We start from the raw sequence: 111,175 nt of genomic DNA on the forward strand, positions 1-111,175 counted from the left end.
AAAAGAAGCAGATTCATGGAAGCAGAGTAGATAACAGGAAACAGTCAAATTGAGGACTGAAATAAATAAAATAGAAACAAAGAAAGCAATACAAAGAATCAATGAAACAAAGAGTTGATTCTTTGAGAAAATCAACAAGATAGGCAAGTCCTTGTCCAAACTAACCAGAAGGCAGAGAGAGAATATCTAAATGAACAAAATCAGAAAATAAAGAAATAACAACAGACTTTGAGGAAATGCAAAGAATCATTAGGTCTTACTTTTAAAACCTATATTCTATAAAACTGAAAAATCAGAAAGAAACAGACAATTTTCTGTTGAGTTACTACATACCACAACTAAATCAAGACCAGATAAACAACTTAAATAGACCTATAACCTCTAAGGAAATAGAAGCAGTCATCAAAAGTCTCCCAACCAAAAAACAAACAAACAAAAAACCCAGGGCCAGATGATTGCAGCACAGAATTCTACCAGAACTTCCAAGAAGAGCTAATACTTATACTCCTCAATGTGTTCCACACAATATAAACAGAAGGAACGTTGTCAAACTTTTATATGAAGCTACAGTTACCCTGATACCAAAACCACACAAAGACTTAACTAGGAAAGAAAATTATAGACCAATCACCCTCATGAACATTGATGCAAAAATACTCAATATAATATTGGCAAACCAAATCCAAGGACACATTAAAAACCACCTACCATGATTAAGTTGGCTTCATCTCAGATGCAGGGATGGTTCAACATGTGAAAATTTGTCAATATAATCCAGCATGTAAATAAGCTGAAAGTGAAAGAACTTGTGATCATATCACTAGATGCTGAAAAACCTTTGCTAAAATCCTACACCCCTTTCTGATAAAGGTCTTGGAGATTTAAGGACCATATCTAAACATAATAAAAGTAATATACAGCAAGGTAACATCAAACTAAATGGAGATAACTCAAAGCAATTCTACTAAAACTCTTCCCTTTACCCCTCACCCTCTCATCTTCATGACTTCATGACTTCTTCCTGCAAGTCAACTTATTGTTGCTCCTATGCACATCAATTTAAGGATGATCACTTTCTGGTGTGCTAGCTCACAGAGCACAAGCCACACACAGTCAGAGTAACTCTGAATTCAGTCCCCCAATCTTAAACTTATTCAAAACTTTGAAGTTTGGGGTTTGGGGAAAAATACAATTTTTTGTAACCCAATTTTTGGTTTGAAGGCATGGATTTTTTGTAGTTGACTATGTTGTCAAACAATGTCAAAAAAGTTGGACTTAGAGCTGCTGGGGGTTGTCTGGATGACAGTGGAAAGGGGCTGAGCATCCCCAAGCAGATTAGTCATTTTGCACAAACAAATTTACTGTTCAGACAAATAAGAAGATGAGGTGTTCAAGTACTGGCATGTTATGTTGCCCAAGGACATAGTCAAGCTGGTCCCTAAAACCCATTTGATGTCTGAATCTGAATGGAGAAATCTTGGTGTTCAGCTGAGTCAGGGATGGGTCCATTATATGATCCATGAACCAGAACCTCACATCTTATTGATTTGGTGGCCACTACCCAAGAAGCGCAAAAAAAAATGAAGCTGGCAAGCCACCTATCAGTCACAAGCTTTACACAGCTGTCCTTGCTTCCTACCATCTTTCTGATGGTGTGATGTAGTGAGGAGCTGTGGGCCGGCTTCCCACCACCCTGCTCCCGGCCACCGGCTAGCTTATGCCCCAAAATAATTACATGGAAACTGTATTCTTTTAAACACTGCCTGGCCCATTATTTCCAGCCTCTTACTCACATCTTGACTAACCCATATCTAATAATCTTTGTAGCACCACAAAGTGGTATCTTACCGGGAAAGATTCAGCATGTCTGAACGGCTGGCTCCATCGCATCTCTCTCCCTGAGGAGAGGCATGGCAGTCTGTCTAACTTTGGAGAGGCGTAGCATCAGACTGAGCCATCTACCTCACTTCCTTCTTCCTGTTCTGTCTACTCCACCCACCTAAGGGCTGACCAAGGCAGTTTCTTTATTAAAACAGAAGGCCTGCCCACATCATTTCCCCTTTTTCTGTTTAAACAAAAAAGAAGTTTTTAACTTTAACATAGCAGAATTACATATAACAAAACAGTTATCAAGTAAGAATTAGTTACAATATTTATATCTACTTTATCTTTTATCATAACAAAGGAAAACTATAACTATCTATCTATTCTTCAACTCCATCAAAGACTCCAGAAGAACACAATATTACCTAGGTGAGCAAGAAGTAAGCTACTTCCAAAACTCTAGAAATCACAGAGACATCTCGCTGCCTGGACAGTCACCCAAAGTTCTTTTGTACCGTTGGGGCATCCATCTTCAGCCTACAGGCCCATAGTTTCCAGCAGACATTTCCATGAAGCAGGAAATTTCAAAGACAGTTCAGTCACTATCTGCTGTGTCCTGCAGAATGTCTCACAGACTCTTTCATGAATCAGGAGCCCCGAAAGATCATCTCACTTTTAGGCAAGTTCAGCAGTCCTCTTTCTGCGGGTTCTTTGTGTCCAGTTTATGCCAACAGTCCAGGCAAGAGCAGTTTCTTGCCAAAATGGCTATCAAACTCCATAAGTAGCCTCTTCGATGCCCATCTTCCTCTTGAAGTAGCTGGTGCTGCCAGGAGCAGACGTGCCTCATTGTCATGAAAAGCTTTAAGTTATTAAAACTTAAAAGCCATATTTTGCTGTCTTTGAAAGATATGAAGAATGTCTATCTAAAATATATCTATTCACACCTAGAAAATCTAACTATCATAACTACAAGTTTGACTATTATTGATGATTATCCATTAACAACCTATATTTCCTAATTATACATTACATTCTTAAATGAACTACACAATCACGATACCTTAATAATGATCAGACATACATATACATAAAACAAAATTGACCTTAAAATCCATACCAATGCAAATTATTCATATCTATATCATATCCCCCTTTAAATGTAAAAGAACATTTATAAACAATATTTGGGAACATGGGCACAGTTATTTCTCTCCAAACTGCTTCCTGCTGAATGGGGACGCTGTTAATCAGATCTTTCATGGTGTAACCTGTGTGCCAGGTTCATGTCAGTGATCAGTTGGGTGAAGTAATTTTCTGAAGGTGTTCACAGCAACCTTTCAGGAGGGCATGGTCTATCATACCATATTGGGATAGAAGCAATCCATACAGTCTCATTTTCTGTAAAAACAAAAGAAGAATCTCTTTTCCAAAGTATCATATCCTTAGATCCAAATTCTGAAGTCAAGGTATTTTCAAAATATCTATCTTGGATTAGTTCAGCAGCATTTATAAACAAATATCTTTTAGCAGCTGTTGCTTCTTCCTCAGCATTCAAACAATTCAAAGAGAGCATAATAGTATACAGCATCAAGATTCTCTGTGTATTTTCCATCTTATATGACTTTATTTTAACCTCTATTTCATTTATTTTTACTTTTATTTTTTGAGACAGGTTCTCTGTATATCTCTGTCCTGGAATAACTCTGTAGACCAGGCTGTCCTTGAACTCACAGAGATCTACTTGCCTCTGTCTCCCCAGTGCTGGGATTAAAGGTGTGCTCTACAACACCTTGAACTCACAGAGATCTATCTGTCTTTGCCTCCCAGGCACTGGGATTAAAGGTGTGTGCTACCACACCTTGAAGTCACAGAGGTCAATCTACCTCTGCCTCCCAAGTGTTTGGATTAAAGGTGTGTGCCACCACACCCTAGCTACTTCCATTTTTCTTTTTTTACTTTTAAGAACTTTAACCTTTATCATGCATATATTTTTAACACAGTGTAAATCATTTAGAAGTTTTCTTTGTTTTTCAATCTCTCTTTACTGTATCTCTCTTTTTCTGACCATATGAGCCTTTAAATTACTGAGCAATATGGGTAGATTCAAGCTGCGGCTTTGCCAGCTAGATCCATCCCATTCCTTAGCTTTCCAGCCTCGTGGCAGAGGTACTTTCTAGAGCCATTTTTATTACCACAACTCTGTGGCGTTTCAAGGTCCTTGCTAGCAAGCAAGCTGCAGCAGTGTTAAACAACAATCAGAAGCTCCATAGTCAGGACCGCCTGCTTGAAAGAGTCAGAGTTTGCCCTGGCAGAATGACCCAGAAAGCCGGCATTTTAAAACAGTACAACTTTTTTCCTGTCACAGCTGAAAACTGAAAAGCTTTTCATCAACACCATTTAAGTGTTTTGTGGCAGGACCTCTTAATGAGCTGCAGGGTTTTGCAGCTGAAGCTGAGTCAGGAAGCCTCTCTTAGATGAGAGTGATTGCTAGCCAAACCTGAGAAATTGCTGTGACCAAGAAAACATGCTTTACTCTAGTCTTTTCCAAGCTTTCTCAAGCTTTCTGTGGATTCAGTTATCCATGTTGGGCGCCATTCTGTAGTGATGGGCTGCGCTGGCGGCTTCCCGCCGCCCTGCTCCTGGCCATCGGCTAGCTTATGCCCCAAAATAATTACATGGAAACTGTATTCTTTTAAACACTGCCTGGCCCATTATTTCCAGCCTCTTACTCACATCTTGACTAACCCATATCTAATAATCTTTGTAGCACCACAAAGTGGTGTCTTACCGGGAAAGATTCAGCATGTCTGAATGGCTGGCTCCATCACATCTCTCTCCCTGAGCAGAGGCATGACAGTCTGTCTAATTTAGGAGAGGCGTAGCATCTGACTGAGCCATCTACCTCACTTCCTTCTTCCTGTTCTGTCTACTCCACCCACCTAAGGGCTGACCAAGGCAGTTTCTTTATTAAAACAGAAGGCCCACCCACATCAGTGTGATTATGTTGCTTTCTTATGTTTCACTTTGATATTTAAAGGATGTTCGTTCAATACACTGTTTGAAGTGCTGGGACCTGCTTTGCTTCTTGAGTTGAGCCACCAACGCCACAACCCTGTCAGATGAATGTGACTTCAAAGCCCTAGTGTGCTTTGTATCCAGCGGGCCATATTAGCCAGCTCTCAAAAGCGTGTAAAATCAGATCATGGCTGTTACAGGAACAGTGTGAATTTGCTGTTGTGGTTTTTACTATTGGGTGTTGCATTTATGGTGACTTATGGGTTTATATTTCAGTGTTTTGGAAAGTCTCCATTTTATCTGATAAATCTGTTCCATGTTACAAGCCTTGATTAAAGGAAGTTTCTATAATTTAAAGCTGTGGTTATAAGATTATCCTGTCTCCATGTTATTGTGTGCCCCCTCTATTTTCTCTGAGGCATCTGCCCTCCTGCACCCAGGTGATACTATGGAATCATTCTGGTTCTGTGCCTTTTGGGTTGGTGGTGAAGCATGGCTCTTTGCAAAAAGGAGCTTTACTTGGATATTATAATAACAAATTTATAATCTATTTTAATTGGGCTTATTGTAAAACATTTGTTGAGGGGATGGAGAGACAGCTCAGCAGTTAAGAGCATTGGCTTCTCTTCCAAAGGACCCAGATTCAATTTCCAGAACCCTCATGGTAGCTCACAACTGTCTATTACCCCAGTTCCAGGGGATCTGACACCCTCATACAGATATACATGCTGGCAAATCACAAGACAGGGCACTCTTACTTCTCTTAGGACTGGAGAGGGAGGGGGTGGTGGAAAGGGGAGAGTGGGAGGGAGATGGGAGGAGGGGAGGAAGTGGAAATGTTTAATAAATAAATTAATTAAATTTAAAAAAACTTAAAAAAGAAATTAAGCTTGGCTAAATCATGAGGAAGGTAACTACAATTATCTAACCTTCAACTCCATCAAGGATTTGAGAAGGAAAACAATATTACTTGAGTAAACAGGAAATGCGATCGAGAAACTTCCAAAATGTGCACCAAATGACAGAGAAAACTGACTACCTGGGCAATCACCCAAAGTCTCATTTGCAATGTTGAAGCAACCAACTTTGGTTAAGGCCTAGCATAACTGACTACCATTTTCAAAGGCAAGAAAGTTTTCGAAACTATCTTACCCTGTCTTAGCAGGATATGACAGTCCTGTTTGATCCATTTACGGATACTCTGTATGTCTGTCAGTGGTTGAGGTATCAGCATTTCTTTGCCCAAAGGCCAGTTCTGCCAAGAAGAAAGGCTCCAGGTGGAGTGTCTTTGGTGCTCAACATTCTCTTGGGAATGGATCGGTGTTGTCAGGAGCAATTGTGTCTCACTACCACGGAACTCTGAGGTAGATTAAAGGTCATTTTCTACAGTTCTTTGAAGAGGTTGAAGATTATCTATACTGAATATAATCTCTATGTATTTAAAAAAACATGATTAGTCTAATTATAAATATGACAAACATAGATGACTATTGATCTTTATAATTCTTAATACCTACCTAGCTTAAAGACTAAAACAATAAACAACCGTGCAATAAATGAGGACAATGACCTTCAAATGTAAACAATGTATCAGTATCTTGATCAGAGGTAGTAATGTACACTGCAATATGGTAAATATAAATATCAATACATAAATAATGTTTTAAACAGAGGTAGGAGCACACATGCATAGAATATTCAATATAATTTAACTTTGTATCAATGTACAAGAATCGATACCAATATAATTGTCTAAAAACAATAACTTACAAGTACCAATCTATTATCCCATCATCCAATTATCCCTCTTTTTTTTCAAGAAAGATCCCTGAGCCTATAAAATTCCTCCCCCATCCCTCAACCATATACCAATTATAATCAACCCCTAAATGATGTCCCTAAGCCTGAGGGAAAACTTTGCTGGGAGAGGGGATGTTGTTGTCTAGAAATTGCTTCCAGCTGAAATGGGGGTGAAGTTCTTTCTAGGGGATCCTGTTAAAGTAAATGATGGTTAAATTTCAAGATTAATATTTGGTCTGGTAAAATTGCAAATAGTCTGTGAGTATTTTGTGGAGGTCTGGCCAGAATGTCTTAAAAAATGTGCACCATTTCAGCTAACCAAGTTGGAACCATCTTGTGTAGCTGGTACCCAAAACAGGTCTTGTAGATGAGCTATCAGCATCATGACATCATATTAACCAGGTGGAGTTGTTGTTATGGGTCCCCATTTCTTCCTGGACCTTTATTGATTTTTCTTCTCCTGTGGAAACAAGAGCAAAACCCCTTCCCCAATGCAGCATATCTCCTGGCTTCCATTGCGAGGTCAGTACATCCTTGAAATAAACAGGTTGATTTAATTTAGCAGACTTTTCCATTATCCAATGTCTTTCTGTGTCCATCGTCCCTTTCTCCTTAGTGTTCAGAAATTTTAAGGTTAATAAAGCATTATGTAATCTATTTTGGGGGTATTTTTCACCCCTTTCTGTTTGTTTAACATATCATTTATAGTTTAATTTGATCTTTCTATGACTGCTTGACCTGTAGTATTGTATGGTATATCTGTAACATGCTTAATATTATAATAAGCAAAAAACCATTTCATTTTCCTAGAGACATAAGTTGGACCATTATCTGTCTTTATTTGTGCAAGTATACCCATGATGGCAATGACTTCTAATAAATGAGTGATTACTGAATCAGCCTTCTCTGAGCTTAAAGCAGTTGCCCACTGAAAACCTGAATAGGTGTCAATGGTGTGGTGTACATATTTTAATTTGCCAAATTCCGCAAAGTGGAACATATCTATCTGTCAGATTTTATTCCTTTGAGTACTCTTTGGATTAGTCCCTGTAGGTAGTGGTGTTTGGTTATAGAAAGAACAAGTAGGGCATTTCTTTATAATCTCCTTAGCTTGTTGCCACATAATAGAAAACTCTTTCTTTAAGCTTTTGATATTGACATGATTTTTTTATGAAATTCAGAGGCCTGTAGCACACTTCTAATCAAAAATCGATCAATTTCTGCATTACCTTGTGCTAGCGGACCTGGCAGACCCATATGGGATCAGATGTGTTTTATGTACATAGTGAAAATCCTATTCCTGATCATGTCTTGTACCTGGATAAACAATGAAGTCAGTTCTGTATCATCTGGTATAAATTCAGCAGTTTCAATATGCAAGATAACTCTTTCTGCATATTGCATGTCAATAACTATTTTGAGAGGTTTTTTAAACCCTTAGCACAATAAGAATGGCATGTAATTCTGCCTTCTGGACAGAATCATAAGGACTTTGTTCCATCTTACTCAATTCTTCTGATTTGTAACCTGCCTTCCCTGATTTATTGGCATCAGTATAAAATGTACAGGCTCCAATTATTGGAGAATCATGGATGATTCGAGGAAGAATCCAAGAAGTTCTCTTTATAAAATTAAGCCTATTGCTTTTGGGATAGTTGCTATTAATTTCTCCAAAAAAAAATAGCACAAGCTCTTTGCCATGGTTCATTGTCTTCCCATAACTTTTTTATCTCATCAGTAGTGAAAGGCACTATAATTTCTGCTGGGTCTATGCCTGCTAGTTGACAAAGTCTCAATTTACTCGGTTGCTCTAAAATTCTATCCTCCTCTTTTAAAAGGCATCTCCAATGCAATTGTGGGCCACTTTCTAGGACAGCTGAGGTTAATTGAGCCCAATCGTGAGGTGTGGCCTTGTTACTGAGAGCCCAGATTTTGACCATCTCTCTAACAAAGGACGAATGTAGTCCATTATTCACAATCGCTTGTTTAATTTCTTTCAAATCACTCATACGTACGGGCTCCCATGTATGTTCCTTGATGACATTAGGGTACTTGGAGTTCGCTGCCTTTTCTGATGTTATTACTGGAAAGGCAGCTAGAACTCTGAGGAAGCTATCCTGGAGCGTTTTATGTACTGACGAAGTTAAATTTTGCCTTTCTACCTTTTGCTCCTGTTCATCAAAGTCAATAATTTCCTCAATCTTTTTAAATCTGTTTACCATTGTCTTCTGCAAGGCCTGAATCTCCTGTCCAGTATTATGCTCTAATGCCTTCATTGAAGATTCTAAGGTATAAAGTCTGTCCATTAGAGATAATATCTCATCCTTGGACATAATCCTCATGGCATGTATATTACCTTCTTGAAGGGACATTCTATCAGTCAATCTGTCATACCCCTTTGACAAAGTCCGATTAATACATTTGGCAGTTCGAATCCTCTCAAATAATGTTTCAGCACCCACTGTCATGGATTGGATTTTCTATGCCAAATCAGCTGTTTCTGAATCTCTCTTTAAATGAATTACTATTAGACTGTACCTTGTCCAAAATTAGCTCAGATGACCGAGTCATATTAAACAAAGATCTAGTTTCCTCCTTGAGAACTCCAATCTCTTTCTTGAAGAGGTTGATGTCAGTCTGAATTTTTTCTAAATTACCTCAGCCAACTGAAACTTGTCATTCAAGACGGCCATGCCCTTCCTTAAATTTTCAACTTCTTTTCTAAGAATCCTGGATTCAGTCTGTAAAGACTGCATTATTTTCCTATTGTCAAACCATATTATGAAAAAACTACAGAATACGAGAAAAAAGGTGAACCCTATAAATAGCCAAGCAAAGGGGATATCATAAGCATCTTGTAAAACCTCACCCATGGTGTAAGTGAAAAGGCTCTGGAAGCCTTGAATGGTTAGACTGTCTGACACTTTCCCTTTTTAAATCAAAATAAATCTTACCTGTGGTTTAATCAAATCAGCAAGAGTAGGTGCAATAACCGTTGCGTGCCAGTAGGTGGAGGGGTGCACCTGAATCCATGTGCTTGATATTAGTTGGCTGAATGAGAACGAAAAAAATCTGAAAGATATACTCAAATCAAGAAGTTAAACTCACAGACTGTGTGCTGTGTGAATTACTTAACCATACTAGAAAGGTCTCCGGCTCTGATGGGTGCAGAGCTGGGCGGTGGTGTTCTGGGCAGTAGCACGGGTGCCGGTGGTGGCATCCGTGCCGCTGGGAGCAGTGACCAGTGTTGGTTTGCCTCCACAATGCTGGGAGCGGGAGATGCGTGGAAGGAAGCGGGGCTGGAGCTCAGGGTGGGCCTGCGGGCAGGCGTGCCAGTGTGCCGGTGAGAGGAGGGCAGGCGTGCGGGTGAGAGGGGGAGGTGAGACAGCACACCACGAGAGGAGGTGCGAGGCTGGGAGCAGGCTGGAGCTCGCAGCGGCCAGAGGCAGGCAGTAGGGCTGGAGCTGTGGGGGCGAATCTGGGAGCTGGAAAGGTGGCAGCCAGCGAATCTGATGCAAGCACACAGGCCGGCGGGAGGCATGGAGTGGGGCGGTGCAAAGATGAGTGTATCTATGCCCAAATGAATGTGGCACGGCCCCAACTGGCCAGATCCGTAAAGGGCTCTAGGAGCCCCACGTGGTCGGGCGCCAAGTGTTAGTGAAAGCGTATTTGATAGGTATGCTAAAATATCCAGACCAGCTCAAAACAACAGATATAATTTAATAATTAAAATGGGGAAACTCATGCAACTGGAGTAAAAGTTCCAATGTCCAAATGGGTCAGGCGAGCACCACACAGAGAGCCCGCACACCTATCAATTCCCACTTATCTACCTGGCTCCAGGTGGTCATAACCAAGCCACATGGCTGAGCTTCCCCATCACTACATAAAGAGTTTGAGACCAGCCTGGGGCACATGAGACCCTGTCTCAGGGAACAAAAACCAACAAGACCTTCCTTCAATATATCAAAAGTCATTACCTGCTTCTCCATGCTTGTAGTCATCATGAGAAAGAGACAGACCTTACGACTTACAGCTGAACTATTGACACCTAATAGGTTCTGGGTGAAAGGGAGGCATTGTATGCCTTTGTGTGTTGGCCCACTGGTGAGTGGTGAGCCCACAGGCTCTAAGGGACAGTTCTAAACCCATGGTCACACAGATGTACTAGTTAAAGTCTGCAGGACACAGAAGAAATCATGAATATGGGAAAGAGATTTGCAGGGAAGAAGTGAGATTGACAAGATGCTTTCTTTCTTCCATTGTATACTTTTAGCTCCTTTGTCAAAAATCAATTATTCATAGTTTTATGGATTAATATCTGGGTCTTCGATTCAATTCCATTGGTCGATGTCTCTGTTTTTATGCCAATACCAAGATGTTTTCTTTTTTTCTTTTTTCTTTTTTTTTTTTTTTTTTAGTTTTTTTGAGACAGGGTTTCTCTGTGGCTTTGGAGCCTGTCCTGGAACTAGAAACCAGGCTGGTCTCGAACTCAAAGAGATCCGCCTGCCTCTGCCTCCCAGGTGCTGGGATTAAAGGCGTGCGCCACCATCGACCGGCTCCAAGATGTTTTAATTACTGTAGCTCTGTAATAGAGTTTGAAGTAAGGGATGGTAATGCCTCCTGAAGTACTTTTATTGTATGGGATTGTTTTGGCTATTCTGGGTCTTTTGTTTTTCCATATAAAATTGATTATTGTTCTCTCAACATCTGTGAAGAATTTTGTTGGGATTTTTATGGGGATTGCATTGAATTTATAGATTGCCTTTGGTAGAATTGCCATCTTTTTTTTTTTTTTTTACTGTGTTGATCCTACACATTCAAGAGCATGGGAGATCCTTCCATTTTCTTTCTTCAATTTCTTTCTTCAAAGACTTAAAGTTCTTGTCAAATAGATCTTTCACTTCCTTGGTTAGTGTTACCCTAAGATGCTTTATGCTATTTGTGGCTATCATGAAAGGTGAAGTTTCTCTGATTTCCCTCTCTGTATCTCTATCCTTTGTGTATAGGAGGGCTACTGATTTTTTTGAGTTGATTTTGTATCCTGCCACCTCACTGAAGGTATTTATCAGCTGTAGGAGTGTAGTATTGAGCACGGGCCCCTTGTTCCATCTGACCTGGCTAGCTTATACCCAAAATAATGACAGGGCTTTTTTGTTTCAATAGCCTGCCTGCAGCAAGGTAGGCCCTTTGTATGAGAGCTCCTTGGCAAGCAAGGACACTTGATCTCAGCAATAGAAGATACATCCGGAAGGTGAGTGAGTTCTTGACCCCACAGCAGCAGCCCGGGAGACAGAGCACAGCCTCTCCTCAACACCCTACACTTCCTGATCTTCCGGCTGGGGCTACTCTCCCTAGCTACTGCCTCTCTCTTCCTACCCCACCCAGCTTGCATCCAGAAAAACCCTCCCTTCTTCCTCCCCTCTTCAGGTTCATAACATCTCCAGTTCAGCCTGATTGGGGCACTGTGACTGGGTAGGGAGTACAACCCGTGTGTGGGGGAGTTTCTTTGTTTCAATAGCCTGCCTGCAGCAAGGTAGGCCCTATGTCTGCAAGCTCCTTGGCAAGCAAGGACACCTAATCCTGTAAAAGAAGATACATAGAGAAGCATTCAGAAGAAGAGATGGCAGGCGCCAATGCAAGAATTCCTCCAACAATCTGAAAAACAACATGAAATCACCAGAACCCAGCAATCTTACAACAGGAGGATTTGAACACCTCAATCAAGAAAAAGTAGAAAACCTTGACTTTTTGAAAGTGATAGAGGCCCTTAAACAGGAGGTGAAAAACTCCCTTAAAGAAATGGATGAGAAGAATAACAAAAAGTTTGAAGAATTGAGTAAATCTGTAAATGATATCCTAGGAAACCAAGGAAAACCAATCAAACAGATAATGGAAACAGTTCAAGACTTGAAAACTGAAATGGAGGCAAGGAAGAAAACACAAACCGAGGGCCGGCTGGATATGGAAAATCTAGGTAAACGAATAGAGACTACAGTAACAAGCATAACCAACAGAACAAGAGATAGAAGAAAGAATCTCAGATTCTGAAGATACCATAGAGAAAATAAATGCACTGATCAAAGAAATCAGCAAATCCAACAAATTCTCATCACAAAACATTAAGGAAATGTGGGACACAATAAAAAGACCAAACCTAAGAATAAGAGGAATAGAGGAGAAGAACAGCTCAACGGTCCAGAAAATATATTTAATAAAATTATAGAAGAAAACTTTCCCAATCTAAAGAAAAATATTCATATGAAGGTTCAAGAAGCATACAGAACACCGAATAGACTGGATCAAAAAAACCATTCCCTTGCCAAATAATAATCAAAACACAAAACATACAGAATAAAGAAAGAATTTAAGAGCTGCAAAGGAAAAAAGTCAAGTAACTTATAAAAGTAAACCTATCAGACTTACACCTGACTTCTTTATGAAAATCATGAAAGCCAGAAGGTCCTGGATAGAAGTACTGCAGAAACTAAGAGACCATGGATGCGAGACCAGACTACTATACCCAGTCAAGCTTTCGTTCACTATAAATGGAGAAAACAAAATTTTCCAGGATAAAAACAAATTTAAATAATACTTAGCCACAAATCCAGCCTTACAGAAAGTAATAGAAGGAAAATGACAAACGAAGGAGTCCAACAATTCCCACAATAACTCATATATCTAGCGACCCTTCACCAGCACATCTTTAAAAAGGGAGACATGCAATCTCTACTACCAAAAATAAACCAAAAAACAAAAATGACGACCGGAGTTAACAACCACTGGTTATTAATATCACTTAATATTAATGGATTCAATTAACCTATAAAAAGTCACAGGCTAAGAGATTGGATATGAAAACAGGATCCAACATTCTGCTGTTTACAAGAGACACACCTCAACCACAAAGACAGACATCTACTCAGAGCAAAGGGTTGGAAAAAGATTTATCAAGCAAATGGACATAAGAAACAAGTGGGAGTGGCCATACTAATTTCTAACAAGGTTGACTTCAAACTAAAATCAATCAGAAGAGATAGAAAGGGACATTTTATACTCATAACAGGAAAAATCCATCAGAATGAAGTCTCAATCCTGAATATCTATGCCCCTAATATAAAAGCACCCACTTATGTAAAAGAAACATTACTAGAACTCAAGGCAGCCATCAAACCACACACAGTAATAGTAGGAGACTTCAACACTCCTTTCTCACCAATGGACAGATCAATCAGACAGACACCTAACAGAGAATTAAAAGGAGGTAATGAACCAAATGGACTTAACAGACATCTATAGAACATTCCACCCAAATAGGAAAGAATATACCTTCTTCTCTACAGCTCATAGAACCTTTTTGAAAATTGACCACATACTCGGTAAGAAAGCAAACTTCCACAGTTACAATAAAATATTAGTAAACACCTGTGTCTTATTGGATCACCGTGAATTAAAATTAGAATTCAACAACTATGCTACCCCCAGAAAGCCTACAAACTCATGGAAACTGAACAGTCAACTACTGATCCACACCTGGGTCAAGGAAGAAATAAAGAAAGAAATTAAAGTCTTCCTTAAATTTAATGAGAGTAAAGACCCAACACACTCAAACCTATGGGAAACTATGAAAGCATTGCTAAGAGGAAAGTTCATAGCACTAAGTGCCCACTTAAAGAAAACAGAGAAAGCACTCATTGGAGACTTAACAACACACCTGAAAGCTCTAGATAAAAAGAAGCAGACTCACCTAGGAGGAGTAGAAGACTGGAAATAATCAAACTGAGGGCTGAAATCAACAAAATAGAAACACAGAAAACAATCCAAAGAATCAATGAAACAAAAAGCTGGTTCTTGGAGAAAATCAACAAGATTGACAAACCCCTTTCCAAACTAATCAAACGGCAGAGAGAGAACATGAAAATTAATAAGATCAGAAAGGAAAAGGGGATTATAACTTGACTCTAGAGGGGTTCCCAGTTATCCAAGGAGATGCCCCCATCTAGTTCCTTGGGCAGCTGAGGAGAGGGAGCCGGAAAAGGCCAGATCCTATAGTCATAGTGATGAATATCTTGCATATCACCTTAGAACCTTCATCTGGTGATCGATGGAGATAGAGACAGAGCCCGACATTGGAGCACTGGACTGAGCTCCCAAGTTCCTGATGAGGAGCAGAAGGAGGGAGAATATGAGCAAGAAAGTCAGGACCATGAGGGGTGCGTTCACCCACTGAGATGTTAGGACAGAACTAACGGGAGATCACCAAGACCAGTTGGAATGGGACTGATGGAACATGCGATGAAACTGGATTCTTTGAATGTGTCTGATGGTGGAGGCTGACTGAGAAGCCAAGGACAATGCTGATGGGCTTTGATTCTACGGTATGGACATGCTCTGTGTGAGCCTTGTCAGTTTGGATGCTCACCTTCCTGGACCTGGGGGGACTTGCGAGGACCTTGGACTTAACATAGTGTAGGAACTCTGATGGCTCTTTGACTTGTAGAGGGAGGGAGTAGGGGTATGGGTGGAGGGGAGGGGAGGGAAGTGGGAGGAGGCGAGGAGATGGAAATTTTTAATAAAAAATGAAAAAAAATAAAAAAGAAAAAAATTAAATCTAAATAAAATAACACAGAAACTATAATCATTTAAAACTGCCTGGCCCATTAGTCCTAACCTCTTCTTAGCTAATTCTTACATATTCGTTTAACACATCTCCATTAATGTGTATCACCACTTGACTGTGGCTTACCAGCATGAGTCTAACCAGCGTCCATCTCAGAGAGGAGAGCCATGACTTCTGTCTGCCTCTGCTTTCTTACTCTCACAATTCTGTTCTGTCTACTCCACCTATCTAAGTTTTGCCCTATCAAAAGGCCAAGGCAGTCTCTTTATTTAACCAATGAAAGTAACACATAGACAGAAGATTCTCCTACCATAAGTTCTTTGGCAGAGTTTTTGGGGTCACTGATGTACACTATTATATCATCTGCAAATAACAAAAGTTTGACTTCTTCCTTTCCAATTCCAATCCCCTTGATCTCCTTCTATTGTCTTATTCCTATTGCTGGGACTTCAAGCACAATGTTGAAGAGCTATGGTGAGAGTGGACAGCCTTGTCTTGTTCCTGAGTTTAGTGGAATGGCCTTAAGTTTCTCTCCATTTAATTTGATGTTAGCTGTTGGCTTGCTGTATATTGCTTTTATTATATTTAGATATGATCCTTGTATCCCTAATCTCTCCAAAACCTTTATCATAAAGGGGTGTTGAATTTTGTCAAATGCTTTTTCAGCATCTAATAAAATGATCATATGTTTTTTTCTTTCAGTTTATTTATATGATGGATTACATTGATAGATTTTTTTTGTGTGCTGAACCAGCCCTGCATCTCTGGGATGAAGCCTACTTGATCATAATGGATAATTTTTTGGATGTGTTCTTGGATTCAGTTCACCAGCATTTTACAGAGAATTTTTGCATTGATGTTCATGAGTGAGATTGGTCTGTAATTCTCTTTCTTGATTGGGTCTTTGTGTGGTTTTGGAATCAGGGTGTCTGTAGCTTCATAAAAGGATTTGGCTGTGACTCTTCTAATTCTATTATGTGAAACACATTAAGGAGTATAGGTATCAGCTCTTCTTGAAAGTTCTGGTAAAATTCTGCATTAAAACCATCTGGTCCTGGGCTTTTTTTTGGTTGGGAGGGTTTTTTTGGACAGCTTCTAAAATAGAAGCTACTTTAAGGTCTCACTACTTTTAGGTCTATATATATTGTTCACCTGGTCTTGATTCAATTTTGATATAGGGTATTTATCTAAAAACAAGTCCATTTCTTTTACATTTTCCAACTTTGTGGCATACAGGCTTTTGTAGTAAGATCTAATGATTCTCTGAATTTCCTCAGTGTCTGTTGTTATGTCCCCTTTTTCATTTCTGATTTTGTTAATTTGTGTGTTCTCTCTCTCCCGTTTGATTAGTTTGGAAAGGGGTTTGTCAATCTTGTTGATTTTCTCAAAGAACCAGTTCTTTCTTTCATTAATTCTTTTGGTTGTTTTCTGTGTTTCTATTTTGTTGATTTCAGCCCTCAGTTGATTATTTCCAGTCTTCTACTCCTCCTGGGAGAGTCTGCTTTTTTTCCTAGAACTTTCAGCTGTGCTGTTAAGTCTCTAATGTGAGCTTTCTCCGTTTTTTTAATGTGGGCACTTAGTGCTATGAACTTTCCTCTTAGCACTGCTTTCATAGTGTCCCATAGGTTTGGGTATGTTGTGTCTTTATTTTCATTGAATTCGAGGAAGACTTTAATTTCTTTCTTTATTTCTTCTGTGACCCCGTGGTGGTTCAGTAGTTGACTGTTCAGTTTCCATGAGTTTGTAGGCTTTATTGGGGAAGAATTGTTGTTAAATTCTAACTTTATTCCATGGTGATCCAATAAGACACAGGTGGTTAATAAATTTTTTGTATCTCTTGAGCATATTTATGATCTCAAATCTCACTTCTACAGTAACAGACTTCCTCCAACAAGACTTCATCTACTCCAACAAGGTCATGCCTCCTAATCATGCCACTACCTTTGAAATTATTGAGTCAAATTACATTGAAACTATTAGAGATTTTTAAGTTTTAATTTGTCACAGCCTAGTGTCACATGAGGAAGGAATCTCAGTAAAGATATTGCCAAGGTCACATTGGCCTGTGGGTAGCTCTTGGGAGATTGTCTTGATTATTACTTAATATAGTAGAGTTTATCCAATTTTGGGAAGCATCATTCTCTAGGCAGATGGTCCTAGGCTGTATGAGAAAGCTAACTAAGCTTGAGTCTGAGCCCTTTAGCAAGCAGCATTCCTTTATGGTTTTAACTGTAGTTCCTGCTTGTGTTTCTGCCCTGACTTCCTTCAGTAATGGGCCTTAACCTATAAGTAGAAATGAAACCTGTTTCTTCCTAAAGTTGCTTTTGTTCAGATTGCTTTATCACATTTGGGAGTAACCAACCACTTTTTAATTGAATTTCAGGCCCACTCCATAAGATGGGATCCATACCCAACAATGAGGTCAATGAGTTCAAGAACATGAGACTAGATAAATCATGAGTCCCCGGAGAATACCTACTACTGATAATATATTGAATGTATATAGCAGTAAAATATTCATAATGACTCAACTCTTATCAGAAAAGTGTCTTCTTGTGATAGACTGTAACTAACAAGAAAACCTACAACTTGTCAACATGAAGCAAGGAAGAGATTTTGAAATGCTCAGCTCTGCCCAGGATGTCTATGTCACACCTCTCCCTCAAGGCTCAGGGATCCATGTGGAATAGAAGGCAGAAAGAGTCTAAGAGCCAGAGGTAGTGGATGACTTCAAGGAAACAGCATTTTCCAGACACAACATGGTAGGTGCACATATGAACTCCCAGAGACTGTGACAAAATTCACATGAAGTGCAAAAGCTCAAACCAGACAAAAATCTTAGTGCAGAGAAGCTGAGAGTCCTGCCCATAGCCAAGCAGATATTGTCAACTGATAGTTCCTGAGAGAAGGAAGAACAGTTTTTTTCAATGGGGTGACACTGGGTTTGTCAACTACATTCAAGGGCAGGCCTCCCACTCAAGAATTTTTATCTAGCATGTACTGGACTCCACAGTATGTTTTGTTTTGAAATAGTGGGAGACAATATAAAGCTGGGTAGGAAGGGAGATGGGAAAGATCTGGGAGGAGTTTGAGGAAAGGAATTAATATGACCAAAATACATTGTAAACTCTAAAAGCATATAAAATGTGTTTAAATTGGTTTTTTGGTCTTTAAGATATTTTTAAACTTTAATAGCATTTTCATTTATACAAAGATAATATATGAAGCTATGAAAGGCATTTACTTTACTTAGTAATATAATGGATTTGGAAATATTTAACAAGCATTAATATTTATTATAAGGCTATAAATGACCATTGTCAACATGCCAAATTTTCATAGGGCCTTTTATTGCTTTTACTGAGAAAGGATGATGAGGGGTTTTGTAAATAGTCTCTCTTATGCCGGAAATGTTGGATCTACTTTTCTACCTGAGTTTTGATAACAATATCCTTTCTAATGACTGTGGTTATTTTGATTGACAATTATCAAGAAATGGAGAATCAACTACTTGTTTTTTAAGAGTGTAGAGCTTAGGTTTATGAATCTCATTAATTTCAGTGTCAGCAATCCATAAAAGGTCAGCTTTTTAGACCAGGGTTCCTAGTGAAGTGTTTATGTTTTTTATAGAAAGCATTTTCCAAGTGGTCACATGGTCTTAATAATTCGAAATTTAAATGTCCTGAATAATGTTGCTCAGCAGAGAGAGGTCATAACTTGAGTACACTATTGCCTGACTGCCAGTTTTAAAGTTTTTTCCATTTCTTTTTTTAATTGGGTTTTTAAAAAAGATGTTAATTTATATTTTTAGTATAATATTAGTGTATTATTTCAGTGTAACATTAGGAGCCAAAACATATGATAACAATTTTGCAACTAGAGATGTTACAATAGTTCACATTTTAATTAAAAATATATTGATCAAATTTCAGAGACCTGATTACTCTCCAAAGAGCTCAAAAGAAATTGATGGAAACAATCTGATGTAGATTGAGATGGCCTCAGGAAGATAAGAGAAAATAAATTTCTCATGCTCTCAGCTGACTTAGTCATTTCCTTTACATTAGATGATACTGTGTATTGACAATGAGAAAGCTCAATGAATGTACTGAATCCTTAACCATATATCAAGTTCCGTTGATTAACCTTCATCTTCATCTGTGTTTTATTCATGAAGTAAATTAAAGATTTCAATGTTCTGCAGACTGCTTGAGGGAAAGTCACGCTCCAGTTATGAGCACATCCCGTGGTACAACCTTTAGAACAATGGGTTTTTCTGGTTGAAGAAGTGGTTTTCTGTTTAATTTCAAGGGAATCTGTAACAGTGGAAATAATATTGAGAATCAATGAGTGAGCCAACAACAACCCATAATGAAAAGTAAAAGCCATTCAGGATGGTGATGCTTTACAGGTACCTCTAAACTGCATTTGAGGTCGTATGCTTGGACTTCCTCATCCTCCAAGCTGTGACCATTAGATGGTGAAAGCATGCTTCCAAATATGCATAAGGCAATACATTTATTGAGACTCTACCATATACAGGGTCTGTGATGAAGTCATGTTGGTTTATGTTATTTCTGTTCTATGCTAATGTGGGGCAAAACTGTTGAATATAAATTTTGTTTTTGTTTTTCCTGACAGGTTCTCACTTTGTAGCTATGAGATTCCTGAAACTCACTGTGTAGACTAGGCTTCCTTAACCCACAAAGATCTAACTGCTTCTTCCTCCTGTGTGCTGGAACTAAATGAAAGCATCACTAAGCCCAGCCAGTATAACATATTTGAGGTTGATTCTTAGTCACTATGTCATATTGTTTTTCTTAAGTCCTGAAAAGTTATTTTTGGTTTGTTGACATTTGCAAGTTAACCCTGAGAGGATACATTTCACCTCTATGAACAGTCCTCACACCCTAGATCATATGTCACTAGTACAGTTGAACCAATTCTGGGCAAGTCTTTAGGAGAACAGATATTTGCTTGATTTCTGGCATCTATTTGTGGCTTTCAAGGATGGGATGAATGAAGAATTCTGAGTCCTACTAAGTGTTCTCAGTGATGGTTTAGCATCATGCTATTCAGTGATGGTGGGGAACGGAGGAATAATCTTTTGGTCATAGGAGAAGGGAGGGGAACAAAGTTGTCATGGAGATAGAGAGGTGTCAAATTTAAGATGACTGGAGCTTGCCCATCTGCTCTTGACAGATGTGCCATTGGCTCTCAAAACTTTAACCTTGCTTTGTCTGTTTTAATCTTTGTACATGCTATGGTTTAAATGCTTTAGTTAGAAAGTAGTAAAAGAACTGAGATTGTGTGTTGATAAATCTACATGACTGCCTTGAACCAGAAATTACAGAACAAATATTCCTATCCATCTATTCATCCAATAAAACTATTTGCCAAAGAGAAGCCACATTCTAAATACACAAGTACCATTAATTTTAGTCATCTCTTTGCATGAAATAGGAACGAGTTGTTCAGAAAATGTAAATGCTTTCTCTAAATGTCCCACCTTATTCTTTTAAAATTTTAAGTAGTATACCCGTGTTTTCCATGGAGGCATAAAAAAGAGATGTAGATAAAATATATACACAAGTGTGATCTGTCATTTTTAATTAGTTTTAATTTTGTGAAAGAATATTATAATTGTAGGTTCTACTTCAAAACATTTACCAAAGGCTTTCAATGCACAAATTCTCCACAAAGGACCATTGGAATTTGTGGAAGAAATAATATGAGATGATATAGAAAAGGTATGGGCTATACTTCAATACTGAGAGAAAAAGCACAACCAAACTGGAGGCTTTAATGACAAAGTATTAGCACAGGTAATAAATACAACCTGCAGAAGACAAAAGTAGAGTAATGAGGTTATAACCCAAGAGGAATATTCATTTGGGGAATGAACAAGAATTTGAAGTATGAGAACACAGTATGTAAGGGATAAAGGATACACTATTTATGGAAACATGACAACTACTTGCTTTCTGAAGCAGAGGTCCTAAGAAGTAAGGCAAAACCATGAAGATGCCCCATAAGTTTGGAATTCATCATAACCAGCAGCTTTGTAAAGATTTATTTATTTATATTGTATGTATGGGAGTGTTTTATCTGCACATGTGTATATATGTGTATATATGTGCAGGTATATACGTGCAGGTATATGTGTGCAGTCTCAATGGAAGTCAGAGAAGGACATAAGAGTTACAAATGGTCGTTAGGCACCATGTGGGTGCTGAGAACTAAACTCAGGTCCTTTGTAAGAGAAACTTGTGCTCTTAAACACTATGCCATCTCTCTAGCAATTGTGTTTTAAAATAATGATTCCCAATTTAGCATCACATGGGAAGTCATACAACGAGTTTTTAAAGTTACAAATTATTTTAGGATTTTAGAAACAACCAGGCATCATGAGCTTCTGTTTTTGCTTTTGATATGGGGTGTCATGTAGCTGCTTCTGGCTTCAAATTCACTACATGGCCAAGGATTACTTGAATTTATAATCATATTTCCTCCATTTCCTGAGTACAGGGACTGCAAGTATGCTTCACCAGAGCTACTGCCACAGTTCTTGGGATGGGAACTAGGGCTTTGTGCATGTGAAGTAAGCACTTTGCTATTTGAGAAACATCTCAGACCTCATATATAAGTTGTAAAACTCTTCAGTGATTCTAATGTACAGCCAGTGGTTGACAGGACTCTCAGAGGAGGGCTTCTGAGAGTTCTGAAAGAAGAGTGCACCACTCAACAAACATGAAAACCTGATCACTGAAGCTCTCCAGGGCATATAATGTACCCAATCTCCAATGGACATGACTGGAACATCAAATAGAATGCACATAATCCTGTCATACTGCCTGCACTAACTCTTCATAATGCTACAGTTGTACTCTATACTGACAAAGAAACAATGGCCCCTTAGCTCTTCACAAATAACTCATTAGGGCATAAAATGAATTAGCAAACCTCAAACAATCAGATTAGTTTTTATACACAGAAGCTTCAATTGAAAAATGTCTCCCATACAACATTATTTACAGAGATAGGTTTTTTCCCCTCACCTGTGTTTCCTTACAAGACTGGAATGAGAAGTTCTGCAGGACTTTAGTGAGAGCAAGTTTCATGTTCATGAGAGCAAACCTCATGCCAATGCAGTTCCTGGGTCCATTCCCAAAGGGCATGTATACATAAGGATCGATGCTGCCCTTATTCTCCTTGCTAAACCTGGAGATACACAGTAATGACAAGTTAGCAAAGGATAAAAGCATAAGAACTACATACATGAAGTTGCCTTTATACATCTAACCAGTAATGTACAGGTAGTTGGGAAACCTTCACTGAACTTCTGCTTCCAGGTATTTGGCTCTGAGTATCGTACACTAAAAGTTCTTTCTGTCCCCCTTGTTCTATAAGACTTTCCGTATGCTAGATGAGACAAATGCTGTTTGAGAGAAAAAAGCAACCTATGTGTCCAGTAATATAATAGTGGTGTTATGGGATAGCGGTAACCAACTATTATCTTATTGCATTGGATTTCCCATTTATAGAGGGAGATAATGCCTAGTACTGTAAATCTGGTCAAAATCCAAAGGTTAGTGAGGACCTAGGCTCTAGGGGAGAATGTACTACTCTTGTTTCACGAAGTGTGCATGATATCAAACTGTTCTCTATATATTTATGTTTATACACACAAATTAGTGCTGCTCTTATTCTTGGTCAGAGACACTCCAGAGTGCAGTGGAAACCAGTTAACACAAAGACTCATAACTTGTCAAATTGCTGAGAATGAGTGATTGTGTAGTGCTCAGTGCTTAATGGAATATCTATATCATCCACTCCAGGGCTCAGGGAACACCTCAGAAGAGGGGCAGGATGATGTAAGAGCCAGGGAATGAAAAGGGTGCTGTGAAACACTATCTTCTGGACCTGACACAGCCGTTGTCCTCATGAACTACCAGCATCTCTGGTTGCCTGCACAAGGATGGACCATGTTGATATATTCCATCATGGATGAGGGAAAGAGTTCCTGAAGTGCCATTTTCCTACAGAGCTACTGACAACTAATTATTCCTGGGGTAGGGGGAATACTCTCTTCAGTTGTGCAGCTGCTGGTGAGTTGTCAATTTGCCAATAAATAACTTCTATACCTACACTCACAAAGCAACCCTAATTAAACCCATGAGTCATGAGAAAACAGAAAGACATGAAAACAGAAGGAAGACTTGATGGGGACATGTAGGGATTCAAGATGTGTATGAGGGAGAAGAGACAGGACAATGTGAGGTGAAAAATGACCAAAATACATTATACATACATGCAATTGTCAAAGCATAAAAAGAAAAGCAGAGGGATTTAACTCTGAACTCCAAAAGTTCCTTCATGATAATGCTGGGTTCATCTCCGAAAAGCACATGTCAGTTAAACTGAAGGAAAGTGGGCTCCTGCCTCACGGTTTAGTTGATTATTTGTTACTTGAGTAAAGATGAGAAAAACACTCTGTATTTAAATTCTTATCTTATTGTGTTTCTTTCCCTCTCCTCTTTTTTCTTCCCTTTCTCTGTCATTCTCCTCAGAGAATACAAATGGATGTAAAAATCACATTTAGATCATCTTCCCATAAGAGACACCATAGCATATACAGCCCAGCATAGTTCAGAGTAGATACCCACTCCTGGGATTCTAGTACCTTTCAGGGCGGAATGCCATGGGCTCCGGCCAGTACTGTGGGTCATGGTGAAGAGCATAAAGTGGTACCATCACTATGGAGCCTTTGGGAATAAACACACCATCCATTTCCACATCTTGTTTACAGACTCTCTCAAGTCTGTTAGCAATTGGATATAATCTAAGTGTTTCATTCAACACCATGTCGAGGTACTCCATCTCCATCACTTTATCATAACTGGGAGGTGCCTGGGAAAAAGAAAAAGGGTTGTGCTAGAATTTTAGATTAACTTTCAATTGGTCTGCATGGAATTGTTGAGTTTTCAGTAGCTCCAAAGTTGAACTCAGCATTGCGAAGGTCCTAGGTACTTACAACACTTTTAAAGGGGTTTTTAAACTGTTTTAATTTAGTATAGGAGTTTTGCCTACATATGTTTTTTAATTTTTTAAATTTTTATTGAGCTCTAAATTTTTCTTTGCTCCCCTCCCTGCCTCTCCCCTCCTCTTCAACCCTCTACCAAGGTCCCCATGCTCCCAATTTACTCGGGAGATCTTGTCTTTTTCTACTACCCACATAGGGTCCTCATTGTTGTCTAGGTTCTCTGGGATTGTGATTTGTGGGATGGTTTTCTTTGCTTTATGTTTAAAAGCCAGTAATGAGTGAGTACATTTGATAATTGTCTTTCTGGGTCTGGGTTACCTCACTTAAAATAATGTTTTCTAGCTCCATCCATTTGCCTGCAAAATTCAAGATATCATTTTTTTTCTGCTGTGTAGTACTCCATTGTGTAAATGTACCACATTTTCCTTATCCATTCTTCAGTTGAAGGGCATTTAGGTTTTTCCCAGGTTCTGGCTATGACAAACAATGCTGATATGAACATAGCTGAGCACATGTCATTGTGGCATGGTTGAACATCCTTTGACTATATACCCAAAAGTGGTATTACTATGTCTTGAGGAAGGTTGTTTCCTAATTTTCTGAGAAATCGCCATGTTGACATCCAAAGGGGCTGTACCAGCTTGCATTTCCACCAGCAATGCAGGAGTGTTCCCTTTACCCCACAACCTCACCAGCATAAGTTGTCATCAGCCTACATATGTTTTTGTGCACCACATGCATGCAGTGCCCACAGAAGTCAGAAGAGGGCATCATATCCCTTCTGACTGGTATGACAGATATTTGAGGGCTACCATTTAGGTACTGGGAATCAAACCTGAATGGAACTTTTAAAAGAGCAGCCAGTGCTCTTGACCATTGAGCCATCTATCCAGCCTCTTCCAGAGTGGTTAGAATAACTATCACTTGGGCCTTAAAGATATTTCAATTAGTAAGTGTCTAATATGCAAGCCAAAGTTTAAATACACATCATTCATAAAGACAGATACAGTGGCTCACATCTGTAATTCTAGGAGATAGGTGGGGCAGAGACAGGACATGCCTGTTGATTGTTGGCCAGACTGCATAGCCAAAATTATGAGCACAAGGTTCAGTTTGAAAGCCTGTCTCAAAAAAAAAACATGTTGGAAAGTGATTTAGAAAAATTCCCAGTGTAGGTCTATGATTTATAACCCTCCCCCACACACACACCACTGTAGTTGATGAGAAGGTATCTCCTTTTCCTCATATTCCAACCACTAACTATTCACCTTATTGGGCAGAGCCACATCGATCTCCTCCTGAAGTTTCTTCTGGATATCAGGGTGAGTGGCCAGTAAATACAGGGTGAAGGCAAGGGTGCTGCTGGTGGTTTCATAGCCAGCAAAAATAAAGACAACTGACTGGGCCATCATCTCCATGTCAGATAGAGCTGAAAGTAAGAAAATATTTCAAAAAGTTGGGTAGGGTGTACCAACATAAAAAAGATGAGGGGAGAATCAAATGATGCTCCTGTTTCCCTAGAGATAAATATGCAGAAGTCCCTCAGTCACCCTGGGACCGTCATCACTTTGACATCCATGTGGCAGCCAGAGAAGGAAAAGATTGCTTCAGTCAGGATGTCCCAAGGTTTATGCTATGTTCATCATCATCATCAGTGGGCAACTTCAAGACATGTAATTTACTATTTTTAGGATTTATTTTTATTTATGTGTATTTGTGTGTGTAGGGGTTCTGTGTATGGAGGGGTGTCCATGGAATCCAGAAGAGGGTATCTGATCCCCTAGAGATAAAGTTTTAGAAGGTTGTGAACTTTCAGAGGTAGGTCCTGGGTACTGAACTCCAGTCCTCAACTAGAGCTTAAGATTTTTAATTTTTACTTATTTGTGTATGTGAATTCACATGTGTACAAGTGCCCAGGGAGAACAGACGATGGCTTTGGAGCCCATGAGTTGGAGTTACGGGCAGTTGTAAACCTTTTGCCATGAGTGCTGTGACTCTTGTTGGTAAAGTTTTTCCCATTCAGTGTAAATCATTGCTACTAAATTGAAACTGAACTATAAACCTACAATCAGTGGATATTTTAAAAATTAATATCAGACTGTGTAGGGAGTACAACCGGCGGGCGGGAGTTTCTTTGTTTCAATAGCCAGCCTGCAGCAAGGTAGGCCCTCTCTAGAACTCCCTGGCCAGCAAAGACACTGGATATTAGGACCAGAAGACACATCTGGGAGGTGAGTGACTTCCTGACCCCTCGGCAGCAGCCTGGGAGACGGAGCACAGCCACTCCCTGACCCCCGACACTTTCTAGTCTTCCGGCTGGGGCTAGTCTCTCTGGCTACTGCCTCCATCTTCCAACACCACCCAGCTTGCACCCAGAAAAACTGTCCCTTCTTCCTCCCCTCTTCGGGTTCATAACATCACCAGCTCAGCCCAATCAGGGCTCTGGGACTGCATAGGAAGTGCAACCGGTGGGTGGGAGTCTCTTTGTTTCAATAGCCTGCCTGCAGCAAGGTAGACCCTATCCAGAACTCCCTGGCCAGCAAAGACACTGGATATTAGGACCAGAAGACACATCTGGGAAAAAAGACACCAGATATTAGGACCAGAAGACACATCTGGGAGCAGACACTGGATCTTAACACCAGAAGACACATCTGGGAGGCATCCCTCAGCTACCAGGAATGCCTGATTCAGTGCTGTGGAGTCCCATCTGGACGGCCTTCCTAGTGTATTCAAGTGTCCTGACCCTGTACCAAGGCCACCTACCCAGAGGGGTGAGAGGCTGCCCTCCATGCAGGTCTGTGGAGCCCAGCAAGGGAGTGTGGGCTCCTTCAGATTGTGCTGCAAGGAATAGCTCCTTCTCTGGCACTGAGGAGATCCACCCAGACTCAGTCACAGCAAAGATTGGACCAAGACACCAAGTTTCTCCTAGCTCCATTTGAAGGAAGAGATGGGCAGGCACCAATGCAAGAACTCCTCCAACAACCTGAAAGGCAACATGACATCACCAGAATCCAGGCATCCCGAAACAACAATAATTGAACACCCTACTCCAGAAGAAATAGAAGAAATCGACCTTAAACAGTACTTTATGAAAATAATAGAGAACCTTAAACAGGAGGTAAAAAACTGCCATAAAGAAATGGAGATGACAAACAAAAAGGTAGACAAAATAAATAAATCTCTCAAAGATACCCAAGAAAAGAAAGAAAAACAAGAAAAAGCAATCAAGCAGGTAAGGGAAACAGTATAAGACCTGAAAAATGAAATGGAGGTAATGATGAAAACATAATCTGAGGGAAGACTGGAAGTGGAAATTCTGAGTAAACGAACAGAAGCTACAGAGACAAGTATTACCAACAGAATACAAGAGATGGAAGAAAGAATCTCAGACTCTGATGATACTATAGAGGAAATAAACTCACAGCTTAAAGAACAAAACAAGTCCAACAAATTCTTAACACAAAACATCTAGGAAATCTGGGACACCATGAAAAGACCAAACCTAAGAATAATTGGGGTAGAAGAAGGAGAAGAATTACAACTCAAAGGCCCAGAAAATATATTCAACAAAATTATAGAAGAAAATTTCCCAGCTGGGCGGTGGTAGCACACGCTTTTAACCCAGCACTCGGGAGACAGAGGCAGGCGGATCTCAGTGAGTTCAAGACCAGCCTGGTCTACAAGAGCTATCTCCAGGACAGGCTCTAAAGCTGCAGAGAAACCCTGTCTTGAAAAACTGACAAAAAAGAAGAAAATTTCCCCAACCTAAAGAAGGATATTCCTATGAAGGTACAAGAAGCCTACAGAACACAAAATAGACTGGATCAAAAGAAAACATCCCCACACCATATAATAATCAAAACACAAAACATAAAGAATAAAGAACAGATATTAAGAGCTGCAAAGGAAAAAGGTCAAGTAACATATAAAGGGAAACCTATCAGAAATACACCTGACTTCTCACTGGAAACCATGAAAGCCAGAAGGTCTTGGATAGTTGTGCTACAGACACTAAGGGATCATGGTTGCAGGCCCAGACTACTATACCCGGCAAAGCTAGCATTCACCATCAATGGAGAAAACAAGATATTCCAGGACAAAAACAGATTTAAACAATACTTAGCCACAAATCCAGCCTTACAGAAAGTAATAGAAGGAAAAATCACAAACCAAGGAGTCCAACAACACCCACAATAACTCAGGCATCTAGCGACCCTTCACCAGCACAACTAGAAGAAGGGAAACACACAAACTCTACTACCAGAAAAAAAATGATAGGAGTTAACAACCACTGGTTATTAATACCAATTAATATGAATGGACTCAATTCACCTATAAAAAGGCACAGGCTAAGAGATTGGATACGAAAACAGGATCCAACATTCTGCTGTTTACAAGAGACACACCTCAACCACAAAGACAGACATCTACTCAGAGTAAAGGGTTGGGAAAAGGTTTATCAAGCATATGGACCTAAGAAACAAGCGGGTGTGGCCATACTAATTTCTAACAAGGTTGACTTCAAACTAAAATCAGTCAAAAAAGATGGAAAGGGACACATTATACTTATAACAGGAAAAATCCATCAGAATGAAGTCTCAATCCTGAATTTCTATGCCCCTAATATAAAAGCACCCACTTATGTAAAAGAAACACTTCTAGAACTCAAGGCAGACATCAAACCACACACAGTAATAGTAGGAGACTTCAACACTCCTCTCTCCCCAATGGACAGGACAATCAGACAGAAACCTAACAAAGAATTGAAAGACTTAATGGAGGTAATGAAGCAAACTGACTTAATAGACATCTATAGAACATTCCACCCAAATAGGAAAGAATATACCTTCTTCTCTGCGGCTCATGGAACCTTTTCAAAAACTGACCATATACTTGGTAACAAAGCAAACTTCCACAGTTACAAAAACAAATTAGTAACCACCTGTGTTTTATTGGATCACCCTGGATTAAAATTAGAATTCAGCAACAATGCTACCCCCAGAAAGCCCACAAACTCATGGAAACTGAACAGTCAACTACTGAACCACACCTGGGTCAAGGAAGAAATAAAGAAAGAAATCAAAGTCTTTCTTGATTTTAATGAAAACAAAAACACAGCATATTCAAACCTATGTGACACAATGAAAGCAGTGCTAAGAGGAAAGTTCATAGCACTAAGTGCCCACTTAAAGAAAACGGAGAAAGCACTCATTGGTGACTTAACAGCACACCTGAAAGCTCTAGAAAAAAAGAAGCAGACTCACCTAGGAGGAGTAGAAGACTGGAAATAATCAAACTGAGGGCAGAAATCAACAAAATAGAAACACAGAAAACAATCCAAAGTATCTATGAAACAAAAAGCTGGTTCTTGGAGAAAATCAACAAGATTGACAAGCCCCTATCCAAACTAATCAAATGGCAGAGAGAGAACACACAAATTAATAAGATCAGAAATGAAAAGGGGGACATAACCACAGACACAGAGGAAATTCAGAGAATCATTAGATCTTACTACAAAAGCCTGTATGCCACAAAATTGGAAAATGTAAAAGAAATGGACATTTTTTTAGATAAGTACCAAATACCAAAGTTAAACCAGGACCAGGTAAATACTCTAAATATTCCTGTTAGTCTCGAAGAATTAGAAAGTGTTATCAAAAACCTCACTACCAAAAAGAGCCCAGGACCAGATGGTTTCAATGGGGAATTTTACCAGAACGTACAAGAAGAACTAATACCTATACTCCTTAACGTATTTCTTAATATAGAAACAGAACAGTCATTGCCAAATTCTTTTTATGAAGCTACAGTTACCCTGATACCTAAACCACACAAAGACTCAACCAAGAAAGAGAATTACAGGCCAATCTCACTCATGAACATTGACGCAAAAATTCTCAATAAAATTCTGACAAACCGAATCCGAGAACACATTAGAAAAATTATCCACTACGATCAAGTAGGCTTCATCCCAGAGATTCAGGGCTGGTTCAACATATGAAAATCTATCAATGTAATCCATCATATAAATAAACTGAAGGAAAAAAACCATATGATCATCTCATTAGATGCTGAAAAAGCATTTGACAAAATTCAACACCCCTTTATGATAAAGGTCTTGGAGCGATTAGGGATACAAGGGTTAGTCCTAAATATAATAAAGGCTATTTACAGCAACCGACAGCTAACATCAAATTAAATGGAGAGAAACTCAAGGCCATCCCACTTAATTCAGGAACACGACAAGGTTGTCCACTCTCTCCTTATCTCTTCAGCATAGTGATTGAAGTTCTAGCAATAGCAATAAGACAACATAAGGGAATCAAGGGGATTCGATTTGGAAAGGAAGAAGTTAAACTTTCGTTATTTAAAGATGATATGATAGTGTACATAAGTGAGGACAAAAACTCCACCAAAGAACTCCTACAGCTGATAAACTCCTTCAGTAGCATGGCAGGATACAAGATCAACTCCAAAAAAATCAGTTGCCCTCCTATACACAAAGGATAAGGAAGCAGGGAGGGAAATCAGAGAAGTATCACCTTTCACAATAGCCACAAATAGCATAAGATATCTTGGAGTAACTCTAACCATGGAAGTGAAGGATTTATTTGACAAGAACTTTAAGTCTTTGAAGAAAGAAATCAAAGAGGATACGCGAAAATGGAAGGATCTCCCTTGCTCGTGGATTGGGAAGATCAACATAGTAAAAATGGGAATTCTACTAAAAGCAATCTATAGATTCAATGCAATCCCCATCAAGATCCCATCAAAATTCTTCACAGAGATTGAGAGGACAATAATCAATTTTATATGGAAAAACAAGAAACCCAGGATAGCCAAAACAATCTTATACAATAAAGAAACTTCTGGAGGCATCACCATCCCTGACTTCAAACTCTATTACAGAGCTACAGTACTGAAAACAGCTTGGTATTGGCATAAAAACAGAGAAGTCGACCAATGGAATCAAATAGATGACCCAGATCTTAACCCACAAACCTATGAACACCTGATTTTTGATAAAGCAGCTAAAAGTATACAATGGAAGAAAGAGGGCATCTTCAACAAATGGTGCTGGCATAACTGGATGTCAACCTGTAGAAGAATGAAAGTAGATCCATATCTATCACCATGCACAAAACTCAAGTCCAAATGGATTGAAGACCTCATTATTAATCTGAACACACTGAGCTTGATAGAGGAGAAAGTGGGAAGTACTCTACAACAAATGGGCACAAGAGACCATTTCCTAAGTATAACCCCAGCTGCACAGACATTAAGGGCAACATGGAATAAATGGGACCTGAAACTGAGCAGCTTCTGTAAAACAAAGGATACTGTCAGTAAGACACAAAGGCAGCCTATTGACTGGGAAAAGATCTTCACCAACCCTGCAACTGACAAAAGTCTGATCTTTAAAATATATAAGGAACTCAAGAGACTAGACTTTAAAATGCTAATTAACCCAATTAAAAAATGGGGCGCTGAACTGAACAGAGAATTCTCAACAGAAGAAGTTCAAATGGCCAAAAGTCACTTAAGGTCATGCTCAACCTCCTTAGCTATCAGGGAAATGCAAATCAAAACAACTTTGAGATACCATCTTACACCTGTCAGATTGGCTAAAATCAAAAACACCAATGATAGCCTTTGTTGGAGAGGTTGTGCGGTAAGGGGTACATTCATCCATTGCTGGTGGGAATGCACACTTGTGCAACCACTTTGGAAAGCAGTGTTGCAGTTTCTCAGGAAATTCGGGATCAACCTACCCCAGGACCCAGTAATTCCACTCTTGGGAATTTACCCAAGAGATTCCCAATCATAATACAAAAGCATCTGCTCAACTATGTTCATAGCAGCTTTATTTGTAATAGCCAGATCCTGGAAACAAACTAGATGCCCTTCAGTGGAAGAATGGATGAAGAAACTGTGGAATATATACATGCTAGAATACTACTCAGCGGTAAAAAAACAATGACATCTTGAATTTTGCATGCAAATGGATGGAAATAGAATACACTATTCCGAGTGAGGTAACCCAGACACAAAAAGATGAACATGGGATATACTCAGTCATAATTGGTTTCTAGCCAAAATTAAAGGACATGGAGCCTATGATTTGGGATCCTTGAGAAGATAATAAGGTGAACCCAAAGAAAAACATATAGTAATCTTCCTGGATATTGGAAGTAGACAGATCGCCGGGCAAAAATTGGGAACTTGGAGGTGGGGTGTGACGGGGCCAAGGGCAGATGGGGAGAGAAAAGTGTGAAGGGGAGAATGGGATCCTTGGGATATAGGAAGGGTAGATATGGGAGCAGGGAAGCATATATCTTAATTAAGGGAGCCATTTTAGGGTTGTCAAGAGGCTTGACTCTAGAGGGTTTCCCGGGTATCCAGGGAGATGTCCCCAGCTAGTTCCTTGGGCAGCTGAGGAGAGGGAGCCGGAAAAGATCAGATCCTATAGCCATACTGATGAATTTCTTGCATATCACCATAGAACCTTCACCTGGCGATGGATGGAGAAAATGACAGAGCCCCACATTGGAGCACAAGACTGAGCTCCCAAGTTCCTGATGAGGAGGAGAAGGAGGGAGAACATGAGCAAGAAAGTCAGGAACGTGAGGGTTGCGTTCACCCATGGAGATGGTGGGACAGCACTAACGGGAGATCACCAAGACCAGTTGGAACAGGACTGATGGAACATGCGACCATACCGGAGTCTCTGAATGTGGCCAAAGGTGGAGGCTGACTGAGAAGCCAAGGACAACGGCGATGGGCTTGAATTCTACGGCGTGAATGGGCTCTGTGTGGGCCTTGTCAGCTTGGATGCTCACCTTCCCGGACCTGGGGGGAGTTGGGAGGTCCTTGGACTTAACATAGAGTAGGGAACCCTGATGGCTCCTTGGCCTGGAGAAGGAGGGAGTGGGGGTATGGGTGGAGGGGACAGGAGGGAAGTGGGAGGAAGAGGGGAGGAGATGGAAATTTTCAATAAAAATTAATATCTGTTTTAGCAATCAAAATTGAAACAGAATGGCTGAGGATATGTAGCTCCATAGATGGAGAGATAACCTGGCATGCATAAAGTCATGGGTTGAATCTCCATCACTAAATAAACTAAGCATAGTAGTATAGAAGTTAAAAGGTCATCCTCAGGCACACCATGAATGTGAGGAGAGCCTGGACTAAAAGAGACCCTGTTTCAAAAGGAGGAGGAGAGAGGATAGATCAGTTTGAAGTTAGCTGATCATATGAAAGGGTTTCATATGGATAAACTAGAGAGAATTCAAATGCAAAACACATGATGACTTTGAAAAGCAGATTTGGGGATCTAAAAGATCATATTGTATACACAAACAATTGTATGTATTAGAAATAGTGAAACAAGTAAGAATGGATGACTCCCTTGACAGTAGCTACTTAGAAACACATGTAGGATAAAGTCTAGAAATTAGCAACCATGATAGTAATAATGCTTTTAAATTAAAACTTGAACATAAATGGGAGGCTAGAGCGATGGCTCAGTGGGTAAGAGAATTTGCTTCACAAGCATGAGGACCTGAGTTTGAATCCTCACAGTGCTCATGTCAAAAATCAGGTGTGGTCATACAACTGTGTAATCCCAACTCTTAGATCATAGGGACCTGCTGGCTGCCAGACTAGACACAGGTTTAATGAGAGACTTTTTCTGGAAAAAAAAGGCAGAGTTTGATTGAGGAAAACACTTGGTGACTTCCTCAGGAATCCATACACACATAGAGGTGTACAATTGTGAACACACTCATGCACACACATGCATATCCTACCTTCAGAAAATAAAAATATAAAAGTAATTTTAAGTGTGTAAAAGAATGAAGAGAACCAGTGTATTTGTACAAGGAAGTTTTTCTTCTGCTAAACCACCTTCCCACACATTTTCTGAGCAGCCTGACCACTCTCTAAGGGCTTCCTTGTTCATAGATGAGGGAGTCCTTGGTTACCTTTATGAGACTCTTTGTCTTTGGAATTGTTATGAGAGTTCATCATCAGCTGAAGAAAATCCACTCGGTGCTGGAAGCAAAAGAGAAGTTGAAAAAAATAGAAGGTCAATGGTGAGGTCAGAGGTGGATCAGGAGTGCAAAAGCTTAACTTCCTTTATGAGAATGTAGCTCCTTTAAATTCACAAACATGGTTAGGGTTGCTTGAGTCATCATAGAACAAAAGCACCAGTGGCTAAGCCAGGAAGCAATCCAGCTACCCTATCAACCACTTTTGCAACAAATTACAACAGATACAATTTTAAACAATAACAGTGATTTTTTTTGAAAATCATTTTGAAGGAGTTGGGCAGTAGTGGTGCACGCCTTTAATCCCAGCACTCGGAAGGCAGAGACAGGCAGATCTCTGAGTTTGAGACCTGCCTGGACTATAAGAGCTAGTTCCAGGATAGGTGCCAAACCTACAGAGAAACCCTGTATTGAAAAAACAGAAAGAAAGAAAGAAAGAAAGAAAGAAAGAAAGAAAGGAAGAAAGAAAGAAAGAAAGAAAGAAAGAAGGAAAGAAAGAAAGACATTTTGAAGGAGATGAAAATAGTATTTCCCTTATTTTAATCACTTTTATCTTTTCTCAGAGAATTTCATAGGTGTATACAATGAGATATGGTCATACCCATTCCACCATTTCCTCTATTCAATTCCTTCTAGATCCCTTGTAACATTTCTTCCTCCAGACTTCATGACCTCTTCTTTTTAATAATCCATTGAGTTCAAATGATGCTGCCCATATGTGCCTGGCTGTAGGACTATCTGCTGGTGCATGGAAAACCTACTGGTGGCAACACCCTCTCTCTGCAGTCATCAAGAGCCAATATTTCTTCAGTAAGGGGTGAAACTTGGAGAGGTCCTTTCTCATCTATAGCGGAGATTCTGTGGTCTTGATGTTGCACAGGTCTTGTCCCTTGCCATTTTTTTTTTAATTTCAATCCTTATGCAGTGCACTCTTGGTTTCATTCCTATTGTTAAGAGTTAATTCCTAACTTATTTTCAGTATTCTTTAAAATTTTAACTTCTCTCACAGAAATATTCTTTTTCTCTGTCTAAATCTAGTCTTCTTTATCTACCTTTAGTGATAGATGAAGGGAAACACACAGTTCACATATTCACAGCCCGACATGTTATCAAACCCTGGACCTCTCATGAAAGAATTCACCTTCTGCTTAGTATTTAGGCGATTTTCCTTCATTCTTTCCACAAAGTTTTTGAAAAATGCTATCGAATCCTTAGGGAATATGGAGACATTTAACCTCTCGTACATTGGAGTGAGGAATGGAAAGAGTGCTGGAGAAGAAAGATAAAAAAATAAGTTTTAGTGAAGATGCAAGTTTCATTTAGAGAAATCACAAAGCAATCCAAAGAATAAGTCACCAGGGTCTCAAACAACCAAAGTCTCTCTGTGACCTTTCTCCCGCTGGATCACCATCATGATGCTTCTTCTGCACTCTGGGGTACTCAAAGGAACAAATCTGACTATTGGATTGAACTCGGCTCCTGTAGTTTGTGTGGATTCAAAATACAGGCATGGCCACTGACATAGTTCAGTAGCTAAAGGGTCCTGCAGAAGAGCCTAACCACCTGCGTTTGAAAACTTAATCATACACTGTGGAAGGAGAGAACGAACTAATGTGAGTTGTCCTCTAATCTGCACATTCCACAAAACACCAAAGCACATTGTGCAACACACACAAATAAATCAATAAATTTCTTTTTAAACTAGTAAGTCAATGAATCAGTGAATAAATAAATAAATAGTAAAGAAAGAATAGTCAAGATAGCATTTGTTTCTCAACTGGTGTGATATAAACAAAACAAGCACCAGAAAGGATATTTGGAAAGTCAGAGATTTGTGCATATTGACAATACACTCTTACCAAATAACCAATAGGTTAATGAACCCCACAGGATACAGGAAAATTTGTTGAGATGTAGTTTCATGGTGGAGTACTTTCCTAGCACACATGAGATCTTGGAATCCCCTCCAATCAGCAAAAGAATGGAAAATGTCTTGAGTATGAAATGAAGATAAATGAAGATAAACTTTTTTCATGTAGAGAAAAGTCACAGGGAGGCTTATGTTGTGGGATAATCTTTTTGTACACTGTGAAGATGTGTTCCTATAAAGGACTTTCTGATTGGTTTAACAAACAGCTGAATGGCCAAAACTAGGCAGGAGAGGACAGGTAGAACTTCCAGGAAGAGAGAGGCAGTTTGGGAAGAAAAGAGTTGTAATTCGCCAGAAAGATAGGGGGAGGTAGTAGGAATGAAGTGTCAGATGTACATAAGGAGTAAATGTAATGAACCACATGATAGAGTATTAATTAGTTGAAATAGGTTAATTTAAGCTATAAGAGCTAGTGGAAGCCAGGTAGTGGTAGCACAGGCCTTTAATTCCAGCACTCAGGAGACAGAGGCAGGCAGATCTCTATGAGTTTGAGGCCAGCCTAGTCTACAATAGCTAGGTCCAGGACAGGCACCAAAGCTACCAAGAAACCCTGACTTGAAAAAACAAACAAACAAAAAAGAGCTAGTTGGGAACAAGTTTGAACTAAGACCAAGCTTTCATAATTAATAAAAAGTCTCTGTGTCATTATTTGTGTTCTGGCAGTTCAAATACAGTTCAGCCATAGGCTTACAACCTTCATTTATAAAATTTCAAATAACCAAACTTTACAGTATCAAATTCAATTTTAAAACAACTAGCTCCAGGGCAGAAGAGATGTCTGATTGATAAAATACTTGCCATGCATGCACAAGACCTGAATTCGGTACACAGAACCCTTGTAAAGCCAAGCTCAAAGACAGGTGACCCAAACTCAGAAATAAAGGAAAATCACATGATCTCCCTCATTTCCATAGTCTAGCCTATAAGGAAAAGATGCAAATATGTGAACAGGTGTAAGTGTGGATATGGGATAATGCTCAAAAGAAGACCAGGAGAGGATGATATTAGGTGTTAAGGAAGGGTAGAATGTAGGTAAAAGGATACATGAGCTGTGGATGGAAATGTAATTGACAGAGAAAGTATTAAAACCCCAAATGAAGCAACTGCTAACTGTATCCAGCACATACACAAAAATACTACAGGGACTGGAGAGATGGCTCTGAAGTTAATACTGGTGCTTTACAGAGGACTCAGGTTTGATTTCCAGAAACCAATATGTCCAGGTAAAATACCCATACACATAAAATAAAAATAAATAAATCTTTTTAAAATGTTAAAGCAATTCAATTATGTAAGAGAGATGATCTAAAAGCAGACATTAACACATCTAGCTTAGTTTGTAATTGCATTAGGACTAGGGAAATTCTAATCAAAACTACAGGTTCAGCCTGCAACATATCCACTAAGTGGCAATGATAAAAGTCATGGGAGAGCCAAGTGTTGGGTAAAACATGGAGAATCTGGAACTCTCCTGCATTTCTAGAAGACATAGAAAATGATGTAGCTGTTATGGAAAATGAATGCTCAGTTGTTTGTTTTGTTAAAAATGGGGTTACTTTGTAACTCAGGAACAACAATTCTGAACATATAACCCCAAACAAAAAAACAAATATTCAATACAACCTTGTATGCAAATTCTCATAGCAGCAAAATTCATAGCAAACATGTAAAACTAACTTCAGTCCATCAACTAAAATGGAATATTAATTGTTCATAGACATAGAAGACAGTAATGATTACTTTCTTTAATAATGTGCTAAATGACAGAGGCCTGTCACAGATATGACATAGCTTATGATCCCATTGATAGGAAATACTTAGAATATGTAAATACACAGAAAGTGAATTGGTGGTTGCTTAGGTCAAGGCTGCTTGACGGATGATGGTGAAAATGTGCAGCATGGCTAGAACAGAGTCCTCTGCAGTTGACATTGGTAACTGGCCATGTAGATCATCAGTCAGTGCAGACCCCTGAGTGATCAGAGTGCTGAGAATAAGTGACTGTTGAGTGCTGAGACTTGCATGGAGCATCTGTATCAACACCCCTACCACTACAGACTCAAGGAACATCATGAAAACAGATGTGGGAGTAAAGTAAGAGGCAGGAAGTAGTGATGCAACATGCCATATCCAGGACAAGGCATGGCCCACTCCTGAACTGACCACCTGCATGAGATCATGCCAATAATATTGATCAGCATCCTAGCAGGCAGCACTCTTTGGACTCACTGGGTGACAAAAAAGTTTGGGGAACAAAGTTGAGTAAAAGATGTCTTGGTGTATGTAAGGCAAGTAGAAGGTAAGAGTTAGGGGTGGGTATAATCAAGACACTATCAAAGGATAAATAAAAGAATTCCAAATCAAAGCCAGGAATCATGGCTTAGATTCAGGAGGCAGAAGTAGGGAAACCATTGTGAGTTCAAGGCCAGCCTGGTCTACACAGCAATTTCCAGGCCAGTTAGAGCTACACAGTGAGACCTTGTCTAAAAGAAATATGAATATTGAAAACAAGTAAAGGAGTACATGTCTCTGAATGCACTGAACCTATTGAATAGTGCCTTTAAGTACAATACAACAAGATAGTACATTACATGTCAGGTGAATTATATACCAATAAAGTTGCTACTTTTGGTAAGTGTGGAAGAGAAGAAAGAACTGACAAGCATGGTCACACATAAGATCAGTAGGTCAAAAGGCAGAAGAACCATCATACATACCTACTGACATGAATAACGGATCAAAAAAATCAATTCTTATGAATTTCTTGGTTTTTTCCACAAAAGGGTCCTTTGGGTTGTTGAGGGAATCGACGTTCACACCAAATGCTGCGCTCGTGATGACATCCATACTGTAGGCCCCAAACACTCTGAGGAGATAAAGATGTGGGAATTTACCACATTCAGCAAGAAGCCTGAAATAATTCATATTCTCAGCCAAGACAGGCTAAGCCACCTCAGTATTGATCAAGCACCTTCCCCTCCTACCCACTCTTTATCCTTGCGACCTTGATACTATAGTGTTTCTTTCTCAGCTGTATATTTTGTCATCTAGTGTCTAAAAGGGAAGAAGAAGCAGCTGGACATGTGGGACACACAGAAGGATGGCCCTTCTTCTCCCAGAACCACAGTGGATGTACCACTACTCACTCTTTCATGTTGAGAGGTTTGCCTTTCTCTGCCTCTCTTCTCAAGTATTTTATTAAAATATCTCCGTACTCTTCAATGATGGGGAACATCTAAGCACAAAACACAAAGGCACCCATGTTTGTTAGGTGTAGAGACTCAGGTCACACAAACATTTAAACTAACAGTGCTTTTAGTCACCTCTTTGAGTTTTCCACTGGTGAAGGTGGGAGACAGCAAGGCTCGAGTTCTCTTCCACTCCTCATCCTTAGATAAGGAGATGGCTTTGCTCATTATTCCCACTGGGCCAAACTCCTAGAGTCCAAAAAATACAAATATTGCTTTCTGAATTCCAGAACTGTCCATGGTTATAAAGTGTTAATTACATATTGGTGTTAGCAATTAGTTGCTGACTGTGTGGTATGGATCAGGCATCATGCTAGATGCAAAAAAGGTAAGAATTTTCTCACAACCTGTAAGAAATCAGGTACTAACTAGGCAGTGGTGGTGCACACCTTTAATCCCAGCATTCAGGAGGCAGAGGAAAGAGGATCTTTGTGAGTTTAAGATCAGCCTGATCTACAGAGTGAGTTCCAGGACAGGTTTCAAAGCTACACAGAGAAATACTGCCTCAACCCCACCCCCATCCCCTGCAAAAAAAAAAAAAATCAAGTGCTCATTAGGATGCCTGCTGAGCTTTCAAACTTTCTTATTCCAGGATCCTTCTAAATGCAGATCTCTGTGGTTGGAAAATTAGTTCCATGGCTGGGGAAGAAGATGGAAAACAGAAATGGAAGATTCTCCATTGCTATGCATGTGGCAAATGACTTAGGGTTAGATAGAAGGCTAACTTTGCATCATACAAGTTCTCCAGTCTCTGTTTATAACATAAGCAACGTGAAAAGGGATGTCTTGATATGGTGTGTGCACATGGATGTGTGTGTGTGTGTGTGTGTGTGTGTGTGTGCACGTGGATGTGTGTGTGTGTGTGTGTGTGCACGTGGATGTGTGTGTGTGTGTGTGTGTGTGTGTGTGTGGACTAGAGTTATAGTGTGCATATTCCTTTGGAGACCAGAGGTTTGACATATTCCTCTATAACCCTCTACTGCATTTTTTGTGGAAGGTTCTAATTGAAACTAGAAGATACTGTTTTGGCTGGAGAATCTAGTCAGCAAGCCCCTAGGATCTACCTATTTCCAAATACTGTTCTGAAGCAACACATGCCTGCTGCTATGCTCAGCTTTTGTGTGGATTCTGGGGATGCAAACTTGGGTCCTTTACCAACTGAGTCATCTCGCTAGTCCAGAGATACTTAAAGGATTTGATGGTTTTTCAAAATTTATTTTAGTACTGTATGTATGTATGTGATATGTATATATGTATGTTGTATGTGTATATGCATATATGTATGTGTGTGTATGACTGTATGTATGTGTGCGTTTAGCGCATTCATAGGTCAGAGTAGGGAGTTGGATCTTCTAAAGCAGAAGTTATAGGTGGTTGTGAGACATTGGATGTAGATGTAGGCAATCAATCCCCATCCTCTTTAAGAGCTTTCAGCCACTAAACCATCTTTATAACCCCTGGTTTGTTTAGGTTGGTGGTTGGCTGTAAGTTTAGGAATAATACTGTAGAAATCCTTTTTTTCCTTAATTCTTTATCAAGTCAATGAACAGCTCTGTATTCTGAGTGTTTGTCATCACACAAATCTAGATTTGTTATAAACTATTCTGATCCACACAGACATAAGAAAGGACCCATAAAACAGGAAATATAGATGACCCTGCTTGTATATTATTGTGGAAACCACATGAATCTATATTTATTTCATTTTTAAATTCAGTTAAGTAGTCAAGATGTGGAAATTCATGTACTTAATCCCATCAATCAGGATGCAGAGTCAGGCAGATCTCTGTGAGTTCAAGGACCACCTGGTCTACAGTGTGAATTCCAGGGCAGTCAGGATTACACAGAGAAACCCTGTCTCTGAAAAACCAAAATAAACAACCAAAATAAATTCATAAGAAAAATATACTGTTTTGAATTATTAAAATGGGGAGGCTTGGGTGATGATTCAACAGTTTAGGGTGCTTGTTGATCTTCTGGAGGAGAGAGGTTCAGTTCCCATCACCCATATCAGACCCCTCCAACTGCTTGGAACACCAGCTCCAGGGGATCTCATCCCCTTTTCTGGACTCCATAGGAACCTACACACATTTAGCATTCACTCATAAATATACATATTCAATCAAACACACACACACATATATAGTTATATATATAATATATATGTATATAAAACAAAAATAAATCCTTAAATTTTTTAAATTTAAAAACGTTACCTACCCGTCGGTTTGTGAACACAGAATAACATTCCTTCACTAGTATATTCTTTATCATCTCTGTGTCCGTGATAGCTAACACAGGTGTCTGACCATCAAACAACCTGTGTGGGGAAAACAGCTGATTAAGCCATCAGGTTATGAAGCAGGAACCCCAAATCCACACTTTGACTCCAATGTTACATGACTTTCACTCTGATTATACAACATGTCGAAGGAGTTCCCAGTCCAACTTAGGGAGTCTGACCACAGATTCATGGAGTCTTTGTAAAGTGACAGGTGAGGTCATTCAATAAACAATGAGTCACTTAAAGACAAAAGAGTTCATAGTGGGAATCTAGTAGAGTCATTGTATCTTGGGTAAACATTAGGATGAAAAAGTTGTTTCTCACTGTAGGTAGGGCAATGGTAGAATGTATTAGTTGTTTATTGAAGGTTCCAAGACCTTGAAGATATCATACTAGAGAACAGTGATTATTTTCTATGACTTTATAGAGTGGTTTTACTGAAGTTTTTTTTTTTTAATCTGTTACATTACTGTGATCACAATGCTATCCAGGCCCGCTTGGAGGCCTTGAGTTATTGGGTAGTACAAACAGAACACAATAAATACTGAAATTGCAGGGATGTAATGATTTTTTTCAGAGAACATATTACAGGAGCTTCAATATGAGGAACTTTTTATACATCAAATACAACCTTTGTGTACAATTGGTAAATATGTTTATGAATAGAGAAGATTTGCCAAGGAGCCTAAAATTAAACTCTCTAGTGACTCTCCTCATTTGAATGTCCTGCACGATACAAAAACTCATCATCAGTTCCTAGAGACATCATAATTAAAAATAACAAATGGAATTTTTAAATCTAGACGTCTATGTGTGAGAGCTACAGAGACTGTTTTTGTGATTTTTGCATATTTAAAATATTGCAAGAGACTGATGAGATGGCACCACAGTTAAGAACACATATTGTTTTTGCAGAGGACCTGAGTTTGGCTCTTAGCACCCATGTAGGATGGCTCACAACAAATTATAGCTACAGCTCCAGGAGGATCCAAAATCAAAAAGAAAATAGTTGGAAAGAAGTCTATGTCAGTGGTGAATCACTGGCGTGTTGCTCACACTCCTGTAAATAACCTCTCACTCACTCATGCTTCTGTAAGTCAGCCCATTTAAATTCATTGGTACACAAACAGACACAAAAATAATAAAAATGTAACAAAATGTTTTATGTAAAAATGATATTAAGGGGAAACTTGACTGAGCCAGTGACCTAGGCTGGAGCAGGCCTGAGACAGCAAACTCCACAGGAGCAGGAGAGGATTCAGAACAAGGACATTTGCAGAAAGAGGATTGAGCCAGTGACCTAGGCTGGAGCAGGCCTGAGACAGTGAACTCCACAGGAGCAGGTACATGGAAGCAACTACTGAGGGAGTAGGTTGGAGCCAGAGAACTCTGTGGGTCTGGGTATGAGTCTGGGACTCTAAGGGAGTGGGCCTGAGCCAGGAACTTTGCAGGTCCATGCATGAGTCTGGGACCTCTGAGGAACTAGGCCTGTGCCAGGAACTCTGCAGGTCTGGGCATGAGTTTGAGGCATCCAAGGAAATAGACCTGAGCTAGGACCTCTGCAGGTTCATGCGTGAGTCTGGGACCTCCAAGGAACTAGGCCTAAGCCAGGATCTCTGCAGGTCTGGGTGTGAGTCTGGGACCTCCAAGGGAATAGGCAAGAACCAGAGACCTCTGCAGGTCCAGGCATGAGTCTGGGACTTCTGAGGGAGTAGATCAGAGGCAGAGACCTTTGCAGGACCAACCCTAAGCCAGGGACCTCTGCAAGAGCAGATCTAGACCAGAAATATTACTTAGCCAGCAACCTATGCCAAGCTACCTCCAGGAACATAGAATGACAAATGGAGTGACTGGAACTGTGGTGCTGGCTACACCATAAAGAGCAACCATCTGAGCCTTGGATCCACTGGAATCTGAAAGATTGATCACCAGAGTCACAGAGAGTCCCAACTACACCAATTAGAGGAAAAGATGAGTGGATAAGGTAAGAACACATGCAACACCACAAAGAAGAACACAACACCAGTAAAAACTAGTGGCCCTATAACAGCAAGACTTGAACAACCAAATATAGATGAAGCAGGAGAAAATGACCTCAAAAATAACTTTAGGATAATGTTTGAGGCCCTTAAAGAGGAAACGAAAAATTCCCTCAAAAAATGGAGGAAAAGACAAACAAAAAATAAGAAGGCATCAACAAACCCCTTAAAGAAAACCAAGAAAAAGGAATCAAACATATGAAAGAAACCATTCAAGACCTGAAAACTGAAATAGAGGGAATAAAGAAAACACAAGCTGAGGAAATTATAGAAACAGAAATCATGAGAAAATGATCAGGAACCACAAATGAAAGCAGAATACAAGAGATGAAAGAGAGATACAATAAAGAAATAGACTCATCAGTTAAAGAAAACATTAAATCTAACAAAAGCTAACACAAAATACTCAGGAAATATGGGACATGATGAAAAGGTATATAAGAAGGAGAAAAGTTCAATTCAAAAGCACAGAAAATATATTTAACACAATCATAGAAGAAAATTTTCCAACCTAAATAAAGGAAGATATGCCTATAAAGATACAAAAAGCTTAGAGAACACCAAATAGACTGGATCAAAAAAACAAGCAGTCCCCTTGCCACATAATAATCAAAACACTAAACATACAGAGTAAGGAAAGAATATTAAGAGCAGCAAAGGACAAAGGCCAAGTAACATATAAAGGCAGACCCATCAAAATTGCACCTGATTTCTCAATGGAGACAATGAAAGCCAGAGGGTCCTGGTCAAGTGTTATGCAAGCATTAAAAGACTACAGATGCCATCCCAGACTACTTTACTCAGCAAAACTTTCAATCACCATAGGAGGACAAAACAATATATTCCATGACAAAACCAGATTTAATCAATACCTAGCCACAAACCCAGCCATACACAAAGTACTAGAAGAAAAACTGCATCCCAAGGAAGTTGGCTACATCAATAAAATCACAGACAACTGATCTCACAGCAGCAAATCCCAAAGAAGGGAAAACACACAAATTAACATCAGCAACAGTAAAAACTAAATTAACAGGAGATAGCAATCACTGGTCATTAATATCCCTTAAAATAAATGCATTCAACTCACCTATAAAAAAACACAGGTTAACAGATTGGATACGAAAACAGAATCCATCCTTATGCTGCATAATAGAAACACACCTCAACCTCAAAGACAGACATTGTCTCAGAGTAAAGGGTTGGGAAAAAATTTCCAATCAAATGGACTTAAGAAACAAGCTGGTATAGGTATTTTAATTTCTAACTAAATAGGCTTCAAATTAAAATCAATCAAAAGAGACAAAGAAGGATATTTATTATTATTTACAGGAAAAATTCATCAAGAGGAAATCTCAATAATGCCCCAAATAAAAGGCATGCTCATATGTTAAAAAACACTTCTTAAATCATACATTAAACCCCACACACAAATAGTGAGACACTCCAATATTACCACTGGACAGACAGGTCAGTCCGACAAAAATTAACAGAGAAATAAGAGAATTTATAGGTGTTATGACTCAAATGGACTTAACAGACACCTATAGAACATTCCATTCTAACATAAAAGAATATACCTTCTTCTCAGCAACTCAAGGAACCTTTCCAAAAACTGATCATATACTCGGTAACAAAACAAACCTCAACAAATACAAATCATTGGAATAACCCTAGGTATCTTATCAGATCACCAGGGCTTAAAATTAAAATTCAACAGTGATACTAATATCATAAAGCCCACAAACACATAGAAATTAAAATGACCACACAACATACCTAAATTTATGGGACACAATGAAAGCAGTGCTAAGAGGAAAGTTCATAGCACTAAATGTCCACATAAAGAAGCTAGAAAAAGCCCACACTAGTGAGGTAACAGAACACCTGAAAACTCCTGTACACAGATGATAAATGGCCTGAGAAAGAAATCAGGGAAACATATCCCTTCACAACAGCCACAAATAGCATAAAATATCTCGGAGGAGCTATAACCAAACAAGTGGAAGTCTTGTATGACAAGAACATTCAGTCTTTGAAGATAGAAATTGAAGAAGACACCAGAAAGTTGAAAGATTTCCCATGTTCTTGGGTAGGTAAAATTAACATAGTAAAAATGGAAATTTTACCAAAAGCAATATATAGATTCAATGCAATGCCCAGCAAAATCCCAGCAAAATTCTTCACAGACCTCGAAATAATGGTACCCAACTTCATATGGAAAGAACTCAAGAAATTGGTCATCAAAAGAACAAATAATCCAATAAAAAATGGAGTACAGCCAGGCGGCGGTGGCGCATGCCTTTAATCCCAGCACTCGGGAGGCAGAGGCAGGCGGATCTCTGTGAGTTCGAGACCAGCCTGGTCTACAAGAGCTAGTTCCAGGACAGGCTCCAAAGCTACAGAGAAACCCTGTCTCGAAAAACCAAAAAAAAAAAAAAAATGGAGTACAGACCTAAACAGAGAACTCTCTACAGAGGAATATAATATTGTTGAAAGACACTTAAGGAAATGTTCAACATTCTTAGTCATCAGATAAATAAAAATCAAAACAACTCTGAGATTCCATCTTACACCTATAAGAATGGCCAAGATCAAAAATACTGATGACAACTTATACTGAAAAAATTGTGGGGTAAAGGGAATACTCCTGTATTGCTGGTGGGAGTGTAAGCTTGTACAGCCCCTTTGGATATCAGTATGGCAATTTCTCAAAAAATTAGGAAACAACCTACCTCAAGACCCAGCAATACAACTTTTGGGTATATACCCAAAAGATGCTTAATTATACCACGAGGACATGTGCTCAGCTATGTTCGTAGCAGCATTGTTTGTCATAGCCAGAACCTGGAAACAACCTAGATGCCTCTCAACTGAGCATGGATAAGGAAAATGTGGTACATTTACACAATGGAGTACTACACAGCAGAAAATAATAATGACATCTTGAAACTTGCAGGCAAATGGATGGAGTTAGAAAACATCATATTGGGTGAGGTATCCCAGACCCAAAAAGACAATTATCATATGTACTCATTCATAAGTAATTTTAAAACATAAAGCAAAGAAAAACAACCTACAAATCACAATCCCAGAGAACCTAGACAACAATGAGGACCCTAAGAGAGACATACATGGATCTAATCTACATGTTAAAGAGAAAAAGACAAGATCGCCTGAGTAAATTGGGAGCATGGGGACCATGGGAGAGGGATGATGGGAAAGGGAAAAGCAGGGAGGGGAGCAGAGAAAACTGCTCAATAAAATTAACTTAAAAAGCACTTACGTTACAATATCATATAGCAAAATTAATTAAAAAATAATATTAGGGCCAGACATTGTGGAAATGCCTTTTATCCCAGCACTTGGAAGGCTAAATCAAACAAATCTTTGATTTCAAGGCAAGGCTGATCTGTATATGTAGTTCTGTGACAGACAGGGCTACATAAAGAGATCCTATCCCAAATAAATACTAATAAATGGATAAATAAATAAATTAGATATTAGGTCACCGAAAAGTTGAAAGGACACTATCAAGTGCTGACAAGCAATAATATTGCACAGAGACATTCACATGCTGGGGGCCACTGGACAAACAGCAAAGTTTGCTGTTGGCATTGAATGACATGGTCTTTAAGAACTTTGCAAGCTCAGCAGATCCCTATTCTGGCCTGTGGTTTCTAAGTGAATGAGAAGAGATGAAGAGGTAGGAAGAGCCAGAGCCTCCTCCCACTTGTTCCTGTCTCATAGTATAAGATGACACATACTCCAAAGCTCTAACTAAACTCCACATCAATGACAGGGAACAGTTACTGTTGCTGGCTCAGCTGCTTTACAGAACCATTAAGGACATAGATTGAAGGGAAAACCCTTTGGTTATTAAATTGGATCTCCAAAGTCAGTTCAGTAAGACAGAACACAATGATATACACTTCTATCCAAAGTCTTGGCAGGGGTGGTGGTGGTGGGGTTGCATGCCTGTAGTTCCAGAACTCAGGAGGCAGAAGCATGTGGATATCTGTGAGTTCAAGGTCAGTCTGGTCTACAGAGTGAGTTCTGGGAAAACCAAGACTGTTATCCAGAGAAACACTGTCTCAAAAACAAAACAAAACAACAAAAACATGAGGTCCAGAGTCCATGGAACACCAAAGTCTGTCAAAAAAGCACAGTGTGCAATGTTTTTACAATAATTAGACCTGTGAATCTTGGCACTTAATGACTCATGGCAACACCTTTACAACAGAGAGGTCATTACTACAATTCTTGGCTGGCATAGTCCTGAACAATTAGAGTACATCCTCCTAAAAAGAGTCAACTCCATGGGACTTTCCAGAATACTCACCCCCACATTTTTCCATACTTTTTATGGCACTCAGCATCAAATTTCCATAAACCCTGGAAAAAGAAATAGCATGAAATCCATTACTGTCCTGTATGTACCAACCCTTCTGTATCCAGGGAACCAAACCCTCAAATCCCATGAAATGAGGTTTATTGTTTCTGACAAGGAAAAGTCCTTAGTAATGTTTAGTGGCATCAGCAAGATGGCTCAGTGGGAAAAAGTAGTGTGATAGGGCAGGACACCTGACCCCTTCCTGTGGCTTCTGCATGCAAATTCTTAGACATGTACATGTGCACATCAGCAGATACACACCACTCACACAAAATAATGATGATGATGATGATGATGATGATGATGATAATGATGATGATGATGATGATGATGATGATGATGATGATAAAATTGTTTTAAAGAGTGTTCAAGGTAAGCATAGAAACTCCATGACAAAAACTTGAGCAGACACCTTGCAAGTTTTGCCACTTGCCCTTTGGATGTGAGCTTGGGAATGTCTGCTGTGGACAGAACATGGGCCAAGTGTCAAAGCAGTTTTGTCACAAATGATCCACCTAGACTTAAGTGTGGCATATGACATGCTCATTGTTGAAGTTTCTATTTTGTTAAATCATCCTTTTCCCAGTGGTTTTGCTCTTTCTCATGGGCTTAATCAGAACTTTCTCACAGTTCTCAAGGATAATTGGAGCTAGCAAAGAAGGCAATACTGAACTCAAATTATTTCTCTAAGTCAAACCCGACTACAGATGGAAACGGAATCATATGTGAGCTACCACATGTGATTAAGCCCATGAGAAAGAGTATTTTTGCTCAGATGAAAGAACACATGATTCATTTAGATTAGGGCTGGTGTATGACAGCCAGAGGCACTCCTTCTTAGTGATTGATAGCTGCTTGCTACTAACTGAATTCTTGTATTGAGATAATGCACCCGCTTTAGTTTCTTCCCAAAGACAGTGCAGGGAGGTGGTTAGCTGACTCTACTGACCTTTGTTCTGCCTTTTACTTGTAATTAATACATATGCTGACTGAGAAATAATTCCGGGGCTGTTTGGTATCAACCTTCAGTTCTCCCAGTCTATCCTACATTTCTGTCATCGTTTCTCTTAATCTAACATTTCCTCAGTCTCAGTGCCTCGTCCCAGTGTACCCCCAGCTGGTTCATGCTGGAGCTGGCTCAGACACACTTGCTGGAGGCAGAGACAAAGGATCTTGGAAGCACGCTGGCCAGCCAGACTAGTCAAGTCAGAGAGAGCTGGGTTCAACTGAGAGACCCTGCCTCAAAGTATAAAGTGAAGAGCAATCAATAAGACACCCAATACCAACCCCTGCCTTCTACATGCATACACATATCCATGCATGTTCACCTTAATATATATGGGCACTCATACACATGCAAATACATGCACACACACACAGTATAAAAGCATACACACAAATATTTTGTAGTTTTATGTTGGCAAAAGCCCCAAAGAATAATTGGACAATCTCTAGTATCATAAGAACACACAGTATGAGGGACTGAAGTCTCAGAGTTACCTCCCAAACAGCATTTGATGGAACTAAACAATTATTGGCTCTCAGGAATCAACATTTGGCGTAGGAAGTCTTTCTGTCTGTGTGTTGCTTTTCTTGGTTAATGAATAAATAAACTGCCTTGGCCTGTTTATAGGCCAGAACTTAGGTAGGTGGGGAAAGCTAGGGAAAATGCTGAGAGAAGGAAGGTGAAGGGAGAGACACCATGGATCCACAAGAGACAGACGCTGGGAATTTTACTCAGTAAGCCTCTGGCATGTGGCAATACACAGATTAATAGAAATGGGTTAAATTAAGATGTAAGAATTAGCCAATAAGAAGTTACAGCTAATGGGCCAAGCAGTGTTTTAACACATACAATTTCTGTGTGGTTATTTTGGGGCTAAGCTAGCCAGGAGGCTGGGACGAACAAGCGGGCCCTCCTTGCAACAAGCACTCACCTTGTAGTAATTCAGCAGAGTTCCTAAAAATGGCAGAGGTTTGGGCCCAGGAATTCCCTGTTTCCTAAAAACATCATGTTTACGGGTCCCAAATCTATAAAATGAAATAGAAAGCCTTGTGACCACACATACAGAAGAGAGGAGATAAACACGACCAAAGTCAAAACATGAAACATACCAACAACTTGGTTGCCAGAGAGCTTAGAAAAAGGGTGAGGGGTCCAGTGTGCATGGCAGTCCATTGTGTATTTCTATTTCTACTGAGTTCTGGTGGATCTAGGGGTATCCTGAAAGTCAATTAGGCCATACCAAAAGTAAAGGGATTTAAAAGTGAGTGTGTATGTGCCCAGCAGATCTGTTTAACATCAATATGAACTTCAAGAGCTAGTGTCACTAGAGATATGGCTCAGTAGTAGAGTGCTTGCCTAGCACATATAGGCTCTAGTTTGAGCCCTCATTCCACAAAAAAGGCAAAATGAATTCAGCTGTCATTTTATTTTGGGCCTTCGAGATGACTGCACAGGTAAAGGCACTGGCTGCCAATATTGATAATCTGAGTTTCAACCTCCATATAATAGGAGAGGACTGACTCCCCAAAGTTTTTCTCTGATAAACACACACACACACACACACACACACACACACACACACACATACACACACAAACCTATCTCATGTGCTTCTGCTAGCCCAATATATAAAAACATGTAATTTCAAAATGTTTTTTGCAAGGGTTAATTTCAAATTCTGCTATCATTTTTTAAAATTGTATTTTAGTGCATGTGGAGGACATCAGATTCCCTGGAACTGTAGTTACAGATAATTGATGATTGTGAGCCACAGGTGTTGACAGAATTCAAACGTGGGTCCTCTAAAAGAGTAGTCAGTGCTCTTAACCTCTGAACCATCTCTCTGGCCCCTGCTTCCTACGTCACTTTTGACCTTGCAGTCAATACCAGAATAGAGGTCTGATTACAACCCTAATTCCAAGGAAATGGTGGAAGAGGAACTTCAGTGGTTACTCACCTGTATAGGAGCACCAGGGTGATAGCTAAGAGGGCCCAGGTTTCCAATGAGAAAACTGAAGTCAGGTCCATTATTGCTCGTCTGTCAGCAATGTGCCCCTCTGTGTTCTCCCTCCAGCTGTGCGTTACCCTTTGCAGGGCTTCCCTTCAATCAATGGTGCTGAAGGGTGCTGAGCTTGTGGTGTTTATACACTGGAAAAAAGGGTGGATCCAGGGCTACAGCCAGTAGATGGCTCACCTCTGCATCACCTGAACTTTGGTCTCCTCTTAACCTTCACAGATCATGAAGTTCATCACAGACTATTTTGACCTCCAGTGAGTTAACATTGTGTGCAGAATCAATAAACAATGTTATCATTTCAGGCAGACCAAAGGTTCTATCTCTTCACCAAAAATTAAATAAGTTTATTGACATGAAATGCCTCCTCACCACCACTGACTTCATTCAAAAATACATGAAATAAAGCCAACATTGTGCATTCTGCATGCAGATCTTTACAAAGTGTCTTGGTGACTCTCTGAAAGATACTTCATTCTTTTCCACATTTCAACTCAGCAAAACAAAACCTAACAAAAAATAGAAACAAACAAACAAAGTCTCTTTGAATTTGTCCCCACCTGTGCCCCTAACAAATAAAGAAGTGTCTCCCAAGGTATGGCTCCCACACGTGCACCCCCTTCCCTCTAACCCAACACTGAGGGTCTTCCTGTATAATCTTCTTACTAGATTGTGAGAATATATTTTGGCAGTAGTCACCACTATGTAACAGAGTGTAATGGAGTGGTCATTTAGACCAGTCAAGTTGAGTTGGGAGAGGTGTCTGGATCTAGTATATCCCAATGGACAGGTTGCTAGGCACAGTTCAATGAGGTCAAGTTTTACAGAGGGAGGAAATGAGACTCAAGCCTGCAGGTGATCCTGAACACTATGGGTTATAACAAAAAGAGTATATGAAAAGCTAATGGGAAGTGGTGTGTGTGTGTGTGTGTGTGTGTGTGTGTGTGTGTGTAATAAAATCCCTCTGGTCCATTGTTAATAAATGTTAGGGGAGCTGTTTTGGAGTGACGAGAGGAGAGTGATGAGAATGTTCTAAAACTCGCTGACTGTGTAGCTTGTTAACCATATAGAACCACGTTTAAAACCATAGAAAATTACTGTGGATGGATAAATGATGCAGTGTGTGAATATGCATACCATTAAAGCTGATATATTGCTTAAAAATTTTATTTTTATTTGAGACCACTGATGGTTTTTTTGTTTGTGAAAAAGAAAATCTAGGAGTAGTGATAAAAATCAGCCAGGAGAGTGACAGCTCAGCAGTCACAAAGCCCTGGTTCCATCACCAGCACCACCTAATTGGTGGTGCACTTCTGTAATCCCAGAACTCAGGAAGTAGAGACAGGGGAATCCCAAATTCAAAGAGGAAGTTCAAAGTTACATAAGGAGTTTGAGACCAGCCTGGGGAACATGATACCCTGTCTTGGGGATAAATATTACAACAAAACTCAAATTCTTCTACTCCTATCCACCAAAATTCAACACCTGCCCTCCCTGACAGTAGAGATGAGAAGACACAGACCTTACCACTTACTGCTAAACTGTTGACACCTAACATGTTCTGGGTGAGAGGGAGGCATTGTATGCATTTGTGTGTTAGCCCACTGGTGAGTGGTGAGCCCACAGGCTCTAATGGACAGATCTAAACCCATGATCACACAGATGGCACCTGTTAAAGTCTGCAGGACACAGAAGACATCACAAATATAGGAAAGAGATTTGGAGGTAAGAAGTAAGACCGGCAAGGGTGGAAAGGAAAAAGAGAGAAGGTGGGAAATTTAACCAGAATACATTATATATACATGTAAAGTTGTTAGACTGCAAAAATTATTAATCAAAAATAAGTACAATATGGTTCTCTGGGTTGGGGCTGTAGCTCAGTTGAGAGAGTTCATGCCTAGTACTCACAAAGCCCTAGGCTGGATTATCAGCACCACAGAACAGGGCCAGATGGTGGTTCTAATCCCTGCACTCCAGAGGTAGAGACACAAAGATCATAAGTTCAAGACCATTCTTGGCTACATAGCAAGTTTGAGGCTAACCTGGGTTACAGTGTTAGACCCTGTATTTTTAAAAAAAAATTATGATCCTGTAATATGGAAATGAGTAGACAGAGACTCCAGGTTTTTAAATTATAGTATTATAAACAGTGTATACAGTGATTTTTATACTTGTATACTTTAATAAAAAGTATTGCATCTACATGTTCTCTCTACATATAATTCCATTCTATGAACATAAACAAAACAAATGCTGCTGGAGATGTAGCTCAGTGGTAAAGTACATAAGCAGCACACATAATTTCCTATATTCAACCCCCCTTAAATAATTTATTTTATTTTTTAAAACAATCTTTTTAAAAATTTATTTTATTTATTTATTTATCCCATTAACGCCACAAGAGGGCGCAGGACCTCAGGACAGATGGCCAAAAGCTGCTATTTTGCAGCAGGGAATCAAACTCGGGACCTCTGGAAGAGCAGGCAGTCCTCTTAGCCGCTGAGCCATCTCTCAGCTCGGTTTTAACTTATTTTTTTTTTAAAGAAAACAAACTATCTTTTTTTATTTTACATACCAATCCAAGTTTCCACTTCTTCCCTTCCTCCCATTCCTTCCACCTAACCCCAACCCAACCCCTCATTCACTTCTCAGAGAAGGTAAGGCACATTGCTTTGAGGAAGGTTCAAAGCCCTCCCTACTATATCTAGGCTGAGCAAAGTATACATCCAAAGAGAATTGGTTCCCTAGTGCCTGTACAAACAGTAGGGATAAATTCTGGTGCCACTGCCAGTGGCCCTGCAGTCTGCCCAGTCATACAACTGTCCCACACATTCAGAGGGACTAGTTTGGACCTATGCTGGTTGCTTCCCAGTCTGGCTGGAGTTTGTGAGTTACCTCAGATAAACTGTTTCAGTGGGTGAACCTATCATGGTCTTGACCACTTTGCTCATATTCTCACTCTTCAAACTCTTCAACTAAAGTTTGGGAGCTCAGCCCAGTGCTCTACTGTGGTTCTCTGTTTCTGTTTCTATCAGTTGCTGGATGAAGGTTCTATGGTGACATTTAAGGTGTTCATCAATCTGACAACAGGGCAAGGCCAGTTTGAGCACCCTCTCCTCTATTGTTTAGGGTCTTACTTGGAGTCATTCTTATGGATTCCTGGAAATTTCTCTAGTGCCAAATTTTTTGCTAGCCCCATAATGGCTCCCTTGATAAAAATATCTTTCTTTGCTCTCATCTCTGCCTTTCCTCCATCTTGACTATCAATTCCCTCAAATTCTCCTCCTCCTCCCATGCTCTCCTCCTCTTTCTCTTCGACCGTCTCTTTTCCCCCCACCCCCATGCTCCCAATTTTGTTAGGTGGTCCTGTCTATTTTCCCTTTCCAGGTGGATCTATGCTTGTTTTTCTTGGGGTTCACCTTGTTACTTACCTTCTCTAGGATCTATGAACTATAGATACAAAATCCTTTGCTTTACAGCTAGTATCAACTTTCAAGTGAGTACATACCATGTTTATCTTTCTGGATCTGAGTAACCTCACTCAAGATATTTTTATTTTCTAGTTCCATCTATCTGCAAATTTCAAGATGTTATTGTTTTTACTGCTGAGTAGTACTCCAATGCGTAAATGTGCCACATTTTCTTTATCCATTATTTGGTTGAGGGGCACCTATGGTTGTTTCCAGATTCTGGATATTACAAAAAAATGCTGCTATGAACAAAGTTGGACAAATGTCCTTGTAGTATGAGAAAATGCCATACTGATTTCCAGAGTGGTTGTACAAGTTTGCAACCCCACCAGCAATGGAGGGTTGTTCCCCTTAGTCCACATCCTTTCCAGGATAAGCTATCATTGGTGTTTTGATCTTAGTCATTCTGACTGGTGTATGATGGTATCTCAGAGTCATTTTGATTTGCATTTCTCTGATGGCTAAGGATGTTGACTATTTCCTTAAGTATCTTTTGGCTATTTGAGATTCTTATGTTAAGGATTCTCTGTTTAGTTCTGTACCCTATTTTTTAATTGTATTATTTGGAATTTAGATGTCTAACTTCTTGAGTTCTGTATATATTTCAGACATGAGTCCTCTATCTGATGTGCGGTTGGTGAAGATCTTTTCCCATTCAGTAGTCTGCCATTTTGTCTTACTGGGTGTGTCCTTTGCTTTACAGAAGCTTCTCAGTTTCAGGAGGTACCATTTGTTTGCTGTTGCTCTCATTGTTTGTGATGCTGGGTTTATATTTAAGAAGTGGTTTTCTGTGCTCATGCATTGGAGGCTAATTTCCACTTTCTCTTCTATCAGGTTCAGCGTGGCTGGATTTATATTGATGTATTTAATCCATTTGGACTTGAATTTTGTGAATGGGGATAGATATGGATCTATTTGCATTCTTCTACATGTTGACATCCAGTTATGCCAGCAACATTTGTTGAAGATGCTTTTTTTTCCATTGTATAATTTTAGCTTCTTTGTCAAAAATCAGGTGTTCATAAGTGTGTGGATTAATATCCGGATCTCCGATTCAATTCCATTGGTCCACCTATCTGTTTTTATTCCAATACAAAGCTGTTTTCATTACAGTAGCTCTATAATAGAGCTTGATGTCATGGATGGTGATGCCTCTGGAAGTCCCTTTATTATACCGGATTGTTTTGGTTATCCTGAATTTTTTGTTTTTCCATATGAAGTTGATTATTGTCCTTTCAAGGTCTGTGAAAAAATGTGTTGGGATTTTTATGGTGATTTCATTGCTTTTGATAGCATTACCATTTTTTATTATATCGATCCTGTCCATCCAAGAACATGGGAGATCTTTCCATTTTCTTGTATCTTCTTCAATTTCTCTCTTCGAAGACTTAAAGTTTTTGTTGAAGAGATTTTTTTCACTTCTTTGGTTAGTGTTTCTCCAAGATATTTTATGTTATTTGTGGCTATTGTGAAGGCTGATGTTTCTCTGATTTCTTTCTCAGCTTCCTTATCATTTGTATATAGGAGGGCTACTACTTTTTTTTGAGTTGATCTTGTATCCTGCCACATTTCTGAAGATATTTATCAGCTATAGGAGTTACCTTGTAGAGTTTTGGAGGTCATTTATGTATACTATCATATCATCTGCAAATAGCGAAAGTTTTACTTTTTCCTCCAATTTGAATCCACTTGATATCCTTTTGTTGTCTTATTGGTCTTGCTAGAACTTCAAGAACTATGTTGAAGAGATATGAAGAGAGTGGACAGCCTTGTCTTGATTCTTATTTTAATGGAATTGCTTTGAGTTTCTCTCCACTTAATTTGATTTTGGCTGTTGGCTTGCTGTATATTGTTTTCATTATGTTTAAATATGTTCCTTGTATCCTTGATCTCTCCAATACCTTTATTATGAAGGGGTGTTGGATTTTGTCAAATGCTTTTTCAGCATCTAATAAGATGATCATATTGTTATTTTCATTCAGTTTATTTACATGATGGATTACATTGATAGATTTTTGTATGTTGAACCATTCCCGCATATTTGAGATGAAGCCAACTTGATTATGGTGGTTTATTTTTTTGATGTGTTCTTGAATTCTGTCTAACAGTATTTTATTGAGTATTTTTGCATCTATGTTATTGAGTGAGATTGGTCTATAGTGCTCTTTCTTTGTTAAGTCTGTGTGTGGTTTGGGTGTCAGAGTAACTGACACCTTATAAAAAGAGATTGACAATGTTCCTTAGTTTTTATTGTGTGGAATACTTTAAGGAATATAGGTATTACCTCTTCTTTGAAGTTCTGGTAAAATTCTGCACTAAAGCCATCCAGCCCTGGGCTTTTTTTTTTTTTTTTTTTTTTTTTTTTTTTTTTTTTTGGTTGGTACACTTTTGATAACTGCCTCAATTTCCTTGCAGGTTATATGATGTGGGATTCCCTTATGTATATGTGTTGCTTTATTATTTAATGATTTAAAAAGCTGCTTTGGCCTGTGATAGGGCAGAATAGAATAGATCTAGGCAGGAAAACTAAACTGAATGTTGGGAGAAAGTAGGTGCCAGTAAACCATGAGCCTGATGGTAAAATATAAAATAATAGGAACGGGTTAATTTAAGATGTAAGAGTTAGCTAGCTATACACCTAAGTGATTGGCCAAGCAGTGTCATACTTAACGTAGTTTCTATGTAATTATTTCGGGTCTGTGATGCCGAAAAACAAACAAGCTGCCTCTGCCTATAGCTATAGTCCTATTTAAATTGTTCACCTGGTCTTGATTTAAATTTGGTATGTATTACCTATTTAGAAAATTGTCCATTTCTTTCACATTTTCCAATTTTGTGGAGTACAGGTTTTTTAGTATGACCTAATGTTTCTCTGTATTTCCTCAGTGTCTGTTGTTATGCCCCACTTTTATTTCTAGTTTTGTTAATTTGGATGTTCTCTCTCTGCCTTTTGATTAGATTGGATAAGGGTTTTTCTATCTTCTTGATTTTCTCAAAGAACTAGCTCTTTGTCTCATTGACTCTTTGTATTGTTTTCTTTGTTTCTATTTTATTAATTTCAGCCCTTAATTTGATTATTTTCTGTCTCTACTCCTCCTGGATGAGTCTGCTTCTTTTTTCTAGAGCTTTCAGGTGTGCTGTTAAGTCACTAGTGTAAGCTTTTTCCACTTTCTTTATGTAGGCACTTAGTGCTACGAATGTTCCTTTTAACATTGCTTTCATAGTGTCCCAAAGGTTTGGGTATGTTGTGCCTTCATTTTTGTTGAATTCTAGGAAGTCTTTAATTTCTTTCTTTATTTCTTCATTGACTCAGGGGTGATTCAATAATTCATTGTTCAGTTTCCATGTGTGTGTAGGCTTTTTGAGAGTAGTGTTGTTATTAAATTCTAACTTTAAATAATGGTGATCTGAAAAGATACAGGGGGTTACTCTAGTTTGTTTTTTTTTTTTATATCTGTGGAGGTTTGCTTTGTTACCAAATCAGTTTTACAGAAGGTTTCATGAGGTGCTGTGAACAAGGTATATCTCTTTTTCTGTGATGTTTTCTTGGCCCTAGATGTAGAGGTTGTAATAAATGTAATATAACTATAAAATATAAAACCAACTTGGGATGGATAACTTATAGTCACTTACTTTGCATTTTGACATGTTGTACATCTCTGTGGTTGCCTCTTTCTGCTGCAAAAGAAGCTTTTATGATGAGGGGTAACAGCTAAACTTAACAGTGGGTATAAGCACTCTTAACCCATGAGCCTTCTCTTCAGCCCATGTTATTTAATGTCATTTGCAATGCCAACTTTAGAACATTAACTGCACTGTGAAGTGAAAGGATTGGGAGGACAAATAACTTCCATTTCCCTGGATGGCCTGCTGAACTCCCTGCTATGATTAAGCTGTGAGGCAACCATGGCTCTTGAGACTCTGGCTTATTAGCTCAAGAGAAGCCAATATTGCAAACACACAAGATTAAGGCAGGGATATAAAGGACAGGGTGGAGCAACCATAGGTCAGATAAATGGTATGATGACTTGTGGATTCATTCTAGTTAAGAAAAATCCAGTTTGATTAAGGAAGACCACCTGAGAAATCTCCGGTAGGAACAGATGGCCCGGACATCTGAGTTCTACATCCAGAACGGATTCAAGACTGCTGCCTGAGATGATCAAACTTCACAGGATACTCCAGTCAGGACTTGATCATAACTCTAAATTTTCTTTAGGTCCCCATAAGATTATCAGCACCCCCAACCAGCACGAAGTAGCCTGGAAAACTACACCCACAGGTTCACACTTATCTAACACTTTTATATGTCTCAAGACTACCTGGATGGAATGATGTCATCCAATGTAGTGATGAGCTGTAGGCAGGCCTGCTTTTCATCCCGCCCAGCTCTCTGCCACCGGCTAGCTTATGCCCCAAAATAACAACACACAAACTATATTCATTTAAACACTGCCTGGCCCATTAGTTTCAGGCTCTTACTCACATCTTGATTGACTCATATCTAATAATGTATGTAGCACCACGAAGTGGTGCCTTACCGGGAAAATTCTAGCGTACTTCATTTTGGGCCGGAGCTTCATCACGTCTTGCTCAGAGAGGAGAGGTGGGGCCATTTACTAACTTCCCTTCTCCCAGAATTCTGTTCTGTCTACTCCACCTATCTAAATCTTGCCCTATCAAAAAGCCAAGGCAGTTTCTTTATTAGCCAATGAGAGTCCTCCATCAATCTAAAGTAAGAGAAATGCTCCTGCATTGATTATAACCAAGACAATCTCCCACAGACATTCCTGAGGTCAGTTTGATCTAGACAATGCCTCAATGGAGGTTTTACTCTCAGGTGACTCTACTATGTCTCAAGCTGACAAAGCTAAACACACCAAATGGGTTTCAGAAAAAGGTGATGCCACATGTTGAAGGACTGGGCCACCATTACTTTCATCCAAAGCAGATCTGTAAAGTGTAACTATGCATATAGTTAGTAAAACTTCTCAAAATCCACACAGAGTAACAGGGTTGTTTGGAAGAAGTCATAACAGCAGTTCAGATCCCATGGACACATTCCAGATCCATCACTCATTCTTACTTTTAAGACTTTTTCTTTTTACTTATGTGTATCGGGGTGTGTGTGTGTGTGTGTGTGTGTGTGTGTGTGTGTGTGTGTGTGTGTGTGCTGTTTTCCACTGAGGCCAGAAGAGGGTATCTGATTCCCCTGGAGTTGGAATTACAGGCAGGTGTCAGCATGGTGGCAGATGCTGTGAATCAAACTTGTGGCTTCTGGAAGAGAAACAAGTGCTCTTAAATGCTGATCAACCCAGGCCCCATCTCTAGCGCACTTGACTGTGGAAAGACATTAGCACTCTTGGTTATCTGACTTGGCACTCAGAAGTACATATGCTTGGTCTGTGGTTTCCTAGAATTCTGTGACCCAAAAGCTTCTGAGATTGTTGACACAGGAGATAAACTGAAGGCAGGGCTAATGACTGTTTCAGAAGAAAAGACAAAAATCAACCATGACACTCATGAGTTGTTTCCTTACAATCTGGCTTGTTAAATATTGAACTGAACCTAAGACCACAACTGACCCTATAAACTTTAGAATGTTCAGACCACACTCAGACAACTCTTTAGGCAAGTAATAGCAATTTGTCAGACTTTAGGAATAAAATACTGTTAAGGACAGTCCTCATACCTATCAAAAATGCTGACCTTTCTTATGGGTTCTATTTTCTGATAACACAGCTGCCGAACAGGAACCCATAAAGGCACTGGCTTTCATGCCAAGGATCACATACCTGATGTTTACAAAGAACTGCCTTGCTGTCCTAATCCTCATTAAATATTAAACAAAGACCTTAACTGACCACATAAAACTTAGAAGGTTCATGTGATAGGGTTATTGAGGAATGTTAAGGACATGAAGTGTGTTCTTCCCAAAAGTGCAAGACTAGACAGAATTCTAGCTGTTCTCAAGGAGTTACTTGAATTCCCCAAAAATGTAGTTACCAAAAAAAAAGACACTCTGTGAAAGTTTCTGGAAAATAATAGGTTTGTATACATTAAGTTATCTGGGGAGTCAGGTGTGGTGAGAGTTGCCTTTAATCCCAGTACTTAGGAGATAGAGGAATGATGTGGGATTTCCCTTCATATGCTATGATTATAATTTATTGCCATTGGTTAATAAAGAAGTTGCTCTGCTGCAAAGGTAAAAGGTTAAGTAACATATAAAGGTAAACATATCAGAATTACACCCAGCTTCTCAATGCAAACCATGAAATCCAGAATATTTAGAATATCCAGAATAATATCCTGGATAGATGTGCTACAGACACTAAGAAACCACGGATGCAAGCCCAGACGACTATACCCAGCAGAGATTTCATTCACCATCTATGGAGAAAACAAGATATTGAATGACAAAAACAGATTTAAACAACACATATCCACAAACTCAGCCTTATAGAAAGTACTAGAAGAAAAATCCCACCCAAGGAAGCTAACTGCACCTACAAATACACAGGCATCTGATAACCCCTCACCAGCATAACACAGAAGGGAAACACACAAACATTACTACCGAAAAATAACCGGAGTTAACAACTACTTGTCATTAATATTGCTTAATATCAATGGACTCAATTAACCTATAAAAAACCCTAAGGCTATGTATGTATATATATATATGCTAAGAGAATGAATATGATAACATGATCCAGCCTTTTGCTGTATACAAGAAATGCATCTGAACCTCAAAGTCAGACACTACGTCAGAGAAAAGGGCTGGGAAAAGATCTTCCAATCAAATGGACCTAAGAAACCAGCTGGTATAGCTATCCTAATGTCTAACAAAATTGATTTCAAACTAAAATCAGTCAGGAGAGATGGAGAAGGACACTCTATACTCATACAGGAACAATTAATCAAGATACAGTCACAATCCTGAACATCTGTGCCCCTAATACAAGAGCACCAACATATGTAAAAGAAAAATTCTTAAAACTTAAATCGCATATCAAACCACACACTAATAGTAGGAGACTTCAACACTCCACTTTTGCCAATAGACAGGTCAACTAGACAGAAACTTAACAGAGAAATAAGAGAACTAACAGATGTCATAAATCAAATGGACTTATCAGATATCTATAGAACATTCCACCCAAACGCAAAAGAATATACCTTCTTCTTTGCACCTCATGGAACAATCTCTGAAATTGCCCACATACTTGCTATATATCCACAAATATAAAAATTGGAGTAAATCTGGGTGTTCTATTGGATCACCATGGATTAAAGTGAGAATTTAACAACAATTCTACTCTCAGAAAGTCTACAAACTCATGAAAATTGAACAGTGAATTTGAACAACCCTTGGGTCAAGGAAGAAAGAAAAAAAGAAATTAAGACTTCCTTGAATTCAAGGAAAATGAAGGCACAAAATACCCAAACCTGAAACACCATGAAAGCAGTGCTAAGAGGAAAGCTCATAGCACTAAGTGCCAACATAAAGAAAATGGAAAATGCTTACATTAGTGCCTTAACAGCACATCTGAAAGATCTAGAACAAAAGAAGCAGATTCATCCAGGGGGAGTAGAAGACAGTAAATAATCAAATTGAGGCCTGGAATCAACAAAATAGAAACTAAGAAGATAAAAAAGAATTAATGAAACAAAGAGCTAATTCTTTGAGAAAATCAACATACTCACCCAGGAGAGGTAGAAGACAAGAAATAATCAAATTGAGGCCTGAAGTCAACAAAATAGAAACAAAGAAAATAATATAAAGAATTAATGAAGCAAAGAACTGGTTCTTTGAAAAAATCAACAAGATAGACAAATCCTTATCCAAACTAATCAAAAGGCAGAGAGAGAAAATCCATTTAACAAAATCAGAAATAAAAGGTGGACACAATAGACATTGAAGAAATTCAGAGAATCACTAGGTCATACTACAAAAACCTGTAGTCCACAAAATTAGAAAATGTAAAAGATATGGGCAATTTTTTAGATAGATACCATATACCAAAATTAAATCAAGACAAGGGGAGCAATTTAAACAAACTTATACTGCAAGGAAATAAAGGCTGCCATCAAAATCTTCCCAACCAAAGAAGCACAGTGCTGGATGGTTTTAGTGCAAAATTCTACTAGAACTTCGAAGAAGAGCTAATACCTATAATCCTCAAAATGTTGCACATAATAGAAACAGAAGGAACATTGCCACACTCTTTTTTGTGAGGCTACATTTACCCTGGTACCAAAACCACACAAAGGCTCAACCAAGGAAGAGAATTACAGACTAATACTAATCTTTCTCATAAACATGGATGCAAAAATACTCAATAAGATACTAAGAAACCGAATCCAAAAACACATCAAACAAATCATTCACCATGATCAAGTTGGCTACATCTCAGAGATGCAGGACTGGTATGTTTACACAAATCTATTAATGTAATCCATCATATAAATTAACTGAAAGAAAACAATCATATGATCATTTCATTAGATGCTGAAAAAGCATTTGGCAAAATTCAACACCCCTTCATGATAAAGGTCTTGGAGAGATCAGAGATATAAGGAACATATCTAAATATAATAAAAGCTACATATAGCAAGCCGACAGCCAAAACGAATTAAAAGGAGAGAAACTCAAAGCACTTCGACTAAAATCAGGAACAAGACAAGGCTTTCCCCTCTCTGCATATATCTTCTACATAGTTCTTGAAGTTTTAGCAATAGCAATAAGACAACAAGAGGAGACCAAGGGGATTCAAATTGGACAGGAAGAAGTCAAACCTTCGTTATTTGCAAATGATATGATAGTGTATATAAGTGACCCCCAAAACTGATAAATACCTGCAGTCATGTGGCAGGATACAAGATCAACTCAAAAAAATCAGTAGCCATCCTATACACAAATGATAAATAAGAAGCTTAGAAGAAAATCAGAGAAACATCACCTTTCACAATAGCCACAAATAACAAAGTATCTTGAGGTAATACTAACCAAAGAATTGAAAGACCTATTTGACAAGATCTTTAAGTCTTTGAAGAAAGGAATTGAAGAAGATATCAGAAAATGGAAAGATCCCCCATGGTCTTGGATAGGTAGGATCAACATAGTAAAAAATGGCAATCACACCAAAAGTAATCTATTGATTTAATGTAATCCCCATCAAAATCCTGACACAATTGTTTACAGACCATGAAAGAACAATAATCAACTTCATATAGAAAACAAAAAGCCAGGGATAGCAAAAACAATCCTGTACAATAAAAGAACTTATTTACATTATGATTCATAACAGTAGCAAAATTGCAGTTATGAAGCTGCACTGGAAATTATTTTATGGCTGGGGGTCAGTACAGCATGAGGAACTATATTAAAGGGTCACAGCTTTAGCAAGGCTGAGAATCACTGCCCTAGACCCTTTGCTAGACCCATTGCACATCTCTCCGGTTCCTCATCCTAACATATTGGCTTTTAATCCTACCCAAGACACTTCTCAGGCTGTCTTATGACCTCATATTGAAAAGAATAAAAGAGGAAGGGGCTGGAGAGGAGGCTCAGTGGGTAAAGGGACAGCTGCAGTCTGAAGACCTGGGTACAGACCTGGGACTCACATGGCAGAAAGAGAGAACTGACTCCTGAAAGTTGTTCTCTGACCCACACAGGTGGCCTGCGGCACACTGCCGAGCATGCACACACACAATAAATAAAATGTAATTAATATATTGAATGAGAGAGAGGAGAGGAGAAAACTTCTGTTTTGGTATGGTTTTCCTTTTGATTTTTCGAGACAGGGTTTCTCTATGTAACAGCCCTAGCTGTCTTTGATTTAGCTCTGTAGACCAAGCTGACATCACACTCACAGAAATCTGCCTTCCCCTGCATCTTTTGTGCTGAAACTAAAGCTGTGTGCCACCATGCATGGTGCAAGTAAACGTTCAGATCCCATGGACACATTCCAGATCCATCACTCATTCTTTACTTTTAAGACTTTTTATTTTTATTTATGTGTATCTCTCTCTCTTTCTCTCTCTGTGTGCGTGTGTGTGTGCGTATGTGTGTGTGTGTTTGTGTGTGTGCTGTTTTCCACTGAGGCCAGAAGAGGGCATCAGATTCCCCTGGAGCTGGAATTACAGGCAGTTGTCAGCATGGTGGCAGATGCTGTGAATCAAACTTGTGGCCTCTGGAAGAGAAACAAGTGCTCTTTAATGCTGATCCATCAACCCAGGCCCCATCTCTAGCGCACTTGACTGTGGAAAGACATTAGCACTCTTGGTTATCTGATTTGGCACTCAGAAGTACACATGCTTGATCTGTGGTTTCCTAGTATTCTGTGACCCAAAAGCTTCTGAGATTGTTGACACAGGAGATAAACTGAAGGCAGGGCTAATGACTGTTTCACAAAAACAGACAAAAAAAAAAAAAAAACCAATGATCACACTCATGAGTTGTTTCCTCATAATCTGACTTGTTAAACATTTAACCTAAGACCACAGCTGACCCTATAAACTTTAGAATGTTCAGACCATACTCAGACAACTCTTTAGGCAAGTAATAGCAATTTGTCAGACTTTAGGAATAAAATACTGTTAGGGACAGTCCTCATACCTATCAAAAATGCTGATCTTTCTTAAATGGGTTCTATTTTCTGATAACACAGCTGCTGAAAAGGAACCTACAAAGTCAGTGGCTTTCATGCCAGGGATGGCATACCTGATGTTTACAAAGAACTGCCTTGCTGTCCTAATCCTCATTAAATATTAAACAAAGACCTTAACTGACCACATAAAACTTAGAAGGTTCATGTGATAGGGTTATTGAGGAATGTTAAGGATATGAAGTGTGTTCTCCCTAAGAGTTCAAGACTAAACAGAATTCTAGCTGCTCTCAAGGAGTTACTTGAATTCCCCAAAAATGTAGTTACCAAAAAAAGACATTCTGTGAAAATTTCTGGAAAATTATATTTTTGTATACATTAAGTTATCTGGGGTATCTGGTGTGGTGAGAGTTGCCTTTAATCCCATTACTTAGGAGAGAGAGGCATGATGTGGGATTTCCCTCCATATGCGATGATTATAATTCATTGTCATTTTTTAATAAAGAAATTGCTCTGCTGCAAAGGTAAAAGGTGAAGTAACATATAAAGGTAAACCTTTATTTGTTACACCCAACTTCTCAATGGAACCTTGAAATCCTGAAGGTCCAGTATGGATGTGCTGCAGACACTAAGAAACCATGGATGCAAGCCCAGACTACTATAACCAGCAAAGCTTTCATTCACCATCTACGGAGAAAACAAGATATTGAATGACAAAAACAGATTTAAACAGTTCTTATCCAAAAACCCAGCCTTGTATATATTACTAGACGGAAAGTCGCAACCCAAAGAAGCTAACTGCACCCACAAAACTACCGGCATCTGATAACTCCTCACCAGAATAACACAAAGATGGAAAACACACAAATACCACTACCGACAATAACCGGAGCTAACAACCACTGGTCATTCATATTTCTTAATATCAATGAACTCAATTCACCTATAAAATGACACAAGCTAAGAGAATGGATATGATAACAGGATCCAGCCTTATGCTGTATATAAGAAACGCAACTGAACATCAAAGTCAGACACTACTCCAGAGGAAAGGGTTGGGAAAAGGTTTTCCAATCAAATGGACCTAAGAAACCAGCTGGTATAGCTATCCTAATGTCTAACCAAATGGATTTCAAACTAAAATCAGTCAGGAGAGATGGAGAAGGACACTTTATACTCATAACAGGAACAATTAATCAAGATGCAGTCACAATCCTGAACATCTATACCCCTAATACAAGAGCACCAACATATGTAAAAGAAACATTATTAAAACTTAAATCGCACATCAGACCCCACACACTAATAGTAGGCTTGAAAATTCTCACTTTTTTCCTGAGCACCTTTTTCTCTTAACTCACATGCTTAGAATCTATGACTAATAATAGGTTAATAAATGGTGACTCTTGGTGTAGATAATCATTTCAGGCTAAGTACTGCTCTCCCCAACACATCACACCTTGAAAAGAGATCTGGCAGATTCCATGTCTACGAAGATTCACAATTCCTGGCTTAGTCAAAAAAGGCCAATGAAACCAAGAAGGGAGAGTGAAGTCCACTGATTAAAACTGACTAGAAATGATACAGAAAATTAATAAACAATTGTAAGAGATACATAAAGTTATCAATATGTTCAAAAAAGAGAAGAGAAAAGAAAGGTTGGAGATACAGCTCAGGGGCTAAAGACACAGACCTGAATTGTATGCAGAGAACCAGCTCACAACTACCTGTTTCTCCAGCTCAAAGGGGAAATCTGATGCCACCTTGTGGTATCCATGGGTACTGCTTGCATGGGCATTTTACACACACACACACACACACACACACAAAATGAGAATAAAATAAAAATGAAACTGAAGAATGTCAACTATTCAGTGCAGAGGTAGGCTGACAACCTGGAACTGACATTACTGAAAGCTGCCTCTGATATGGATCACATTCAATATAGGCTGGGTTGTGAAATCCACACTAACCATCCTGATTCAGAAGGTGCAATTTTAAAGGCATTATCAGTAGCAAAGTCTCAATGTCAAGCTTTTCACGCACCCTTTAAACCAGTTTCTGATGAGTAAAAACTACATATGAGCAAGAGCAAGATCCACAAATGCACTACTCTGAGCAAGACAATGACCAGGATGTGAGATCTACAAAAGCAAACGGACCTGGAGCAAGCTCTACTGACTGAGCAAGAGGAAGCTGTGATGGACCTGGAGGAGGTATGATGGACCTGGAGCTAGCTCTACTGAGGAAGAGGATGCTGTGACGGACCTTGAGTGAGCTCTACTGATGAGAAAGAGGAAGTGTGACAAAGCAATAAAATCTCACAGGCCAGACTTACAAAGAAATTAAAGTCTAAGGGAGAACTCTAGTGAAGAAAAGATCTGTTGCAGAGACTGATCAAGCTGTCTTGTTTATTCTTGATGCCAAGAGGTGGCGGACTGGTAAGGGAGATGGAGGTTTCCCTTGAGTGCAGGATTGTGATGCTTTTCATAGGAAAGGAAGATAAGAAGGGCAGACACCACATCACTAGAAGCCGGCAAAAAGATGGAATGGGAGTGAAGGGAACTCAAACACTTTATACCCATAGTTAATTTTGCAATTTCAGGTAATGAAATTCCTTAATACTATATTTTATCTATTTTCTTTTTGTATAGTTGGGATAATTTTAGGTGCTTTGGGATTTCATGAAAGAATAGTATATGCATTTCAATCAGTGTATGAATGGGACAAATATTTGCATATTATAGGTAGTCAAGTTTTGTGTGGTTGTTGGGGGGTTGTTTCTGAGACAAGATTTCACCATGTAGCTGTGGATGACCTAGAACTCAGTATGTAAACTAGGATAGCCGCCAACCCTAGAAGCCTGATAGCTTCAGTCTCCCAAGTGCTGGGACTAAAGGCACGTGCCACTATACCCGGCATTTTTGGATTTTCATTTTTAATTTTCTGAGATAGGGTCTCATGTACCCCAGACTGACCTCAGAATTGCTCTTAGCAAGGATAACCTATTACCTTGCTACCCGAGTGCTGGGATTACCACTGTGAACCACCATGCCTGGTTTACAATGATAGGGCTTTAACCAAAGCTCTGTGTATGCTGGCTAGCACTGAACCAACTGAGCCACATCCCCAGTCCTACATTTTATTATTTAAAAATGTTCTTTACAGCTGGGCAGTGGTGGCGCACGCCTTTAATCCCAGCACTCAGGAGACAGAGGCAGGAGGATCTCTGTGAGTTCAAGACCAGTCTGGTCTACAAGAACTCGTTCCAGGACAGCTAGGACTGTAACACAGAGAAACCCTGTCTTGGAAAAAAAGAAAAGAAAAAAATATTCACTACAGATGATACCACATTTTTACTTGTTTGTATATGCTATGCAGTATTTCACAAAGCCTAACTCAGATAACAGGCTGTTTTAGGGAAACCCCCCTATTTTGTTTTCTTTATTCCCATTGCTGTCTGATGGCACACATTGTAAGCTTGTTTTCAAATGTTGTTTTAGACTGACCATCTGGTGTTTTAATACCTTCATTCTCTTTAAGCCTAAAAAATAGATATATAAATAAAAAATTAAAAATAAGAAATTGCTCTAGCCTATGGCTAGAATATAGGTCGGCAGGAAAACTAAACTGAATGCAGGGAGAAAGAAGGCAGAGACAGGCAGATGCCATATAGCTGTCAAAGGAAGATGAGTCAGGTGCCAAGGAACATGTAGAAAATGAGATTACACCCCAGCCACATGGCAATACATAGACTAATAGAAATGGTTAATTTAAGAGGTAAGAGGTAACTAGGAATATGCCTAAACCATTGGCCAAATGGTGCTATAATTAATATAGTTTTTCTGTGATTATTTGGGTCTGAGTGGCTGGGAAAAGAACGAGCAGTCTCCATTTACAGAGGCAGGCAGATCTCTTGAGTTTGGGGCTAGCCTAGAACAGAGCAAATTCTAGGATAGTCAGAGCTGTCTCAAAAAAGAAATTTATCTGGGGAACATGAGTGAAAAATGCCCAGTTCTGGTTGATCAAGAGGCAGAGATGGATGACCCCTGGGAAATATGTGAAGCTAAGGCTAGCCAAATCTGTAAACTCTGAGTTCAGCAAATAACCTTGTCTTAGTGAAATAAAAGTGGAAAGGAACCAAGAAAGACAGTATCAACTTCAGGTCTACACACATGCACACATACACTTTTTTTTAATAAAGTCAAATTAAAGAGGCTTCAATTGATTGAAGATGAAATATATTGAGCATCAGATTCTGTAACTATTTGGACTGTTCAATATCAAATGTTTAAATCAATAAATGCACTGATTTTTATAAATGACTGCCTAGCACTACAAAGTGTAGTAGCACCAAATATGAGCAAGGTACGGTTCCACGCAAAGTACTAAACAAAACCTGATTGCCTTTACAGGAAGCAACAAATAGTTGATTACTGTGAAAACAGGTAAGGGTAACAAATCACTCAGCCCACAGTTTGATTTATTTTTAATTGTGTGTGGGTATGTGTGAGTACACATGGATGCATCAAATCCCCTAGAGCTGGAGTTAGGGGGTGCTGGAAACTGAATTGCATCCTCTAAAAAAAGCATCAAGAACTCTTAGCTGCCAAACCATCTCTCCAGCCCTTCATCCTGAATTTCTTTTAAGAACTGAATCTAGAGGCTGGATAGATGGCTCAGCAACTAAGAACACTGGTTGTGCAAGCATCAAGACCTGGATTCAAATCTCTAGCATGCAGGTAAAAAGCTAAGCATAACTACACACACATCTGTAACCACAGTGCTGTGGTACAGTGGAAACAGAAGGACTTTGGGGGCTTGCTGACAAGCCAGCTGAGCCTATTTGGTGAGTTCCTGACAAATGAAAGGACCTGTCTTACAATCCCAAGATGGAGGGCTGGATTGCTTAGTGGTAAAAAAACAAAAACAAAACAAAACAAAAAATACTGTTCTAGCAGAAGACCCAGGTGCAATTTCAAACCTATATGGTAGCTTGAAATTATTTATGACCCCAGTTCCAGGGAAGCCAACATCTTCTGACCTCCAGAGGAGCCAGGCACTCACAAGGACATACATAAAGGCAGGAAAAACATATACACCCACAAAAATGAGTTTAAAAACAAATTTTTGTTCAACAATATGGGGACATCAAGATGGCTCAGCAGGGGGCTGGAGAGATGGCTCAGTGGTTAAGAGCACTGCTTGCTCTTCCAAAGATCCTGAGTTCAATTCCCAGCAACCACATGGTGGCTCACAACCATCTGTAATGAAATCTGGTGCCCTCTTCTGGCCTGCAGGCAGAGCACTGAGAATACTGTATACATAATAAAAAGGTTTAAAAAAAAAAAAGATGGCTCAGCAGTAAAGGTGTCTAACTCCAACTAAGCCTGAATTAACTGAGTTCGAGCCTCAAGATCCACATGGTGGAAGGAGAGAACCAACTTCTTTAAGATGTCTACACACACACACACACACACACACACCCCATACAAAATAAGTAAATGTATTTTTTATTTTAAAAAAAAGATAACCACCTGAGAAACAACAGCCAAGGTTGTTGTCCTCTGGTGTACACACATTCATATTTTTATTGTTATTATTATTCATTCAGAGAAACATACACACTGTTGTGTTTAGTATATAAAACCCTGGTCCCTGCCTAGTTTTGAAAGACACGTGTCACACAGAGGTCCAGTTAGCCATTCCCCCACATCAGAAGCCTGCCATTGGTCTTGGGTGGCAAGGAGCCACCAGCATTGCCTAATCTGTCTGAGATCTGGAATGGAAAGTGCTGACTTTGTACACAGAGTTCAGCATTGTTTACTGTGGGCATCTCAGATAAAGTTTACACTTGCTTCACATGAACTCGTGGACACACTTAAAAAGACAGGAATAGGGTTTGCTGCTTAGAAATTCAATAAGAGCTGGAGAGGTTGCTCAGTGGTTAAGAGCACTTGCTGCTCTTGTAGAGGACCTGGGTTCAAATTCCCAGCACCCATACAGTCTGTAACACTATCTAGTGTTGGGGCAGCTGGCCCAATCCCTGCGTTCAGGGGCGTGGCTGCCCCAGGGGAGAGAGGTACCCTTAAAAAGAACGGGGTTGGGGATAGCCGCCCTGTTTTTTCCCGTTTGACTCTCTGCTTCGCTGGAGCTTTGGTTTTGTAAGTGTATCCCACTTTCTCATTTTATTAAAACTGATTTATTCTAAAAGGACTATTTTTGGTTATTTCCAAATTCCTCCGACCCCGCTACAATCTAGTGCATTCTTCTGGCTTCCATGGGCACCAGACATGCATGCAGTGCACATACATACATGCAAAGCACTCATACACATAAAAATAATGGGGAAGGGGAGGATGGAGAGACTGCTCAGTGGTTAAGAATACTGTCTGCTCTTCCAGAGGACCCAGGTTGAATTCCAAGCATCTATATGGTGGCTCACAACCATCTGTCCTAGTACACAGAGAATCTGAGTGTACCGGGTACACACATGGTACACAGACACACAGGCAGAGAAAACCCTCATCTGCACAAAATTAATCTAAAAATTTAAATTTGATGGTACTGATGAAATGGCTTTTAGATAAAGATACTTGCTACCAAGTCTAACAACTAGAGTCTCATTCATTAGATTCACAGTAAAATGAAAGAACCAACTCCTATCGGTTGTCCTCTGTCCTCTGTGCAGCTGCTGTGGAATGCGTGCCTGCACACACTGCTGTGTAGCAATTATCTCCAAACTGGAACATGCCATCTCAGAGAGAAACTTGTTGAGACTCAGTAAGTTCTAAATGGAAACTGGTTAAAACTCAGTAAGCAATTCACTAGTCTCAGGAAGTCCCTGAAATGGGCCAGATTTACAAAGCCCTTCCTCCCCAAGCTTATAGAATCAGTTTAAGGAATGCAGAGAAGAGGTGATTCTACAATCTGTCAAGCTGCCTACAAGTTCTGCAGTGATTCCTCATCCATCCTGAGGTAGGTTTCAGGAATGCAGCTGCTCCTGTAGGTCACCCCTCCCCTATAGTATACAAAACCACAATAAACTCATTTGTTTGCCAGGTTGGACCTTGGTGGTGTTGGTACTCCGGTCTGTTGCTGGTTCCCTATCTGAGGTAGGTAGACACCAGTTTACATTGTCCTAGTAATAGAATCACGGAACACACACACTGTGTCACATTATACATAGAGACTCACAAATAAAGAATAAAACAAATTAAATGCCGTGGTGCAGTGGTGGCATGTGTTCTTAATACTAGCACTTGGGAGGGAGGAAGAGGCAGGCAGATCTCTGTGAGTTTGAGGTCAGTCTGGTCTACAGAGTTCCAGAGTTTTAGAGCAACCCCGTCTCCAAAAACAAAAATATTAAATGTCATGGCTGCCTGCCAATGGGAAATAAAATCACATGTAACTCTCATTACCATGTACCTTTGTCGTATGTATGCACACACACATGTGTAGGGATACATGTGTATGTATACATGTCTATGGGGGCCAGGGGTTAACCTTCGGGGCCATTCCTCATGGAACCCACCTTGTATTTTAAGACCGGGAATCTCACCAGCCTGAATCTCATCTATAAGCTAAGATGGTTGGACAGTAAGCTCCACCAAACTGAGGCTCATATGGGTTTTGAGGACTGAACCCATCAAGTCCTCATGCTCACACAGCAAATACCCACAGCCCCTAATTACTTTATTTACAATGTAAAATGAAAGTCTCAGTAAAAGAATATCAGGAGGCACCCTGAGCAAAACTATAGCTTGCAATTATAACAGCACAGTCAACAAGACATTGCCTCGAAAGCCCAGTCAAAGCCATGGCATTAGGGATACTCATGTTACTTAAGTTCTCAAATTTATGAACAGCAAGAGCCAAAAAAGAAAAAGGCTCAACAGGTAAAGGTGCTTGCCATCAGGCCTGAAAAACAGTGTTCATTTTCCAAAACTCACCAATTCCTGAAAACTGTCCTCTGACCTCTCTACATGTGTGCCATGGCAATTGTGTGTACATGCACACACATGTAAAAATAAAATTTAAAGAATTTAACAGCAGGGAAATCCTTTCATGCCAGGGAATTAGTACAAGAAAATGTAGTTACACTGCCCTTTTTGCTTACATATATGGTGTCTGGGTGGTCACATGTGTGTGTGACCACCAAGGTTGATATTGGGTGTCTCCCTGCCCCTCTCTCCATCTTGTATACTGAGATGGATCTCTTGATAAACCCAGACCTAGCTCTTTTAGCTACTCTGGCTAGCCAGCTTGCTCTGGGGACCTGTCTGCAGGTTCCACCTCCCTAAAACTGGAATTACAGGTAGGCAGAGCAGCCAAGCCCACTTAGCCCACTTGGCGCTGGGTATCTGAACTCCAGTCCTGATGCTTGCACAACAAATGTTTTACCTCTAGGATCTTCCCTGCCCCAGGTTGTCACTTTTAAGGAAATGTGTTTTGAATGTCTACAGACAACCCAACTTTGCTGAGCCAGCACATACATGCAAAATGGGGTTCACCTTGCCCTTGCTGTGCTTGTTCTGTCAACCTGACAGTCCAAGAGTCTCCTGGGAACTTTCACTTAGCCACAGTTGAGATCAGCTTGGCCTGTGGTCTTATCTGTGGGGAACTGTCTTGATTGATGTGGGAAGATACAGACAACTATGGCCCACACTGTACCCTGGTCAGGGGTTCTGGGCCTGTTGAATGAGAAAAGGTTGAACACAGCAGGCATAAGCATGCGTGCATCTCTCTGCTTTTTGTTGTTATTTTTCAAGACAGGTTTTCGAGACTGGCTGTCCTGGAACTCACTCTGTAGGCCGGGCTGGCCTCAAATTTAGAGATCTACCTGCCACTTGCTGTTTAAGATGTGTAAAAAAAAATCTGTGTGTGTGTGTGTGTGTGTGTGTGTGCGCGCGCGCGCTCATGCAGTCAGGTACTTGCAAAGATCAACAAAGGCCATTGGATCCATTGGAGCTAGAGTTAGAAGTGGTTTTGAGTCACCCAACATGGGAGCTGGGACCCAAATTCTGCTCCTCTGAGAGCAGCTCTCAAGCACTCAGTCACTTCTCCAGCCTTCTCTCATCTTTCCCGAGTGATGTGACCAGCTGTTTTCAAGCTTCTGCTGTGACTTCCCACAGTAACTGACTGCAACCTGTAGCCGTGAGCTAAATCCTTTTTCCCCTAAGTATTTTTTTTGGGGGGGAGTGGTGGTGGTCAGGCTATATGACCACAGCAATAGAAATGAAACTAGAAGTTGGTATTCACGTCCCTAAAAGTCAGATGACAAGAGTCCAAATGACTGGAGAGGGACTATTCGGTATCATAAGGTGGGTGGGAAATGTAACTCAGAGCAAGAAGCTCCATGTTAAACCCCATCCTGAATCTCAGCACTGAGGAAACAAAGGCAGCCATATTTCTCTGAGTTGGAGACCAGCCTGGTCTACATAATGAGACCATTATCTTAAAAACACAACAAACAAAAAATCCGCAGACCCAGAGGATTCATGGGCTATCCACAGGCTCTGAAGATATAGTTCATCTGCAAAGTTGAAAATCCTACAAGCTCAGGGATTTCTTAAAACATGTTATTTACATGTATATGTGTCTGTTTGTGGATATGCACTTGTGTGCAGGCACCAGAAGAGGTTGTCCAATCCCCAGGAGCTGGAGTTACAGGAAGCATTGAGCCATTCAATGTGAATGTTGGGAATCAAACTCAGGTCTTCTTGCAAGAGCAATAAGCACTCTTAATGGCTAAATAATCTCTCCAGCCTGTAAAGATTTATTTTTAATTATGTTCATACTCGTGGGAGGTCTGTGTATGGGAATCAAGTACCCACAGAAGCTGGAAGACTGAAGCCCATAAGAATGTGTTGGATCCCCTGGAGGGGCAGCTACATGTTGCTGTAAGCTGCCAGAACCAAACCTGGGTCCTCTGTCAGAGTAGCAACTCTCTTATCCATGGAGCCATCTCTTCAGCTCAAGCTCAAGAATAGTCCCTGTTTGATTCACTGATGCAACCTAAGCTTACAGAAATGCTCCTACCACAATGCAGGACCTCAATAAACAGGATAAATGAGATAAAAAACAAAGAGGTCAGTTAGCCTGGTGAAGCAGATGTGGAATTCTACCGATGCCAGAGAATGGAGCTGGAGGTTTCAAGGCTTGAATGGACCATAAAACAATTCCAAAGTCAGCCTGAGCAACTTATCAAAATTAACTTCTAAAAAAGGGGAGAGTTAGAGCTGGGGATATAGCTTAGCGGCATGATGCCTGCCTAGCACGTTAGGCTATAGGTTTAATCCCCAACATCACATACACATGCCCCTCACTCTCACTGAGGTATTATATATACGAAAGTGTCATCAAATACAGAGCATTAATACTAGTTTGTCTTTCAGATTAAATTCATCGGGTATTTTCAGGGAAGTTACTAATTGTCTTAAAATATGTTCACGTTTATTCAATGATCAGTAGCAAAATATTCATTTCCTAGTAGCTGTGGTTACAGTGCAAGGAGTAATGGGAGGGGAAGACTTTATGGATGAGGGTAGAATGTTCTAGTCCACGACAATAAGGCTGCCAAGAAAGCTAAATAAACAAGGCTGCATGAGAGAAGTCCCCACCTGAGGTGGTGGGCATGTGAGACCTCACACAGGAACAGGCTAGCACAGGAGTGTACCAAGGTTCTGATGTGGCACTTGCAACAACACGTGCTTTGGGATACTTACAAGCTACTGCTCCGGCTTTGCTCACAAGCTCCAAGATCTCACTGGTCCCAATCACCATGGCTTTCTCTGAGCCAGGAGCACAGTAGGTGCTTAATATTTTCAAATGAAAAACAGAAGGAAGGCAGGCCTGAGATAAAGATCTCACAGGCAAGACAGAGCTCTCTAAAAATTGAGCTTCAAGGCTGGGCACATACCTCAGTCAGTAGGGTACCCCACCTAGCATGCACAAAACCCTGGGTTTCATCTCCAACATAGCATAAGCCAGGTATGGTGGCACATTCCAATAATCCCTGCAATGGGAAGATGGAGGCAGGAGTATCAGAAGTTCAAAATCATCTTTAGCTACACAACTAGTCTGAGACCATCTTAAATAATACGAGACCTTATCTCAAAATGAAAAGAAAAATGAGCTTCAAGTTGCCAATATGCAATAAAATTTTGCCCTTACCTCCAAACTTGCTCAGGAGGTGGGTTCCCAACCACCTCCCCCCAAAAAAACTGAAGCTTAGGATTGTGTTTCCCTACAACAGGTGAAGGAAACTGTGGGCCCTCTAGAAGCCCTCCATACACCAGGCTCTGTCCTCCTCCTGCTTGTGCACATTCTGTTGTCCTTCACTGGGCACTGCCCAGGCCACTCGGTACAATGCAAGACACCCCCGAGGCAGAGCGGTCCCACGATACGTTCACTGCACAGGGGGCTCCTGGCGATGCTGGGTCTTCTGGTGCCTGTTGAGGATGGACCTCTGGTTGAAGCTGCGGCCGCAGGCGGGGCAGTGGTAGGGCTTCTCGCCCGTGTGGATCCTCTGGTGCCGCACCAGCCGCTCCCCCTTGCTGAAGCGCTTGCCACATACCTGGCAGCCATAGGGTTTCTCCCCAGTGTGTGCACGTCTGTGCACCGCCAGGTTGGCATTCCTGCTGAAGCTCTTGCCACACTCACAGGTGTAGGGCTTCTCCCCAGTGTGTGTCCTGCGATGCACCAGCAGGTGCTGCCTCCGGCTGAAGCCCTTCCAGCAGTCTGCACATTTATAGGGTTTCTCCCCTGTGTGGCTGCGCTGGTGCACCTCCAGGTGATGCCTCTGGCTGAAGGTCTTCCAGCACTCACCACACACATAGGGCCTCTTGCCCAGGTGGGTCCTCTGATGTTTGGTGAGGTACTCCCTCAGTGTGAAACCTTTCCCGCACTCCACACAGCCAAAGGACTTCTCCTCTTCATGTGTTCGCTGGTGTCTGACAAGGTTGGAGCTGCGACTAAAGCCTTTTCCACACTCAGGGCACTGGAAAGGTTTCCAGAAAGAATTGTGGGTGTTAAGGGTGTCTGGCAGGGGGACCCCATGCTGAGGATCAGGGAGCCCAGGTAAACTGGCTCCAGATCCCCCAGGCTCCTGCTCACAGGCACCCCCTGGTCCAGGAACCTGGATGGTGGTTTCTCCAAACCCATCGGAAGTCAACCCAACAAATGCTCGTTTCAGATCTTCCTGCTGGGGTTTGGCCTCCTTCTCCTTGTTCCCAGGACCTGTGTGGCAAAGGAGATTAACACTGTGGTGATGCTCCAGCACAGACCCTCCAACTGCTGCTCTCCTTCACGCCCAGAAATCAGGTGCCACCCTGTCTTTCTGTCTCTCTATCCCTGTTTCTCTGCTAGCTCTAAAGAGCTGCTGTGACCTTGTAGCCTCACCCTCTCTCCTACTCGCAAATGTGAGCAAGACCAGCTCTTCCACACACAGGCAGACAGACACAACCCCGTTGTAACTTTCCACTGTTATCTAAGGTTTTCTGCATGCCAGGGGCCAGGTGGGCTAGGTCAGAACTAGGTATGGGCTTCCGACCACCATTCCCCAAACTTACAAAAGAACAAGCTTAGTTCTTTGTGGGGATCTGAAAGGAATGAACAGACCTACAGGCTGCCATCTCTCCTCTTCAGGCCCCCCATGGCTGCCTATGCTTTCGGGCTCCAGCATATTATCTAAGGCTGTTTGTAATGTCATCCCTCCTCAGACCTGAAGGTTTGCTCTCCCACTGTGATGCTATGGCCCTGCTGGAAAGAAACATCGGAAAGGAGACTCCTCTCACTTCCTTTTCTGCCTTCCTTGAACAGTGACCACCCAGGGAACTTCATGCACCATGTCTTCTTCTCCAAATGCATTCCTTCATGTTGGTGGTGATGATTTGGCTTTCTAAGATAGAGGATCTTGCTCTTTAACACATGCTGGCTTTGAACTCATGCAATCCTGAAGGGGGAAATCTCAGGCCTACATAACCATACCCAGCTTCCTAGTATGTCCCATTAATGGGTCCTCTTCTTTTCCTTTGATCAACAACTTCAACACCTTTCACGTCCATGAACCCTGAACTCTGACCTTTCTTTACTCCTTACCACCTCCCTGCCATGATACTGAACTGACTGACAGATTTTAATACCCGCCCCCCACTTAAGGTTCTGTTCATTCAGACTTTTACTTCCTTCAAAAATCTAACTCATTGGGGCCGGGGAGACGACTCAGTGGTTTAGAGCACTTGTGTAACTTGAGGCCCTGAGTTCGGATCTCAGCATGCATAGAACAAGCTCAGTGTGGTCTTATACATGCTGTAACACCACCATTGTGGTGGTAGAGACAGGATAATCACTAGGACTGTCAGTCTAGTTGAAAAAGTCAAGCTCCGGATTAAGGGAGAGAGACCCTGCCTCAAATGAGTAAGGCAGAGTGACAATGGGAGAAACCCAACACTCCCTCTTCTATCCTCTGGGCATGAGCACAGCTATGTGCATACATATACATATGTGCACATACATCACACATACACAAATCTAACTCAGATTTCTATGAAGAGCACACCCTAGAGATCTCTTCCCCTGGCCTCTTTTACATTGATATAATCAGTTAGCCCTCACTTATGCTACACTTATTAGCACACCCACACACTACATTCTCTCATCTAGCACACTCCCTGTCCCAACAAAAAGCTGCCACATACGGCCTGCATGCAGGGGGTGTTCAGTAACCATCTGCTGGAGAACCAGACCAAGCGCTCCTCTTCTGCTCCTTTCCTTTCTCTCCAGAGCTCGATGCCCCTTAGACTTGCCCACACTCCCTATACTATCCAGTCAGCAGCACCATGGCTAGGGCAAGACTCTTAAATTGCAGCTTTCAAAACTCCTTTCTCACCTGTGCCAGGCAACAGTCTTACCTGGAAGTACCCCACAGTCTTGTGATTCCACATATTCCCCGAAGCAGTCAATCTGAGCTGGGGCCACGTGCCTCCATTCCTCTTCAGGAAAAGCCAGAGCCATGTCTTTAAAAGGCCCCAGACCCTAAAACAACAAGAGACTGCCATAGATAAGGAAAGAACAGAGATGGCTCAACCATTAAGAACACTTGCTGCTCCTCTAGAGGACCGGGGTTAAGTTCCTAGTACCTATATAACAACTAATATAACTGCCTGTAACTAACGGTTCCGAGGGATCAGACGCTATCCTCTGGACTCTTGAGTACACCAGGCACACATGTGATGCACATACATACACACATATGTGCGGGCAAAACATTCATACACCTAAAAAAAATAAAAATAAATTAAGAGAAAAAAGTAAAAACCCTAGAGCTGTTGAAATAACTCACAGTGTTAAGGTGCTGGCTGCCAAGCCAGACCTCAACCGAGTTCCTAGACATGAAATGGTGGACGGAGAGAACTGGCTCTAGCCAGCTGTCCTCCGACCTTTACATGAGCACTGTGGCACACCTCCCACAACACATACACTAAATACATTGTCAAAAAAAGGTGAGGTAGTCTACCAGGAGCTTCGAAACCAGGCTAAAGCACAGCAAGGACAGAAGCAACTGGTCCCTGGATGAGCTGGGAGAACTGCCATCTTCCCACAGCTTTAACATAGGGTGACCAACAGGTTCAGACCCTGCTACTATGGCCTTGCTTGGCCTCGCCATCTCAGCAACCTCCTCAAGTTTCAGCCTGGAAGCCTGTGTGTTCCCTCAAGCCCCACCTTAAGGCTATGCTTTTCTAAAGAACTGCTCAGTAGGTGAAGCCTTATGACCAATGGAAAGGTAGAGAAACAACTACACGAAGCTGTCCTCTGACCTCCACACACGTAGTGGCATGGACACCCACATATCTATCTTATACAAACGCACACAAGAGGATAAATGATACATTTTAATGTAAAAGAATAAAGCATGTTAAATAAACAAAATGGAGTATGGTACTTAGGAATAAGCATCAGCTGGTAGAGTGCTTGCCTATCATGTCCAAAGCCCAGGGCTCCATCCTCAGCATCACACAGTAAGGTGTAGTGCTGCATGCCCATTATCCCAGCACTCAGGATGTGGAAACACAAAGATCAGGAGCATAAAGACATCATCTTCTACTTTTTTTTTAAATTAATGATACTTTTGTACATGTGATAAAGAGGCAGAGACATATGTGTAACCCTATGGGGGGCCAGAAAAGAGCCTCAGATCTGCTGAGCTGGAACTACAAGAAAGCTGTGATCCGTCAGACATGAATATTGGAAGCCTACCTTGTGTCTTCTGGAAGAACAGGAAACACTTTCAACTGCTGACTCATCTCTCTGGCCCTATGAGCTACATATTAAGTTTGAGGTAACCTGGGCTACATAAGGTCCTGTCTCAAAAAATAAACAAATCAAGAAATCTCCACAACAGAAACATTAGCTCACCTGGGTTGTTGCTGCAAGGAACCCAGCAGCAATTTCTTGGTCTCTGGTGCTCACAGAGGGAAGACCTGGACCCGCATGAAGAATGGGCAGTGCTGAACAGAATACAAGAAAGGATCAGGGCTGTTGTTCCCCAGCTCAAAAGCACCCCACCCCAATACACACCATCTCAGAACTACAGACCACAAAGAATTACATCAGGGCTAGGCAGTGGTGGCCGCATGCCTTTAATCCCAGTACTTGGGAGGCAGAGGCAGGTGGGTCTCCCTGAATTCAAGCCACCCTGCTCTATGGAGCAGGTTCTAGAACAGTCTGGGCTACAGAGAGAAATGTTATCTCAAACATTAAAAAAAAACAACAAAAAAAATAAAACAAAAGAGAAAGAGAGAAAAGAGAGAATTACTTCAGTATCACAATGACCTATATAGCCAAGAGTCTGGGAGTCCCCTGCCCTTTTCTGGCTGAGAAGACTATCACAACCCTGTCCCCTCAGAGTTAGTCACACCCCTGAGTCATTCATGAAAACAACTTTCTGAGACTCAGTAATAATGAAGCCTCATGTTGGTGTGGCTTGTCTCCTCACTTAGTAACTAACTCTCCCATATCATCAGCATAGTTCCTAGTGGTTCTAGAAAGGGTATGAAGAGAAGGAAGAAGAAATGATAAGAGAACATGATTCTAGATGTGTCCGTAAAACCAGTCAAGGTGTAAAAAACCATTTCATCTGTTTCCTACTGGGGTAAAGGAAGTAGCCTGGAAAACTCAGTATTATACTTTTTTTTTTTTTTTTTTTAGATAGAATTGGACATTTATTACTTGGGGGGGGGGGGACAGACAGACAGACAGACAGACACCCGAGGCGAGAGAGAACCTCAATATTATACTTTACCAGTAACTACTTAGCCCAGTGCTGACCTTTCATCCTCATCACTGGCATCTTACCTTGCTCCTGGAAGGCCTGTGTCCCATCTCCAGGGCCCTGGCTCAGCTGTTCTGCAGTGCTTGGGCCCAGGCTTTGAACTCCTTCCCCCTGCAGCATCCCCCACTCAGGCTTGACTTCTACTGGTCCCAAGTGGATGTCTGATTGCCAAGATCCTCCACCAAGGGCTGTGACCAGCTGTTCTCCCTGGGCATGGCATGGAACCTAAGAAGAATGCCCATACCAGTTAGAATGAGACCTGCTGGAGACTGTTAGAAAAAGAGCTGAAATAAAACTGAAAAAGAAAGCAAGGCTAGTGGTGCAAATCAGATAGTAGAGTGTTTGCCTCACATGCATAAAGCCCTGCAAGCCCTGAAGCCCTGAGTTCCATCCCCAGCACCACATAAGCCCAGTATGATGGTCCAACCTGTAATCCTAGCACCCAGTAGAGGGGGGAAGCCCCCAACCCCTGCGTTCAAAGCCAGTCTGGTCTAACTGGTCTAATTAGTAAATTGCAGGCAAACCAGGGCTGCCCAGTAAACCCTGTTTAAAAAAAAGACTAGAAAGAAGAGCAGGAAAGAAGGAGAGAGCAAGGGAGGAGGGGAGGTGCAAAAGAGAAAGGAGAAAAACAGTGGAAGAGGAAAGGAAAGAAAGCTGTTGACTTCTTCCATATGAAGAAAGCTAAATAAATGCTTCCAAAATGAACTAGCTAATGAGAAAGAGCGGCTCTACAAAAAGTGAAGCTTTGCAGTGAATTCTCATAGAAACAAGGCCCTGCTCCCTTTTCTTCTCTCTCATAGATTTAAATACTGATAATCAACTTGACAGTTCTAGAGTCACCTATGAGACAAACCTCTGGGCTTATCGGGGAGGAATATGTGTCTAGATTTGCTTACCTGAGGTAGCAAGCCCCACCTTAAACGCAGCCCCACTATCCCATGGGCTGAGGTCCTACACTGAATTAGAGGAGAAAGCTCGGTAGCAAAGAGTGCATACTGTTTTTGCAGAGGACCTAAGTTTTGTTCCTAGTGCCCACACCAGGCAGCTCACAACTACCTGTAGCTTGTAGCGCCAGGGGATCCAATGTCCTCTGTGGATACTCAAATATATGTGCACATTCTAACACACATACGCACAATAAAAAGAAGTAAATGTCTTAATCTTTAAAACAAAAGGAGAAAGTGATCTGAGCGCCAGCATTCATCACTGCTTCCTGAAGGCAGATGTGCGTGGTCAGCTGTCTCACAGTCTTGCCACCACACTTTTCCAAAAAACTGTGAGTCAAAATATGAGCATCTCTCTCTCTGGTAACTCCTGGCCTTAAGGTAGTTATTTAAGGGCCAGAGAGAAGGTTCAGTGATTAAGAGTATTGGCTGCTCTTCCAGAGGACCCTGGTTCAACTTGCAGCATCCACATGGCAGCTCACAAGTAGCTATACTTCCAGTTGCAAGGGATCTGGACTCCAGAGACACTGCATGCACACGCTGCACAGAAACACTTGCAGGCAGAACACCACACACAAAACAGAATAAAACAAAAATTTCAAAGGTATTTAAAATGTCTTTTCTTTGTATAGATATGTATGGTATATATGTATGGTATGTATGTGGGTACATGTGCATGCACACAGAGGACAATGGGTGACTTCAGTGTCTGCCTTTATCACTTTGTATCTTATGCATTTAGGCAAAGTCTGTCATTTGATTTCTTGCTTGCTGATTTCACTGTCTACCTAGCCAGCTCACACAGCGGATGCTAACTCCACCTCCTGAGTGGATTGCGGACTATCAAGCCTATACCCAGCATTTATGCATGTATGTGGGAGCCGGGAAGCCGAACTCCAGTTCTCATTCGTTTGCAGCAAATGCTCCATCCACTGAACTATCTCCCCAACCCCTAAAAAAAAATGTCTTTTAATATACCCCACTCTGCTCTTTCTAAAACTGCTTTTTGCAACAAAGTGAATCCACAAATCTGGTTTTGCCTGAGCGGAGGTACCGAAAGTTGAGTAAGAAATCCCAAAGTGACAGAGTGAGGTTGTGCTTAAATTCCAGTTGCCACTGGCAGAATCACTGCCACTAGCCTCTTCCCCAAGGGCATGCAAAGCTCACAGTGGACCTGGAATACAAGCTAAACTACATTCACTGGATTTGAAGCTCATCCAGGGGTCCCTGATGCCTAAACCATGAATATCTTCCCTAGAGATGGCTCTTTTTAAAAAAAAAAAAAAATCTTCTAAGTATATATGTGTGTGTGTGTGTGTGTGTGTTCATGTCATGCACTGAGTAAAGGCGTGTACGGCACTGAGTATGTGTGGAGGTCAGAGGACAACTTCCAGTGCTGGTTCTCGTCTTCCACCTTATGACAGGGACTCTTGCTCATCCCTGCTGAGGACGTCTGCCTATCTGGACTGCAAACTTCTGGGGGCTCTTCTTCCTTTCTCCACCATCTCACCACTGGGAATACACGTGCACACTCCCTCACGTGACCTTTACATGGTCCTGGAGATCTGAACTTGGGTCCTCATGCTTGCAGAGCAAGTGCTTTACCCACTGAGCCATCTCTTCAACTCTGACTCTTGCTAAAACACTCTCTAGAAAGGCTGTTTGGGGCTAGGGGATGATGGAGCAGGGTCTAAGTCTCATCCACTCTCACTACTTCCTTAACCTCTCCATTTTTGATTCCCACACCAACCGCACAAGGCCTGGACACCCTCTTCTCACCCACCGCCTTGGCCTCCGGTGTGCTCTCCATCAGGTCCTCCACCATGGCTACCAAAGCCTTGCCGCTGTCTGGGCTGTGCTCTCGGATCCAGGTGTAGAGCTCTCGGGGCAGGATGGTGAGGAACTGCTCCAGCACCAGCAGCTCCAGGATCTGCTCCTTGCTGTGCAGTTCCGGCTGTAGCCACCGCCGACAGAGCTCTTGGAGCTCCCTGAGGGCTTCTTGGGGACCAGCGGCCTCTTGGTAGCGGAACTGCCGAAACCTCAGCCGGAATGCCTCAGGACTGGAGTCCTCCCCGCCCCGGCCCCAGGGCAGCTCCTTCTCCAGTTTCACCACTGGAGCACCCATCTGCTGCTGAGGATCTTCTGCCATCTCCAGGCGCTCCTTCAGCATCTTCAAGCTCCAGCAAGCCTGAGGATGACAACAGAGAGGGCCCTTCTGAGAACAGAAAATGCACACAGGAGGTCTGCCCATCCAGTTTTCTGTTTGTTCTCAGGAAGCTGATACAGATCTTCAAATCCTATCAGCTGATCTGGGGCTTCAGTTAGTCAGGGTAGAAACAGCAAAGCAGGCAAAATCAAGACCAAGACAAACTTTGAGGTCAACACCAACAAATTCACTAGTGGCTTGATTGTGACGGTGCTTTCGGTCTAAAGACAATGCTGCACAGGCTATTGCCACTGCTCTTGATTGCCCGTGTACCTAGATGGTAAAGCCCTGCTGCTGAAGACACAATACATTCTGGTTGCAGCACCCCGAGAAATCAAGCTGGAACTGACCTGGAACTTTCCTCCCCATTAACTAGTTTTCATAGTGCTGAAAGGTGCTATCCAGGCCCCTGAAGGAGAAAAGTCATTGCCGGTAGTACACAGCAGGGAAGCCTGCAGGAATGACCTGCCAGACAAGATATGTCCACTGCTGTTAATAGTGGCTTGAAGGCAACCAACTACTTTCTGACTGGATTTGTGGCTTGTTCCACAGGAGGGAATTCATGCCTGATACTGTAAACCTGGTCAAAAACCCATAGACAGGGAGACTGGGCCTAAGGGAGAACCTACAACTATGATTTTGCTAAAGCAGACATGGCATCAAACCACCTTCTAAACATTTATGTTGATATCCACAGATGAGCTACTCTCAGCCTTAGTCACGGAAGCCTCGTTCTGCCTACAGTTTGCACAGACACTTATAACTGGCCAAAGCTGAGTGTTCATCCCAAAATGGGACAACTGTGTCAACACCCCTACACAGCCAAGGCTCAGGGAACATAGTGGAAGCAGGGACAGAAAGAAGGTAAGAGCCAGAAGGTGGGAAAGAGACATGCTGTCTTTTGGATGTGACACAGCCACTGCACTCATGAACTTATTGCCACACATGACTTATATACCTGCATGGGACTAAACCAGTAAAATCAGTCAGCATCCCAACAAAAAAGAAGAGGATATGAAAAGGGGTGTTTGGGTGTCCCTGGGAGGAGTGGGGGAGGGGAGTTAGGGTAGCAATAGTCAAGACGTGCTGTATGCATGAACAAAAGTGTCAAGAGAATAAGTAAAAGAGGAGACACAGAAAGAATAGGCAAGCAGCATATAGAACCGTCTCCCTCCAAAAACATGGAAGTTTTAAAAAGAAGAAAGAATGGGCTGGAGAGACAGCCCGGTGATTAAGAGCACCCACTGCTCTTGCAGAGGAACCAGGCTCAGTTCCCAGCACCCACACAGTGGCTCATAACCTGCTGTAACTCAGTTCCAGAAGATCTGCTGTGTCTTCTGGACACTGTGGGCACCTGGCACACACGTGGTACATAGACAAATATGAGGGGAAAAGAAAAAAAAAAACCCACCCACCATCTTAAATCTCTCAGCATTTGGATGAAGAGGCAGGTGTTCTCTGTGAGTTAGAGGCCATCCTGGTCTACATAGTGAGTTCCAGGACAGCCAGAGCTACACAGTGCACAGTGAGCTCGTCTCGCAAAAAAGAAAGATTAACAGCCACGGAAGTAGTTGCCTGTAATCCCGGAACCTGGTTTAGGCTGGTAGACGGTGAGTTCTAGGACAATCTGGTTACACAGCTGGAAGAAAGAGAATGGAGAACGGGAGAACGGGTGGGAAGCGAACATTACACCTGAGGAAAAAAGAGGCTGCAAAGCAGTCCATAAAAATGAGTCTTGTTTACTTCCGGGCGGGCAGGCTGGAGAGACAGGCCCCATGCTCCAAAGCACAAAAGCGCTCAGACTGTTGGCGCAACTAGCGGGCGAGAGAGGCCACGACCTTCGGCTACAGATTCTACTGGCTGTTCGTGTTTTTCTCCACCCGCCCCTTAAACCGACTCCTCACTTTCCGTCTACAGTACTCGTCTCTCTGCCGTATCGAGCTTTCTCGAACGAGCCAGCTATTGCCTAGCTCGTTCCGCCGGCGCCCTGCGGGCAACAGGCCCCTCGTGGGTCTTTCCCCGCAGGCCTCTGGCAGACAGAAGGTGCCGCGTGGCTCTTCTTCCAACGACTGCCCTGCATCCGCGTCTAAATCGCCCCACTTCTTAGAGGCGCAGGGTCAAGGTCTTCCCACCCTGCATTAGGCTCTCTCCGCCTGGCCAGGCCGCGACCCGCCCGGTTCTTACCTGAGACCACGGCTGTGCGTGGAGAGGCGACCTTCCGGGCCGCAGCTGCCCCGCCGAGCTGCAACCCGCTCCGTGCCAGACCCGCCCGGAGCCCGCCGCGGCCTGGACTGCCTGCGCGCTCAGCACCTGCCCAGGCCTGCGCGGACCGGAAGTGAGTGGCGGATGCTGTCAGGCAGGTGCCCTAATGAAAGGGCCCGCGTCCGGTTCCTCTCTAGGACGCTCGGAGGTCTCAGAAGGAGGCATATCTCTATGGTGGGTCATGACTAGTGCAGGCTCACCATCTATTTTCCTGGCTCTTCCGCACTTCCGTACATTTTTTTTTTAAACGAATCTCTACAAAAAAGGAGCATTTCTGCGCTAGGCTAGTCTATGGGTATAAGCATAAATATTTTAACATTTTACGTGTATTTATTTATTGTGTGTCTGGACAACCTGAGGAGTCAGGTCTCACCTTCCTCTGTAGTTCCCGGGATAGAACTCAGACCACCGGGCTTGGGGCCAAGCTCCTTGACCCACTGAGTCACCTCAGTGGTCCTGAACATAAATAACTTAGAAGGTGATTGACATATGTTCCTTTAGGAAAGGTGATGGTTAGTTTTAACTGTCACCTTGACAATCTAGCATCACCCAGGAAAGTCTCAATGAGGAGTTAGACAATCCCTCCCTGTCAGGTTGGCCTGTGGGCATGATGTGGAAAGACACAGACTACTGTGGGTGGGACCATTTCCTGGTTTTGGGTCTTAGACTATGAAAGAATGGAGAAAGGGAGCTAAGTGGTAAGGGTGCATACATTAACTAATATCTTCCTGCTCTCGACTGTGGGTGGAATATGGCCACCTGCTTCAAGTTCGTGCTGCCTCTTCTTCCCTACAATGAGGACTGTAACCTGGAATTGTAAGCCCAAACAAACACGATCTACCCAAAGCCGTTTTTGCTTGACAAAGTTTCTATGGAGCCCTGGCTGTTAAGGAACACACTCTGTAGATCAGCTGGCCTCAAACTCACAGAGATCTGCCTGCCTCTGTCTCCTGGTGCTAGGATTAAATGCTACCACTACCATGCCTGACTAATGACTGTGTGTTTGGTTTTTGTTTTTGTTTTGTTTTTGTTTTTGTTTTTTGTTTTTTGGGGTTTTTTTTGAGACAGGGCTTCTCTGTGTCACAGCCCTGGCTGTCCTGGAATTCTCTGTAGATCAGGCTGGCCTCAAATTCTCAGAGATCCACTTGCCTCTGCTTCAGAGAGCTGGGATCAGATTAAAGGCATGCACCACCACCACCTGCCTGGCTTAATGTTTTAACTATAACAGAATTACTAAAAAAAGACAAGTACATTGGATTCTCTTAGAAAAGAAAGATAGAACTTGTGATAAGGAGGTTGTCATATAGCAGGTGACATTTCAGTTGGGATTAGTTCGACATGAGGGATTTTCCCTTTTGGGAAAAGACAGAGAATACTGGAACCCAGAGACTGGTGCTCAGACCAGACATGGTGGTATACATCTTTAATATTAGCACTCAGGAGGCAGAGACAGGCAGATCTCTGTGATCTCAGCTTAGGACCAAACTACTAGTCTGCATAGTCTCAAAAATTTAAGTAAGTAAACAAGAAATAAATAATAAGATGGAAAGAGACTGGTGCCTGGAAAGGCATCAATATATTTGAAGGAAATGATATGTTTGAATATTGCTGATGTACTTCATGTGTCCCAAACTTATCAATGGAAGAGAGAAGCTTTAGCATGGTGGTGCATGCCTGTAATCCCAATCAGCTCAGGCTGCCCTGAGCTATACATTAAAGTAAGATCCAGGTCAGGCGGTGGTGGCGCACACCTTTAATCCCAGCACTCGGGAGGCAGAGGCAGGTGGATCTCTGTGAGTTCGAGACCAGCCTGGTCTACAAGAGCTAGCTCCAGGACAGGCCCTAAAGCTGCAAAGAAACCCTGTCTTGAAAAAAAAAAAAAAGAAAAACAATAAAGTAAGATCCAGCCTGGGCTACATAGTAAGTTCGAGGCCAGTTTGGATTGCATGTAATGAGAGGAAGAGAGATAGGTGATAGACAGACAGACAGACAGACAAATAGACAGGCAGAATCCACTCACTCAGGAGACCTCTGACTTCAGGACAGGATGAGGCAGTGGTAGTTGACCTGTCTGTCTCTCCAAAGGCTCAGGTTCCAGGCTAGCCAGGGCTACATAGCAAGACTCTTGTCACAAAAGAAAAAAAATATGTAAAAACTTGTAAAAATAGGTTAAATAAGGAAAATAAAACCAAAATCTCCTAGTAAAATTTTGCTACATGTGGTTGGTTGAGATGACTTAGTGATTAAAGGTGCCTGCCACTAGGCCTGACAAACTGAGGTCAATTGCTGGGACCCATTTGGAGGAAAGAGACAACCAAACTCTCACAAGTTGTTCTCTGGCCTCTACACTTGCACCATGGCACACCGGTACATGAATAAATAAGGTGTATTTTTAATTAAAAACAAATTTTGCTTCATGTGCAAATGTAACTACTCACCTCTGTCATGGTTATGATAAAACAGCTCCACCCATGGAAAATAAGGATTCCATTAAGTCAAAAGTGTACTGCACTCCACAGGAACTTATCACCCTTATTTAATTTCCATAGCTAATCAAAGAAGTGAGAGAGGCTGGGCGGTGGTGACACAAGCTTTTAATACCAGAACTTGGGAGACAGAGGCAGATGGATTTTTGTGAGTTAGAGGCCAACCTGGTCTACAGAGCAAGTTCCAGGACAGCCATATATATATATATATATATATATATATATATATATATATACATATATATATATATATGTATATATATATATATGTACGCGCACACACACACACACACACACACACACATATATATATGTATTTCACAAACAAACAAAACAACAAGAAGAAGAAGGAGAAAAAATTAGAGAGATTTGGGGTGGGGGGGAATGCAGAGCTAAATATGGGAACAAAGAGATTTTAGTTGCTTTTTCACATATTCAGACCATAATAAAAATTAGTCTTGGAGATCTGGAGAGACAGGTCAGCAGTTAGGAGCCTGGCTGCTATTGCACAGGACTTAGGTTCAATTCTCAACACCAACATGGTGGCTCACAATCCCCTGTAATTTTAGCATCAGAGGGAACCCATCACCCTTTCTGGCCTCCTCAGGCACTGTACTCATATGCATAAACCCACACATAGCCAGGCAATATACTTAAATATATACATACATATACATATAAATACAATATAATTAAAAATAAAAGTAAAGAAAATGTAAAATATTAATCAAAAGTAAAAATAAAATCTTAAAAAAAATGAGTCTGAGGCTGGGAGTGTAGCTCAGTTGGTAGAGTGCTTGCCTGGTGTGCACTCAGGGTTTGGGTTCCATACCTAGTACCAAATAAATTTGACATGGTAGAAAACACTTTTAATCTCAGCACTCAAGAGGTAGAGGCAGGAAGATGATAAATTCAAGGCTGTCCTTAGTTACATAGTAGGTTTGAAACCAGTCTGGGCTATGTGACAACTATTTTTTAAAAATATTTATTTATTTATCATGTATACAAATCTGTCTACATGTATGCCTGCAGGCCAGAAGAGGGCACCGGACCTCATTATAGATGGTTGTGAGCCACCATGTGGTTGCTAGGAATTGAACTCAGGACCTTTGGAAGAGCCGGCAATGCTCTTAACTGCTGAGCCATCTCTCCAGCCCCCTGTAACAACTATTTTAAGAATTAGTTTGGGCTTACAGTTAAGAGCACTGGCTACTCTTCAGAAGGGCCCAGGATTCAATTCCCAGCACCCAATGGCAGCTCACAACTGTAATTTCAGTTTGAGGGTATCCAACACTTTTGAACAGACACATAGAGGCAAAACACCAATGAACATAAAACAAAAATAAATCATTAAAAAGTTAGTTGCTGGCAGGTGGTGGCACATACCTGTGGTCCTAGCAATTGGGAGGCAGAGGCAAGCATAGCTCCAAGTTTAAAGCCAGCCTGGTCTACAGAGGAGTTCCAGGTCAGTTGAAGCGACACAGAGAAACCCTATCTTAAAAACAAAAAACACAAACAAACAAAAGCAAAGCAAAGCAAAGCAAAGCAAGCAAACAAACAAAAAGGTATCATAGAAGACCTAGACATTTCCAAATCTCCATTTGGGTAAAATCAGTGTTCCTCAGCCAGGGCATCTTAAGCATTCTTCAGCACATTCAAGCATATTCAAGCTGTAGGTAGCTTGTTAACAGGTATCTGTTAACAACCAAGAGGACACCTGACCCTGATGCTATAGCAACTAGTGGGTAGAAAGAAGACAAGGATATTACTGATACTTCAAGAAACAAGAGGGCTCCCTGCCACATCAAAGATTGTCCATCCTTGCTTGCTGTGGTGGCTCACATACTTGAGAGGCAGAGGCCAGTGGATCTCTGTGAGTTTGAGGCCAGCCTGGTTTACATAGTGAGGGCCTCCCTAAACGAAATTTTTTTTAAAAAAAAAAAAAGCAAGCATGGTGGTGCACCCCACAACTATAATTCTAGCACTCAGAGGATGGAAGCAGACAGGTAAGAAATTTACTCATAGATCTACAGCAAGTTTATGGGTAGCCTGGGCTACATAAACTAAAACAAGAAATGAACTAGCACAATGAAATAAAGAGATCCAACTTCCTTCACTGTCTTCCAAGTTCAATATATTTGTGTTACCTCTTAAGTGCGCCCATGCCTGAGCACATTATCTGCGGAGGACCACCCACAGCTGGTTAGGGCCAAAGTCTACCCACATCCTGTTCTCTAGTTGGGGATTTCTTCTTGGCTGGGCTGGGCCTGTGCATGTGGGTACTGTGGGTGGCATCTGGGTGCTGGGAGCTCCAGCCTCCCAGAGCAGAACCCTTCTTTAGTCTCGCGCAGAGCAATACTGACGCAGAAGGAAAATTTGTGCCTGTGACTGTTCCCATCCCACCAACACGCCTGATATGATTCGCCTCCTCTTGGCTTCCTGTTTTCCTGCCATCCCAAGAGAGTGGAGAAAATGCTCTAAAGGGGCTGGCAAGATGATTCTGCAGATAACGGCACTTGCCACCAACCCTGACCACCTGAGTTCGAGCCTGGGGCTTAGCCCATATGATGATGGACAGAGAAAACCAATTCCGAAAAGGTTGTCCTCTGACTTTCACGTGCGTGCAATGGTATGACTGTGTGTTACACACAGACATACAAGTAAATAAGTTCAACTACAACTTTTAAAGAAAATGTCATTGTGGTCTTGTTGAGTTTTGTCCTCTGCCCCCAACCTGCTTTGCCTTCTCTCCTGCCCCCTAGTCCGTACACTGGGTCTGTCTCCCATTTCTCCCCTCCCTGGTTGCTCCTTGCTAAATAAGGGTCAAGGCTTCCAACATGGGATATAGAAGCAGTTCTCAAACAGGCCACTGAAAAAATACTTCCTGAATCCCCTGGCTCATGAGCCTCACCCAGAAGGGAAGAATGGAAACCAAGCAGTCTGTACAGATAGGCCAAGGTCAGGATAATGGCCCAGGTGAGTCTAGAGTCAGCACCACCTGCACAAGGGAAAAGTGATGGCAGGGTGAGCCATCCCCAGAGCAAAGGGGATGTCTGTATGTACCACACAAGAACAGCTGTCAGTCAACTGTGTGGTTTAGAGGCTTCTGTGACTGGCCTAAAACCTGCTTGAAATGTCATCTACTGATAGCTCACTAGGTGGTGTTAGGCATCTATCTCTAAGGACGAATTTCCTCATGTAGCAAAACTGAGGAGGCTGGCCTAGGCCCTGCCCATAGTCTCTTGTGCACAGCCTCTGAAAACCTTCAACTCTGTAGCCATCAGGCCATTTCCACCTCCCCCTGCTGTGTCAACTGTTTGCCTTTCGGTTGCAAAATGAGGTCCTCCGGGAGACAGTGACACTGAGTCTCAGAGGCCCTAACCCAGGGATCTGCCCTTTGGCCAGAGGAAGCTGGAGTTCAGGTTGGCCTGACCCATCTGTCTAGGAGGTGCCTTTTACAGAAACATGAGGTGGGTGGAGGGTTGGTGGTAGAGAGGGGTGATTCTATTTTCAACTGCAGGGAGGGGGAGGGGCGACGTGCAGGCAGCTATTCACCCTATTCACCTTTTCGGGCACATTTCTTTAACTAATCCTTTTTAACTCTGCCTGGAGCCCGGGAGGGGTTCTCCTACAATGGCAAAGGGCTCACAGGATAAGACAAGCAGGCTGCTGGGAGCCCAGCATTTGGCAAAGAAGTCTGGCCTGGCTGCAGTGGGCACTGTGGCAAGCCGGGCCATCTGGCAACATACAACGGGAGATAATTAGGTGAAAGAGGGAAATAATGAGGCAGATGAGGGGTATCCCCCAAAAGACTCAAAGGCAGGCCTGAAGAGTCCTGTTGATGCAGGGCTTTCACTGTGAGAAGTGTGGATGACGAGGCCATAAGAAAGAGAGTGCTCCCATTTTATCTCCCCAGGTCCTTGCAAACAGCTACTCTCAGTGCCAGACACAGAGGCCCTCTACCACATCAATGCAAACCCTCCCTACAGTCAGGAGCAAGGGATACCTTTGACCTCTGTAGACCCGGAGATGGGCGTCCTGGGATGTGTCCCTTCTGCACCCCACATCCAGATATGCTAATCACCGTGCATGGATGGACAAGCACTTTACTCAGACCTTGAGATGTTCTAATGTACTTTCTCTCTCCCATCTGAGCCCTCTCTGCCTCCCCCACTTTCCTCTTCCATCTCCTCTCCAGCCCTCACTAATGTCAACCTCAAGGCCTCAGTTTCCGAAACTACTCCAGAAGAATAGAGTGGGCTGGTCCAGAACCTGAGAAATCTCACTCTAGACCTCACTGTTATGCCCAAATCCGTGAAGTCCCCTGAAAAGCCAACAAGGAGACGGAATCCCATAGGTAAAAAAGCAAAGGGCCTTTATTTTATGAAAGTTTGCAAACTGTGTCTGCCAGCCAAGTGGAAGCCTATTGAGATAAATTTAAACTAGGAACAGAAATTAAAATTTAGAAAAAGAGCAGATAACAGGTATCTGTAAACAGAAGGAATAGACTCATACTTTTTTCTCATTTTTTTATTAAAAATTTCCATCTCCTCCCCCTTCCCTCCCTTCCCTTCCACCCATACCCCCACTCCCTCCCTCTCCAGGCCAAAGAGCCATCAGGGTTCCCTTCACTATGTTAAGTCCAAGGTCCTCCCAACTCCCCCTAAGTCCAGGAAGGTGAGCAGCCAAACTGACAAGGCTCACAGTGAGCCCGTCCATGCTGTAGAGTTCAAGCTCATCGCCGTTGTCCTTGGTTTCTCAGTCCTCCTCCACCGTCAGCCACATTCAGAGAGTCCGGTTTGGTGACCTGTGGAACACCGGACTGAGCTCCCAAGGTCCTGATGAGGAGCAAAAGGAGGGAGATCATGAGCAAGGTAGTCAGAACCGTGAGGGGTGCGTTCACCCATTGAGACGGTGGGACAGAACTAATGGGAGACCACCAAGTCCAATTGGAATGGGACTGATGGAACAGGAGACTCATACTTTTGAGTCTTAGCAAAAACTATAGATTTTGGTTAGAAGCATGCATGTTTTTCTGCTGTCCGGAGAACCATATATGGAAGCTTTAGAATGAGCTAACAAGTTGGCTATAGCTTTGTGGAAGAATCTGGATACCTTTTGCTATTAAACTGACATTATAACTGCCCTAGCCATTAATACCATCAGAGATCTCAGAAAGACAAATAAAGTATATCTGAGTACAGTCCAAATAGTTTTCAAATCTATTTAAAATGACAGGAACCAGAGTTCATATACAGTTAGTCATACTTAGGTCTCTATAGCATTGGAGGCAGAAATATCCAGAACAACAGTCTTATTACTGTCTAAGCCAGGCCCATAAGGTGATTTTTTTTCTTTTTCTGTGGAAGAGGGACATGGAAAAGACTGACCTTATTTTGTCTAGGCAAAAGTGGTGCAATCAATTCTCCAAGGCCCTGCTGTTTGTTCACAGTTTGGACCGGGTCCTGGCAGCAGGAATTGCATGGGAACATCTCACTCAGTGGTCAACGTCATCGTAATCCAGGTGGAGACATTATGGTGTCTCATAATCTTCTTTGGAGACCTTGGGGTTACTGCCAGGTTCTGAGTCTCTGTCTAATATAATAAGCTTTTTAATCATTATTTTAAATGTCATATTCTGTAGATCTCTGAAGTATGAGGGCTGCCTTGGTATGTCTGATTAGACAAACTTTGATTCTCATTACTTGTTTTAAGTTTGACTTTGAAAACATATACAGGGAACTAAATAAGGCTTATTCCTGTAACTAATTATATCAGTACTTTAAAGATGACTAACTTGCATTTTCTAACAGTCTATAATAATTTAGCAGCTTTTACAAGACTAGAACTCCACACTCTGTAATGATTTTGAATTAAAGCTAATAAAGAAACTGAATTAGTCATTCCGAGGGTAAACAGAGAACAAGATTATATCTAGCTGTTAATGCTGTCTCCTGCAAAGGCAAGGAAGGGGTCCCAGGGTGAAATGGGAACAGGAGGGAATCTAAGACCTAGCATTGTCCTAGGGCAAACTGAGACTCAGGCCTACCTTCCTGATGATCTATAGAACCATCTTGGCAGGTATGTACCAAATTGCCCTCAGAAAGCTGCCCTGGGCCCTGCATTTTTTCACCCTTCACAAATCCCAATGACAGGACTCAATCATGGATCCTATCTGTCCAGGGGCTTAAAGGGGTGATACTGGAATCTCAATACCATCAGTTGAACAGTACTGACCTGTTCTCAAACAAAACCATCAAGTCTGTTGATAAGAAGAAGCAAGATCATTAGGGGCCTGTTAGAGCTAAAAGTAGGGTTGTTAACCAAGGAGACCAGTTGAGCAAGTTTTTATACCATCCAGCTTTTGCATGGGCATTTTGTTTTTTATCATTAACAAGACCATTGACTCTCTAATTACCCTGGAGTGATTGACTTAGAAACAACATTCTTTTCCCAGAAGAGAAGGTCCAAACCTTTTAGTATCAATACAAAAATTTATGACTCAGTTTATCAAAATAGTTTAAACCTAACAAAGTTAGCAAAGATAAGGAGGGTAAATATACATTTTTTTAAGCCTGAATAGACCTTGGGCAAGGAAATATATTTTTAAACCATTGATTTAATATTTTTAATGCTTTTACCTTTTGATATAGTTTTTTATGTTATAGTGATCCTCCCATTACAGAACTTTTTTCGTTGTAATTTTACAACTGTGGTTTTGCCTATGCTGTGAATCTCAATTCAAACATCTGATATGCAGGTGGTCCCAGACTACCCCTGCACAACCTCTAAAAGATTGAGATTCATAGGCTCGGATGCTGTTCCAAGCCCCCTATCAAACTGCTTAGGTCATTGTCTTCTGCATCATAAGAAATGAACATTTTAATTTTTGGTTAGTTTTTGGTGTTTATGGCTCTGACCATAACTTTTAGCCTTTTAAACTTTTATTTTAAGTTTAAATATTAACAATATTAACTCTAGCAAAATGGCAATCCAAAATTTAAAATGGAATTATGTCTTATGATTTTTTAAAAATTACCCATGCATAGATTTTTAAGTAAATAAAACATGGGTCTAACAAAGGAAGAGCCATAATCAATAGAGCCAGCTTTTCAATAAAAAAAGCATATAGCAGTTTTGCCATTATCTATACCAAAAGTTATCTGAATTTCTGCTAACCCAAATTTAGTAATCAGAGCTCGGTGAAAAATTTCTAAAGTCAGGCCCGTAAATGTGGCCACAGCAGTAATGGGTGGCAGAGACAGCAAAAATAGCCAAACCAGTTCTGTCTCAGCTCCATGCTTGCAAGAAAACTTACATAGACAAACTTTTCAACAAAACAAGCATATTCAGTATTTGCGTGTATGGGAAACCACAGCAAACATAGTTTATATCCCCTTCTGACCTTCTATAACTTTTTATTTACCTTTAATCCATTTTCCTTTTCTTTATTTTTTAGTCTCCTGCTTTCTCCCTCGCTTTCTAGATGACATACCAAAATCTCTCTTGCTTTTTAGACAACATACCAAAGTCTTTCTTGTGGAGTATGATATGTTTTATGGCTACCCCACCTGTGATCTTTTTGTGCATCCCCCTAGATAGTCTACGGGCACTTACGGTTTACTGGGCCTTCTCACAGAAAGACATGAGACATGAAACATGACACAAAAAACTTACCGACATGAAACAAAACAGAAAACTTACCGGCTAGTTGAAGGCTCTATGGGTGGTAGTACCAGTGGGTTGGGGAAATCCGGGACGAACCCCCAAATGTTATGCTCAAATTTGCGAAGTCCCCCAAAAAGCCAACAAGGAGATTGAGAGCCCTGTATATAAAAGCAGAGAGCCTTTATTTTATGCAAGTTTGCTATCTCGGTCTCTCTGCACGTCCAATGTATTGAAATAAATGGAGAGCCCCAAGCTCAGTTATAGTGGGGTTTTTATATTAGTAAAGGTGGGGATGAGGGGTTTCTGAGGTTCAGGACCCCTGACTGGCTGACATTTGTCTAGGGGTGTCCTGGTGAGTGTGTGCTGGCAGGTGATCCTATCTACAGTCGTTGGAATGTTAGGCATTTCCTTTGAATGGTCTGTTCTTGGGTGGTGCTTGGGTAATCTCAGTTTGTGGTTCTTCCTGCAACCAGGTATTGCTTCAGGGTAAACTACTGAGACTTGGGCTTCTATTAAAATTATTGATGGCTGAGTCCTACTCTGCCAGGTGATAACAGTTGGATGTAAAGCCCTTCCTTTGGGTGATCTGTTCATACCTAGCTTAGCTGACTCCTTCATTTCCCTCTTTGCAAGCACCACAAACACCTACACTTGGTGTCAGACACAGAGGCCCTCTACCACGTCAATGCAAACCCTCCCTACAGTCAGGAGCAAGGGATACCTTTGACCTCTGTAGACCCGGAGATGGGCGTCCTGGGATGTGTCCCTTCTGCACCCCACATCCAGATATGCTAATCACCGTGCACGGATGGACGAGCACTTTACTCAGACCTTGAGGTGTTCTAATGTACTTTCTCTCTCCCATCTGAGCCCTCTCTGCCTCCCCCACTTTCCTCTTCCATCTCCTCTCCAGCCCTCACTAATGTCAACCTCAAGGCCTCAGTTTCCGAAACTACTCCAGAAGAATAGAGTGGGCTGGTCCAGAGCCTGAGAAGTCTCACTCTAGACCTCACCTGGATGGACTTGTAAGCTACATTTTGGTCCTATCTGAATACATTGGCCATCCCATCTGATAGCTGATCTTATGGGTCCACCCCAATCTCAGTCATCTGGATACAGCTTCAAAGCTTCCCTGCTCCTATGCTCCTGTCCTTTTGCTCTCCCTGGCCCCAGCCTTGGGTTTATGCTCCCTTCCCCTCCCCCATACATATCCATCTCATCCCATGAACCTGCCTTTCCTTTCATAAAATTATGCAAGTATCCACCCTTCCTTTAGCTGGGCCATGTGCCTCCCTGCACACATGGAACACTTCGCTTATTTCCCTGTGTTAGGTATTTTTTCCTTAAAGAAGCCTCTTTGCTGACTCAAACCATTACAATCAGACAGAATCAGCACAAATGGGTTCCTGAACCCTAGAGGCATATGTACTGAAAAGAGTTGCTCAATGAGATGAAGCCAATTTTAGCCTGGTGGAGAGCACGTGCAAGAAAGTCATTTCCCAACACTTGGCCCTGAGCCTGTGGGAAAAACAGCCTTCCATGGAACCTCTAAATGTTACGTATTTTGTCTTAGATGAGCCACTCTGCCAACACAAATAATACCAATCAGACCACATCAGACAGAATTAAAGATGCCCATGTTTAATAAAATGCCCTTACTCCCTGGTGGCCCTCGGGAAAACACAGTGAGGGGAAGAAAGAGAAGAGGAGACCATGCAAAACCCAGAGACCAAGTGTTCATTCTCTGGGGGGGGCACTTTAAATAGCCTGTGGGGGTGCTCTTGACCTTCCTTGGGGAGGGGGGTCACCATTTGGCAGGCTTTCTTGGAAGTGGGGTTTGGACTGAGGGAACTCCCAGGGAAGAGGGCTCATGCCAGGAGCTGGAGTGAAGCTCCCAGTCAGACAATCCAGAATTTTTGTATAAAGGGGTGTTAGGGAGCTGGAGTGATGCTTCTGACCACAGACTAGTACTCCAATCTATGCCTGGGTTTCTTTCCAAGGCTTCCCTGTCTGCTCCCCAAAGCCCACCTCTCCTGAAGACTATAGTTTGGTCAGACCACTCCACACAGCCTTCCTGGTTGAGAACCACTATTCACTACCTTAGCAATAACCAATGCACTTTCTGGGTCACCCCAGGTGAGAGCCAATGGCAGGGACTCTGGGATGAAAACAAACAGGAAGGACTCTTATTAGCTATCTTGGCTCTTAATTATTGGGGGAAAGATAATTTCAACAGCTCACAGGGCACAAAGCTTGGATGACCCATGGCCTTACCTTGTGTGCCCTTTCCCCAGCCTCACTGTGCCCCAGTGATAAGGGCCTGCCTGGGTTAGTGTACAGACATAGGGATGTTCAAAGCTCTGAAGATCTGTCCTGACTGATCTCTATAGCTCCAAAGCTACAGGGGTGTTTTCTAGAATGCAAGACAAACTTTAACACAGTCACTGGACAACTTACCTCTATGGAGGACACACTACTGATGCCAGATGATGTTTAGCATAGGGCTGATGGCTGGGCAGGGGACTGATCCATGACCTCTTTGTACCCACCTTGGGAGCCAACCCTCTTGTCCCCTGTTGGTCTGCCTGATCCTCTGTTTGGGGGCAACATTAGGGTCTCTGTTGGAGTATCATTTCCCTCCAGGGGAGTTCTCTGGAGACCAGTCATCTGTGGCTTTGGATTCGGGCTGAGGACTCATTGCTGCCATTGGAACACCCAGACTAAGGTCTCCAGCATGGGCTGTTCAGCCAGGACAAGGCCGTGACCAACTGTTGTCAAGCACTCCAGGTCACTGCTTCTCTGCCCTGCCAAGGTTGTGGACTAAACCCTCCCTCTCGCCAATGCAGCCAACACCCAGTTGCTCACCTGTATGATGGATTACATTGATAGATTTTCATATGTTGAACCAGCCCTGCATCTCTGGGATGAAGCCTACTTGATCGTAGTGGATAATTTTTCTAATGTGTTCTTGAATTCTGTTTGCCAGTATTTTATTGATAACTTTTGCATCGACATTCATGAGTGAGATTGGCCTGTAATTCTCCTTCTTCGTTGAGTCTTTGTGTGGTTTAGGTATCAGGGTCACTGTAGCTTCATAAAAGGAATTTGGCAATGACTCTTCTGTTTTTATATTGTGAAATACATTAAGGACTATAGGTATTAGGTCTTCTTGGATGTTCTGGTAGAATTCTGCATTGAAACCATCCGGCCCTGGGCTTTTTTGGTAGGGAGGTTTTTGATAACAGTTTCTAATTCTTCGTGACTAACAGGTCTATTTAGATTGTTCACCTTGTCCTGGTTTAATTTTTGTATATGGCACTTATCTAAAAAATTTCCATTTCTTTTACATTTTTCAATTTTGTGGCATACAGGCTTTTGTAGTAAGATCTAATGATTCTCTGAATTTCCTCTGTGTTTGTGGTTATAACCCCCTTTTCCTTTCTGATCTTATTAATTCTCGTGTTCTTTCTCTGCCGTTTGATTAGTTTGGAAAGGGGTTTGTCAATCTTATTGATTTTCTCCAACAACCAGCTTTTTGTTTCATTGATTCTTTGGATTGTTTTCTGTGTTTCTATTCTGTTGATTTCAGCCCTCAGTTTGATTATTTCCAGTCTTCTACTCCTCCTAGGTGAGTCTGCTTCTTATTTTTCTAAAGCATTCAGGTGTGCTGTTAAGTCTCCAATGTGTGCTTTCTCCGTTTTCTTTAAGTAGGCACTTAGTGCTATGACCTTTCCTCTTAGCACTGCTTTTATAGTGTCCCAAAGTTTTGAGTATGTTGTGCCTTTATTTTCATTAAATTCAAGGCAGACATTAATTTTTTTCTTTATTTCTTCCTTGACCCAGGTGTGGGTCAGTAGTTGACTGTTCAGTTTCCATGAGTTTGTAGGCTTTCTGGGGGTAGCATTGTAGTTAAATTCTAACTTTAATCCATGGCAATCCAATAAGACACAGCTGGTTACTAATATTTTTTGTAAGTGTGGAAGATTGCTTTGTTACCGAGTATGTGGTCGATTTTCCAAAAGGTTCCATGAGCTGCAGAGAAGAAGGTATATTCTTTCCTATTTGGGTGGAATGTTCTATAGATATCTGCTAAGTCCATTTGATTCATTACCTCCATTAATTCTCTTATTTCTTTGTAGGTTTCTGTCTGATTGACCTGTCCACGGGTGAGAGAGGAGTGTTGAAGTCTCCGACTATCAGTGTGTGTGGTTTGATATCTTTCTTGTGTTCTAGTAATGTTTCTTTTACATAAGTGGGTGCTTTTATATTAGGGGCATAGATATTCAGGACTGAGACTTCATCCTGAAGAATTGTTCCTGTTATGAGTATAAAATGTCCCTCTCCATCTCTTCTGATTGATTTTAATTTGAAGTCAACTTTGTTAGAAATTAGTATGGCCACACTTGCTTGTTTCTTAGGTCCATTTGCTTGATAAACCTTTTCCCAACCTTTTACTCTGAGTAGGTGGCTGTCTTTGTGGTTGAGGTGTGTTTCTTGTAAACAGCAGAATGTTGGATCCTGTTTTCGTATCCAATCTCTTAGCCTGTGCCTTTTTATAGGTGAATTGAGTCTATTGATATTAAGTGATATTAATGACCAGTGGTTATTAACTCCGGTCATTTTTTTTCGGTAGTCACGTTTGTGTGTTTCCCTTCTTCGAGTTGTGATGGTGAAGTGTCTCTAGATGTTTGAGTTATTGTGGACATTTTTGGACTCCTTGGTTTGTTATTTTCCTTCTATTACTTTCTGTAAGGCTGGATTTGTGGCTACATATTGTTTAAATCTGTTTTTGTCCTGGAATATCTTGTTTTCTCCATTTATAGTGAATGAAAGCTTGGCTGGGTATAGTAGTCTGGGCTTGCATCCATGGTCTCTTAGTTTCTGCAATACATATATCCAGGAACTTCTGGCTTTCATGGTTTCCATAGAGAAGTCAGGTGTAAGTCTGATAGGTTTACCTTTATAAGTTACTTGACCTTTTTTGCAGCTCTTAATATTTTTTTTATTCTGTATGTTTTGTGTTTTGATTATTATATGGCAAGGAGATTTTTTTGATCCAATTTATTCAGTGTTCTGTATGCTTCTTGAACCTTCATAGGAATGTCTTTCTTTAGGTTGGGAAAATTTTCTTCTATAATTTTATTAAATATATTTTCTGGACCATTGATCTGTAATTCTCCTTCTTCTACCCTTATTATTCTTAGGTTTAATCTTTTTATTGTGTCCCAGATTTCCTGAATGTTTTGTGTTGAGAATTTGTTGGATTTGCTGTTTTTGATCATTGCGTTTATTTTCCCTATGGTATCTTCAGAATCTGAGATTCTCTCTTCTATCTCTTGTATTCTATTGGTTATGCTTGTTTCTGTAGTCTCTATTTATTTACCTAGATTTTCCATATCCAGCCGGCCCTCAGTTTGTGTTTTCTTCCTTGCCTCCATTTCAGTTTTCAAGTCTTGCACTGTTTCCATTATCTGTTTGATTATTTTTCCTTGGCTTCCTTGGATAGCATTTACAGATTTACTCAATTCTTCAAACTTTTTGTTATTCTCTCATCCATTTCTTTAAGGGAGTTTTTCACCTCTTGTTTGAGGGACTCTATCACTTTCATAAAGTCAGTTTTTTCTACTTCTTCTTGATTAAGTTATTCAAGTCCTCCTGTTGTAAGTTGGACGTAATATGAGTATTCACTAAGCACATTTGAATTTGGGTTGAGTCCAACTTATCACAGAGTGTCATTTTTGAGCACTATTACTGGGTTGAGTTTGCATCTATTTTGCTCACGATTTTGTGTGTGTGTTTGCATACTTAAATTTTCCTTTGTTATCCTATTTTGGGGGGTGGATTGGAGTAAATTGCAGAATTTCTGTGATATGGTGCCCTTCTTGTGAAGTCTCTTGGTTGATGTTGGACTGTGGACCATTTCGGCTTTTATCCTAAAAAATATTCAGTTAAAAATCACCTGGGTAAGTTCCCTAGCTGTAGGCCTCAAGTTATGTACATTAGGATTAGAAATTTCAGAAAAAAATGATGCTTATGTGTGTCTTGCCTGCCTGTTTATCACATATATACCTGGTACATTTGGAGGCCAGAAAGTCATAAAAACCTTTTCAATTGGAGTAACACACCATTGTGAGCCACCTTGTGGGTGTTCAGAATGGAACCCAGGTTCATTTTTAAGAGCAGCCTGTACTCTTAAGCGATGAGCCATGGCTTCAGTCCCAGCAGGGGGACTAGAATAGCCTGCTTATCTCAAGATTTGTCATGAGGACCACAGAGAGAGTGTGAAGGAAGTTACAAACTTGATGTGCATGTTAGTGACAAGAGTTCTGGGACTGATTGGAAATTAACAATTCATGTGGAAATCCTTCACTGACATGTTTAGTATATATTCAACAGACTTTACCTTAAGGACAAGAATGACATCATAGAATTCCTACATCCCCTTTCCCTAGCCATCACTGTGGTCTTCCAAGAAGTCCTTACCTTGTTCTTGGTTAGAGCATAGAGCTCCACATATTACCTATTAGGAAGGACTGGGATGAGCTACTGTTCACCCCACTGATCCTATATGGTATTGGGTCCGGCTGAGGCTTTGAAAGATGAAGACCCTGACATCTACAGCACAACCCCGACAACTAAGTCTCAAGGAAACTGAGGGAGTAGGGACAGTAATATTGTGTCAGAGGACCAGAAAATCTGCTGGGAGATGGTGTCTCCTAGAAGACAGGAAGTAATAACCATGAAATGACAACAATGTGATTACCTAAACAAGATCTGAAAACTGACATCAACAATAGACACACTAATATGGATGGGAAATCTCACAAGACCTCATCACTAGATGAATAGCTATAGCCAATTAGTAATTGCTGGCCAAAAGAGAATTAGTCTTTCCTGTGGATTAGCCTCTTATTAATTGATTGTCTCGAACCAAGTGGTCAGCCCTTAAAACACACAAGCAAAGCACATTAAATGGACTCAGATGTTCTATTCATTTATTTAGGCTTATATATGTGTAACAATAATAATTTTAAAAGGCTATGGTATTGAAATGGAGTGGGTTACGGAAGGAATGAGAGAGAGAAGAGGAAGTGGGATGTTGTAATTTTATTTTAATTACAAATAAAAATAAAAAGATGGAGACTTTGAGCTTTAGTGTTGCATGATCGCTTGGATCCTGGTTGTGTTAGGGATTCATTATGTAACTAGGTTGAGTCAGTTATCATTGGATATGGTTTCTTCACTAGTGATAGAGCAGCCTTCATAGGGTTGAGGAGTGGATGATATGTCTAATGTGAGCAAAGTTCTTAGGACCACAAACATTAGCTACCGTTGTCTGATGCCAGCTTCATTGCACCTGTGTGCAATGAGTCCTCCACCCTCTTTACTCCAGTTGAGAAAACAATGTATTTTTAGACCTCAAAGTAACAATGTTGGGTGACTTCTCTAGCGTCCTTCTTTCTTAGTGATTCATTCTATACTCATGAGCTCTTAGATCCTGCTTGGGATGGAGAACTTGGGAGATCCTAAGTGATAGATAGGGTCAGAGTAATGAGAAAGAAATGGGTGTCAGAAGTTTCTTGGACCAGAGTTTTGGAGAGGCAAACAGTTTTGAAAAGATATTATGGCTGGGATCAGCAGGCATTTGAACTTTTTTATTGTTTTTATTGAGCTATACATCTTTCTCTGATCCCTTTCCTTCCTCCCCAACCCCTTTTACCATTTCCTGTGACCCCCATGGTCCTAGTTTACTCAGGAGAGCTTGTCTTATTCTCCTTTATATTTATATCCATCTATATCTATCTTATGGTCCTCTTTGTTGTCTAGGTTCCCTGGGGTTGTAGATTGTAGGGTGGTTTTTCTTTGCTTTATGCCTAAAATCCACTTATGAGTAAATATATGTTATATTTGTCTTTCTGGGTCTGGTTTACCTCACTCAGTATGGTTTTTTTTCTAGATCCATCCATTTGCCTGCAAGCTTCAAGATGTTATATTTTTATGACAATTATAAATGGTAATATTTTTCTGATTTCTTTCTCAGCACTTTTAACATTTGTATATAGGAGGGTTACTGAATTTTTGAGTTGATTTTGTATACATATCATCTGCAAATAACAAAAGTTTGACTTATTCTTTTTCAATTTTTATCCCTTTGAACTCCTTTTGTTGTTTTATTGCTCTAGGTAGAAGTTTGAGTACTGTGTCATATAGGTTTGGAAAGAGTGGAAAGCCTTGTTTTGTTCCTGAATTTAGTGGAATAGCTTTCATTTTCTTTCCATTTAGTTTGATGTTGACTGCCAGCTCACTCTATATTGCTTTTATTATGTTTAGATATGTTCCCTGTATCCCTGATCTCTCCAAGACCTTTATCATGAAGGAGTATTGAATTTTGTCGAATACTTTTTCAGCATCTAATAAGTTGATCATATGTTTTTATTTCAGTTTATTTATGTAGTTGATTACTATGATAGATTTTCATATGTTGAACCATCTCTGCTTCACTGAGGTGAAGCTAACATGATCATGGTGGATGGATTTATTGATATATTTTTGAATTTATTTTGCTAGGATTTTACTGACTATTTTTGCATCTATGTTCATGACAGAAATTGGCCTGTATTCTCTTTATTAGTTGCATCTTTGTGTGGTTTGTGTACCAGGGTAGCTGTTGCCTCATAAAAAGAGCTTGACAATGTCCCTTGTGTTTCTATTGTATGGACCACTTTGAGTAGTATTGGAATTACCTCTTTGAAATTTTGGTAGAATTCTGCTCTGAAACTGTCTGGCCCTGGACTTTTTTGGTTGGGAGACCTTTTATGTCTACTTCTGTTTCCTTAGGTGTTAAAGTTCTATTTAAACTGTTTACCTGTTCTTGATTTACTTTTGGTATATGGTAGGTACCTATCCAGAAAATTGCCCATTTCCTTTAAATTTTCTAAGTTTGTGGAATACAGGTTTTTGAAGTATGACTTGATTCTCAGGATTTCTTCTGTCTGTTGTTTGTGCCCCTTTTCATTTTTGAGTTTATTAATTTGCATATTCTCTCTCTGCCTTCTGGTTATTTTGGATAAGGATTTGTCTATCTTACTAATTTTCTCAAAGAATCAACTCTTTGTTACATTGATTCTTTGTATTAGTTCCTTTGTTTCTATTTTATCGACTTCAGCCCTCAATTTAATTATTTCCTGACATTTACTCTTTTGGGGTGCATTTGCTTCTTCTCATTTTAGACCTTTCAGATGTGTTGTTAAGTCACTTGTATGAGATTTCTCCAAGTTCTCTATGTAGGCACTTAATGCTATGAACTTTTCTCTTAGGACTGTTTTCAAGTGTTCAAAAGATTTCAGTATGCTATGCATTCATTTTCAATGAATTTGAGGAAGTTCTTAATTTCTTTCTTTATTTCTTTCTCTATTCAGGGGTGATTCAGCTGAATACTGTTTAATTTCCATGAGTTTTTAGATTTCTGTAGTTCATGTTGTTGAATTCTAACTTTAAACCATGGAGATCTGATAAGACACATGGGGTCATTCCAATTTTTTGTATCTGTTGAGGTTTGCTTTGTGACCAAGTATGTGGTCAGTTTTAAACAAGGTTCCATGAGGTGCTGAGAAGAAGGTATATTATTTTGTGTTTGAGTGAACTTTCTGTAGATGTCTGTTAAACACATTTGAGTCATGACGTCTGTTAGTTCTCTGTTAAGTTTCTGTCTGGCAGACCTGTTCATTGATGAGAGAGAGAGATTTTGAAGTCTCCTACTATTGGTGTGTTTGGTTGAATTGAAATTTAAACTTTAATAATGTTTCTTTTTATATATGTGGGTGCTCTTGTATTGTGATATAGATGCTCAGAATTAAGACTTCATCTTGATGGATTTTTCCTGTGATGAGTATGAAGTGTCCTTCTCTATCTCTTTCTTTTTTTCTCTCATTTTTTTTATTAAAAATTTCCATCTCCTCCTCTCCTCCTTCCCCCTCCCTCCCCTCCCCTCCACCCATACCCCCACTCCACCCCTCTCCAAGACAAAGAGTCATCAGGGCTCCCCTCACCATGCCAAGTCCAAAGTCCTCCCAGCTCCCCCCAAGTCCAGGAAGGTGAGCAACCAAACCGACAAGGCTCACAGTGAGCCCGTCCATGCTGTAGATTTCATGCTCATCGCCGTTGTCCTTTTGATTGACTTTAGCTTGAAAAATTTTTTTTTTTTTTTGGTTTTTCGAGTCAGGGTTTCTCTGTGGCTTTGGAGCTTGTCCTGGAACTAGCTCTTGTAGACCAGGCTGGTCTTGAACTCACAGAGATCTGCCTGCCTCTGCCTCCCGAGTGCTGGGATTAAAGGCGTGCGCCACCACCGCCCGGCTAGCTCGAAATTTTTTTTGTAAGATATTAGGATATCTTTAGCTGCTTGTTTCTTTGGTCCATTTGATTGGAAAATCTTTTCCCAACCCTTTCCTCTGAGGCAATGTTTGCCTTTAAGGTTGAGTTGTTTTTCTTGTATGCAGCAGAAAAATGAATCCTGCTTTTGTATCCATTCTGTTAATCTGTGTCTTTTTATATGTGAGTTGAGCCCATGGATATTAAGTGATATTAGTGACCAGTGTGATTCTTTATTGTTGTTATTTTTGGGTGGTAGTGTTTGTGTGTTTCTTTGAGGTTTGCTAGTGTGAGGTGTGATGTTACTTGTTGCCTGTGTTTCCCTGGGTGCAGTTCCTTTCCTTGGGTTAGAGTTTTCCTTCTATTACTTTCTGTAATCCTGGATTTGTAGATAGTTAATGTTCAAATTTGGTTTTGTCACGGATATCTTGTTTTCTCCATCTACAATGATTGAAAGCTTTGCTGATTACAGTAGTCTAGGCTTCAATCCATGATCTTTTAGTGTCTGCAGCATATCTGACCAACACCTTTTGGCTTTTCTGAGTACCTCATTATGTGTGTACAGAGGAGAGAGGGCCTGTTTTTCATTCTGGCTGCCTGACTAGCTTATACCCAGAAATAACCACACAAAAACTGTATTAATTAAATTATTGCCTAGCCCATTATATCTAGCTCCTTCTTGGCTAACTCTCACACCCTGATCTAACCCATTTTTACTAATCTGTGTAATACCACAAGGTTGTGGTTTACTAGGAAAGATTCTAACCAGCATCAGTCAAGAGCTTCATGGCGTCTGCCACACTGCCTTTTTCCTCCCAGATTTCAGTTCTGCCTTCACCGTCTAAGTGCTGCCCTATTAAAAGGCCAAGGAAGTTTCTTTATTCAGCCAATGAAAACAACACAAATATAGACAGACCCCCTACACCATTTGTGTTTTTTTATTGTCTCTATTTCATTTTTCAATTCTTGAATTGTTTCTTTGACCTGTTTGATTGCTTTTTCTTGGTTTTCTTTAAAGGTATTTTTGATTTTTTCCCTTTTTGTTTGTCTTTTTTCCCACTTCTTTGAGGGAATCTTCATTTCCTCTTTAAGAGCCTTAAACATTTTCTTAAGGTTATTTTTAAGTTCATTTTCTTCTGCTTCATCTGTGTTGATATGTTGAAGTCTTGCTTTTGTAGAACCACCATTTTTGGTGATACCATGTTGCTGAGTGTGTTCTTACCTTGTTGCCTATCCATCTTTTCCTCCAATCAGTGTAGTTGAGCCTGTTTCTCTGGTAATCACTCCTTCATTAACAGTGGATCCAAAGCTGAGATGGTCACTCCTTGAGGTGAATTGAGGACTATGGTTCTGATCACTCTGTGCTCTCAGAGGTGGCTTGGACCTTTTTGCCTGCTCAGGACTCAGACCTTGTATTCTGGCTATTGTCCCCAATCTTTTTTTTTCTATCTCACCCTTGTCAGTCTTACTTCTTACCTGCAAATTTCTTTCCTATATTTGTGATTTTTTTCTGTTTTGCAGGCTTTAACTAGTGTCATCTGTGTGACCATGGGTTTAGAACTGTCAATTAGAGCCTGTGTGCTCACTACTCACCAGTAGGCTAACACACAAATACATACAATGCTTCCCTCTCCCCAAGAACCTGTTAGGTGTCAACAGTTCAGCAGTAAGTGGTAAGGTCTGTCTCTTTCTCATGATGACCACTGGCATGGAGAAGCATGTACCGAATTTTGGTAAATTGAAGATGTAGAAGAATTTGGTTTCGTTGCTGCTATTTTTGCACGGAGACAGTGTCTCATGTGCCCCAGGCTGATCTCAATCTCCATATGTAGCTTTGAACTTTCTCTTTGAACTTATGATCCCCCTGCCTCTACTCCCTGAGTTCTGCGATTATTGAAGTGCACCACTAATTGCATGTTGATGGAGATGGAGCCAGGACTTTGTGACTGCTGACCCTTCACTCTCTCAGCTGATTCTTATCACTACTTTTAGATTTTCTTTTTCACAAACAAATAACAAACAAGCAAACCAGCACCAGTGGTCTCTAATAAAAATAAAAAGTATAGCAAATAAATCAGCTTTAATGGTATGCATAATTCACACACTGCATGATTTATCTATTCACAGTATAAATTTCAGTGGTTTTCATATTGTTCTACATTATCAGTTACTTTTAGAGCATTTTCTTCAGTCCAAAAAAGCTTTGGAATATTTACAAGCAATCAATCAGAGGGGTTATTTTCATTGTTTTTATTGAGCTATACATTTTCTCTGCTCCCCTCCCTTATTCCTCCACCTCTTCTGCCCTCTTCCATGATCCCCATGCTCCCAATTTAGTCAGGAGATCTTGTCTTTTCTCTTTCCTGTATAGATTCATATATGTCTCTCTTAGGGTCTTTTTGTTGTCCCTAGACAAGTCTCTGGGCTTGTAGACGGCAGGTTGGTTTTGCTTTGCTTTCTGTCTAAATACAGTTATGCTTGAGTACATATATTTTCTTTCTGGGCCTGGATTAACTTACTCAATCTGCTTTTTTCTACACCTATCCTATGGCCTGCAAATTTCAGGATGTCATTATTTTATACTGCTGTAGAGTACCTCATTGTGTAACTATACCACATTTTCTTTATCTGTTCTTCCATCGAGGGGAATCTAGGTTGCTTCCAAGTTCTGACTATTACAAATAATGCTGTTATGAACCTAGTCTAGCACATGTCCTTGTAGTATGTTTAAGTTTCCCTTGGATACATACTGAACATTGGTATTGCTGGGTTTTATGGTTGATTGTTTTCTAATTTTCTGAGAAACCACCATACTGATTTCCAATAAGGCTGTAGAAAGTTTGCCCTCCAACCAGCAGTGGAGGAACATCCCCCTTACCCCACATCCTTTCCAGCATGAGTTGTCATCAGTGCTTTTGGTCTTGGCCACTCTGACAGGTGTAAGATGGAATCTCAGAATTGTTTTGATTTGCATTTCCCTGATGGTTAGGATGCAGAGCATTTCCTTAAGAGTATTTCAACCATTTAAGGTTTGTCTGTTGAAAGTTTTCTGTTTAGGCCTTTATCCAATTTTTAATAGATTATTTGTTCTTATGATGTCAAGTTTCTTGAGTTTTTGTATATTTTAGAGATAATTCTGATCAGAGGGATTTTTATCATCACTTCGTGTTATCTTTCTAGATAGGCTTTTATTGTGACCCATAGCAGTCAGGGCCACTTGCAGGTTGGAGTCTCATTTCCTCCCCCTGTAAAACATGACCTAATTAAACTGTGTTGTGTTAGTGGTCTATTGGAACATATTAAACCCAACCATCTACCCCAACTCAACTTGATAAGTCTAGTGGTGACTGCTGCCCTGAATATTCTAGTCTAGTAAGGGGTATATAGAGGAAGAACCTCATGTTGTAGGGTAGAAGAAGGAAATGTATGTGTGAGATTCATACTTCAGGAGAAGTCAACATTATTTGTTAGGGGTACAGATCCTAACAGATTGCTATTGTTTTGCTGAGTTGACTTGTTAAAAATGACAAAATATTTTTTTACGCTAATACAAAGATATT

The 111,175-nt window shown here is 40.9% G+C and overlaps 2 protein-coding genes across 8 annotated transcripts; both read right to left on the reverse strand.

Annotated features, from left to right (window-relative positions):
- Positions 1-19,140: 19,140 nt before the first annotated feature.
- Positions 19,141-51,354, reverse strand: LOC119824659 (cytochrome P450 3A11). Of its 2 annotated transcripts, XM_038344979.1 has the most exons (13): positions 51,212-51,352; positions 50,186-50,279; positions 48,198-48,250; positions 41,753-41,852; positions 39,608-39,721; positions 39,431-39,519; positions 39,002-39,150; positions 35,496-35,623; positions 34,289-34,358; positions 25,571-25,731; positions 23,943-24,169; positions 22,318-22,480; positions 19,141-19,575 (listed from the first exon to the last, which is right to left on the reverse strand). In XM_038344979.1, exons 1-13 carry the CDS (start codon positions 51,280-51,282, stop codon positions 19,480-19,482), a joined length of 1,515 nt encoding a protein of 504 aa, XP_038200907.1. In that variant the 5' UTR covers positions 51,283-51,352; the 3' UTR covers positions 19,141-19,479. The 2 variants fall into 2 exon arrangements, 1 of the variants encoding a protein (XP_038200907.1); XR_005287131.2 differs by lacking the exons at positions 19,141-19,575; positions 22,318-22,480 and adding an exon at positions 23,536-23,810 and having other exon boundaries at positions 23,845-24,169; positions 51,212-51,354.
- Positions 51,355-51,504: 150 nt separating this feature from the next.
- On the reverse strand, positions 51,505-87,153 carry Zscan25 (zinc finger and SCAN domain containing 25). Of its 6 annotated transcripts, XR_005287128.1 has the most exons (8): positions 87,016-87,153; positions 84,409-84,813; positions 81,705-81,906; positions 80,766-80,857; positions 79,262-79,385; positions 76,270-77,588; positions 76,076-76,164; positions 51,505-51,777 (listed from the first exon to the last, which is right to left on the reverse strand). XR_005287128.1 is itself a non-coding variant. In XM_038344977.1 (6 exons), the coding sequence occupies exons 2-6, from the start codon at positions 84,793-84,795 to the stop codon at positions 76,759-76,761; spliced, it is 1,635 nt and encodes a 544-aa protein (XP_038200905.1). In that variant the 5' UTR covers positions 84,796-84,813; positions 87,016-87,153; the 3' UTR covers positions 75,782-76,758. The 6 variants fall into 6 exon arrangements, 1 of the variants encoding a protein (XP_038200905.1); XR_005287129.1 differs by lacking the exon at positions 76,076-76,164; XR_005287126.1 differs by having other exon boundaries at positions 76,076-77,588.
- Positions 87,154-111,175: the final 24,022 nt, after the last annotated feature.

Source organism: Arvicola amphibius, chromosome 10 (assembly GCF_903992535.2).
Source record: "Arvicola amphibius chromosome 10, mArvAmp1.2, whole genome shotgun sequence".
Classification (NCBI taxonomy): domain Eukaryota; kingdom Metazoa; phylum Chordata; class Mammalia; order Rodentia; family Cricetidae; genus Arvicola; species Arvicola amphibius.

Bases quoted from the DNA above. Each gene is read 5' to 3' on its own strand.
- LOC119824659 (XM_038344979.1), bottom strand. From the start codon at position 51,282: ATGGACCTGACTTCAGTTTTCTCATTGGAAACCTGGGCCCTCTTAGCT. The intron at 24,170-25,570 runs GTGAATAGTTAG...TCTTTTTCCCAG, and splicing joins ATGTGGCTCTGCCCAATAAG to GCACCTCCCAGTTATGATAA. The intron at 19,576-22,317 runs GTGAGGGGAAAA...CCACTGTTACAG, and splicing joins AGTCTTGTAAGGAAACACAG to ATTCCCTTGAAATTAAACAG.
- Zscan25 (XM_038344977.1), bottom strand. From the start codon at position 84,795: ATGCTGAAGGAGCGCCTGGAGATGGCAGAAGATCCTCAGCAGCAGATG. The intron at 81,907-84,408 runs GTGGGTGAGAAG...CATTCTTCTTAG, and splicing joins GCACACCGGAGGCCAAGGCG to GTTCCATGCCATGCCCAGGG. The intron at 77,589-79,261 runs GTAAGACTGTTG...TTTGCCACACAG, and splicing joins AGACTGTGGGGTACTTCCAG to GTCCTGGGAACAAGGAGAAG.